Raw genomic sequence first — 144,179 nt, 5'->3', positions numbered from 1 at the left:
CCATGCAGGATCACAGGGGAAGTCAGGTTTTTGGTCAGGTGGCAGAAGACATGAGTGAGGGGAAAACTTAGGCCACAGTCTTTGTTGAGGTTTCTGTAGGAAAGGTAAGACTGAACAGAGTAAACAGTTTAGGGTTGACTACTCTGAATAATTTTGTCAGGCTCTAAACTATGGGGGTAGTCCCTAGTTGCCAGGCACCTGGCCCTGGGAGGATTAAGGTAGAGAAATATTACTTTTTTTGGGTGAACAGATCTAGTGCTTCTCTCCAATCTGACCCTTGAGCCTAGGTACAGAGTGGTACTGAAACAGATTTCTGGAGGGTTCTGGAGGCAAGGTAATCACTACGCTGGTTTACAGAGGGCCCGTCTACTCCCCGAGTGTGGCATGCTATATATAATAAGAAAACTTAATCAGCCCAGGGGATGGAGGCAGCTAGGTTCTCTTCCACCTCAGACCAAAGTGCTCAGATGGGCACAGCTTAGCAGCCAGGAAATAAAAATGATATAAACTCAATAAATTTAACTTAGGCTCAAGAGCCAGAAATTGACTATGTAAGAAACATCCCGAAGAAGTAAACTGATGGATTAGAATCTGCACCTGTGACCTAGGCCTCTTAAGACCCTTTGATGAGTAGGATTTACTCAAGATAGTACCAGAGGCCCAGCTGGGCAAGATTTTCCCTGTGAGCCAGTGGAGTCTCAGATGGTGGGTCACCTCAGACTGAGGACAGGCTCCCTTCAATCTGAGGAATGAGCCAGCCTATCATACAATGCTGGACTCACAACTCTGCCCTTCCACCCGCAGATCTGTGACCCAGAACTTTCGCAGAGCTTCACCAAGCACCTCGACAGACACTGTCTCATTTGACCTTCTCAAAACCTCAGTGGGTTAGGTCAGGCGGCGTGTTAGTTTCTCAGGATGCCGTAGCAAGTTACCATACTGTCTGCAAACAACAGAAATTGATTCTCTCACGGTTCTAGAAGTCTGAAATCAAGTGGTCAGCAGGGTTGGTTCCTTCCGGATACTGTCAGGGGGAATCTATTCCTTGCTTTTCTCCTCACTCCTGGTGGCTGCCCGTAATCCCTGGCATTTCCTGGCTGATACACATATCACTCAATCTCTGCCTCTGTCTTCACATGGCCTTTCTGTCTGGATCTCTCTTCCGTGTATCCATTTCTATCTCTTTCTTATAGGATAACCACCACTGCATTTAGGGCCCATCTTAATCCAGGATGATCTCAAGACCCTGGCCTTAATTACATCTGCAAAGACCCTTATCCAAATAAAGTCACATGGTGAGATTCCAAGCATGGATTCTAGCACTTGGTTAGATCCAAGTAGACACATTTTTTGGAGGTCACTATTCAGCTCAGGCAGATAGGCAGATGGTATTCCTATCCATAGATAGGGACATTGAGGCTCCGGGAGGTTAAATTACTCAAATCACAAAGCTATTGATGAAAGTTCCTAAACAGGAAGAGAGAGGATGTGCTATAGCATACCTCTGGGGACCTTCTGAGGCATTAGGAGTCCCAACTACCTGTTTGGCTCTAAGTAGGTATTCCAAGTTGCAATATGCTTGATGTTAATTTTAGATAAAAGAAACATCTTTGACTAAAAATTAAGAGGCAATATCAAGATCAAATCACCTTTATATACTTTTATGCCCAGCTGCTTTCAACATGATTTCCTTTCCAATTTCTAAGTGGTTACTTTAAAGTTACCATCTCTGAGAACACACCTCTTTTAGGTTGTTTATTTATATTTATGTGACAAGCATTTGTCCATTGCTTTATCAGTGTCAGACACTGTTCTGGGAAGCACAGCTATGAAGTGTAAGACACAGCCTTTGTCTGTAGGATGTCCCCTGTCTGGTGATGCACACAGGTGTCAGACTATTGCAGTCCAAAACAAAGACATGAGGGTAACGAAGGATGTTCCAAGTACCAAGGAAAGACTAAAGATGGAACCAGTAATTGTGCCTGAGAACCACAGGGAAGGGTTCAGAAGATGAGCTTTTATGGAGTGTGGAAAGAAAAGTAGTGTTTCCTCAGGGAGATATGTAGGGATAGGATACATGGGGAATAACACGTGCAAAGGTAATTACAAATAAGTAAATAGGGCTTTTATAGGGGAGGAAGAATTAGTGTCTTGTAAAGGATTAGAAAAGTTAAGCAGGAACCATTTTTACTAGAGTTGTATGCCATATCTGAAGTTTGGGTTTTATCATAAACCACAGCAAACCACTGATGAGCCGTGAAGTGTGTATGTAAATGGATCTGCGTTTCCAGTAGAATGGGAATATACAATCAGAGAGCTAGTTTGGAGACCAGGAGACCATTGGAAAGTTTTTTTTTTTTTTTTTGCGAAGGTCCAGAAGTCAAATGCTTACTCTGATGGGGCATGTGGCACTGGGGATGGAGGGGAGGCATTAACTAGAAAACTGTTTGCTTGTGTCCACTCTGAACCCCCACCAGGCTGAGTCCTGCCCTCTTTTATGCTCCCACAGTGCTCATAGCATATTTGTGTGTATCACATTACATCATGTTTTTGCTTTACAAGTCTGCTTCCATCATTAATCATGGATTTCCCGAGATTGTGCCTTATTCATCTTTGTTTCCCAGAACTTAACAGAGATGTCCAATAAATACGTATTGACCGAATTTTTAATGAGGCAGAACCAACAAGAATTGGTGATCAATAAGATGTGGGGAGTGAGGAGGAAGAGAGGAGTCAAGAAGGACTCCAAAGCCTTGCTTTTCTGGCTGGGGAAAGGTGATGCCATTACTAGTAGGGGAAAGACGGAGAAGCTTTAGCCGGCCTGGACTTACCGTTGCTCTTGTTAGTTCTTTGAGGAAAGATAACTCGTCGGACTGAGCTTGGTACTGCGTGTCAAATACTTCATAAGTTCTGTTAGGTTAAATTGCCTGATGGAAGAAAATCCACCACCTAATGGCTAACATCATTGGAGTGAGATTCAGAACTGAGGTCTACCACTGATCCTACTCTGCCACTCACTCACCCTGAGCTGAGGGAAGAGGTCTAGCCTCTCTACCTGAATGGCCATGCTTACAAACCCAAATGTTCCAAATGCCACCTCTTCCTGGAAGCCCTCCCTGACTTCCCAATTTGACATAATCTCCACTTCTTCCAATATTCATTGCCTTTTTCCCCTCTCCTGCATGTCTCATGGTACTTTCATTACTCTCCACTTTTTGCTATAGTTCAGGATGTGCATGTCTTCTCTTCATAGATTAAAACTACCAAGAGCAGGATTCACAGCAAATTTATTTACTAACAGTAAGGAGCATAACACCATTTTTTATACTTTTGCTGAAGAAATGAATGAAACTCATTAAAAGGTGCGGAAATGGCTCCCAAAGACTCCTCCTAGGTTTTATATTTATTTGAGAATCATAACCTGGTCTAGGGGTCGGTCGGGGAGCAGGGGAGAGGAAAGGGAGATTTCTAGGGAAAAAGGACTCCACCTTTCTGGTAAGGCAGGGTATCCCACAAGAAATTGCAACCACTTCCCTGATGCTGCCCTGGCTTAGAGAATAACAGGATGAGAATCTGGCCCATTGAGTCTGGAAAAAAATTGAAGACATTCAGGATGGGCCGGTGGTTGGTTCCCTTAAAGCCTCTGAAAATGTTCTCTTTAGCTATGCCCCTTCTCGTCACTGAAAATGCTTCCAATTTATTGCCTACACAAGCTTCTACTTTGGCTGGGCTGCTTATTTCAGTGTCCAATTATCCAAACAGGCTCTGACAAGGATTAGGTTAGGGTCACACACACGCACACACCCCCTGCCCACGCCCACACCCTTGCAGAGTCCTGGCTGGAGCCTGCCGGGTCAATGAGAGACGCCCCCTAGCGCGGCTCCTAAATCAGCGCCTGTGGGGGCGGCTGACAGTGCCGCCGAGTCCTCCTTGCTGTGAGGGCTCCCATTTGTAATCGACTAAAATACTTTGGGCTGCTGTGACTCATGCCCGCCTGACATTTGCCTAATTAATTCTGGCTCTTAAATTCCCGCTCTCTCTTCCGTGAAGGGGCGGCCGGGAGCTTGGGGAAGTGGGATACGCCAGGAGCTCCAGGTGAATATACAGTAGAGCCAGCAAAAGGACAGGCTCCCCCCTGCAGAGGGATGGGCAGCAGGAGCCCTCACAGCTCTCCAGGGATCCTGCTGGGGCCAGTTGAGGGTTCTGCAGCCTGTTGGGGAGGCCTGGTAAGGCAGGGGTCCAGAGGGGCCTGGCCTCTTGCTATTGATCTGATGTCGACACAGATGCACTCCTGGCGTCTGGGCAGTGCTAGGAGAAGTGGAGGGTCTGACTTGTGTACATTGTAGACAGGACACAAATGAGGAGGCTTGCCCTCTGCAGCATGATCTGTTGCCAAACTATTTCTCCATTTGGGGGTGTTTTGATGGGGCTTGAGATGCTGACAAGGGATTGTAGGACTCAGGAAGCAGTGCTTTTTAAACTTTTGCATCCATTAAAGTCATCCAGGAAGCTTGTGAAAATGCAAATTCCTCCGCCCTGTCCCTCAGAGATTCATTACAGGCATTTCTTCCAGAAACAGTCCTTCCAGAAGCATTGATAACCTGCTTTGATAGTGCTAATTTTCTCTCCCTTCTTTCTAAACTCATAGGGAAGAATCCCAACACCAGATCTATCCAATTCCCTCCTTCTTGGACACTAAGTGCTGTTGGATAAACACACATGCGTGGGCAGACTAATGGTCCTCAAACCACTAGCTATGACCCAACCACCACATGGTGGTCCTGTCACCTCACTAACCCATTTCCAAGGACGTTTTACATCCCTTTGCCACTTTCCCCAACTCTGCCTACACTACCTGCCCACCCCAGTCTTTGCAAACCAGCTTTAAGTTCCACTTCACAGAAGAACAATAGTTGTTAGGTTGGAAATCCATTCTCTCTCAAACCTACCAAGAAGCTTATCCACACAAGCACCCTTTCTTCTTCTAGTCGCAGGGGAAAAGATCTCAGTCAGCCTCTTTCATCAACGTCTTAATTACTCCCTTGCCCTATCCTCTCTTTATTGGCTCTTTCTTCCTAACACATATACATATCCAAGTCTCTCAGTCTTAAAAATCATCCCTGGGGCACCTGGGTAGCTCAGTCGAATAAGTGTCTGACTTGGGCTCAGGTCATGATCTTGTGGTTCATGAGTCCAAGCCCCATGTCAGGCTCTGTGCTGACAGCTCAGAGCCTGGAGCCTGCTTTGGATTCTGTGTCTCCCTCTGTCTCTGCCTCCCGCCCCCCCCCCCCACTCACGCTCTCTCTTTCAAAAATAAATAAACATGTAAAAAAATTATAAAAATCACCCCGCAACCCTAACACTTCATTCACCATTCTAGGACCTTTCTTCCCTTGACCAACCTTTTGAATGAATGGTTTTACTTCAACTATCTCCACTTTTCACCTCCTCCATTTGTTATACTCACCCTGTCCCCATTCCACTATCTTCTGAAATTGCTCTCAGTATAGAAAATGATCTTCCATTGCCAAATACAATTGATACATTTCTGACCCTATTTCACTTGACATCTGGGCAGCTTGTGAACCTGTCTGGATCTCCTTCCTTGAAACTGTCTTCTTCCCTGGCTCTACTGCCCGTAGGACTATTCCCATTCATTTTCCTTCCTGGAGTCCCTTCTTTACCTGCTTTAAAAGAAGGTTTTTCCCTGGGTTCCATTCTCATTCCACACACTCTCATGGCTCCAACCACCATCCATTACCTCGTGTCTCCCGAATCTGTATCCTGAGCCCAGATCTATTCCACGATCTCTGATATATTAGTGGCTTATTGCATAGCTCCATTCCATTGGATAGCCTAACACAGAGTTTTAACTCATGTCCAAAACAGAATTACCATTCCTTAATCTCTGCCAATTTTACATTACCTCTTTTTCTATATTTTGTAACTCAGTGTTTCTCTACATTTTTCACTTATTTTTATGTTCTGGCCAAAATGTCACCTTTTCAGAGAAGGTTCTCCAACTACCTTAACTAAAATAGCAATCCTATCCCCACCTTCGCTTAAATGCCATCCCCTTATCCTGTGTTTTCTTCATAGACTATATAGCTAAACATTGCTAATTTTATTTTTTGGTCTCTCCCACTTAAAGGCTCGACAAAGACAGGAAATTTGTCTCATCTACTTCAGCATCTCCAGTGCCTAGAATGATGCCTGGCAAGAATAATTATTAGTCAAGGGAATGAATAAAAGCTTGGTTCAATAGAATCCCATGGAGTGCTTTGAAAATGTAGATGTATGGGCCCAACTCCACCTACTAAATCAGGATATCCAAGGATCAAGTCCAGGAGTTTGCATTTTAAAAAGCTCTCCAAGTTAGTTCTTGGAAGAACTAGCTCCTAACTAGAGGGATGTCACTACCATTGACCCAAGATCCTGCACATCCTCCCTAACTCACCCTTCCCCTTACTTTATAGATCCATCACAACCATGCCCTGTTTTTCTCTCCCCTTGTCATCTTGTCCCATCCATTCTAATGTTTTTGACATTATTTAAATATGTACCCTTCTTTCTATTTGCCAATGTCACTACCTTCACTCCATTATCAATTTTTGTCAGTGACCCAGGGAGGTTTCTAATTGATATCTCTACCTCCAGTCTTGACCTGATGCAATCCATTTTTCTATCCTTTCCACAAATGGAACTTTCTAAGATGCAAATATAATTACATCACTCCTCTGTTAAAAACCTTCCATCTATTCCTTATTGCCTTCAAAATTAGGCTAAAATCCATTATCGTGTTCTGACTGCCACATATCTCCAGTGTCAGCCTTCCTGAGTGAAACTTATCCTCTAAAATACCTAGGAATAAATTTAACTAAGAAGGTGAAAGACCTGTAGTCAGAAAACTATAAAATGTTCACAAAATAAATTTGAACACTACACCAACAAAAAGATATACCATGCTCATGGTTTGAAAGAATTAACATTGTTAACATGTCCATACTACACAAAACAATGTATAGATTCAATACAATCCTTATCAAAATACCCATAGTATTTTTCATAGGGCTTGAACAAATAATCCTAAAATTTGTATAGAACTACAAAAGACCCCAAATAGCCAAACAATCTCAAGAAAGAAGAACATAGCTGGAGGTACCACAGTCCCAGATTTCAAGTTATACTATAAAATATCAAACCAATATGGTACTGGGCCAAAAAATAGACACATAGATCAATAGCATAGGATAGGATAGAGCACCAGAAATAAACCTATGCTTATATGGTGAGTTAATCTAGGACAAAGGAAGCAAGAATAGACAATTGGTAAAAGATAGATTTTTCAATAAATGCTATTGGGGGTGTGTGTGTGGGAGTGCAACTGGGTGGGTCAGTTGGTTGAGCATCTGACTCTTGGTTTTGGCTCATGTCAGAATCCCAGGCTTATGGGATCAAGCCTTAGGTCAGGATCCATGCTGAGTGTGGAGCCTGCTTGAGATTCTTTCTCCTTCTCTCTCTCTTTCTCTCTTTCTCTCTCTTTCTGTCTCTCTCCTTCTCTCTCTGCACCCCTCTTTTTCCCCCTCTGCACCTCTCCCCTGCTCCTGTGATCTCTCACTCTTGCTCTCTAATAAAAACAAATTAAATTTAAAATTTAAAAACAATGCTTTTGGGAAAACTGGAGAGCTATATGCAAAAGAATAAAAGAGGACCACTTTCTTACACTATACACAAAGATTAACTCAAAATGTATTAAAGAACTAGACATGAGACCTGAAACCATAAAACTCCTGGAAGAAAACAGAAGCAGTAATCTCTTAGACTTCGGCCTTAGCAACATTTTTCTAAATATGTCTTATCAGGCAAGAGAAACAAAAACAAAAATAAGCTATTGGGACTATCCCAAAATAGAAAGCTTCTGCACAGTGAAGGAAACCATCAACAAAACAAAAAGGCAACCTATGCAATGGGAGAAGGTATTTACAAATGATATACATGATATGGGGTTAATATCCAAAATATATAAAGAACTTATACAAATCAACACCAAAAAAAACCCCCAAATGATCCACGTAAGTAATGGGAGGACAAGAATAGACTTTTTTCCAAAGAAAACATACAGATAGCCAATAAGCACATGAAAATATACTTGACATCACTAATTATCAGAGAAATCCAAATCAAAACCCCAATGAGATCATGTCACACCTGTCAGAAAGGCAAGCATTAAAAAGACATGAAATAAGTGTTGGCAAGGATGCAGAGAAAAGGGAAACCTCATGCACTGTTAATGGGAACGTAAACTGGTGCAAACACTCAATAATTAAAAACAGAAATACCATACGATCCAGCAATTCCACTATGGGCTATTTACTCAAAGAAAATAAAAACACTACTGGAAAAGATATGCACCCTTGATTTATTTCAGCATTATTTATGATAGCCAAGATATGGGATCAGCTCAAGTGTCCATCGATAGATGAGTGGATAAAGAAGATAGTGTGTGCATATATATATATATATATATATATATATATACACACACACACACACACACACACACACATACACACACACACAATGGAATATTACCCAGCCATAAAAAAGAATGAGGTCTTGCCATTTGTAACAGCACGGATGGAGCTAGAATGTATTATGCCAAGTGAAATACCTCAAAGATAAATATTACATAATTTCACTTACATATGGAATCTAAACAGCAAAACAGAATTTAAAAAAACCAGAAATAGAGTCAAAATACAGAGACATAAACTAGTGGTTGCCAGAGGAAAGGGCTGGGGGATGGACTAACTAGGTGAAGAGGTTTAAGAGGTATAAACTTCCAGTTATAAAATAAATAAGTCACAGAGATGGAAAGTACAACATAGGGAGTATAGTCAATAACATTGTAATAATTTCATATGGTGACAGACGGTGACTACACTTACCATGGTGAGCATAGGATTGTTGAATCCCTATGTTGTACACCTGAAACTAATATAACATTTTGTGTCAACTATACTTCAATTAAAGAATGATAATTGGGGCGCTGAGTGGCTCAGTTGGTTAAGCATCCAACTCTTGATCTCAGCGCAGGTCCTGATCTCATGGTTCAATGGTTTGAGCCCAGCATCAGGACTTGCACTGTCAGCGCAGAGCCTGCTCGGGAGTCTCTCCCCGCCCCCTTTCTTTCTGCCCCATCTCCTCTCCCCCAAGCACTCTTTCTCTGTCTCTCTCTCTCTCTCAAAATAAATAAACTTTAAAAAAAAAAAAAAGGATAACAAAACAAAAATGAAAATTAGTGGTGCCTGGGTGGCTCAGTTGGTTAAGCCTCTGACTTTGGCTTGGGTCATTATCTCGTAGTTTGTGAGTTTGAGCCCCACGTCAGAGTCTGTGCTGACAGCTTGGAGCCTGGATTCTGCTTTGGATTCTGTGTCTCCCTCTCTCTCTCTGCCCCTCCTAGCTTGTGCTCTGTGTCTCTCTCTCAAAAATAAATAAACATTAAAAAAAAATAGACCACTTTGCACAACTTCGTGTTTATCATCTCCCCTCAGAGTCTGCTTGTTTGTAGCTGCTGTTCCTTTGGTCAGCACTTCCTTCGGCTCCCCCCCACCCCCAGCCGGCCAACACAATTAGTCACTTCCTCCAAGTCAGGTTTGGGACCTCTTTCAAAACCAGGTGCACTTCAAGGTCAAAGCTGAATTGGAGTGGTTTCTTCCAACTGTAGATCTCTTAAATGCAGGCCTGTGCATTTGAACTTTGTATCCTCGGAACATATAGTAGGCATGTGCTGAAGCCAGCTTGCCCCAGTGAGAGAGAGCCAACTGAGCACATGTCTTCCCAATTCCACATTTATGCTGATAACTCGTAATCAGCCATGGTGGAAGTTATCCATACCACAGAGGTTGGCAGATGCTATAAATGAGGATTTTTTTTTTTTTCTGGAGAGCTGGTTGTTAAACATGTATCAGCATACCACTACCTACAAGAAAACATGTCTAACATTCAGTGCACAGTCAGTTCAATGTTTGTTGGATAAGTGAATGAATGCATGAAAAAATAAAATTTTAGGAGTCAAAGTCATCTCCTTAAAACTTCCAACTTTATGTTTTCTGTTATGACACAATGCCTATCCACGTTCTCTTTCATAAAACTCTTTAAACTGAATAAAGAAATCGCTGTCACGTTTCTCCATAGTCTTCTCTTTTTCTTAATGCAATTCCCCAACCTGACTCTTTGAGCCACCCCCCAGGGCACTCACCCCTCTGGCAATGTCCCTGGAGAGGCTCTCGTGTGTCAGGGTTCCTTTTTAAGAAGTGTGGCTCCCAAATGGGGCACAATGCTCTAGGGATGGTCTAACCAGAGCTGGCCACAATGCAACTATGGATTTCAGTAACAGGTACATGGTGCTTCAGTCACTGAAGCCTGAACTGTGCTCGCATAGACACCCTTATGTGCATACGCACACATGCATAGACACACAATTCCATCATACACTTTTGTACTAAGTGGATATTGAAACAAAATGCCAGCTTTAGGGATGCCTGGGTGGCTCACCTGGTTGAGCATCTGACCCTTGATTTTGGCTCAGGTCATGATTGCGCAGTTTGTGAGTTTGAGCCCCAGGTTGGTCTCCCTGCTGACAGCATGGAGCCTGCTTGGGATGCTCTCTCCCTCTCTCTGCCCCTCACCCACTTGCACACGCACACACACACTCTCTCTCAAAATAAATAAAATAAAACTTTTCAAAAATGCCAGTTTTTACATAAATCCTTGTTAATTTTAGCTTAATGTTTCAGCCTCAGTGTTCCAAACTATTGAGATGTTATTTAATCTTGATTCTGTCATCTCAATGTTTTTTTCTGCCCTGGCATCTGGGCTCTGAATTATGCATCATAGATTCTTGAATAGGCAATAGAAGAGGAACTACAGGAAGGAAAGAAGCTAAAATTCATCGAGGAATGCCTTCTATGCACAGGGCGCTGGCAAGACATTTTCATATAATTTGCTACCTTTAATCCTGGCAACAACCTGCAAGGTAAGTATTAATGGTACCATTTTAACAGATGGAGACGACCTCCTGGTGCCTCAAGGAGTCAAAGAACGTGTCCAAAGTCAAATAGAACTGGAATTGGTACCCATGTTTGTCTGAGCCTGAAGTCTATGTTCTGTGTATAACATTGCACTACTTCCCAGAATATTACTAGTAACTAGTATTAGCATTCATGAAATGCTTTCACAGAGCTATTTTCTCTTGAGATGCTTACAATTTTACGAGGCAGTTCTTACTCCCCCGTGGTCTTTGAGGAGACTTATTTCTTGGCCAAATTTAGATAATCTCCTCTGAGTAACCAAGGAATGCTCCATGCTGGCTGACCATGAGGTAGATTGCACATGGACAGCCCATGGCTGCCCTCGAGTCATGAGTGGTAATAAAACCAACATTCTTTGTAGTATGCATTGGCCACTTATATGCCAGGTTCCGTGTGGACCTTGATATTCACATGTTCTTGAGTAACATTCATTGCCAGCCTATGAGATAATAATTCCTATTTTTCCTATTTTCTAGGTGTGTTAACTAAAGCCTCAAGAGGTTTAGCTGCCCAAGATCACAGTTAAGAGGAGGCAGAGTTGGGGCTTGAGTCTAATATGCCTGACTTTTGCACTCATGTTCTCATCCACAACCTTTGGGAGGCATTCTTCACAAAAAGGAGTATAAAAGCTCAGACTGTATCCTAGGCCACTTGGAAAATTCAGGGTCTCATCTGAACTTTTCTCTAAGATTCTCCAGGTTTTATAAGGGCGGCTCATGTATTTGTGATTCAGTAACATCCAGATCCATGTCCAAATTTCATTTATTGCTTAAATCTATTATAAGAAGAAAAATAAGCAAAGAAAGAGGGAGGATTTGTACCTGTCTGTTCCAGAGCTGCAATTTTTTTCCCTCCCAGTGTTGCTGTTCTGGCTGTGACAGTCTAGTTCCTTCCAGCATGTGCATATCTGATGGTGTCAAAACGGTCAATCATTCAGGCTCACAAGGCTGCCCGATCCTGTGTCAGCACTTCCCATCATGTCAATGACCCAAATAGGCCAACAGATTCCTGGCAGGTTCATTTCTCCAGACGGATGTATAATCCCCCACCCACTCTGAAGAAAATGGTATCTTTTTTTTTTTCCTTCACTTGTTCTCTCGCACATTCTCTCTCCTGCCCTGGACAGGTTCTGCCTAAACATTGTCACCACGCTGAGTGGTGAGTTGTCATGCAGAGTGAAGTGTCATACTGAAGGAGGCATAAGCTGCTAACCGGAGCCTAAAATCTAAAGAAACAATACTTCTGAAGCCAGAATAGCTGAGCAGAGAGAACTACTGCAAGGCTTGGGGGTTTGGTTCAGACCAGCTCCTTTAAACTCCATCTCATCCCATCTGCATTTCACCTATCAGATTAGATGCACATAACTGGCCCCGTGAGGGACTGTGGTACCTCTTAGCTCTGATTCTGCTGCAGAGCCTGGCACTGTCTGCTCCCATTGCCTGAATGCATGCCACTCCCAGCCTCACTTGCTTGACCTCCCTAACTTAGTGGACCTTCTAGTGGTTCAGGCCTCTATCCCAAGCCTTTCCACAACCTAGATTCTCCAACCCAAAGATCACAGCTCCAATTCATTAATGCAGCTTCTTGGTTGCCAGTAAGAGTTATGTTTCTTAATCTCTGCCCTAGTAGGAAAGCAGCAGACTGAATGACTAACTCAGTATGAGAAGAGTGTCTTACACTATCACAATTAGCTAGATTCCCCGCAGGGAGACCTGAACCCAAGAACTTTGTCTGTCATGAAAGTCTCTCTATGCCACTGGAGGGTCCTCAACCCAGCCCAGCTTTGGGTGGCATTGGCTTCATTAGAATAAGCTATATGAGGATGTTCTAGGGCCAAAGAACATTCAAGGAGGTTTGAAAGGATGCGACACTCAGCTTCTTTCAGACATCATCCCCCTTATACAAGAGAAGGGATCATAAACACTCACCTTTCAAGAACCATGATACCATGTTTACCCTGACTTGTTGACAAAACCAATCAAATTTATCCCATCCCAAGGCCACCCTTAGTTCCAGATTCTGCTGCCCTGTTCTTGAGGTGACCAAGCCCACTGCATGTCCCGGATTTGAAGGAAATTCTTTAGGAAAGGTTAGGTCTGCCATTCTATTGCTCACCATTCCCAGGAATGATGGAATAGGATTTAGGAAAATACTCTCATTTAGGGGATTTCTGCTGTCAGGATGGCAGGGCTATTTCTGTCTCTGCAGGGGAATTCACTTATTAAAAAACACCATCTAATTTCTGCTCATGAATTCAACATGCATTCATTGAGCATCGAGGTACCTGGTTCTGTGTTAGAACCTGAGGATGTAAAAATAGATAATAGGACTCCTTCACTCAAGCAGTTTATAATCCAGTAAGAAGATCCAAACTTCTCATGTATCATGTTATATACACAAGAAAATAAGTGTCTACAAGCTTCAGATACAGAAGGAAGCTATTGGTTCTGCCGGTATGGGGGCAGTTAGTTAGGGAATATCCTAACAGGAGGTCATGTTGTACAAGGATTTGAAAGATGCTTGTGTGTTTCCTGTCAAAACTGGTAGACTGAACACACATTATCTCCACTATTTCCTGAAACCATACGACAAGGAATTTTTTATGGAATAATCCTTAAGGACAAAGAGAATAGGAAAAGAAATAACACCAAACATATTATTCTGATGTGAAAAAGCAGATGGGAATTTGATAACAGACTCAGCAGATTGGCTGAGAAGGCTAAAATCTTAAGGTACAAGATACCACTAACAATGAAGGTGAAGCTTAAGGTGAAGCCAAAAGCAGAAGTTCTGAAAGTTGGTCTAAGAAGCATTAAGATCCCAAGGTGCCTTCCTCCCACCTTCACCCTCTCCCTTCCATATGCAGATGGCTCCCCCACTCCACCAGGGCAGGAGACTGAAGAAGGTGAACTGGAGGGATGTTGGATTGTAGACATCAGGTGCAACTGAGGGGAGATGTGTTATCCAGAAAACAGGGGATTCAGTAAAAGTCTGCTCACAGAACTATAAGAGACTTCTGCATCCTGCAAATAAGAACATCAGCACCAGGCTCATTCCCCCTAGTTAGAGAGTGAAAGCATTTATTCTGAAAACGAAACAAAACAAAACAAAACAACTGAGTAATCCAAGAAACAAGACTTGAAAGCCTTCCACAGTGGGAGAGATTAGACAGGTCACCTAATAGTGAAGCTGTTTTTAGTCAACAGACCCCCACCCACAAGCATGGATTTTTCAGGCCACCATTCTTAAACTAGAGGGGACAGCCCAAAATTTCCAGAAGTTTGAGAAAAGCCTCTCATATCAAAGGCAAAAACAAACAGGAAAATAAAAGGAATTTAGAAGAAAGCCAAGATAATTCAGGGAAAAGAAACCTATAAAAATATAACATATTATATATAAAATATGGAATAAGTACTATCATACATACATATATACATATTTCAATATGCTTAGAAGAGAAAGAATTTTTTACTGGTGAAAAAAACAGGATGCTCTCAAGAGGGGTGCCATCAGAAGACCAATAAAGTCCTTTTAGATATAAAAAGCATGAAATCTCAACAAATATTTGGAAGATAAGTTTTAAAAATCTCCCAGAGAATGGAACAAAAATACAGAGAGATATAATATAGGGGTGAAAAAAGAATGAAATTAGAAAAGCAGTCCAGAAATACTAAGGAATTCCAAAAATAGAAAATGGCAAAAACAGAAGTTATCAGAAAACTAAGCAAGAAAAGAAAATTGCCCAAACCTGAAGGACATTAACTTCTAGATTGTGAGAGTACTCCAGTGGCCAGTACAATGGAAGCAAACAGACTCACAACAAAGCACATTGCTGTAAAATTTCAGAATCCCAGGGACACAGAAGATCCTAAATGCTTTTAGGAGGTCACAAAGGATCAAGAACCAGAATGGCATCAGGCTTGCCTAGTTTTCTTACCTCCACGTACCACTAATCCATTGGCAATAGCAGTGGAAGCTAGAAAACACAGGGCCTTCAAAATTCTTAAGGAAAATAGTTTCTAACCCAGAATTCTATGCATGGCCAAACTATCAATCAAATGCAAGAATCAATACATTCATGTGCACGCATGCTTTGAAAAACTTCATTTCCCATGCATACTTTCTTAGGAAGCTACTTCAGGATGTGGTCTGGCAAAGAGAAGGAGTAATTAAAACAAGACAACATGGTTTCCAGGAAACAAGAGGTCCAGCACAGGAGAGAAGGAAAGAATTCTAGGATGATGAGGAAGAGAATTTAGGAAGACAGCTACTCGGCAGGGTAAAGTAGAGATGGGGGAGGAAACATTCAAGATGAACTTGACAAAATATGTGATGTGAGCAAATACATGGAGAGGAAACTTACACATAGGGAAGATGTCTAGGTAGGAATTAGTGGTAGGTGAACAGAGAACTATGCAAATGAAGAAGACAATTATTAGCTCCAGGGAAAATGAAAAGTTGTACAAGAAAGGAAATGAAATCATGCTTTCCTACACGGGCATGCTGTGAATACAGTCATAATTACATAAACACTGAATACTGATCTAACTAAAAATGCTGATATAAATCTATTGGGAGACTGAGGAGAGGAAAATCACAGAGGTGGGCGAAGGAGGTGCTAAGGAGAGCTAAACCTCATCTTCCATAGTGAGAATTCAACAGGTAATTCCTGAAACTGAACATCAAGAAGTTAGTATTAGAAAGGTGCTATTTAGCAATATAGAAGTAAATGCCCAAAGAGCAACCGAAAACAGTTGCATCCAGGAAGAATAAAGCAGGGAAAAGGACAAGTTCAGGGAACTGTATTTTTCATGAAGTTTACAACTGACTTTTTAGAATATGTATAACTTAGAAGAAATTTAAAAATATATATATTTCCCTGGGTGGAGAGAAGGATGAAACGGTTTCTAAGGTAGAGGAAATAATATGTATAAATACACAGATGTGTGACACTATGTGTTATATACTGAGAATTTCCCTGGAGCACAGGTGTGTCATAGAAGACAGGGGAGAGGTAAGGAAAACCCAGGTCATGAAGGACCTTGTATGACTTGAGTCCAGACAGATCACTTCCCCAGGTGCTGGGAGAAATCTGAAATTAGATGGCTGAACCATGGACAGTGGCAGAGCTGCTGAGGCCCTTGAAATGGACAAATGTTGGTCTGCCCTCCAGAAAGAAGAAAGAGTTTGGTGCTATTGAGTAATGGCTTATAGGCTAGGCTAAATTCTAGAATGGACTTTCAAATGAATAGTTTTACAGAAGAAAAGGATAATAATGAAGAAATCTATAGGAGTTCATGAAGGAGTCAGACTACAATGATCTCTCATTTTTATCCAGCATGGTTATGAGATGGAGATACCAAGAAAAAGCTGAGCACACAGAGTTCTCTTAATTTCCATTAAATATTTGTCTCCCTGCTACCCCTGTGCACGAGATGAAGATATACAGGCTAGAAGACAGAACAGTAGGACTACTAGATAGCTGTTTTGACCACACGCGGTGATGTATGTCATTTGCTCAAGGACTCAGCCCAAAGTGATTTCCGTCCCAATATTTTTAACCATGAATTGAATGGTGGCATTTTCATTAAGTTCTTGCATGTCAGAACCTGAGAAGCTTGATGGGGAGTTGGGATGGAAATTCAGTCTCCTAAATGACTTTGGCATATTTGAATAATGAACTGAATCGAACCATCTAAGCTTAATAGGAACAAGTATCAAGTCTTCCACATAGATATATGGTCCCATTATTACCTACCCACCAGTTACCTGTCCAGGTTTACTTGTGGCCACAGGCTCTTCAGACTCTGGACAAAGGCTACTCCCTGCAGTTCTGACACAGATTTCCTCCATATCTTTGCAGATACGGCCTTGCTGCTTCTGTTTGCTCTGCCCACCCCTTTTCCCGGTCCCCCCTCATATGCTCCTTCAACATAAACTCAACAGTCACATGCAGTTCAAGTCCTCTATAAATTTCCCACCACATTTTTCCCCTTCTACTCTAATCCTGGTAGAATTTAACAACCCACCCCACTGTGGGCTGCCACTGTACCCAGCTGATGTCTATCAGAGTAGCTATAGCATTTTAGGGCCATTTTTTTTTCCTTTTATTGGTGAGAAAGTATAATGCAAACAGCATCTGGAACTACATTAACCAGGTTCAAATACTCACTCTGCCACTTAGTGACTATGTGCTATTGGGTAAATCCCTTAACCTCTATGTGCCTTACTTCTCCCCCCCACCCCCCATAGAGAAAGGGTGATAATACTTTGTACCTTTAGGGTAGTGAAGAGGCTTGAGTGAGTATTAATGACTAACATATAGTAAGTGCTAGATATATCTTGTCCCTTTTATATATCTCGTCCCTTTAATAGCCACTGACCACCTTGTCATTTGCCTCTCTGTTTTATAGCACCCCATGCAGTATATTACACACAGTAGGGCACCTACTTAAAACACCTCAATAGCTCCCCACTGCCCCCCTCAAAAAAAATCCAAATTCCTCAACTTTCCTACTACCGACCTCACCAGCCTTCACTCTCCCCTCAACACCCCACAGATCCTACATTCTAGCCTTGCTAAATGAACTTCTGGTGGCCAAAATGTCTCAAGCACTGACCTTCGTCAAACCTTCACACTGGGACATTCTGTTCCCTCAGAATGTTGAGGTTCTGGCCCCAGCCACATTCACAGCTAGGCAGCTTAGTGACAGAACCAAGAGGGATAGAGTCAGGCTCACTCTGTGCAGGTACGCTGCCATGGACCACGACACACATTACTCCTAAAATGCCATCTGGCTATTCTTTCATTTGCACAAATCCCTACTGACAGTTAGGGACCCCCTCACCCCACGGAGCCACTGTCCCCTCAGGACGATCGCTTTTGCAACATATCCCTCTCTCCTCACTGCAGACATACCCAGGTAGTCCCATTAACTTTGAACTGTTATAAAACTGAATCAGCATTAGCCAGACCTGGGGATATTGGCTGAGAACACTTTGGTTTCTATCACCTTTCCTTACATACTAAGTGGGATCTCTGAGGCAAGGACTCTCATCTGCACATTCTGAACCCACCAGATTTCCAGATTTTGAGCTGCTTCCAAAACCTCACTGTTCATTTTGGTAAATTGAAAGCCCCTAGTTTGGGGAAGTGAAAAATGTCCCTTGAACTAAGAACAGCTGGGTTTATATTGTGGCAACTGTTAATCACTAAGTTATTAAAAACAATTTTTTTTAAAGCAAAGATAAAGTACTGTGTAAGTCCTCCAGCTTTCCAGGGAATTCAGGCTTCCACAAGCTAGGGGCCATTTCCTAATGCGGAAGCTCAGGTCACCTGTGAGTGGAACAGCAGTGCCATCCAGTGGCCATCTCATGTAATGCAACAGTCCTCTATACTGTGCCCATTTTTCTCACTAACCCTGAACATGAAGTCTCAGAAGCCCTGTACTGTAGAAACATTTTTCCTAAAGCCATTTGGAAAAAAATATATATTGTTTCTACATCTGTCAAGCTTTTGAAGTGTTACTATTCTATGGAATTTCTTGAATATCAGTTTTTTTGAGTAGTATTCAAAATGTGGTCCAGGGACCCCCCTATCCCCCACCCCATGGGGGTTCACAAGAGCCTTTTACGGGTTCTGCAATGTCAAATTTTTGTAATACTGAAACAGTATCTGTCATTTTATTCTCATTCTTTCAAGTGTATACTAGGCATTTTCAGGATTTATACAACCCATGACAAAGCAACAGACTGAAGGAAAGGCAGATAGGAGAAATGAGTCATTAAGCCAGATATTAGAGATTCACAAAATTACAAAAAATGTCATTTTTTAGAAAATGGTTATTTTTCTTAAAATAATGTTTTTATGTTAACATGTAATGGGTTTACTGTTAGTTTAAATGAATACATTTGTTTAATTTCTGTTTTAATTTTGAATATTATAAATATTAAAAGAATATTACACACCCACATGAACAAAAGCACTTTGGGGTCCTCTATATTTTATGAGCGAATGGGGCACTAAGACTAAAAAGTGTGAGAACCACTGCTTTTGAGGCTTAGTTGCACTGTTAAACTGTCACTGTCATCATTTCTGCACTGAATGGTACTCAGTGGACATTCATGACTCACTGACACAGGACATCAAGGGAGCTGGGTATTTTTTTTCCCCCTGGGGAGGAGGTACTTAGCTTTCATTAGGTTTTTAGAGACATCTGTGACACTGTTCACCCTGACAGTGGTTAGAACCACTTGAATGTGAACGTAGCCTAGGAGCTAGAAGGCTTTGGGCTCTCATCCTAATCTAAGAGAAAAGAAAGATCTTTCCAGTGTTTCTCTTCATGCAGAACCCCTGCTGGAACTACGGAGAATCAATTATGTCTCTATTTTCATTACTTTACAATTAAAGAAGCAAACTTTCATAACCCTTTATATTTTGAGAGTGGGGGAGGGGCAGCGACAGAGGGAGAGAGAGAACCCTTAGCAGGCTCCACACTCAGCACAGAGTTCCACACCGGGCTTGATCCCACAAGCCGTGAGACCATGACCTGAGCCAAAATCTACAGTCAGATGCTCAACCGACTTAGCCACCCAGATGCCCCTATTTTTTTCATGACCTTTTAAAGTGTGATTTATACATGTCTCATTTATATCATGTCTCACTTAACCAATATAAAAAGTGTGGTCTCCCTCCTGGGGTAACCATAGGAGACTAGCCTGGAATTAAAATGCTTTTCAAAATGTTTGTCAATGCTACTGACCTTCCAAAGATCTGATTATTGGATTTATCAATTCCACTGCTTTTTGTTTTCTGGTTCATTAATTTTTGTTTTCCTTGAATTATTGTAAAAAATAAAAGTTAAAGATAATTTCACATTATAAATGTTACCTTTAAGTGCAGCTTTAGCTATATCCCGTAGATTTTATAGGTAATGTTTTATTTTTAGGGAAACTCTAAATCTATGATTGGAGCTTTAATCTTTTCTGTGATCCAAAAGTTAAGGGCTTTTAAAGCTTTTTAAGTACTTCATTGTTAATTTCTAGTTTCATTGCATTTTTAAAACCACTTTACTGAAATATAATTCACATACCATAAAATTCACCTTTTTAAAATCTACAATTCAAAAAAAATCCACAGTTCAGTGAATTTGGTATATTCAAAGTTGTATAGTTATCACCCCTAATTTTAGAACATTTTTATCACCCCCCAAAAAATTATATCTATTAGCCCTCACTTCCCAGCACCCCACCCCCATCCCTGCCTCCTGGCCTCCAATCCTAACAACCTCTAGTCTGCTTTGTCTCTATAGACTCTCTTATTCAGGACACTTCATATAAATGGGATCCTATCACCTGTGGCCTTGTGTGTCTGGTTTCTTTCCCTTAGCATAATACTCTCAAGGTTTACCCATGGTGTAGTACGGATCAGTATTTTATTCCTTTTTATGGCTAATATTCCACTGTCTGGATACACATTTTACCTATTCATTAGCTGATGGACATTTGGGTTGTTTCCACTTTCTGTTTGTTATTAAGAATCCTGCTATGAACCTTTGTGTCCAAGTTTTCATGTGGATAGGGTTTTTTATTCTTCTTTGGTAAATACTTAGGAGTGGAATTTCTGGGATATATGGTAATTCTATGTTTAACATTTTACCTGCCAAACTGTGTGTTCCAAAGTGGCTGAATCATTTTACAATCCTACCAACAATTTTTCCACGTCCTTGCCAATATCCTTTTTTTTTTCTTAATTTTAGTAATCCTAGTGGGTGTGAAGGGTATCTCATTGCGGTTTTGACTAGCATTTCCCTAATGACTAATGATGTGGAGCCCACTGCATTTTAAATAGTGGCCAAATTTTAGAATTTATGATTTCTTTGCAGCTTTTAGTATGTGATCAATGAAATATTCTATGAATTAAAGAAAAAAATATGTTCTTTTCTAAGACATGATGGTTAGTTTTCTCTAGAGATCTGATACATAATGCATATATTTTTATTTAATTATATCCCTGCTATTATTTATTTGTTTGGCCTTTAAAAATTCAAAATATATTAAAACCTTTTAATAGTATTGTGTTCGTTTCTTCTTGTATTTCTAACAAATTTCCCTTAATTATATCGAGGTAGTATTACATGGTACTTAAAGGGTTATGATAGTTTCAGCTTTACTGAACATTACATCTTTGTTAATAAAATGGTTCTTTGTAAAAAGGTTTGTAAAAAAATAAGTTTATCTGATAATGTTCATCAACATACTATCACTGATATGGACATTGTTTTTGTATTTGCAAAAATATTTTTGTCATGTTTGCTTATACATTTTATTGCCCCTTTCTTTAAATAAGTCTGATAAATAGCATACATGTAGGTTTTGAAAAATTCAATCTGAATGTTTTTTTTTTTTTTTAAACGTTTATTTATTTTTGAGACAGAGAGAGACAGAGCATGAACGGGGGAGGGGCAGAGAGAGAGGGAGACACAGAATCGGAAACAGGCTCCAGGCTCTGAGCCATCAGCCCAGAGCCCGACGCGGGGCTCGAACTCACGGACTCACAGACCGTGAGATCGTGACCTGGGCTGAAGTCTGACGCTTAACCGACTGAGCCACCCAGGCGCCCCAATCTGAATGTTTTTAACATAGAAATTAACCTAATTGACATTTCTATAAATTGAAAATATGGTTAATTAAATTTGATTAAAAGAACTCATTTTTAGAAATTAGTTTTTGGTGGTGTTCTATACTTTTAAAAATGTTTTTTTGTTATTTCTTGGTTTTTATCTCTTTGATAAACCATTTTTTCTGCATTTATGATTTAGAGTTTTTGAAGCATGTCATTGGGTTCCTTAAACATTTGTCAAAAGCATTCTGTTAATTTATATTTCTTTAGAGCTAGAGTGAAGAATTCAACAATATTTTTAAACTCCCCTTGCTTGACACCATTTTTCTCTACTTCTCACTCACCACAAATTCTGGATCTTTGTGACAATAATCTGGGCTTTTTTTTTTTTTTTACCTATAGTGCTATTATTTTATATTTTAATATTTTTATAATCATTTTAAATATTCATAAATTGTTTTTTGATCAAAGTATTTAGACAGCTCTATTTTAACTGGATTACGCAGTCATCGCTGTTGCATTCATGTACTGACATCCCTTATCTTAAACTTTAACTTTGTTCCCTCATTCATTTGGATCAAATCATTATGAACCTATTAAAAGAAATATACATTAGTAGGACGTTTTCTGGATCCCTAAATATCAAAGAATATATTTGTATTGCTAACATACACGGAAAGAAAGCATCGCTGTGTACAGAATTCTTAGGTTACACAATTTTCTGGATTGTGTTCCACTGCTTTCTGGAATTTACTATTACAAAGGAAAAATGTGATAGTTAGCCTGTTTTATTAGGCAAAGCAAAATAAAAGAACACATAAATACTGACCAGCAATAAACGTACCTGTTTTGATATTAATAATTTCTGATTATTTTATGTCTATGATATTGTTTTCCATTTCTAAGATAACATCGACCTTGACATGTACAGATTTCAGGGGAAAAAACATTCAATGTTATAAAAGTTATTTGTTTTTATTTGTTCATTTTAACTAGCAGACAATAAAATTCTTGTCTATATAATGTTTTATTAAAATCAAAGTTTTAATCTAAGTCTTTTCATCTATGGTTTGAAGATTAAACATTTTGTCAATTAGCAATCATACATAAAATTCTAATTTTGCGCTTTTTTAAAAAAGTGCTCATAACACTGATATTTGGCATCGTTAAAATTAATAGCATAATCTTATGTGGATCCTGAGAAACTTAACAGAAACCCATGGAGGAGGGGAAGGAAAAAAAAAAAAAGAGGTTAGAGTGGGAGAGAGCCAAAGCATAAGAGATCTTAAAAACTGAGAACAAACTGAGGGTTGATGGGGGGTGGGAGGGAGGGGAGGGTGGGTGATGGGTATTGAGGAGGGCACCTTTTGGGATGAGCACTGGGTGTTGTATGGAAACCAATTTGACAATAAATTTCATATATTGAAAAAAAATTAATAGCATAATTTCAAAGCACAAGAAATGCCAGAGTTGTACGTACATTTCCCACTTGGAAATTTTTATTGTTTTGAAAAATTATTTGACAGACCCTCAGTGATAGTTCTTCTGGACACATAAAATGGCTGATACCTAATTCTTCTGGTTTTAAACATTCTGTTTAGTTCGAGGGATTTGGCAGTATCTATTTTTATTGCATTGCCTACCATACGATATGCAATCTTCTATTTACAAGACAGCTTTTTATTTCAATGCTGTAATTATGTAGATATCTTTTTAGGACATTCTATGTAACTACAGAGGAGGAAAAATATTTTTTCTCTACCCTTCTAAGTTCTTGGCTAGGGTCCCTGTAACAAAAGTCAGATTAACAAGTCAAAAAGCACACAAATTGATTTAGTATTAGTTTTACATGACACAGGAGCTTTCATAAGGAAATAAAACTCAAAGTGGTTAAACTGTTTTTATGCTAGGTTGTTTTAGCTTTTGTGGTTTTTTTTTTTTTTAATTTTTTAAATGTTTGTTTATTTGAGAGAGAGAGAGAGAGAGAGAGAGAGAGAGAGAGAGAGAGAGAGACATAGCATGAGCAGGGGAGGGGTAGAGAGAGAGGGAGACAGAATCTGAAGCAGGCTCTGGCAGCTGGCAGCTCAGAGCCTGATGCGGGGCTTGAATTCACAAACTGCGAGATCATGGCCTGAGCCAAAGTCGGACACTTAACCACCTGAGCAACCCAGGCGCCCATGTTTTTGTGGGTTTTTTTAATGCTAGGTATGATGAAGACTAGAAAGTCATGGAAAAACATGGTTGGACAAAAGAAAAAAAAAAAAGGTACGAACTAAGTGTGGTAAACGGGGGGAACCAGTAAGGCCTCACTGTTTGTTCATTCTTCTCTGTATCCCTGTGTCTTGGAAAATAAAGATCTTCCTTTCCTCCAGGTATTGGGAGGGCACCTCAAATGAGGGTCTTGTGACCTGTTTCAGAGGAAGTCCTTTCTGCACTTGCCCAACTTCCTTCAGTTTGAAATATTCAAGAGGACAGATTTTCGGTAGTGTGTTCCAAACCCTGCCTCAATAAAGTGGCATTCTGAATAAATGAAAAGTACAAGGGATTTGTCAGTGTTACACCAATGCAACGGTGAGTGTTGTACCAGTGCAAATAAGTAAAATAACAAATCGGCATGAAGTTATTAGAATCTGTAGTTCAGTCTGCATATAGAAAAAAGCAATGACAACCATCTCCTAACTTACTCTTCTGACAGCTATAGGTAGTCTTTGAAAAAAAAGTTTTTTTAAATGTTTATTTTCGAAGGAGAGAGAGAGACAGCGCATGCGCGGGGGAGAGGCAGAGTGAGAGGGAGACAGAGAATCCAAAGCAGGCTCCAGGCTCTCAGCCGTCATCCGTCAGCACAGAGCCCGATGTGGGGCTCGAACCCACGAACTGTGAGATCATGACCTGTGCCAAAGTCAGACGCCTAACCGACTGAGCCACCCAGGCACCCCAATATAGGTAGTCTTTTAGTATCAACTGCAGCACATATTTAATTTGGAACAGTAAGAATGTCTTAACATTTAGGAAATATGTCATAAACAACCAGTTGGATATTGACGTTTACAATTTTGGATATCTTTTTTTAAGGTTTCATTTAGGAGCTGGTATATACTTTCTTAGACTTATATAAACATTTTCTTCAAATAGAAAACTCCTTTAGGATTGGCGACCAAAGAGTTAAATATTTAAAGCTCTCAATACACGTTGCCAAATTGCCATCTAGAAGACTTGTCTGAATTTATAGTCCTGACCAGAAACGACAGTGTATATTTCCCTTCCCCTATGTCCTTGCCAAAATTGGTTTTAACATTTTTGATATTGTAGATGTGATGGGCGAAAATGAAATCTTATTGTTTTAATTTGCATTTTTGATACCTAGTAAGTTTGGACATGTTTCATAAATTCCCTATTTTCTGATTTGAAATGCTATTTTCTATGTAATGACTAGTGCTTTATCACATGTTCAAAATATTCCAAACTTCCATTTACAATGATTTACTCATGATGTTCTAGTCACACTACAGTTTTCCATCTTTGTGTAATAAATAAAAATCTACTACTCCTTCCCTTGCTTTTCCTTTGCTATGATCCAGCCTGCATTTTCCCCAAACTGGTTCCTTGCATGATTTTTTCTTTCTTAATCAACTTCCTGGGTGTGATTTTCTTTGTATTTACCTAGCTTCGAGTTCACAATACTTTTTCAATGTATTGCTCAAGATCTTTCCTCAGTTTTAGAAAATGACCAGCCATTATCTCTGCAAATATTGCTTCTATCCCCATTCTCCCTCTCTTCTCCTTGGATTAAAATTTCAAGGATGTTAGAGCTTTTCACCTGATGTGCCTCCTATTTTTTTTTTTTTCGGTGATTTTATTATTTTCTTTTTTATTGTTTCTGACCTTGTTTTCTTCTTATTTTACTTATCTTCCATTTCATTTGTATCTAACCCCCCTCATCATTTTAATTACAGTTGTTTTGTTTTTCAACTCTAGAATTTCCATTTGATTTTTTAAGTAGTTTCTAATTTTCTGCCAAAATTCTTCCTGTTGTATTCCTTCAGTATAGTCATAAAAACTGTTTTAAAATTTATAATAACTTCCATTTTAATTCCTTTAGCTCAGTTTCACATGGATTGGTTTCAATGGTCTGTTTTTATTTCCTCTTGACTTCAGTCAGATCTTGTGTCTTTACATAGTTGGTTATATTTGAGTGCTAGACATGGTTATTGAAAAAAATTGCATAGATAGTTGAAGCTATAGAGGGTATTAGATTATCTTCCTTCAGAGACAGTTTGTGTTTTCATCTCCTAGGCCTCTAGGCTAGGAGCACTAGCAACCCTAATGTCACCAGATACTTAGATGATTCATATCTAGCTTTCTGTCCCTGTGGAGGATCTATTCCTAATTCCTACTTATTCTTAGGAGATAACCCTTCAGAGCTTAGCTAAACACCTGGACGCTTCCTGCTTGAGCTCCTAATGCCAGTGTTTCTTCCTTTACCTATGGGTCTAGGGTCTAAAGCTCTGCCCAGCTTTATATTCCCTTAGCAGCTGCCTCTAAGCTCTGCTGTTGTTTTGTCACCTGAGAAGTTGGACTTTACCCCTTTGCTTCCTCTTTCTCCCAGGATCTTAGCCTCACAAATTCTCACTGCTTTGGAAGTTCTCCAATGCTTTCAAACAGATGAAATTTCTAGATTTACTGGTTTTTAATCAAGAGAGAAAACAACCTAGTCTATCATTGCTGAAAATGTAACTCTGGTCTGATTTAAAAAAAATTATTTGCTGTTAGTCTGCTTTTTGATGCCTGCAGAATTAACTTTAATTTTAAAAATTTTGATTAGGTTATAACTAGGTATGGGTTTCCTCTTATAGTTATTAATTTTTCCTAAAGGCTGCACGTAAGCAAGTTTGTTTTTTCCTCAGATAATGGAAAAGCCTTTCTCCAATTTCTTGGACAATTGCACTAGTTTTGGGTTTTTTTGTTTTTTGGGTTTTTTTTTACTCTGATCTTTCATTTCAAGAATACATACTATATCCATATACTCTCCATTTTCTACCATCCATATAGATCATCTTCTTGGTCAGCAATTTTCCTTTATTCGTTCTTTTAATCTGAATTCAGAAGATCCTCCCAATTTTTCCCCACTGTTTCAATTTTCTACAATTTCAATGCTGCTCTTTAGGTCAGTCATGGTAAATTTTAATTTGTGATATTTGTATTGCAGCTTCTTTGCAAGCATTCTTTTATCTGTTTTTAATCTCATTTTGGGATTCATATCTCAGCATAATCTCCCTTTGTGAACTATATGAATCTCCCCTTCATTCATATAGTTCATAGTGCCCAACATTGAGCCCGTTGAATCATTTGAAATAATCAAAATCCTACAATACCTCATTCTCAAATGTATGTTCACCCTTTGAGTCTCCCAGAGGCTGTTAGGTATCTTTTCTTTGTAATGATTCGTTAATTTACATACCTGCAAATTCTACCTGAGAAGCCATTTTAAGTGTTTATACATAGGAAACAACTATTTTGAGGCTTGGAATCTTAAAATAATTCTTAGGGTCACCATAAAAAAAATTTGGAGCTAATATAACAAGAATAAAATCGGGTGATTACATTGCTCAAATATTTATAATACTCAAAACTACCTTAAATGCCAGTAGCACAGTTTAGTTTCTATTACTTGTTCAGCAGACATTTACAGATCTCCTGCAGTAATAAAGAGAACAGAGTATGAAAGGACATGTATCCTAATTTCACATAATATTAGGGGAGAAAAAAATCATTGATGGATAAAAGTATATTAGTGGAGAAAAGTATAACCTATTTGAAAGAGGTTTGAAGAGAGAATTGAGAATTACCTAACCTATTTCATCCAGAGAAACTATGTAGAATGTTAAGTAAGTCAGTTGATTTATTTGAACCTAATCTCATCTGTAAAAACACTAATTGTTTCAGCTTCTAACTTGCGTACATTTTATGTGAACATTAATGTGAAGATATATGAGGAACATCTGGCATTTGATATGAGAAAGTCCTTATATAAATTCAAGGTGGATTATCCATGCTATTATTTTTACTGTAATTATTATTCTCTTCTATGCTCCTCTAGGTCAATAGTCTATTAACTTCAGAGGGCTGGTGAGAAAAATTCAGAGAGGAATCTATTAGGAATGATGCATCTTCAGAATATAATTTATACACAAAGAGGTATTTTCCTTCTACTTCTTGACATTCTCTTAAATAAGAAAAGCAAAAGCCAAGCTGATATCTAACACTTAAAACATTTTTCTTATGAATAAAATCTCCAAATTAAAGAAACCTGTTATTTCTTTATGTTTACATTTTTATCTTGCTGTCTTTTTAATCCTACAAAGTTTTTCTGTACAATTCTCTGCTATCCCCGTCATTAAATATTATTTTGTCCATTTTAGCAGACATGAATGCCTAAGATTGCCTGTGACAATATATGAGGTAAATAGATGCTTGAGGGGGTATCTACTGGTCTTAAGCATGGCCGGAAATATACATGCACACGTATACACACACGTATCAGGATTGTAGAGATGATGTGTTCCCTTAGAATCTTAGAAGTTTCCAATCGTTAGGTTCTATTTTGTCAGCTCATGGGTAAATAGCAATGAAAATCACTGTGACAACTGTTCTATATATTTTTCTTGTTTAGATGACATGAGTTTGACAGGATAGTAAAGATCATGAATCTTGCAGTTTGCACTTTAGTTTTAGAGTAATGGAGATTAGGTGGAATTTTTTTTTAATTTCAAATCCTGACCCCTCTACCTTCTTGTAAAGGTATACAACTCCCCCCAACCCCATCCCAAGGGCACAAAAAACCCACGGACCACTAGCACTGAGTTTTATGGTTCAATTTTCTGAAGCAAATGGTCTTCCATAATTTTGTGTTTGGGACATTTTAACATAGAAAACAGTCTTTAGTTCAAAGACCTGAAATAATTTCCCTTCTGATCCATGACCAAGTGTTAAATAAATTGCATAAATTGATTAAACAGGACTGCTAAAACACAAACAGGGGCATTACAGTAACTCAAAAATATGTCAGAGTAAAGGAATCTTCCAGGAGATGAGGCTTACTCATTTGACCACATCCTCTTCTCTTACTCCCCTCTAAACTTGGGAGTAGAGAACAGAGTTTGTCTTTTAGGTTTAAGCTACTGGTTTCCTAAATTTCTGCAGAGCCATGGAGATCTTTGCTAACAAAGGAATTATTCTGAGAAAGCATGATGAGTGTTAACAAAATTTATCATGACTGGACCATCATTTCAGCAAACATCTACTGCATAAACCAAGTCTTGAACATCCTGCCAGACAGTGCAGGACTCAAGGAATGAGAAAAACATGGTCCTTGCACCAATAGTTCTTCCTCAGTTACCACATTTTATTCAGAAGAGGGGATTCAAAGTCTAGAAGACAACCAACAAAGCCAAAATGTTAAGGACTCTGGGTTCTCAGAGAAACAAGGCTCTAAATATTTATATGACAGCACTGGGGCCCATGTGCTCAAGAGCATGTAGCCATAATTATAGCTGGTATTGGGTAGCCCTCTACAACCTTTAAAGTACTTTTTCTTGCAATATTATATTTTGTCCACACAGTGCTCCCCAGCTACATGACCTTGATCAAGCCACTTAACCTCTATGAGACTTAGTTCCTTTCTCTTTATGACTACAGATTGGAATAATGCCAATCTCAGAGTTGTTCAGAAGATTAACTATAGCACTTAAAATACTGACACTGGAAACTATAAGACATTGCTGATAGAAATTAATACCTAAATAGAAATTAAATAGCTAAATATCTATATATGGTATACCCATATATACCCACCATAAATATACCATGGATTGGAACAGCCGACATTGTTAAGATGTCAATTTGCCTCCAGGTGATCTATGTATTAAAAATTGTCGGTTTTGTGTTTTTTTTTTTTTTTTTGGTAGAAACTGATAATTTTGTAATTTGTACAGAAATATAAAGGTCCTAGAGTAACGAAGAAAATCCTGAAGAAGACTGAAGCCTAAGGACCTATTTTAAAGTTACAGTAATATAAGCACTACATGGTATTGATCAAAGAACAAGCAGAACAATGAAACATAATAGAGTACAGGAACAGGCCCACATAAGTACTATCACTTGATTTATGACAAAGATGCCATTACAAGTTAGTGGGGAAAGGGTGGTCCTTTTAATAAATGTCATGAAATCGATTGGATTTCAGTATGAAAAAAAAATGAAATGTCTTGCTGCATACCTTGCACCATACATAAAATTTTTTTAAATGTAAAACAATAAAATTTCTAGAAGAAAGCATAGGAAGACAGTTTCATAAATCTTGGGGTAGGTAAATACTTTTAGGACACAAATTAATAGCCATGAAAGAAAGGATATATTAATTGGACTTCTTTAAAATTAAGAACTGTTAGGGGGCACCTGGGTGGCTCAGTCAGTTGGGAGTCTGACTTTGGCTCAGGTCATGGTCTCATGGTTCGTGAGTTTGAGCCCCACATCAGACTCTATGTGGACAGCTCAAAGCCTGGAGCCTGCTTCGGATTCTATCTCCTCTCTCTGTCCCTCTCTCTTATGTTTGCTCTCTCTCTCTCTCTTAAGAATAAGTACACACTAAAAAAAAAAAAATTTTTTTTAAATTAAGAACTGTTAGAAGTTCTTGGCTTAGTTGGTTAAGTGTCCAACACTTGATTTTGGCTAAGGTCATGATCTCACAGTTCATGAGTTTGAGCCCCTCATCGGGCTCTCTGCTGTCAGTGCAGAGCCCACTTCGGATCCTCTGTCTCCTTCTCTCTCTGCCCCTCCCCTGCTTCCTCGCTCACTCTCTCTCTCAAAAATAAATAAAAACATTAAAAAATAACTGTTAGAATAAAAAGTCAAAACACAGGAAGATATTTATAAAATATATATCTGACAACAGACTCAGATCTAATATAAAGAAGTCCTATAAACTAACAGAACAATAAAGGCAAGAAAATTTAAGAAGCAAAAGACCTGAACTTCAAAGAGCTATTATCCAATTAGCCAATAAACATGTGAAAAGTTGTTCAGTGTTATACATAAGGGAAATGTAAATTAAAGCCACAATAAAATACCACTGTATCCCCACAAGAATGGCTAAAATTAAAAAGACTAACAATGCCAATTGTTGGTGAGAATACAAAGCAACTGGCACTCTCATATATTGTTGGTGGGAGTGCAAGTTGGTATAATTATGTTGGAAAACCATTCAGCAGTCTCTGCTAAAGGTAAACATGATAAATCCAAGATCCAGCACCTTTCATCCTAGATGTATACCCAAAAGAAATGGAAATATACTCATCAAAACACCTGAAGAAGAATCATAGCAACTCTATACATGATAGCAGAAGCTGGAAACAATCCAAATGTCCTTCAATAACTAAATAGAAAAATTTCATTCATATAATGGAATAGTATACAGGAATAAAAGGACAAATTACTGCTACATGTGACATGGGTAAATCTCAGATATAAGGTTTCATGAAGAGAGCCAAAAAATGCATTGTGTCGAATTCTATTTATAAAAGGTCAGAATAGGTATAACTAATCTATTGCAGAAAACGTCAAATAAGCATTTACTTTTGGAGGTTATTAATTGGGAAGAAGAATATTGATATTGCTTTATTTTTGTACGTATGTTTATATATATATTTATATGTGAACATAAATCTACAAACTTTTAGCAGTGTCTGGTATATTGTAAGCGCTCAATAAATGTTAACTGTTTTTGTTATTATGAGTAAAGAATGAGCAACACTGTCTTACTGAAGAGATAAAGGAGGTAAAGCTTGACCATATATTCAAGCACACTCCTAAACTTACAGAACTGACAAGGGGGAAGAGTCTGAGTTTGAGCCATGTCTTGTGACTCTGGATCTAAGGCATGAATGCCATCTGTCTTGTCTCACTGGTGTTCTTACAGTGGCGGCTGGAGCTCCTTTTCTGTGTTTCGTAGCTCTCAGGACATACTTCTACCTTCTCTAAATGGCACTGGAAGACTTCTCAAGTTCAGTTCAGCTGATTAGGGGAAGCAGGCCGGCAATCAGAGCAAGTACATCTAAGCTTTGGGCAGAATGCCTCATAATAATTGGTGACAAATTAAATCTGGATTTACAACTATGTACAAATTGCATAGAACTGTGTATTACTAGAACTGCTCACAATTACCAACTTGATACATTATGAGCCTAGGACACAAAGATTGAGAAATAATGGGGTTTTATACAATGCACGCAAGAAATGTCCCTACTTCCTGTATTCCCAGCCCTGCAGATGGCTGTACTCCAGGCAGAGGACAGAAACAAGCATAGAGGAAAAGTCATTCTACTATACAACTGCTTAACAATTCCTCATCTGTGATTCCATAATTCACTTTCTAAAAGTACAAGTATGCCTACCATTATTCAGTGTAATCTGAGCTGAACAAATCCTTGGTAGCACAGATGCTACGAAAGTTCCCTGGGCAGCTGTGGGTCTTGGAGAAGAGCCTCAGGGAGAGCAGAGGGAACAGCCAGTGCAAAGGGCCTATAGCAGGAGCATGGCCAAGGTCTTTGAGGAATAGCAGGGAAGCAGTGGTATTGGAGCAGGTGATGTGGGGGAGCCTGGGAGGAGCCAAGGTCATATCAGAGCCAGAACACATACCACCTATTTTCAAAGCATGAAAGAAAGACCTTCTGAGAACTCTCTACTATTTTCTGTATTCAGAGCCCTGTAATTAAAAGGCTTGGGGAGGAAGAGGAACCAGGGCTGGGTAGATTCCTTGCCCTGGTGTGTACCATTGTCAAGAACAGAGCACCATGTTGGGAAAGGCTTGATGAGTTCTGAACGAAACTATAGATTTTTAAGAATTCTATTCCTGTCCATTATCCTGCCTAAGATTCCTGGGCCTTGGAGCAGCATTGCTGGTTGGTCAAGTATCTGTTCTTACCTAGCTTCAGCCACAATGTATTCTCTCATATTCATTCATTCTCTTTCTCTTTCTTTCTCTCTCCCTCTCCCCCCCCCCCCCCCCGCTTTCTTCCTCCCAGAATCAGGCAGAGAAGGTACAGAATTTATTTTTGCACTTTTGTGGCAAGGCTGAGTTATTTTTATCTTTACAAATTATTTCCCATTAAAAAAAATCTCATTTAATGAGATATATTTCTAAGTGACTAGTGTTATACATAATTCAGTAGGCACCCTTGGGGCCATCTGAGAACCTAGTTTGGCAGAATGTTTCCAACGCTTCTTGGTCCTATTCTTTCTGGGTGTGGCCCCAGAAGCCAGGTGGGAACTGTGAGTGTGAAGACAGAGCATGCATACTTAATTGGGGAGGATGGACCCTGCCCTCCCAGTCCCCTTCTAGATTGTCTTTGCCAACAAGTAACTTTGTAATAGCGGGGGTCAAATCTCCACGTAGTCTGGGGTAAAAGAGAACAAGAGGCCTCTTAGCCCTCGGGCAACAATTTTTACTTGAAGCTGCTATGTATAGATCTTGTACTAGGATAAGTTGAAAACAAAGTGTCAGGTCCTCCCAGGCAAAATAAACATGATGACATCTCTGTCTTTAGCATAGATATTTCCACCTACGGGCTGAAAGAATTTTGATATATGAGCAAATTTCTGTACTTTTATAAAGGGGGCTTACTTAAATAGAAAATCTGAGAAAACTAAAAAATGGCTTTCAGAGGTGGGGGGGGTGGGAAGAAACAGGAAGAATAGGAAAAATGAATTTAAAAAATGGAAACAATAACATCAATGGCTAAATATAACATCTAGCAATCATGTTCTCATTACGATCTGAGCTATAATCCTTACCTATATTATCTCATTTAGCCTTTAAATTACCACAAAGCAACTTATCCTCATCCTCATTTTCCAGAAGAGAAAATTGAATTTTAGAAAGATTGGGTAACAAGTCCAAATATAAACAGCTCAGGTGCATCAGAGAAGGTCTGTCTGCCCCAAGTCTTTGGAGAAAAATTAGCAAGTATGGAGAAGCAGAGGGACTTTACTGGTAGGAATGTAGAAAGCAAGTTCTGCATGGATGATAAAAGGGAAAAAAATATTTGGGCTTATAAAATGAAGGTCATATTAGTAACCTTTGTGAGGTGTGTTTTTATACAGAAATGTTCTTTTCTTAACTAGTTGACAGGGGTTACATTTGTCTACCTTTTTAAGCAGTAGCAAGACCATGAAAAGTAACAACTGTTCCTGGGATGTCACTCATCTGGTAGGAGGGATTAGTCTCTCAGTCAACTACTACTTTTTGTTACACTTATTATCCACTTTAGGAATATGGTGTAATAAGTGCACTACTCATTAGCACACTGTCAGAGCAGAACTAGGTTCCAGTGCCCTGACAGTTCATGAGAACTTGTTAGGCCCACTCAAATCTTCAGCATCAGAGATGTGTGACTCTAAATAATATCTAAGGTTCCTTCCTACCCTAAGGTGTCATGGTTTCCTTTCCTTTCAGGTTTCATTTACTCTCTCCCATCCTGTCATTTATCTCCATCTCTGTAGATGGTACCCAAACTTGGATCACTGCAACTCAGAAGCAGACATCCATGAAGCTTTAAAAAGGTGTGGTCAAAAATAGATGAACAGAGGGAAGGGAAACAAAAATAAGATAAAAACAGAGAGGGAGACAAACCATAAGAGACTCTTATTAAATTCAGAGAGCAAACTGAGGGTTGCTGGAGGGGTGTTGGGTAGGGGCCTGGGCTAAATGGGTGATGTGCATTAAGGACAGCACTTGTTTAGATGAGCACTGGGTGTTCTATGTAAGTGATGAATCACTATATTCCTGAAATCTTTATTACACTCTATGTTAACTAACTTGAACTTAAATAATAATAAAAATAAAAAGTTATAGTCAGGTAGAACACTAGAATATAAACTAATGTATATTATATGAATACTGATAGAATATTTAATAGTAATCCCTGGATTGAAAACACAAACAAGCAGATCTTTCATGCTTTTATTTGGTCTGCCACATACGAAGTTTGCTACAGGTCCAGGTAGTAGACTTTTAGAGGCTACTTTTCCAGAGTTGGTCACAGGCTAGTGACTCCTCCTGGTGATATGGCAGGTAGGAGGAGGTAGCAATGGTGTTATAGCTCTAAGACGTACCCTCCCAGCTTTCAGCTTTCTATCTTTGACCAGGTTGGGGAGCACATTGAGGTGGGGGTATATTTTTATTAGCAGCTTTTGAAGACTTTCTGATATTCTGACTTGGGTTGAAATTCTCAAGAACTACAGGGTTAAGTCTTAGATTTGTCTAATACTGAGGGGGAGAAATGGAAGTTATTTGCATTGGAAGCACTGTACAGATGTCTGTGGATTAATGACTTCTCTTTTTACCCTTTCTATTCCTCTTTCTGCCATTTCTTCATCTTCTACCCATTCCTCCAAGTAGAGTATTGTAATTCTTGTGGACAAGAACATGTGATTTATCTTTGTATCTAACAAAGCACCTAGTTCCGTGCCTGTAACATATAGATGTTCAATATTTGCTTGTAGGATGGATGGATGGATGCCCTGAGACTGGACAAAGAAGTGGGGAGATTAAAAATCTCCTAACTATGTCTCTTACTAGCTCTGTGAATTAGGCAATTTGTCATCTTTAAGCCAGAATTCCATATTTTCCTAATTACATCCACCTTATGGTTTGTTATGGGGAGCCAATGAGATAACCCTCAAGTACTTTGCTAAAGTTCTTAGTGTTATTAACTTGCTCAATATATTTACCTAGCTGAGGGAAGATGTGAATAAACGTTAAGATTGAGAATAAGGAAACTCAGGGAGCTTATACTGGATAATGGCCGGATTCAAGCTAGGACTTAGAACTCTGAATTCTATAGGTTTGGGTCGATAATAACCCCCAACTCAGTGCCTAGTGAAGACAAGGTGAGTAAGGAAAAAGTTGAGAAGATTGAATCTGATCATGGGTGAGAAGGTTTGGACAAATACTTAATTATTGCCAAAAATAAATACACAAAACAACCAAAAGAAAATACAGTCAGGAACAAAGGATAAAGCTCCTTACAATATAATTGGAAACAAGCCTTGTATTTTTAGGGGAATAGGCTTTGACCCCGCAAGTACTTGATGAATATATTGGATTACTATGTCATTATAAAGGGCTTCAAAGGTAAATAAGAAGTCCATAGTTGCCAGTCTAACATATAAACAGCTTGGAAGTTGTCATTCTTGTCCCCATAAGAAGAAAATAACTGAACTGAAAATCAATCACTCTTTTTAGATTGAAGACAGAATAGAGGTCACAAGGCAAACTGCCACCCTGAAAACTGGAGATGCCAGTAAATACAAAGAGCCACAATTTGCCTGGAACAGAGGCTGCTGCAGGAACCAGCTAGGAACACTTAAGAATAATTGCCTAGTTGATGGAGACAGAATATGGACTATCTTGAAAGATGAATCTTCTGGGGACCCAGCCTTAAGGGGAGAGTCCCCATACTTTCATGAGTATTACAGTCAGGAGTCCCACCAGGTTTTCGAGATGAAGACTCAAGAAAAATTCCCCTAGGCTTCTGGCATTAAGACATAAAGCAGGCATCAAAACTAGACTCCATTATGGCAAAGACTTTGAAATTATCAGACTAGGAATTTAAAATAACTATCATCAGGGCACCTGGGTGGCTCAGTCGGTTGAACATCCAACTTTAGCTCAGGTCATGATCTCATGGTTTGTGGGTTTGAGCCCTGAGTTGGGCTTTGTGCTGACAACTCAGAGCCTGGAGCCTGCTTCAGATTCTGTGTCTCCCTCTGTCTCTCTGTTCCTCCCCAACTCATGTTCTGTCTCTCTCAAAAAACAAAGAAAATAACTATTATTATGTTAAGGGCTCTAATGGAAAAAATAGACAACATGCAAGATGGATACTGTAAGCAGAGAGATGGAAACTCTAAAGAATAATCAAAAGGAAATGCTACAAACAATTAGCATTGTAAAATAATGAAGAATACCTTTGGTGATCTCATCAATAGACTGGACATGGCCAAAGAAAGAACCAATGATTCTGACAACAGGTCAATAGAAACTTCCCAAACTGAAAAGCAGGGAAGAGAAAGAAAGAAAGAAAGAAAGAAAGAAAGAAAGAAAGAAAGAAAGAAAGAAAGAAAGAAAAGAAAGAAAGAAACAGGATTTCTAAGAACTGTGTAAAAACTATAAAAGACATCAACATATACGTAATAGTAATAAACCAGAAGACAAGAGAAAGGAAGAATTAGAATAGTTGAAACAGTCAGGCAGATAATTTTCCAAAATTAATGACTGATACTAAACTATAATTCCAAGCAGCTCAGAGAACATCAAGCAGGAAAAATACCAAAATTCTATACAAAATACCTAGTTGTATTGTATTCAGATTGCATAAAAGTCAAAGACTTTTGCAAGTCAGTCTTGAAGGAAGTTAGAGGGGGAAATACATCTTAACTATGGAAGAAAAAATGCTAGCAATTATATCATACTTCTCTTCAGAAGCTATGCAAGTAAGAAAAGGGTAGAGTGAAGTATTTTTAGTGTTGAAAGAAGCCCATAATCTAGAAAGGGAGAAGACATGTGAACAAAGGATTACAGTGTTTATTCAATGACAGGACAAAGAGACAACTGTTTATTCGTTGAAGTCAGTCATATGAGAGGATGACTGTAATAATAAAGGAGAAGAAAAGGAAATATAGGCCAAAAAAAATAAGCTTGTAAAATGAATATAGTCATATAAAAGTGAGATGTTCTAATTCTTATTTTCTCCAGTCTTATTACTTTTTCCCCCATGAGGACCACCTCTATGAGACAACACAAAAGCCAGACTTCTACAGAGCTGTGGATACTTATGGAAGAGACTGTGACGAGCGGAGTGGGGTTCAATGTTAACCAGACAAAGGCCACAGGGTTGACCCTTTCACAGTCAATCTGTTATTATCTGGGTTTTGTAATGCTAGTAGTTCTGGGGAATTCAGGGAGATACTATGTTTGAGAACTGATAAAGTGGGTCAAAGGCAAAGGGATCTTGGCAAACTCATGGTATACAGTGAGAAGATAGAGGAATGGGCTGATGGAATTAGGGAGATCAGGAGACTGACATCATGGTAGGGCACAGAATAAAGGAGGATATAAGAGAGGTTAAAAAATGAAGAGGTTACAGAGGGGATTTTAAGATTAGAAATGGAATAAATGCAATGCAGAGAGAGTTTAGTTTGTACACACTAGGCCAGGTATCAAAGGGCACAGGACAATAAGGATGTGTATGTTCAAATGCATCTGTTCTACTGAATGTATGAGTCAAACGGATCTTAGGGGGTAGAGGGCAAGTCTTGCTCTCTTTGTACATTTGTCTTTCATTGTAATAATTTTTAAATGCTATTTTGACTATTTTTATTATTTTTTTGAGAGAGAGGACAAGTGGGGGACTGGGATAGAGGGGGAGAGACAGAATCTCAAGTAGGCTCCATGCCCAGTGAGGAGCCTGACTCGGGGCTCGATTTTACAACTGTGAGATCATGATCTGAACCAAAATCAAGAGTCACTTAACTGACTGAGCCACCCAGGCACCCCCTGTAGTACAGTAATTTTTGATCCTCTGGTATAGATACTTCCAGTCTCCATGTTTTATCTATTCATCAGAGTATGGCTATTGCTTTTTTATTTTATAGAGATTTATTTTGGAGTACGGAAAAAAGGAAAGGACTCCATAAATCATCGTGGTAAATTGTCTCATCACTTGGCTTAAAATCTCAATTTGCCAACTAGAAAACTAGAACTCTCTGAAGCACCACCAGTTGAGCTGGGAAGGTCACTTCAGGAAGGAGTTGACCACTCAAGTGGCAGAGGAGGATGACAGGAGACCCAGTGTGTCTGGGAAATTTACATGGCTGGCAGCAGGATGGACAAGATGACAACATTTGAGTATTTAGGATGAGGTTTGATTCTTGGCAAATGTGAAATAATAGGCCACACTAATCATTACCTCCTAGATTGGTACTGCCCTTGCATTTAGTTAGAATAGACCATTGCCTGTGTGGTATGGATGGAGGGGCATAATGAGGAAATGTCATCAAATCTTAAAATAGTATAGCTGAGGGACCTTCAAGATCATCTAGTCTAGAAACTCCCCTCCCTTGTGTCATGAGGGTGCTTCAGCTCTCAGGGCAGCCTTGCAGGTCCCCATTTGTTTCTAGGGGTGACGCACAGCTATCATGTTCTATATGAGTTATGACGTGAAAAGATGTGGGAGGACTAATTGGTCCAAACTCATCATTTTCTATGTGAAAAACCTGAAGGTAATAAACTGAAGTAGCTTGATCAGCTGTTCTGGGCAGAGCCAGAACCACAGTCCAGACTTCCCAAATCTAGTTCTCAACTCACCATGTCTTAGTTCTTCATGAGCTTGAAAGTTTCTCTGCATGTACAGTCGTTCTATTAAAGTAGGACATGGTCTTTTAAGACTTACATTAGATCATGTCCATTTCCTTCTTAAAACCCTCCAAAGGTATCCAACTGCGTTACATAAAATCCAAACTTATTATGGGCTACAAAGAGGTCCTGACCCCAGCATACTTCTCCAGATTTATCTTCTTTGTCACCACACCGCAGCCACACTGGCTGGAGCACCCTTCTCCAGACCTCGCTGCTTCTCTTCCTTCAAGGGAAGACTCAAATGTCCTCTTTTCAGTGAGGACTTCCCTGCTCGCTGCAGCTCACCAAGAACTTTCACGTCACCTCGGTTTCTTTTCTTCATAGAACTTAGCACTACACTAATGGCCTTGCTGGATTGTTTACTTCTTATCTCTCTCTCCCACTAGCATGTAAGCAGAAACCTTGCCTGAACTCATCCCTAGAATAAGGCTTGGCACACGGTGGGAATTTCAGTAACTTTATGAATTCATGAGCTCTCTCCCATTAAGATGTGAAGCACCCTAAGAGAGTAATATGTGAAGTCATTATCAGTTATCAACAGTGTGTTGTGAATTTGTTTATCAGCTTCTTCCCAGAGCACCAGCCATCAGGCATTCATGAGCATCTCCAGCAGCTCAGTGGGGAAACAAAAGAGGGTTCAACAGGACTACAGATTTGTAAAGAGGTTTTGTTATGGGGAGGTGAGGAAGAGAGGCTCAGGTGGGAGGCATGGTCTGAGAGAGGGTGCAGGCAAGTAGAGGACACCTGACAGGCTCCTGGAGCATTTACCATCATGATCACTTTCATGTTCCTGTTGCTCAAAGCTGACCCCAAACAGGGAACTCAGAGAGGCAGGCAGAGGGGGGCTGGAGGACATCAGGGCACTTGTTCCAACTTTCATGTGACCTGCTTTTAATGTCATTACCTGTGCAGCATACAGCACAACCCTGCCTCAACCATCAGGACGCTTGTCCCTCTGTACCACTTGCTAAGAGGAAATTCAGAGAAACCACATAAGCAATTACTAGCTGTAAACTGGAAGAGGAATCAAAACCAATGGATTCCTACAAGTTCTGGAGGCCTGACTTGCTGGAGCCACTCATAGGGTGGAGCTAGAGATAGAAAAAAATGGGAAGGGAGAGTGAAAGGCCAGGAGAGAATGAGGGAGGGTGGCAGAGATGCTCCCTCAGGAATTAAAGAACCGTGATAAAGGCTTTGGGAAACAACAGCAGCAATGACAGCCTTACTCAGGCAGGAGAAATTCATAAATCTTAGAATCACCCCACAACACCTAGGTAGGAACTACTTAACAGGCAAGACTCTGAATAGATGGCACCACTCACAGCTGCACCCACGGAAAAGGCAAAGGTTGGATTTATCCGGAGTTTCTTAGCTCTCAAATTCTCTGCTGGATTTCTCTTAGTGGTTCTTTCGAAATAAGGCTGTGCCCTTCCCATCTAATTATTCTGCAGGCCTGTGGCACAGACTTACGTAAGACATATGCAAAGAAATAACAAGATTTCTGGGAAGCAGATCTTAAAGGCTTATTTTTTTAAACTGCATTGCTAAATTTAGGGAAATGATTCAGATGACACCCCCCTGCATCACATGCATACCTCTCTGTCTAGTGTTCTGTGCACGTTCCGCTGTTCTTCTTGGCATTTTATTTTTTATCCAGTTTCAGCAAAGGGCCTTGCATTTGTCTGTAAAGGTTCTTTCCATAAGGATAGTTTGCCTTTTTTTTTTCTTTTGGTGAAGTAATCAATTGGACTAACATGAATAAAATATAAAGCCAGGCATGACATCTCTCTACACAGATCGGAAATTAGGGAACTGCATGGTACATGAGGGAAAAATGTGTTCCTCCTCCCAGGAACTGGGGGAGGTTTGGGGTCTTGACTGTCACAGAGCATCCATCTTCGAAATGTCAAGCTGAAAACAAGCACTTGACATCAGATTCATGCTATTGTCTCATTTATTTGGGTTTTTTTTCCCCTACTGCCTAGACACAGGGGGCTATGTGGTGACCCCCCCACACACACACACACTCCGTGAAAAACCCAGAATAAAAAGAGGTCTATGTCCTAATCCCATGTGACAAATGATAAAGCAAATGTTTCCAAGCATGTCATTTCCTCCTTCGGCCTCGTCTTTCTCATCTACACAATTAATGGGTTGGGATGGCTCAGCCTTTCCCAAACTGATAACACAGCACCCTAGTGGGAATACACAACCTCGCTTATATTCCTTCTTTTTGTCTTTCACAAGGCTCAGAAGCACTTTAAAGACTTAGCATGTCCTGTAATAAAAAAACAACTTTACTAGGGCACCTGGGTGGCTCAGTTGGTTAAATGTCCAACTCTTGATTTCAGGTCATGATCTCTCAGTTCATGAGATCGGGCTCTGCGCTGACAGCGTGGAGCCTGCTTGGAATTCTCTCTCTCCCTGTCCCTCCCCCACTCATGCTCACGCGTGTGCATGCGCGCGCTCTCTCTCTCTAATAAGTAAACTAAAAACAGAACTGTATTGATCACATTATTTTCCAAACTACTTTGACCATGGAACAGCCCTAGTACCTCCCTCTTCTCATGTTCCTTCTCCCCCTCCCTCAACCCTTTTAACCTCTCTCTCACTGAGCCCTAAGGAACCCATCTGGGGACGTCCTGAACTACAGGACTCTGTGGGTGACCTTGTAGGCTCCTTCCAGTTCCAGATGCAGTTCATTTCTGCCATGAGGGCCTACTTCTTGCCAAACATATGCTAGGTGCAATAGGAGATCTGAGTCCTGTCTACAATCTGCTTATAGTCATGGTTTATTTTAATCCATATGATACAGAAACAGGCTGCCTAATTAGCTGATGACATCACTTTGGAGGCTGAGCAGGATGTCCCACAAACAAAGGATTATTTATAGTTTATTGGCTGATAAACAACAAAGGAGTTAAGGCAAGCTCTAACTTGTGAGTTCAGAAAGATGTAGTTCACAATGAAATATCGACGGGAACCTACCACTGTTTTTCCAACTAATCCCCTAAACGCTGGGCTAAGGGAGCTCTCTCCTGGTTCTGGGGAGAACCATGGTCAAGTGTTGTCAAATGTCATGCAGGTCTTGTTAGGAACTGCTGCATATCACAGTCATGCCTGAAATCATCTGAGAGAAATAAACTTGAATTGAGAACAGGAAGACTCTTGTTTAATGGTAGAACAGCTTAAAATCTGTTTCAGTCTATTTTATCAAAACATTTCTCCGATTTGGGATTCTCTCTTCTGGGCAAGGCAACTTTAAATCTGCCTCAAGCTTTACAGCTAATGGTACCACCCACCTAGTCTCCATATGGCCCCGTGACTAAGGACATTTGTTGTAACTTTAAGGTGGCCCCCGACCGTGCACTATAGGCACAATAGTGCTGGAAATCACGTTATTAGTGATACAGGTTAGAGCAGAAGCTACAAAGGGAAAAAGAGCTGGCAGATAAGATGCTGCTTCAGGACACCTGGATGACAGATGGCTCACCTATGCTTGTGGAACATTTCTTGAACAACAAACAGCTCCCCTTTAATGAGCACTAAGACAGACCATTTCTGCTTCTTCTGATACAGCATTAACCCAGATGACATCTGGTTGGAAGAGCAGTAAATGAAAATGCAAACAAGGACACAAAGATGTGGGGAAACTGTGGGAGGGGAGGAAGGTGAGGAGGACCACTTATGAGCGATAGGCTCAGATGATAAAACTGAGCAAATGTAAACTGGAGAGAATCTCAGGAGTATCGATGTGTCAGTTTCAAGGCAAGGGAGGGAAACAAAATGCCCACACCCCTTCCCCCATATGTGTAGCAGCAGGCAAGAGAACATTGTTCCCTACAAACAGTGGGTGGGTAGAGAAGGAGAGAGAGAGAAATAGCAGTGACTGTGCCACTGGGTATCTTTTTTCATCCAAGACTGGACAATCACCTGAAGTCAAGGGTGGCAGGGAGCCCTGCTAAATCCACCTGCCCAGGGGATTCCATTTTCTACTGAGTCTTTCTCATCCATTTCTGTGAGGCAGGTGGGGTGGGCTGCTCTATGTCATGGGGAACTGGACAGGCGCTGCCCAGAGGTAGCACCAACACACTGGGTGTGTAAGTCCTAGGTCCCAGAGTGCCAGGAAGGACAACCAGCTGCTAAATTGTAACTCCAAAGCCCCCTTTCTAACTCCCTCCCCCAGACCCACAGCCCCTCTCATCTGGGACTGTCTGTCAGCACTTTACACAACTTTGACTTTATGCTGTGATCGCTCTGCAAACTTCCTACACCAAGGACCTCCAGCCATTTGTCACATTTTTTCTGCTCGGATGGTCAATTACTAGAGAAAAAGCCAAGGATCTCTGCTTGGGCTGAGTCCTTGGGTATCCCTGGCATTCTTTTCCTGCGGAGGCTGCCTGACATTGTCACCCCCTTCCTAATCCCTTCTTACTCACACTCTCCCCCACCCAACTCCCCCTTCTGGGAGATGGCCTTACTTCCATCTGCAAAGAGGGCATATAAAAATTAAAACCAGGCAGCTGGATTTTGTCACATGTTAATCAGAATGCATACCTTGTTGAACCTGGATTTACAAAGGAAGGCTTAGACCAGCACAGGGGAGTAGGGGCTGGGAACAGTTGCTTGGCAGAACAGAATGAGAAAAAACAATCAGCATTCCCAAGGGTAACACAGGAGAGTGGGAATGAAGAGGAAAGGTAAAAGAGGAAGAAAAAGGAAGGAGGCAACAAGGTAGCTAAAGTGGGCTGACATCCTTGGGTGAAGAAGCCAGTGAAAAATCCCTGTGTGCAAAACTAAAAGGCTTTTAAGAAGAGTGAGCTGTGTTCAACTGGAAGTTGTTTGTGTTGCCAGGATAAATACCCCTCCCCCTTTGCTCCCCATCAAAAGCCTCTATAAAGTCTACCACAAATACAAGTGTTTTGTAGAATTTGAGGCATAGACAGCAGAGTGCCCACAGGACACAAGAGGATCTCAACTGAACCAATTCAGTGAAAGCCAGGATAGAGGCTCAGAGGAGCCTGTGAAAATTCCAGTCCCTGAGAATCTGTAGAAATCAGTGACAGACTTTAAGACCTTCACAAAGTTTAGAATGATATTAAGCCAATCTTATCTCAGTTTAGAGGGGCAGAGAGGATCTCAGTGAATGGATGTCAAGGTTAAACGGGGGGGGGGGGGGGGGGAGGGGGTGGTGCTTCAAGTGTAAATTTCTTCAGGTTTGCCTCCAGTCTACAAACATATCTGTGGCTCTACCTGTTTTACCTCAATCTCATTCATCTCAAAGATGTAGAGATGGTGTGATGTGGTAGAAAAATGAGGAATTTAGGTGACAGATTGGTTTTTGAATTTTGACTCTAATTTCATTGGTTGTGTGGCTTTGAACAAGTTGCTTAACCTCTCTGAGCCAAGGTCAACTTCCTCATCTGTAAACCGAGGAATAAAGACAACTCTTGTAAGGTTGCTGGGTTTACATGACCCAGTGCATATAAAAATAATGCCACATTTCCTTATTTTCTCTGAGGCTGTTTCATCAATCCTCATTTTTGGTTCTTCTTATTCTCTCCTTATCATTGAATAAATATGTTTAAAACTTACTTTCATAGGACTTGTGTTTCCTACTGCTCTATTTTTTCTTTTCCAAGGTAAACGTCTTGATATAATTATCTGAATTTCGTCCACTGCCTCAATGCCCAACCAGTCCCCAGGTCCCTTCCCACTGGCTCTGCCGCAGACCTCCATGAAAGTTCCCTTGCTTGGATCACCAAGGACCTTCAGAATGGTCAGATCCAGAGAACTCTGTTCAGCCTCTTTTTACTCTCTCAGTGACATTTGCCACTAAGATCACTCCCTCTTCTCTTTGAGACAGGGATCACTTCCAACTCCAGCTGCTACACTACTATTCCAGAGTCTTTATTTTATGGCCTTTTAAAAAAGGTTGTGTCCCCCTCTCCCACCCAGAGTTCCATTGCACCCTTTAAAAATTCATATTCCATATTATCATCCTGGGATATATTAATTACCACCCAAATGCTGATGACTTTAAAATAATTATTTTTCTGAGCAAGCACTTTCCTAAGCACTACATCCATTTTTTTCTGGCCACCTACCTCCTCAGGTCTGCAAGCATTTCTTAGAGTACTTACTATAAGCCAGGATCTTCACCAGGCATATAAAATGGAATGGAACACACCTCCCTGGGACGTCAAGGGGATATTGCATGCTTGAATTCATTCCCAGTTTCCCCAGATATTCCCCCCTCCATTAATAGGGTAAGAGAGGAAACCTCACACTTTTGAAGCAGGGCCATCTCTCCTTAAGAAGGATAAGATTTATCTCTGCACTAGTACTAGGACTTTGGATGTCCTAATGGCCACAGACGAGGACCAAGATAGAACCCCAGATATTCATGCCTCCATATAACCCAAATGCTCACAGACTGACATTCACAACCTCTCACCAACATCTGTCTTGAGAGATTCATACCCAAAATATATAGGGAACTCACACAACTCATAGCAGAAAACCAAATAACCCGATTTTTAAAAATAGGCAAAGGATCTGAATAGACATTTCTCAAAAGAAGACCAATGGCCAACAGTACATGAAAAGGTGCTCAACATCACCAACGGTCAGAGAAATGCAAATCAAAACCACAATGAGATATCACCTCACACACGTCAGGAGGTCTATTACCAAAAATACAAGGGTTGGTGAGAATGTGAAGAAAGGGAAACTTGTGTACTACTGGTGGGAAAATAAATTGATATGGCCATGATGGAAAAACAGTATAGAGGTTCTTCAAAATTAAAAATAGAAGTACCACATGATCCAGCAATCCCGTTTCTCAGCACATATCCAAAGGAAATGAAATCCAGATCTCAAAGAGATATATGTACCCCCGTGTTCATTGCAGTATTATTCACAATAGCCAGATATGGAAACAACCTAAATGTCTACCAACAGATGAATAAAGATGTAGTACAGATGTACAATGGAATATTATTCAGCCACGAGAAAAAAAGGAGATCCCGTCATTTGTGACAACATGGACGGAATGCGCAGGCATTATACTAAATGAAATAATCAAGGCCCAGAAATACTGCATGATCTCACTTATATACGGAATCTAAAATAATTAAAATTATAGCAGCAGAGAGTAGAATACTGGTTGGCAGAGAGTGGGGGTGGGAGGAGGAGAGAAAATGAGGAGACAGTCAAAGAGTACAAAGTTTCAGTTATGCAAGTTGAATGAGTTCTGGAGAGCTACTGCACAGCGTGGGGCAGATAGTCAACAAAACTGAATTGTGTGCTTGAAATCTATTGAGAGATCTTAGATTAAGTCTGTGGACTACACACGCACACACAAAATGATAACTATGAAGAAGTGATGGGTAAGTTACTTACCTTGATCGTGGTGATCTTTTCACACGGTTTATATATGTCAAAACATTATGGGTGAGGGAAATGAGGAGACCTTGGACAAACGGTACAAACCTCCAATAATAAAACAAGTTCTGGGGATTGAATGTACAGCATGGTGACTATAGTTAATTTGAAAGTTGCTAAGAGAATAGATCTTAAATGTCCTCACTGTCAAAATGAAATGGCAATTATGGGAGGTGATGGAGGTGTTAGCTAACACGATGGTGGAAATCATTTTGCAATATATAAGTGCATCAAATCAACACATTGCTCCCCTTACACTTACAAAACTATAGGTCAATCCTATCTGAATAAAACTGGGGTAAATGTACATTTTAAATATATGGTTTTTAATATGTCAAAGATCTCACTGAAGTTTTTAAAAAAATTAAACAACTGCTTTTGGTCCACCCAAAACAGTCTCCTTATGGCTTCAATCCCCCTGGTGTCAGTCATCACAAGAAGCCTCAGACTCCCAGGTCACCTCTCATTTCCCATCTTTCATCCCTATATGATTCTGTAACTCCAGTTCTTTTCCCAGATCCCACTTTTTCCAAATTCCCCAAACTATCTGCTGTGCACTCTTAAACTCATGGCCTATCATCAGCGAAAAACCCCTATGTCCCCATCCTCTTCTCTAAGCAGTCCTATCACATGCTTCCTCTAAAGAAAGCTTGGCTCCCCCCCCCCCACCCCGCCCAACAAGGACAAACAAGTCCAGGAAAGGAGGGGCTGTGTTTCCTCCCACAGCCCTCAGACATCTGGACTTGAATGCGGGATAAGGTCCTCCTTGTTCTTCACTGCTACTTTCAGACCATTTTCCCCCTCTCCTCCCAAAATATTCCAGCTTGGAATCACATGTCATCAGACTAGATCACCCACTACCCCTCACGATAGCTATAACTTAATGACGTTGGGCTCCTTGTCATTTTCTACAGCGTTACTTTGGTCTTAATTTTTGCTGAGTTTAACACACAAGAAAATGAAACTTCATGCATCCTGGCCACTCAGTTCACTAAATGCTTCTATTTTGATCATCTTGTCCTCCACCCTCCCTCAAGATCTCACTCCCATGTTATGTGTCAGTCACATAGCCTTGTCATAACAAATCATTGCAACAATTCCACCATACCAACCCCATGCCACCCTCTCCTTCAGCTAGCTCCCTCTAGAGCCCCAGATGCAAAAGCTCCTGTGATCCCACCTGGACCTGTAATCCGTGATTCTGCTATCTTTTAACTGCCCTCGTCCCTTCATGTCCCCACCCCCTTTCCTCCTTAGCCAGCTAGCATTCTATAGTCAATCCTTAGTAATTTCTGTGTGTGTGTGTGTGTGTGTGTGTGTGTGTGTGTGTGTGTGTGTGTGACTTCCTATACCCCTCATCTCATTGCACTTACTTGGCTAAACTCAAATTTGATTATTTTGAAATGCCACACTGGCCTATGAACTCAGTGCAGCTGGAAGTGGCTAGAAACACACACACAAGGGTGTTGATTTATCTACATTAGATTTGTGCCCCTAACCGGGGGTCCTTCAGGCTTCCCAGCAGCCATCCTGGACTCCCCCAGTATGTTCCCCCTCCCACCCTATGAGAGGATTCAGTTCATACCTTCCCCTTTCTCCTCACATGTCCAACACCTCTGCCCCCATACTCACTCTCAAGAGAGGACCTTGCTTCTTACTTTCCTGACAAAATTTGGAGCAAATTAGAAGAGTTTCCACAAACTCACACTACCTCATCTACCCACCTTCAACCATCTGTACCCATACATGCTGCCTTCTTCCTGTTATGAAAGATGAACTCTCTGTGCTCTTCTCTACAGCTGGCCTCTTCCTTGTGTCTTGAAGAGTATCTGACTGGGGAAGGTGTGGGGGGAGGAGCTGTGCATGGGTGGGTGTGGGTGTATTGTGGGTGGAGGCAGGGGCTATTTTCACTTTCTTGTTGTTACAAATAAGACTGTCATGCAGCTCTTAATGATTCTTAAATTTTGGATTTTTCCTGAGGATGGATTCTCAAGAAGTGTAAGATGGAGACAGACTTTATATTTTTACAGTGATATACTATAGGGGGAAGGGAGGGAGGATGAATCAGGGAAATAAGCAGCTGATAGCTCACTGTTGGAAATGAGGAGGAAAACTAACCTGATGAAACAGGAACTTTAAAAGAACCAACAAAACATACAATAAAAACATGAGCAACACTTATGAAATATGTCTGAGGTTATACAGTCAATCCAAATAACTTTTATATCCATTTCTTTCTCCAAAAAAAAGTCCATTTTTTCATGTTTGCAGTTTCGCTTAGAGAAATAAGCAAAGAATAAAGCAATAAAAAGCTAAAATATTAATTTCTGCTTGTACTATTTGTGCCAATTTCCAGGAAACACTTCTGGAAAAAGGTTTCAGTGTAGTTTTTTTCATCAATAAATTTTTGTGAAATTGAATTACGAAACCTTAACATTCCAAGAACTGTACAAGCACCTACATAACCCTGAGATCTTGGAAGATATTGGAGGGAGAGAGGGAGTGTTGGCATTTCCCTTTCATTATTTCAGATTCTTCTGTTATAAAAGCAATATATCTCCATCTACTTAAACAAAAACTCTTCTGTCCCTTAACACAATAAAGTCATAGTGAAGGAATAAAAATATATAAATCCACAAGGAACAAGAGAACTTAGAAGGAAACTATAGATAATATGATTTGGCAGTTTTGGAAGAGATCATTTCTCCTGAGTCCAAATACCAGATGGAGTTGCAGCGACAGACTTTGCAGAGTGGAGTAAGTGCCAGCCCACATGCCTGCAGAGCAAAAGGTAACCTGCCTAGTAGGTTCCTAGAAAGGCTTAGCATTTGGAGACCCAGGCGTTACTAAAGATGAAGGTGAGGCAGAGGACTGAAAATAAGGGGCTGGGTTGGAAGCTATAGAAGGAGCAGTTGGATCCTCCCAGGTCCCCTTTCCAAAACTAGATAGCCAGATAACCAACCTCTGAGAGAGATCAGAAGTTGATGCTCTAGCAAAACTGAATAGGAGGGATTCCAAACATGGAAACCCCAGTCACTGAAAACAGGAAAATTTGGAGAAAGTTTGCATTTGAACAACGGGAGTCTCAATTTCCTTTCCTGGTCTTGCTTATAGAACACACACATGTGTACCATCCCACTTTCCAGACAAAATACTGGAAGATAATTCTATTGGGATATTGAATAGCCCCAAAGACTTTCATATATGGACACATGTGGTTCTCTCAATGCAGAGTTAGCTCCTAATTCTATCATGGTGAAATCCAACAGCCTATAAGACCTATACATGCATATAAAACTTCTTACCAAATTTTTAGTACCTTGTTTTAATTAATTTGTTTTTAAAATTTACATCCAAGTTAGTTAGCATATAGGGCAACAATGATTTCAGGAGTAGATTCCTTAATGCCTCTTACCCATTTAGCCCATTGCCCCTCCCGTAACCCCTCCAGCAACCCTCTGTTTGAATGGTCAAAAAATGATAAGGCATTTAAGAGAACTTCTAACATCAAAAAGAGGAACAACAAATGAGAAAAATGAGTCAGAAAAGGAAAAAACACTACAAAGAACAGAAGAATTATTTACAGTATCCTGAGAGAGGAGAAAAAAAGAGCACCCCTGCATTCATGAAACAAGACAGAGTACTGTGGGAAGGGAACTGTACTCGTTAAAATGCAGTAAGCTCTACTGTAGCAACACATGCTCAGTTTTCAAGGACTTAGGACAACCAAGTTTATCACTCACTTATTATACCAAGTCCAAAGCACTTAGAAGTTGTTGTTCTTTATCTGCAACTCAGAGATCCAGTCTCCCTTCATTTTATGGCACCACCATCATCGCATGTAGCTTATAAGAACACCACATCAGGAGGAGAGGGATAGACTGAGGCACAGTAGCTTTTAACTGCCTCAGTCTGGGAATGACCTATGATACCCTGCTCACACACCATTAGCCAGAACACTAGTTCAAGTCTAAGTGAAGCTGGGAAAGAGAAGCACGTGGAATATTTGTTGAGCCTAATATCCCTGCAACAGGAACTATCAAGAAAGAGCTTTTCAGAATAGGGTAGCTGAAATGAAAAATTCTAGATAATTTAGAGGATAAAGTTGAGGAACTCTATCATGAAATTATTTTTTTAAAGACCTAGATAAGCAGCACTTTCAACAATAGCCAAATTATGGAAAGAGCCTAAATGTCTATCAACGGACAAATGGATTCCATTATATATACAATGGAATACAACTTGGCAATGAGAAAGAATGAAATCTGGCCATTTGTAACAACATGGATGGAACTGGAGAGTATTATGCTAAGTGAAATAAGTCAGGCAGAGAAAGACAGATACCATATGTTTTCACTCATATGTGGATCCTGAGAAACTTAGCAGAAGACCATGGGGGAGGGGAAGGGGGAAAAATTACAGACAGGGAAGGAGGCAAACCATAAGAGACTCTTAAATACTGAGAACAAACAGGGTTGATGGGGGTTGGGGAGAGGGGAAAGTGGGTGATGGGCATTGAGGAGGGCACCTGTTGGGATGAATTTAGAGAAAGTTGGGTGTTGTATGGAAACCAATTTGACAATAAATTATATATAATAAATTACGTACATACATAAATAAATAATAAAAGACATAGATAAAAAGTTTAAAATGTCCAAAACACTTATCCAATTATTATCCAACATACATCCAATTATTAGGAATGCCTTAAAAAGTACAAAGAAAAGCAATGGAATTTTTCTGTGAAGTAATAACAGAAATCATCCACAAACTAAAACCTGCTACTCTCCAGATTAAAAGAGCCCACTGACATGGGCATTTATCCTTTGTGCAAAAAGTTGTGGTCAGGAGTGCTGTAATATTCAACAATTTGCGGGCAAAATAAAAGCCCAAGGAGGCATGGCTGGCATTTGGTTTGACAGAAAGGAACAATATGACTGGCAAGCACCTCAAAGAGCCTGCTTGGTTCATTATGCAATAACTCTATTTCCATGACACTGGATTATCTTCACAGCTACTACACTGAATGGTTACAAATATTCTACAGAACAGATACCATATCTTACTTAACTCTTTTACTATTGACTTTAATGTTGTTTCCAATCTTGCTATAAGACTCTTGTGAATATCTTAATGTCTAAATTTTAATTTAAATTTTGGATTATTTTCATAGGATGGATGTTTCCTTAAAATTATTTCCAAAACTGTAAAAATGGGACCAAACCTTAATTTATATGTTCAGGACTCTTAGTAGATTTTACAAAAACCGACTTCCACAATTACACCAATTTATATAATGCATCCAGATGTACATGCCCATACTTGTCTAGCCATAGTTCACTAGCATTACAGATTCCCATGGATATTTTATTTTGCTAACTTAGAGGAAGTAAATGCCTTTGTATATATCTTTCCATATATTTGTTTACAATGATTTCATTTTAGTGAATTATCACTCCAAAAACCACTTATTTATCTAATGCTTAGTTCTTAATACTTTGCAGGACTTCTCTATATTAACCCTTTGATACTTGCCTTTTAGTTTATTTTTTAATATATCAAAGTTTAAAAAATCTTTATGCAATCAAATCTATTGACCTTTTCCTTATTAATCATAAGCACATCTTGATACAGAAAGTTGATAACCACCTAACTTCATGTTATTTTACTATGATTAATTTTTAGTAAGTCCATAATAAAATATGTTCAGTATTTATTTAACTAGTGCCTGTGTTGCAGCACTGGAGGGTCAAGATGTATAGAAGAGATCCCTGCCCTCCAACAGTTTAGTTGCTAATTCATCTCAGCACCCCTACCAATTGTTAGCCCATCTCAACACCACCACTATACAGAATGTGGTCTTCATATGGTCCACCAATGTCTCATATTTCACAAATTCTTCTATGTAAATCTACCCTATCAAAATTCCAATGGAATTAGAACAATCCTAAAATTAGTATTGAACCCCAAAAGACCCCAAATAGATAAAGAAATCTTGAGAAAATAAAACAAAGCTGCAAGCATCATACTTTCTGATTTCAAGCTATATTACAAAACTACAGTAATCAAAACACTATGGTATTGTTAGCATAAAAACAGACACAGATCAATGGAATAAGGAACCCAGAAATAAACCCACACTTTCATGGTCAGTTAATTTACAACAAAGGAGCCAAGGATATACAAAGGGGTAATTAAAGACTCTTCAATAAAAGGTGATGAGAAAACTGGACAGCCACATGCACCACCATCTTACACTATACACAAAAATTAACTCAAAACGAAGACTTGAATGTAAGATCTAGAACCATAAAACTCCCAGAAGAAAACATAGGCAGTAAGTTCCTTGACCTCAGTCTTGCTGATGATTTTTTGGATTTGACACCCAAAGCAAAGGCAACAAAAGCAAAAATAGACAAGTGGGACTACGAAGTCAAAAGCTTCTGTACTGCAAAGGAAGCCATCAGCAAAATGAAAAGGCAACCTACAGAACTGGGGAAAATATTTTCAAATCACATAAACTATAAGAGGTTAATATAAAAACATGTATAAATAGTTTATATAATTCATAGCACAAGCAAAAAACAAAACTGAACAATCCAATTTTAAAAAATGGACAGAGAATATGTTTTTACTCATATGTGGATCCTGAAAAACTTAACAGAAGACCATGGGGGAGGGGAAGGGGGGAAAAGAAGTTACACAGAGGGAGGGAGGCAAACCATAAGAGACTCTTAAATACTGAGAATAAACGGAGGGTTGATGGGGGTGGGGGAGAGGGGAAAGTAGGTGATGGGCACTGAGGAGGGCACCTGTTGGGATGAGCATGGGTGTTGTATGGAAACCAATTTGACAATACATTATATTTAATTAAAAAATGGGCAGAGGATCTCAATAGACATTTTTCTCATAAGGACATATAAATGGCCAACAGGTACATAGAAAGGTGCTCAACATCACTATTCATCAGGGAAATGCAAATCAAAATCACAATGAGATACCACCTCCCATCTGTTAGAATGGCTATCATCAAAAAGACAGAAGATAACAAGTGATGTTGAGGATGTAGAGAAAAAAGAATCCTTGTATACAGCAGATAAGAATGTATACTGGTGCGGCCACTATGATAAACAACAAAAGTTTCCTCAAAAATTAAAAATAAAACACCATCTTGATTCACCAATCCCTCTTCTGGATATATATTCAAAAGAAATGAAAGCAGGATATGAAAGATATTTGTACCCATGTTCATCTCAGCATTATTCACAATAGTCAAGGTATGGAAACAACCCAAGCATCCATTGGTAGATAAATTAATAAAGAAGATTCAGTGTGTGTATATACACACAACATACATACACAATGGAATATTATTCAGCCATGAGAAAGAAGGAAATCCTGCCACTTGAAACAATTATGTTTCCAACATAAATAGAACTTGAGGGTATTATGCTAAGTGAAATAAGGCAGAGAAAAAATGTCCAGTGGTATCAGTTAGGTATGGAGAAAAAAAAAAAGCAAACTCACTAAAACAGAGTAGAAAAGTTGTTGCTAGAAACTGGGGGGAAATAGGGAAAGGTTGGTAAAAGGGCACAAAATTTTAGCTATAAGACAAAGTCTAAGGATCTAATGTAAAACATGGTGACTATAGTTAATACCACTCTATTGCACAATTGGAAGGTGCAATTGTTTTATCTTCTTGATGAGTTGACCCCTTTATCATTATATAATGACCTTCTTTGCTTATTAGCATTTTTCACCTAAATTCTATTTTTTCTGAAATAAGTACAGCCACCCCTTCTTTCTCTTAGTTTATACCTGCATGGAATATATTTTTCCATCCCTTCACTTTGAGCCTGCCTGTGTCCTTAAATCTGAAGTGAGTCTCTTATAGTCTCTGGCTACCATTCTGACCTTATGCTTATTATAGTCACCCTGGCTTCCAACAGTTAAGGGCTGCCATCTGGCCTCTGCTTTTTCCAGAATCTGATCCCATTGCTATGAGGGAGTCCAGATATGTGACCATCAGTTCTAACCTACAAAAGACAGCTACTACTGAGATTCTCAAATTTATTGACGTCCCCCTCACCAGTATATTCCTTATTGCCTCACTAAATGGAGTGACCTCTGGTCCCTCCTGAGAATTTGGGCAGCTAGGGGGTTTTCTGATCTTATATAGCAGATCCAAATCAACATACCCACCTTCTCTGAGCTTTCCAATTTTTCCTCCATCATTTGCTACAGCAGTTCTTACATTTTTACTACCCTTTGTGGAGGTCATTGCTTTTTCCAATCTTCTGAAAGATAACGTAACAATTTGGAGTCAACTTCTAGGCTCTTGATAGGGTATTGATTTATGGCTGTGATGAAGTGCTCCCATATCCACAAACTTTCCCTTAAGCAATTTTATATTCTGTTCCCCCTCGATCAAGCATCCTCAGGGTCCTCTCTTAGACACACTCTCCCAGCTTCTGCCAATAAATTTTCATTAGGTCCTGAGGCCCTTTCAATATATAATATCATCTCTCCCTTGGCTAGCCCAGCACTTTTCTGACCAAGCTATGCTGAGATTTGATGTTTGTTAGGAGTCTGATGTCCAGGAGGGTAATTGGGAGCATATCCTGAAAAGGACCCTGCACCATTTTATAAGGCCTTATGTGAAGTCTCTTTGTAGTCTTCAAGCAAAGTGAGGGTAGGAGGCTCTATCTTTGATAATGATAAATAGGCCGCTTCTGCAGAATCAAAGTGTTTAGAAGAATCAAAGTTCAAAATGCATCTACGAGGACATCTCCCTCCCAAGTCTCAGGATTTCACTGTCTCCCCATTAAGTCCCCATTGTTGGCTTAAAAAACTTGCTGAGGCTGAAAACTCAGTCTTTTCAAAGTTTGCATTATTGCAATTAGGTCCTGTGCCCAATCTTCAGCTGTTTTTGCCCCAACTCCATCCCAACTACAGGAATTAAGGCCTTCTAACTCATGTTTTACTTTAAAATTTTGACCAATAAATCTGAGTCTGTAATTTCCTTTCTTCAACTACCCATCCAGTTCCAGAGACCTTATGGTCATTTTTTTCTCATGCCTCTCGAGGAGAGACATTGCACCAATTAGCACATCTCCTTCCACCTGAATCCCATCCCAGCTCATTACAGATGAAAATCTTAGCAATCACACTGTGTAGCATAACAGGGAAGATCAATTCTTCACCTACCTTCAGCTGTGGGGTGCTCATTGCCTTCCAGCCAGCAAGGGAGCCAACCCCAGAGTTCCATTCCTGGGGTTGGCTTCCTAAAACCATTTCTGATGTCAGTTGTCTTCAGTTGGGTTCCCGAGTAGCCAGGACTGAGATGAAGTTTCTTTTAAGTGACTGGGAAAGTGCTCTCAGGATAAGAGGTGTAAAAGCATAGTAGGACAGAGGTAGAAAGCTTAAACAAGAGACTGGTACCTCTTGTTTGCTGAAGACTAGTTTCAGTTTAATTCTACAGAGGGACTGAAATTACACCACAAAGTAATCCCACCTTGAGGCAAAGAGGCCAGCCTTTTATGCCATGAAGCCTGTTGCCATTGGCTGAGACCTGCCCTGGGCAGTAGGGGGTGTTGCCTCCTGGGCAAGAAGACTGCTGTTTGGCTGAGGAGGGCTATTTTCAGGAGTGGGGGCAGCTGTGAATTATTATCAGTCAACACAGGTGGCAGCTAGGGGGTGGGCACATTGCCTGTAAAGAGGATCCAGGTGGGGCACTAAAAGAATACATTACGCTGACATTTAATGAGTGTATATGGTATGCTAAGTCCTTTTTCATTTACAGTCTCATTTAAACTTCAGAATAACTGTAGAAAGGAGGTATTAAGATTGTCTCCATTTTACAGTTCGGAGAAATTCATCTTGAAAGGTTAAATGATTTTCTCATGGCCACAAAATGAGGGTCTGTGTTTTCAGGTGTAATAAACTTGTAGATAAAAAGGAATGCCACGGCTTACGTATTTCTAAAATGGATGCACACAGAACCCATTTATGTCCATATCTTTGGAAGTTTAAAGTAGGGTCTCTGGAGTTAGCCGATTGAATTCAAATTCTGCATTTTAAGTGCTTTGCAATACTGTTGCCTCCTGCATACAATTGTGAATCTTATTCCCTAAATATTCTAGGTCTTGTATGTTGAGTGTGTGTGTGTGTGTGTGTGTGTGTGTGTGTGTGTGTGTGCATCAACTCAGGTACTCATAATATTCAATCGCTTGAAACACCCCATTTTCCAACTCATTTGAATAATAGGTGTTAAAAATTACGAAGAAATTCTCTGTTAAGTAATGGAAAAGCCAGAAAACAGTCTAGATATGTGATTGATAATCATATATTTAGCTTTTGGCTGTATGTTAAGCACTTTATAACCAATTTCTCATTATGAAGCAAGTACTGGTATCATATCCCATAATAAAGAAAGATAAGAAAACTGAGAATCTGGGAGATTTATTAACTTGCTTCAAATTATAGAAGTAGGAAGGGGTGGGTCTAGAACTGAACCAAAACCATCATCTGACTTCAAAACCACTATTGGATGTTAATGAGAAAATGGCACATCATAGATTCACATATAGAAAGACAATCAGTGATACAGACCTCAGTATGAGTAAAGGTAATTTTCCACCTTCTCAACTCTTTCACAAGAGCCAAATCTGAAAGCTATGAAGGAGACGGAAAATTTCAAAAAGCACTCATTCACCCAGCATATCACTGAGAAGAACACTTCTGAGACAAGAAAGAATAATCATTAATAATGACCTGCTAAAATAAAAAGTATTTTTCTAGAGGCAGTGCCCCGAGCTGACACAGGATTGAGTGGCTGACTCCACAGCTTGAGTGAAATCATCAAATCAGTTTCTCTGGCCAAGAGGAGATTGAGGTTTTGTGGCAGGGTTGGTACCTGTTACCATGGAAACCATGCCAGCCACTTGCCCTGCAAAGTGGCCTCTGCAGAATGCTTCTGAAGCTTTCTTTGTTTCCTCTCCCTATTCACACCTCCCACTTCCAATGAATAAATCACTTGCTGAGTCCCTCTATGCTCTGTTCCCTGGGATCACTCTAAAAAAAAAAAAAAAACAAAAAAAAAAACAAAAAAAAAAACAAAAAAAAAACAAAACAAAAAAAACAAACAAACAAACAAACAAAACAAAACAAAACAAAACAAAACAAAAAAAAAAAAAAACAAGAAAAACAAAGTTGTCCCACTGTGGGCAGAAGGCCATTTCTGTGGTCCTCTCACAAGTTACTTAGCTTTTCTAAGCATCAATTTCCTCATTTGTGAGATAAGAATGACCCCCTTCCTTGGATTGTTGTGTGGGGAAATATTCATTTTATAAATAAATACATTGTATGTGCACGTGTGTGGGGGTGGGGTGGGGATGTGTACCCATCAGCCTAGGATAAAAACATTTCTGAATAAGTTCAGGTACCTTCCCCACACCTCACCCTATTAAAATGATAAAGAACTGGGGTAAGTGAATATTACTTCCCTGTTCAAAACTCACACTGGCTTTCTAGGACCTGTGAGATGAAGAACAAACCCTGCCTTTTATTCAAAACCTTCCACAGTATGGACCCAAAGTCCCTCTCAGCCACCGTTCCCATGATACTTCACCTCTCACTTGTCACTGAACATGATGTGTATTTGCTCACTTTTATGCTTTTCTCATGCTTCTGTCTCTATTCCTCCTGCTCCCTCTCAATTTTGCCAAAATCTCATCCATCACTTTAGTCTCAGAGAGCGTGCAAATTCTATGCAAAACAAATCTCAGGAAGTTACAGAAATTGTGTGTATTCCATTCCTTCAGTGTATCTTATCATTTGTTGTGGGTGGAACTCCAACTTAAAAATGTTCCTTAATGTTACAAACTATCTATTTTAAGTATACAACTTGATGGATTTTCATGAAGTACATACACCCAAGTAACTACTTCCCCAATCAAGAATTAGAGTATTCTAGGAGTACCTGGGTGCCTCAGTTGGTTAAGTGTCACTTTGTTTCAGTTCATGTCATGAGCTCATGGTTTGTGGGTTCAAGCCCCACATCAGCTTCTGCACTGAAAGTGCAGAGCCTGGTTGGGATTCTCTCTCTCTCTCTCTCTCTCTCTCTCTCTCTCTCTCCGCACCCCCCTCGGTCCCTCCCCTGCTCATGTGCATTCTCTCCTCTCTCTCTCAAATAAACAACAAAAAAGATCCTTAAAAAGAAAGAAATATAATATTATAAATACTTAAGTAGCCTCCCTCACTCCCCCTCCTAATCTCTACCCTCTTCTTCAAAAGTAACTACTATCCTAATATCTAATATCATAAATGAACATTTTCCTTTTTCAAAACTTTATGAATGGAATCATACAGTATATATTCTTTTATATATATTCTTTTTGTATATGACTTCTGATCAATACCATGTTTGTAATGTTTATTCATATTGTCACATGCACAGTAGTTCATTCTTTGTCGTTAATAGAATTTAATCATGTATAGTTCACTATTTGTTTATCTACTCTATCCTTGATAGGTATTTGGGTAGTTTCTAGTGGGCTACACAGGATACATGCTGGAAAGGTATTCATCTGAGTCACATTCATCTCATCAATCTTTGGCCCAGACACCATGCAAGGTGACTGCAGAGTTGGGTACAGTGTACTGAGATGTGGGCATATACTCGTTTTTCTCCTTCACCCCCACTTTTCAGTGTTAACACAGCACAGTATGAGAACTTTCTTGAACTCGGAGCTGCAGAATTATGAGAGTCAGTACAAAATGTCTTATGAAGTTATGTTAATGGGCCCTTAAAATAGCCAGATGGGCCCGTTAGGTTTTTTCCCCTCTAATCTTTAATAAGATGTTCAGAAATTATGAGTGCGTCCCACAAGGAGGAGAGACCTATTTCCTTATGTTTTTCCTAAACCATTGTGATTCACAAATTACATAATTCTAGAATGTTAGACCTGAAAGGGACTTTGAGCTTATCTATTTTAATGCCCAATTTTCAAATGATTAAAAAAAAAAAAAAGAAAAGAAAAGGCAGCGAGTTATCAGTGTGTTTTCTAAGGAAAAGTATGTTAGGGTCAGAATGAGGTCTAACACCCAACTAGAAGAGTCCTGTTCTCCACAAGATACCATCCCGAGCCACTCAGAAGATTTTATAACAATAACATGCCAACCTCACTTCTCTAGAAACATGCAAATCTCCCCACTGATCAGTGGACGAGTATCTACTTTCCTTCTAGGCTGAGGCGGGAGTTCCACTTTGGGTTCACTTCACATATCCCTTCACCAAACACCAGTGCCTCTTTACAGAAAAGCCACCAATAGAAAATCTGAATGTACTATGCTCCAAAACCTCAGTAGAGGATATCTCATGGGGATGTGGGAGCAGACACCATCCACCACTTTCTTGAGAAGTGTTGACAGGAAAAGGGCCTGTGCAGTTTACCCTGAAGGAGCAGGGCAACAACAGCTAACCTAGACTGAGTGCTCATTATGTGCCAGCTACATCCTAATCTTTGTACGTCCATTAGGTCACTTAATTCTCACAGTTCTCAAGTAGGTACTCTTATCTCCCTTATACTGATGAAGAATCTATGGCTTAGGGAGGCTAAGTCACTTAGGTATGTTCCCACTAACTCTTATGGGGAAGACAACTTAATTTTCCCAGGGGAAAGTTGAGGGCACAAGAAACCTTCTGGAAGCTCACATGCTGTAGTTGTGAAGGGCAACAGCCACAGCTTCAGAAAGTATGTCCTCTGGTAGGGACAAAGGCTCTTGGCATAAACTCTGTATGTAGCTTTGCTATGTGTATATATATATAATGTATGTGTAGGTATATAATATACATATGTATATATGTATATAATATATGTAAGTGTATAATACATATAATAAATTTTATAAATATATGTATTTTCTGCATGTCAAGTAGCTTTTCCATATATATACATATATATATATATATATATATATATATATTTTTTTTTTTTTTTTTTTTTTTTTAGAAATATACTTTTTTTTCTTTTTTGTCTGTGTGGCAAGTCTTCCATTGCCCAGACCAACTTCCTAAGAAGTGGCACACTTATTTGGTACACCCAGAGAGAAAGTGGCATGGTGAGTAAAAGTCCATGAAGCTTATAGGTAATGTTAACATTCCTTCATATCTTTTGGTAATTGAACCAATGGTGTGGGGTGTTGCTTCTGAAATACTCTGTTTTTTCATAGTATCCTATTTTCTGTAAACTGAAAGTAGGACATATGAATGACTAAGTTCATCTTGCTATAGAACCAGGGAGAGTCCCTCATAGGTATAGATTTTAGACAAAATGTTGGCTTTCTCACCCCAGCTCCTGAATGTCAGTATAGCCAACTGAATGGCTGTGGCCAGATGAGATTCCTCAAGACTGAGTCTAGAGTGGGCATTTCCTGTGGGAGGCAAAGGGGGAAACTGGGAGCCAAAGGGATGAACTAGAAATTCAGAGTCAAGCTAGGACCAAATTATAAGATAGGATATATATACAGACAGGCCTACAGAGATAAAATAGAGGTCAAGGTGATTAAGTTGGGGTTGGACCTGGTGAAGAGTGCCAGAGGTCAGGAAATGCAAGGGCTGAGAATTCTCAGGCAATTCTCTTGAATTCAGGCTGGAATCTGCGGCTGACCCATATAAACTGACATGTGCATACTTAGGGTATGTACTGCAGCCTTCTAAGTGTTGACAATTACTACCCCACACTGCACCTGAGCATACTTCACACATTCCTCAAGCCTTGAAAGAGCCACAGAGATCCACCCTAATTCTTTACTTTCTGTCAGTGAAGAAGAACCAGTTAGGGGAAGGAGCCTACTCCTGGGAAGTCTCTTCTGTTCCCTGTGCTTCCTTGAGTAATGTAATGGGCGATCACATAAGACATTCCAGCTCTGGTCCCCCTTCCATCAAGCAGAATAATAATAATAATAAGAGCCTGAATAGATAAAATTGTTATATGCCAGGCTCATTCTGGGTGAACAAAAACATCTTCCTAGAAGCCTTCTGGACTCAGATCTTCAAACGTACTATAACTTCTGTGCTTGGGCATTGATTGAATTGATCATTCTACATCTTAGCTTCTAAGCCCTAACTTCCTGTTCATTTATTTCAGCAGTGACTGACCCTTGGGCTTTGTATTTACCTTGCTCTGTTGGGATCTCTCTCCTAGTGGTATTTGGTATTTATGACAGCTCTCCACCCCATTGCTTGCTTCATGAAATACAGTTTCAGCCATTTCTTTCTTAAGATCTCCTTTGTCCCCCACTCTCTCTTCTCTTTTTCCTCAGAATTCTTCCTGATATTTTACCTTTGTATTTCTATCTTGGTGCCAACAGAAGTAATCAGTGCAGAAAGAGCACAATTACAGTACCTGTAAGTATTTGGCACTGTGGTGAACTCAGAAGCAAATAAAGATGCCTCAAAGAACTGGCACCTAATGGAAGACGTAAGAAATGTGAAGTATATTATATCCCTGTGGTTGAAAAAATACAATCTAAGATGAGTGGTCATTGCTGGTAATGTTCTAAAACTCCACAAGATGAGGGGCACTGGGAGGCTTAGTCAGTTGAGTATCTAAATCTTGATTTCAGCTCAGGTCATGATCCCAGGGTCATGGGATCAAGCCTGGTGTTGGGCTCCACACTGAGCATGGAGCCTGCTTAAGATTCTCTCTACTCCCTCTGCCCCTCTCCCCTGCTCATGCTCTCCTCTCTCTCTCTCTCTCTAAAATAAAAAAATAATAAATATTAACATCCACAAGATGAAAGTAGCTTCTCAGAAAGTAGTGTCTCATTCCAAATTAAATTAAATTTAGCAAGCACATTTATTGATTATTTACTACATGAAAAGTATTCTTTCATGTAATACCTTTACATCAAAGTAATGTACAGGAAGCAAATGATCAGCAATCTGTGGATTCCATCCTCCAAGAGCTGGCCAATCATGGAAGGGATAGTCATCCATTCACACGCTTCACATTCTAAACCAGTGCTTCCAGTAGGAGTTTAATGCAATCCACATATGAAACTTTAAATTTTCTAGTAGTCAGATCAAAAAAAGTAAAAAGAGGTATAAATTAATTTCAATAATGCTTTATTTATCTAATATATTTCTAATATTATCATTTCAATATGCAATCAATATGAAATTATTGAGTATTTTCCATTCCTTTTGTCATACTAAGTTTTTGAAATCTGATGTGTATTCTGCAGGTATACCACATCTCAATGCAGATGCAAAATTTTCCTCAGAAATAACTTGATCTGTGGTTGAGTTTCATAAAATTTACAATGGAAAAAGCAGATTTATATACCCAAGTTGTTCTATCCAGACATGTTGAAGAGTTTTGCAATAACTGAGTCAACTGTCAAAACATCAAATCCCTTTAATATCTCCATTCACATTTCTAAAACTGGTTCATCTTTTATAGAAGAATTTCTTTGACTTTAAAACAAATATATTTCAGGTTCAGAATCATGTTTGTCCAAGTTAAATAAACTCACTAACTCTTGTACGATTAGTATCAAATTCCAAAGGATTTTATATAAATTGAAAGTAACTCTAAATTTATAAATATTAAACTGTTATTCAAAATTTTCTTGCAGTTTATCCAGCTAATTTATGTAATACTGCCAATCATGAATAAAACCTTATACAATTTTGGTCCATATTAGAGAAAGTATACAAGTTTTAGGATTGATTTATATCACGAAAATGTTCAATTTCAACATAAATGCTTGCAGATTTATAGGTCTCATATAACTTCTCTCCCCCCCTTAGAGCTTCAAATTTAGGTGTTCCTTGAGAAACATGATAGTGAGAAATCATAAGTCAGTAACACACTGACATTTTCATCTTTGATCACTAAATATTTAGCAAGCATTGCTTCTGTTTCCAAAAAATTTAGTTAATCGCACAATAAATCTTTATAAAACTCTTCTACTATTCAACCAAAATGAAAAGAACACAAAGTTATTAAATTTATTGTCTCCTACTTCTTTCACCATTTCATAAACCAACAATGATTCATGTTCATTTGCACATATATACTGAAAAATTTTAACTGTATCCATGATACTTCATACTGTGCTTCTGAAAACTAGGCACAAGTATTTTCAATATATATTAAAAAGGAACAAAAAAATGAGTTTCTCATTAGCAATTTTTAAAATTTGAATCAGTTGATCTTTGATGTTGTTAGAAAGTTCTCGTATGCTATGAAAAATTATTTGGTGGCTTTAACTAGAGATATTTCGCTTTTTGTAAAATACATGTTTTAGTCTTTTCTTCATAATTTTCTAACAAGATTTCTAAAACACATAACTTTTTATACCATCTCTCCATCTAAAAGTGTTCATGTGTGCAGGTGCACACAAGAATTCAAGTTGTTTTATAGCTGAACAATGTTACAAACTCAGATCTTGCTAAAAATCATTTAAGAATGTTTTGTTGGTCATTTAATCATGGTTTTCAGGCAATTAACTTCATTGATCTTCTTTTGACTATTGATCAAATTTACTATTTATTTGTTGACCATGTCCATTTTCTTATCTTTAAAATGCTTTTTATGTGACAAATAGTTTTTTGGTTTTTTTGGGTTTTGTAACAGCAAATTGCAATTCAGTGTGAAATTTGCAGCTTTCCTTCTTTCGATCTATCTTTTTTCTTTACTTTTCTGGGCATAGCACTAGCGTTTGCATTTTCATTTGACTCTACATCAGTATTACGCCCTTGTTTTAAATTTAAAAATCCATCCATCCTTATTTTTTTAATCTGGAAAAATAATTGAATTGTATTATAATTACAATAATGTGTTTCAATTTAGTTACCAGTTATAATTTACATAGGTACCACTATAACCCAAACTGCCTGCATAAAATATTCAGATAAATGCATTACATTACATTGGTGCTTAGAAAAAATATCATTCAGGGGCGCCTGGGTGGCTCCGTCGGTTAATCATCTGACTTCGGCTCAGGTCACGATCTCGCGGTTCGTGGGTTCCAGTCTCGTGTCGGGCTCTGTGCTGACAGCTAGCTCAGAGCCTGGAACCTATCTTTGGATTCTGTGTCTCCCTCTCTCTCTCTCTCTCTGTCCCTCCTGTGCTTTCTCTCTCTCTTTCTCTCTCTCTCTCTCAAAAATAAATAAAACGTTAAAAAAAATTAGAAAAAATATCATTCAAATGGAATCAGTAGGTTGACACTGATTAGATCAGTGATGTGTTTATGTGTAATACTAGAAATGACACACAGGCCTAACACACACACTATACTATGGTAATAAAATCTGAGACAACACAGTGGTTAAAGTGAAATATGATCCAACCAAAACAATAAATCTGTGCTTAATGGAGAAATATTTTACACTACTGCAGTTTTAAAATTAAAATTAAGCAAGTTTAAAAATTCAATTCCTCAGTTGTATTAGCCACATCTCAAGTGCTTAACAGCCACATAACTAGGTGGAAGGCAACCTCCATCAGATTCTCTACCTTTGTCTCCTCTCTTCTATCACTTTTTTTTTTCCTTTCTCCCTTTCCCAGAGGAGAAAGAATTGTTAATCCAGTTGGGTTCCAAGTCATTGACTGAACCATATTTCCTAGTTGTTGTTTCTTCCATTTATTAGTGCCATGTAGATGGTTGGGTAAATTAAACCACAGTCAGCCTTCTGGTATCTCTAGTTCCTTCTTCTTTATAGCTAAGAATCTGCCTCTTCACAGCTGACTGGTCTTAACCTCTCTCTCTGTCTCTCTCTCTCCCCCTCCCTCCCTCCCACTCCTTCTATTCAACTAAGTGGGCACATTGACTGAAGGCTTCCCTATTGGAAATATGTCCTGTCATGTTGCATTATCTTCTGTCTTTGTCATTCATACTGATATAGACTGAATGTTCATGCTCCCTCCCCAAATACATATGTTGAAATCTAATCCCCAATGTAAGGGTATTTGGAAGTGAGGCCATTGGAAAGATCATGAGGGTGGACCCCTCATGAATGGGATTAGTGCTCTTAGAGACAACAGATAGCTCCCTTGTGACATGGGAGGACACAGTGAAAAAAGGCCATCTATAATCCAGGAAGCAGGTCTTCACCAGACATCAGATCTGCTGGCACCTTGATATTAGAACTTCCAACCTTCCCAAACTGTGAGAAATAAGTTTCTGCTGTCATTCAGTCTAGAGTATTCTGTTATAGCAGCCCCAAAACACTAAGACATATTCCTAAGTGCATATCCTTGGCTTGGTGGCTTTGTCTCCAGCAACATGCCATTGACTAGAAGTTGGCAAGTCCCAAGATTTGGATTTAGGGAAAGGACAGATCTACAGTGGCCTTTACGCTTGGCCACAGGACCCTACCTAGGTCATTAGGGCATGGCACTGGAGATAATTTTAGTCAGGACTCTCTGATGCAAATGAGCAAATCCAGTGGAAAGTAGCTTAGGGGAAGAAAAAGAATTTATTGCCTTATACAATCAAACTATGGAAGGGCAGGAATGTAGCTATTTTATCCTTGGGGGTGACTATAACTGGATAAATATGCCTTCTGGACTGTCTTTTGCCCCTGCTTTCCTCAGCAAATTGGCTTCTTTCTCTCAGACCAGCATCTTCTGTAAGCTAGAATCTGAACACCTGCATCTTTCAGCTTTCCCTCTGGAGAAAAAAAAAGAATCTCTTTCCTTAATTTGTATTAAAAAAAAATCCCAAAAGGGCCCCAATGGCCTAATTTAGATAATCTGATCCCCTGGGAGAGTTGGAAGGGGAAGTAGTTCCCAAAAAAACAGTAGGAGATGCTGTTAGGAGGAGAAGTGTGCCAGAGAGACAAAGAGATGTCTATTGCCAGGAATTACAAACACTAGCCCAATTTCTAATAAGTCCATTTGTATTTCTTCCCTCTGTTTAAATACTTTAGTAACTTTAGGAGGGCAATGTGATTGGGCAAAGTCAAGATCTTTTTTCTGGAATCTTGAAATTAATATCAATATTTCATCCATGCTTCTAGTACAGCTCAATAAATGAATTCAAACTTCAGAATGCTTATTTAGAATGCTTCAGGAATGTGTATTGATGCATATGATTTTTTAAAAAACACATTTTTTAAACACAATTAAAAAAAGGGGGGGCACCTGGGTGGCTCAGTTGGTTAGGTGACCAACTTTGGCTCAGGTCATGATCTCGTGGTCTGTGAGTTCGAGCCCCGTGTTGGACTCTGTGCTGACAGCTCAGAGCCTGGAGCCTGCTTTGGATTCTGTGTCTCCCCCTCTCTCTACCCCTCCCCTGCTCACACTCTGTGTCTTTCTGTCAATAATAAATAAACATTAAAAAAAATTAATAAAAAAACATAAAATGAATATGATCTGATTATTAGTGATTGAAGTGATTGAAGCTCTTTGTGTTGTAAACTAAAAGACAAAAAAAATAAATCTGGCTTACAAAAAAAAAAAAAAAAAATTGTGAGCTCGTGTAATTGAAAAGTCCAGGAGTAGTTTTACATTAGACATGACTACCTCCAGAGGCTCAAACAATGTTCCCAGGCTTCAGTCTCCTTCTTCCATCTCATCTCTGCTTTGCTCTGTCTTGGCTCTTTTCACAGATGGATTCTACCCCCATGATGACAATAGTGCTGCCTGAAGCTCCAGACTTATATCCTATCTTCTTAGCAAGTCACAGTGGAAAGAACCTGCATCATTTCCAAAAGTTCCAATAAACTTCCTAGAATTGGCTCTAATTGCCTCTAATGACCTAATTGCCTCTAATGAGCCTGGCAGGGGTGGCATCAACCTCACTAAAACCACCTGAACTCAGAGAAGGAACTATCAATTCCCTAGGGAAAGTCAGGGCACTTTTACCAGAAAAGGGGCCAGTGGTTTCTGGGAAAACAAAAATGATCAATCTCTGATACATAGATAATTTGAAAACTAAAAATAGTAATCCTTAATTTCCCCATTCAAATATAACTATTGTTGCTATTTTGGCAAATTTACTCCCATTATTTTTCATATATATATATATATATATATATATATATATATATTTCTATATAATTGTAATTATAATCTACTTAAAAATTTTTCTGCTTTTTCTCTCTTATCATTCTATAATACACATTTTCCATATCTTTCTATAATTTTCCTAACCATAATTTTAATGAATACATATAGATGAACTTGGATGTCAAGATTGCTTCCTTTGCTTCAAAAAATAAAAATAAACTTGCGATAAACATCATCATGCATATAGCTTTTTTCATGGTTGGATTATTTAGAACAGTTGAATTTCCAGAAGTTGGATTATTGGATCAAAAAGTATACATATATTTAAGTTCTTTGTAAATTTTGCCCGTTTCCCAAAAAGGAATGTAAGTATTCATAAAGCTATCAACAATGAATAAGTATTATACATATATAAAATGTTGTAAATTCAAAGTACACTCCTAAAGATGCTGAAGGTAGCAGTTCCTTCAGGGGTAATAAAAATGCTTATGAAGAGGATTTTTTAACCTTTTATTCTATGTCAGTTTTTCATAAACCAGTCATATACTACTCAATTATGCAGTTGCACATTTGTTCTTTTTGGAAAAAAAAATTATGCTAATTGTACAAGAACACAAATTTAAAGGATATTATTTAAGAAAGTAATATCAGTAACATGGTATTGGATTATTAGACATTTGAACTAATTCTCATTTCACTAATACTTTCTGCACAATATAGTTAATTGAACATCTGGGCAAAAATTTGCCCACAAGAACATATATCACAATGTTGTTAATAACACCAACACAATGCAGAGTTTTAGGTGTCTTTTACGTGCCTCTTCTGAGTTTTAGGTGCCTTTCTCTACGAGTTTGCTAAACATCTCAAACCTGAATATTTTAAGGCATCTCAAACTTGTGCCCAAAATGGAAATCATTCAGGAAATATCTGTTTGGTGAGTGAATGAATGAATGTTGACCAGTAAATCTACTTCACTTCCTATCATCCATTATGCTGAATAGCTTTTCATCTACCCAGTTACCCAAACTAGAAACCCCGTCATCCTAGAGTCCATCTTCTTATGTACACTTTTACTTGATTAATCATGAAATTCTCTTGATTCTCTTCATCCTGTTGTCCCCACTCTCCAAGCCATTTCTATTGTCCTAGTTCACTCCATCATCATCTGTCACCTGGATTATTGATACAACCTCATTGGTCTCCTACCTCTAGTCTCAGCCTTTTTTCACCCTCCTAACTTAGTGAAATTTCTAGAATTCAGAGCCATCATGGTAGCCACTTTCCATGTCAAATTCCACAGTGGTGCACCATGCATACACAGGCTAAAACCTAATATCATCTGACCCTTGACTATCTGCCTTTGGCCCACCACTTGCACTTCACGCTGTAGCTCAACTAAACTGATTGCATCCCTCTCAATCTGCACTAATCTTTCATATCTTTTTATTTTTGCATATGATTTGCATCTGCCTGCTCAGAATACTCTCTCTCTCTACTTTGTGAGTCTGATAGCAAATTTTTCCTTTTTCTTCAAAACTCATGTTAAGAAAAAGTCCTTTGAAAATATTGAAGGGGAGGTCGGGTGAGGACAGGATCAGCTATATAATTCTGATGAACAGCTCTGAGTAAAGGTGTTGGTTGAAGCTATCGGAGTGGAAGAATTCTCAGGAAAGCATGAAATGAGAGACAAACAGTGCGGGCCGTGTTAGAAGGCAGAGGAAGAAGAAAATCAAGAGGAGCATAGGTGGATGCAATCTTCCATAAACCAAAAGAGGGAAGAGTTTTAAGCAGAATGAGATAGTAAAAACTTTAAATGCAGCAGAAAAATGGAGTAGGATAATGGCCTCAAAGCATGCATTGGCTTTGATATTTAAGAGGCTTTCATGTAGTCTTAGAGCACCTTCAGTGGAAAATGGGGGCAAAATATGACCAATGTGGGCTAGTTGAAGAAGAAATGGAGTTGAAACTGTAGACTACACACATTCCTTTTAAGGGCTGGAAGAAATAGATTGAAAGAGAGCCATTTGGTAGTGACTTGAGGAGTGGACAGAATAAAGGAAGGACTTTTTTTTTTTTTTAAGAATGACTATTAGTAAGCAGAGAGAAAGCAGCAGGGGAGGAGGGGGTGATTAAGATACAGATCTGAGACCCAGGAATATCCCTAAAGAGACTAAATGGGATGGGACCAATGGACCAGAGGGTGGGCCTCTCATACAGGAGAAAAGCACCTTAGTCTCTAAGAATGTAAGAGAAGAGAAAATGCTGGGTGTGTTTGTCAACTTCCAAGATACTGAACAAGGCCTTGCTAACATTTGCCAAACAATCAAAAGATAAGGAGATCCCTGAGAGGATATCTACATACTTCACAATATTAGTCCTGGCCAATTTAAGCAAGGAGCGACAAGGGTTTAGTGATATAAGTGAATATGGAAAATGAATCTTTGTGAAGGAAATGGGGAAAGGTAGTGTTAGTTTGGAAATAATGTCCTGAAGATGGCGAGGGAAAGAGGGGAGAATAATACATGTGGCTAACATAAACTGAGGACAATGTGGTCTTTGCAGCCTGCCAGACAGACCTGGGAGGAATGTTGGCTCTGCCACATACTAGCTTTGATCTGAAACTAGTTTCTTAACCTTCTCTGAGCCTGAATTTCTTCTTCCAAAAATAGAGTTAAAAATGCTTGCCTCTTGGGATTGGAATGGGGATTGGAGATAATATATTTTAAAAGGTGCAAAATATTTACTTTTTCTCACCTTCCATTTCCTCATTTCCCGGAAATATCACCTAGAGATATTTATTAACTATATAATAAAAATCTTCATTAAGGTATGTGCTGGAGAAGCTTTTTTAAAAGACATATGCATAGATAAATTTCTTAAATGCACAAATAGATTAAGATGGTTTACTTAAACATAGTACAAAAAATTAATAGGGTGAGGCAAGAAGGGAGTGAAAAGTAGAACTTATAGCTTGTGATTATAAAAGTATTAGAAACATTCTTTTTAAAGATAGTGTTGGTAGAGAAATCAATCAGTAGATAGATGATGATGATAGATAGATAGATGATAGATAGATAGATAATGACAGACAGACAGATATCATCCATAGGAAATAGTGTAGAGTGAGAAGAGAGAGCCACTTTTCTGGTGTATATCAACATTTTATGTTATATCATTTTATCATCATAAAGTAGGATCAAAAATTGATTCATCTCAGTATAAGCAAAAGAACATGGATTTGGGAAAAAGGCAACCATGGGTTTGAATATTCACTCTGTCTCAGACTATCTGGGTGATCTTGGACAAGTGAAAACTTCCTTAAAAGTCTCAGTATATTAGTTTCCTAGGCCATAAGAACGTACCAAAAATTGGGTGGCATAAAAAGAACAGAAATTTATTGTCTCATAATTCTGGAGGCTAGAAGTTCAAAACTAAGATTTCAGCAGGGTCAAGCTTTCCTGAAGGCCCCAAGGAAAGATCTGTTCCAAGCCTTCTTCTAACTTCTAGTAGCCCCAGGTGTCCCTTGGCTTGTAGAAGCATCATTCCAATTGTCTGTCTTCATGTGGCATTATCCTTGTCTCTGTGTCTTCACATAGTTGTCTTCTTATAAAGACATCAGTCATGTTGCATTAGGAGCCCACTCTACTCCAGTATGGCTTCAGCTTCACTTAAATCATTACAGCTGCAATAACCCTATTTCCACATATAAAATTATATTCTAAGGTAACAAGGGTTAAGACTTCAACATATCATTGGGGGGGGGGAGCATAATGCAAAGCATAGCATTTATTATCTTCATTCTTTAGGTGGGAATAAAAGTACCCTCCTTTCAAGGTTGTTATGATAATCCTGTGTGAATATATATATTTAAAAAACCTAGCACAATATCTGACACACAGTATATGAGAAAAATAAAGAAGAATAAAAGCCAGATATCAAAATGATAACTTTGGTTGTTACCATTTGATTCCTTGTTATTTGCCAAGAGCTTTTGGTGGAGAGGTCTTACCAGGTTCTGTGATTCTTTAATATTGCATTCGCAGGTGACCTTGATTCAATATTTACTAGACACTTACTATATATTTGGCATTGTACCAGGCACAAAGATACTTAGGGGGAGGGGACTTGAGGCCACTTCTGTGATTTTCCAAGGTTGTTTGTACTACAAAGCCAACTCCTTATCCCAAAGCAGCACTCAAATCTACAAATTATGATGTAGAAAAGGGGTCAGCAAACTATGAGCCATGGGCCCCAAATTTGAGCCCATGTGTTTGTAAATAAAGTTTTATTGAAAGACAGCCATGTCTATTTGTTTATGTATGGTCAATGGCTACTTTTGTATTACTTTAGAGAGTTGAGTAGCTGTGACAGAGTTAGGCCCACAAAGCCTAAAATATTTAGTAATCTAATCCTTTATGTAAATGATATATTTCTCAAAGTTCAGGCCTTGGCTGATACTCTTCTTGGTCCACAAGCCTATTAATTTTCAGAGCTTCAAGTTCATCTATAGTTTGGGCCCTGGCAACTTTGATTTTTCTGGTTTTGAGGCTCAAAACATTGAGTTCATTCATTCATTTGATCATTCAAATGGATCCTTTGTGATGCAGTCTAAGCAAAAGAAAACCTGAAAAAGATGGTGTCCATATCTTCAAGGAATTTATAATCTGGGAAGGCAATCAAGTCTCTACACAAATGAGAATCACTAAAGGGAGTAGATAATAGCTATAGATAATGGCTTTAAAAGTGGTGAAGGCATGGAGAAGAGAGAAAGAGATAACTTTTATGATCACTATCCATCTAGTTGCTGATGCCAGAAATCAGTCATCCTGGACTCTTCATCTTCAATTACCTGCCACTCCATCCAAGTTTTGTTAATTCTATGTCCAAAGTATCTCTCAAATCCATCTGTATCTCTTCATCCCCACTGCTACCATCCTAGTTCACATTACTGGATCAACACCAACCTACCAACTGATTTCCTTCCTTTAGTCTTGCCTTTCAATACATTCTCCACACCATCATCAGAGTGATCTTGGTAAATTTTAGATCTAATCATGACACTTTGCTACTTCAAAAACCTCTGATAGCTTTTTGTTAGGATAAAGTGTAGTCCGTGTCTTATAGAGTTCTCCAGAAACTGATTTCTGGTTTCCTGTCCACCTCCATTTTTTTCTTGCTGGACTATCCCATGTTCCACCCAAACTGGTGTTTGAGTGTTTGGAACTTATTGTGATCTCTCTCAACAGAAGCATTCCCTCATACTGTTTCTCTTACTGGAGCTCTGTCCCCTCTTCTCTCTCCTCAGTTCCTTACCTCGTTTTGCCCAGCTAGCTTCTTCATTCTTCAGGTCTCACATCAAATGATGGTTCCTACAGGAACCTTCCCTAACTTACTAGTCTAGCAAGATTGTAGTAGTCCCTCCTTATCTCTGCAGGATACGTTCCAAAACTCCTGGTGGATTCCTGAAGCCATAGGTAGTACTGGACCCTGTATATACTGTTTCCCCCCCCCCCCCCCATACATGCATACCTATTGTAAAGTTCAATTTATAAATTAGTCACAGTAAGAATTTAACAACTCATAATAAATTAGAATAATTATAATAATACACCGTAATAAAATATATGAATATTATTCTCACTCTCAAAATATTTTTTTGCACTCTACTCACCCTTCTTCCTGTGGTGATGCACAAAGTGAGGTGAATGAGGTAGGCATTGTGACCTAGCATTAAGCTACTATGCCCTTCTGATGATAGGTCAGAAAATGGATCATCTGCCTCTGGACTGTGGTTGAGAGCAGGTAACTGAAACCAAAAGTAAGGGGGGACTATTGTACTTGATATTTACTGAGAGCCTCCAGCACTTTCCTTATGTAACAGCTACTCCCTTGTTTACTTCTCTCCTCTTGCGCTAAGTACTGAAGTTGGGAAAAACATGTTCCCTCTACTCCTCACCCCATCTCCCCACACCCAACTCACACCCAACCCCCTCCCCTCTCAGACTTGGCATCAACAGGCGCTCAATAAATGTTCCTTGGATGAAAGGGCAGGTAACTTTCCACTAGCTCACTTTTCTCTTTTGCAGACTGTAGGTGGGTCTCAGTGCTGGGGCAACAAGGGGAACGAGAGAGTGGGCGTGCCTTAGAGGAAGAAGATTCGAAGCCTGGTTGGCTGGGAGGCTTATCTGTCAGGACCAGGGGCGGGGCCAAGAACACTGTTTATTGGCTCCGTGGGGATGGGCGGAGTAGAAATGGCTGTCCTTGCTGGGCAGAGAGAGCCAGTGAGCTGGAATGAGAGAGGCACGGCCTGCAGGGGTGGGCAGGGGCTGCACCTGGAGCGTAGCTAAGTGACATCCTCCTTGGGTGGCTCAGGTGTCAGGTGCAGAATAAGTTGTTAATTGGGAAGCCGAATTCGTGGAGTCAATGCAGGGACAGGAGGGAAGATATTTCTTCATGAGCAGGGAGAAAGAAACCTTTCAGAAGCCAGGACTCCATTATTACACTTAACTTTTCTTTCTCTGTTCCCTCATCCCACCCTGCCACATCATCTAGTCCTTGATTTATTCAGGAAACCTCCTAAACAACTTAGAAGCAGTCCACTGATGCCAAAGAATGATACACCACAGCTTGGATGTTAATGCTACCAGTTAGAGATGTATAGTTGATTATAATTTCTTCAAGTATTAGTTCGAACTAGGGTGATTTTTTTTCACCCTTGCAGATGCACGAATACTGTTATTAATAAATACAAAGTATATAGAAGCAAAAGTTGTGGAAGAGGAAGAATTAGATGAGTATCTAACAATTACCCAGCATTTTATTTTCTTTGAAAGAACTAATGATACCTGCCTCCTCTTGCATTAGTTAGGTTGCTGTTTAAGATGCTTTTAAAATTGTCAAAATACATCTGAGATGAGGTCTCCACATCCTCAGTTGAAAAATGGGGAAACTAGAATAGTGTACCTTTGAAAAAAAGCACACCTAACCAAGATAATAAAATATGTAGGTGGATAGAAATCCAGCAGCTTTCTTCATAAGATTCTAAACCAGAACTGAAGAAAGACCATCTGCCATCTCATCTGTGTCCACCTTTTTAGAGTCATCTCTGATTTATTCATTCTGCATTCTAGCCAGGCCAAACTATACAGTTTCTCCAGACTCATCTCATTTTCTTCTATTTCCTATACTGCTTCTTCACTATTTTTGCCTCAAAATTCAGCAAATATATCACCTCACCTAGAAAATTCCAGTATCTCTTTTCTCCAAGTACAGGAGTTTCCTCTACCACCATAGTGCTCTGTGATACTTATCTCTGATGGTGCTTGTCACATTGTGATGTAATTTTTCTTACCAGTTTCTGTACCGGATTGCTAGGGCAGTATCTTTATCTTGGTATTCCTATGTCTGGCTCAGTATCAGTGGATATTGTGTAGATATTGGATGGACGAATGGATGGACAGATGATGGATGGACGTACAGGTGAAGGGATAGCTAGAAGGATGGACATACATGTGGGAGTGAAGGGATAGATAAACAAATGAATAGATTGATGTTTGTACTAAGAGATATATAGGTGAGTAGATAGAAATAAAACTGGTTTAGAGACTGAATCTTGATGGATGCTCTGGTTGGGAAAGACTGAAAGGATCTTGATACCAGCTCAAGTAGATTGATGAAAAGGAAAGGGGAGGTAGTTGAGAATGGTTCAGTGAAATCATTCTTTCTATTGGAAAAAATATTGATAAAACATGTACTAAAGTTAATAAATGCCACATTGTAAGGAGCAGATAATACCAGTTTGATATCCTTAGTGTTTAAAATGCAAAATTCTAACATTTCCCTTCCCCTTTCATCTCCATTTCTTTTTTAATCTCTAGTGTAAATATTATTAAACAGTCAATTGGAATATCCAGTAAGGAAACCCACATTAGTGTGATTATTTTTGAAAGATATCTAAAGTCTTTTTTTTGTTGTTGCTGTTGTTAACTAAACCAATTGACTTCTGTGCCTCTAATCCCTGAAAGCAATCATTTTAATAGCAACAACCCTTTTTCTCTAATAATGCCTGACATGCATAGAGCTTTATAAAATTTAGAAATATTTGTATGTACAATGTCATATCAATAACTCTGTGTGGTTACTTGAAATTGTTCATATTTTATAGATGAAGAAACTGAGACTCAAAGAAATTAGGTCTTATAGCCACATGGGCTAGTGTAATAGATGGAACTAATGTTCACAATTCTTTACTCCCTTCTGATTTTCCACTACAAAGTAACTTTGCAGTGTCTCCCAGAAAAATCAATACAGTATTCATCTCTGACATACTGGCTTTGGTCTTGGCCATGTATTTGTTAGCCAATGGATTGTTAATGATCATGACATGAGCAGAGACCTTGAGTCTGTGTGGCTTACCTTGACCTCTTATGTTTCCGCTGTTGCCATAATAACATATTCTGGATAGCTGTTAATCCCAGAAAAAGATATCTGGAGGGGACCAATCCTATCCTAGCTTGGACCCAAACCTAACTGGACCCAGGTGAGTCCAGCTTGGCCCAACCACATACATGTAAGATCAACTAAACCCAAGCCAACCTGCAGATTTATGAGAAAAGAAAATAAATACTTAAACACAATCTTACCATATGATCCAGCGATCATTCTCATAGGTATTTACCCAAATGAGTTGAAAACTCATGTCTACAGAAATGTTTATAGCAGATTTATTCATAATTACCCCCAAACCAGCATCAAGCAAAATGTTCTTCAGTAAGTTAATTGATTAACAAACTCTGGTAATCAATACAATGGAATATTATTCAGTGATAAAAGGAAATGAGCTATCAAGCCAAGAAAAGACATGGAGGAGCCTTAAAGACATACTGCTAGGGGCGCCTGGGTGGCTAGGTCGGTTAAGTGTCCGACTTCAGCTCAGGTCATGATGTCGAGGCTCCTGAGTTCCAGCCCCGCCCTGGGCTCTGTGCTGACAGCTCAGAGCCTGGAGCATGATTCGGATTCTGTGTCTCCGTCTCTCTCTCTGTCCCTCCCCAGTTCGTGCTCTGTCTCTTTCTCTCTCTCAAAAATAAACAAACATTTAAAAAAATAAAAAAATGCATATTGCTAAGTGGAATAAGCCAATTTGAAAAAGCTACATACATACTGTATGATTCCAACTGTATGATGTCTAGAAAAGGCAAAACTATAGAGACAGTAAAAATATTAGTGGTTGCCAGAGATTCAGGGGGAGGCGTCAGGGATGAGTATATTGAGCCTGAGATTTTCAAGTCAATGAAACTATTCTGTATGATACTAAAGCCCTGGATATACTATGACATTATGCATTTGTTAAAACCCATGAGACTGTACAACACAAAAAAATGAATGCTAATGTAACTATGGACCTCAGTTAATAATAATGTATCAATATTAGCTCAACACTTGTAACCAATGTGCCATGCTAGAATGCAAGATGATAATAATAATAAAGCATGTACTCCAGGCCCTGCTATCTTAGTCATTTACATTTTTTTCCTGGACCCTATAGAATAATTTGTGATTCTTTCATAAATTTTGAAAGACACAATACAGAAAAATTCATTCCTCAGCAAACATTTTTTGAACATGTTTCCTTAATTATAGAAGTGCTAGCACACAGAAGTTCAATAAATTTCTGATGAAACTTTAAACTTACATTACTTTGCAATAGACTGTATTTTCGCTCAAAATATTCATTGCCTCTTCCATGGGCCCCTGCCTATGGGAGGATGAAATGTCTGTGCTCATTGTAGCAGGTATGGCCATGTGACTTTCTTTGATCATTGAAATATAACTGGAAATGATAGTCCTGCTTCTGAATGGAAACTTTAATAGCCATTCCATAGTCAGTCACCACCAGTTTCTTTTTCCTTCTGACATGAGACTATTATGTTTCAAATGAGGGCTGCTTTTTCATCATGGGTTCTACATTGAAGAAGATATTGAATCAATCCTGACCCCACTATAGATGAAAAACAAACCTTTGTTATAAGCCACTAAGATTTTGAGATCATTATTGCCACATAGTCCGAACCAAGGGAAGAACCACTAATTATAGTTTCTTCACATTTTTTAGATTAAAAAACACTTAAAAGTTATTTTTCCTTTTTTTAATGTTTTTTATTTTAGAGACAGAGAGATAGAGTGTGAGCAGGGGAGGGGAAGAGGGAGAGGGAGACAATCTGAAGCAGGCTCCAGGCTCTGAGCTGTCAGCACAGAGCCCGATGTGGGGCTCGAACCCGCGAACCGCGAGATCATGACCTGAGCCAAAGTTGGACGCTCAACCAACTGAGCCACCCAGGCACCTCTTAAAAGTTATTTTTCTAACTTTAATATTATGGGCAGCATTTTACAAGTTAAGAGATAATCAAAATAGGGTCTATAAATAAACGTCATTTGTGCACTAAACAGTAAAGAAGTGTCCAAACTTCTAGTTGACAACTTAATATGTATTGTGTGGTTAATAAAATACTATTTGATTTAAACTGATGTGTACTATATGTTTTAACATTTTACAATACTTGCTTTTTAAAATTTTTTTAAATGTTTATTTTTGAGAAAGAGAGAGAGAGACAGAGCATGAGCAAGGGGAAGGAGAGGCAGAAAGAGAGGAATACACAGAATCTGAAGTAGCTACAGGCTCTGAACTGTCAGCACAGAGCTTGACACAGGGCTCAAACCTACAGACTGTGAGATCATGACCTGAGCCGAAGTCGGACACTCAACCTATGAGCCACCCAGACACCCCTACAATACTTGCTTTATTCATATATCTTAACCATGTAGTCACCCAACAATCCACATGACTTTTTAAAGTATTTTAAAGTAAGCGGCAGGCATCAGTGCACTTCACCCCTAAACACTGCAGCATGTATATCACTAACTGGGGTTATATCTTCTTAAGATTTTTTTCTTTTGAAGTAAAATTTATATGTAATGTATAAATTGAAGTGTATCACTCAGTGATTTTTGTGAAACACATATTCCTATGCAATCCAAATATCAATCAAGACATAGAGCATGGCCATCACCCAACAAAGGTTTCACTGTTTATTTTCAGCCCACAGATTTGGTGTGTGTATGTGCTTTTGAATGTTGCATATATTTTTATTCTCAAGTATATGAACTTTATATATTTCAGGAGAGATTTAAACATATTCCTAGAACTCAAACTGATACGTCATGTTTACATAGCTCTTTAGGTCTTAGGAATGATATACTTTAAAAGGAACTGGGTTCTGAAACATAAAACTTTAAGCATCTGATAACTTGAGGATTTTTTTCTGGGCCCTTATTATTCTTTCTCTGCCTTTGCTTTCTGGATAATTTTGTTTCTGTAATGATCATCCGTCAGAGGGAATGTCCCTATCACATCAAGTAGTATCATCATCATTTGTACACAATTGAAACTTTGGTAATCTATGTTCTACAAAAGACATTGGTGGTGCTGGGATATATTTTTCTGATGCTAATCACAACACAGTTAGGTGGGTTTAGAGTGGCCGGGACTGAGACTGGTTAGTAAAAGAAGGATAACCACAAATAAGAGAGAAATATAATGGTTTTTACTACATGCTTTGTGGCTGTACACATGTGACAGACTAAAATAATGAGCAGAAACAGCATCAGTAGATAAGCTGAGCCAGCATCAAAAGACAAGGGAAATATAAGAAAAAATATAGGGTTATTTTTTTATTAAAAAAATTATTCTTGGGGGGGGAGAGGAGCATAGGGAGAGAGAGAATCCTTTTTTTTTATTATTAAAAAAAGTTTTTAATGTTTATTTATTTTTGAGAGACAGAGAGATAGAGCACGAGCAGGTGAGGAGCAGAGAGGGAGACACAGAATCCGAAGCAGGCTCCAGGCCCCGAGCTGTCAGCACAGAGCCTGACGTGGGGCTCGAACTCACGGACTGCGAGATCATGACCCGAGCTGAAGTCGGACGCTTAACCAACTGAGCCATCCAGGCATCCCAGAGAATCTTTCTTTTTTCTTTTTTTAATATTTACTTATTTTTGAGAGAGAGGGAGCACAGAGCTCAAACTCATGAACCATGAGATCATGACCTGAGCTGAAGTCAGATGCTTAACCCCCTGAGCCACCCAGGCACCCCAAGAGAGAAAAATCTTAGGCAGGCTCCACACTCAGCAGTGAGCCCAACTTGGAGCTTTATCCCATGACTCTGGATCATGACCTGAGCCAAAACCAAGAGTTGGTCGCTAAACTGATTGAGCCACCCAGGCATCCCAAATATAGGGTTATTTTTATGTGACCTGAAATGTGGCCTTAATTTCCTTCTACTGTTTCCCTGTCCCCATCCTTTATGTGGCCTTAGTAGCCTAAGATAACATATGCCCATGATGCAAAAATAAACATAGTGGAATAGTAGTCTGGTTATATCTTTATTATATAATATGGATGTAAAATGTTTATTCCTAAAATCTGGAGATTTGAGAGATTATTAATACTGTGTGCATACAAAGAGAGGTTGCTATTAATGGAAATTAGAACAGTGAAAAATGATTTCTACTTATTAAATTCACATAGAAATATCATTCCAGTTATCATTGTCAAGGTATTTATCTTTCAGGAATAGGCACCAAAATTTAAAATATTGAAATATTATTTTATAGAAATTATTAATTAATTGAACTAATACACATCCTTTTATCCAGGGGATTCTTTTAAAAGAATTTTTTTCTTAATGTTTTTATTTATTTTTGAAACAGAGAGAGACAGAGCATGAGCAGGGGAGGGGCAGAGAGAGAGGGAGACACAGAATCTGAAGCAGGCTCCAGGCTCTGAGCCATCAGCACAGAGCCCGATGCTGGGCTCGAACTCACAGAGTGTGAGATCATGACCTGAGCCAAAGTCGGACGCTCAACCGACTGAGCCACCCAGGCACCCCATCCAGGGGATTCTTAATAAAACCAAGTTTGGGTAGAATGGAATTGATAGGCAATGTATAAATCCTGCTTACCACAGAGAGAAGGAATTCATGACTGAATGAAGGTATCTCACCACATTTTATTCTTAATTACTTAATAACGATCTTCCTTACCTATAATTTAAAAGGTCAGAAATAGAAGAATTATGAACAAGGTTACAGGCAACATGGACAATTTATAAAATCATCTAATGGAGATTTAATGTATAGCATAGTGAATATAGTTAATACTGTATTGTATGCTTGAAAGTTGCTAAGAGAACAAATGTTAAAAGTTCTTACCACACACACCAAAAAAGGTAACTATTTGAGGTAATAGGTGGGTTAATTAACCTTATTGTGGTAATAATTTGGCAATATATACATATATCAAAGCATCACATCGTACACCGTAAACTTACTCAAAATTATATGTCAACTATTTCTCAAATCTTGAAAATAATATGAAGAAGAATAAAAAAACAGAATCTGGGAAAACAAAGAAACAAATTATCTAAGACCTTTTTACTATATGTTCTCTGAAGCTTCCTTTCATCCCAACTGACTCTCTGTGTGCCTTGTTGCTGAAATATTCCTTGGACTTGGCATGTGAAGCTTAGCTTAGACACAAGTTACTAGAGGTTATAACTATAATAAAATTATTCTCTCCAGCCCCTACTTATCTCCAACCCCATCACTGAAAATTAACTGTATCCCTGGCATTTATTGAAATATAGAAATATGTTTGTTTTATAATTAGAAATAGATTTAGTGGAAACATGATTGTTCTCTTTAGATATCTGAAGAGTTGTCATTTCTAAGATGAATTTCTTATATCTCCTTGAGACAAAATTAAGAGTAGACATAACTGTAGGCCAATTTGGGGCTCACTCTAGGGAAAGCATTTCTAATAACTAGAACAATCAGATGGTAGGATAGACTAATGAATATGTGATATTTCTATCACTCAAACCATTTGAAATGTCTAGGAAGAAATTAGGTGAGCATGTATATGAGTTTCCTTCATTAAGTTGATTAAAGATGACTTCCAAGAGTTTTTTCTTTCATTTCTAAGAATCTATAAACAAAAAAACAGTAGAATGACCCTTCATTAAAATTTTGACTTGAAAATACTTAAACCTAAGTACTTTAAGTCATATTTCATTGATCTAGCCAATTATCTACATATCTATTATATCAGCTTGGGTATCATCATCAAGAGTTTGCAGATGGTAGGTATATTTCTTACTGTGAATAAGCTTGCTCTGGGTTTATGAGATCAGATAATGATGGAATGAAATTACACTCTTCATCTCATTTATCAGTTGAATATCCATCAATGTATATCCCAGGCAGGCACTGATCTGAACATATGAGACAAGAGCCTCAAAATACTCACAATATCAGAGCAGGGTGCTTTTGAGAATTAGAGAGACCACCACATTGCTAACAAGAAAACTTGTGTATGTGATGGCAAAATTCTACAAGTGGCCTTTAAGAAGTTCTCTCTTGGGCCATATTCATATTCTATGCTTTATTCAGTTTCATATTTCCTCTCTAGCAGGGTACTATAAAGAGCTTATAGGAAGACATTGTTATCCTTGCTGATATTATCTTAGGACAGCCAAGGGCATACGTTATCACACCCCTCTCTTTCCAATAATAAATAACTTCAAAAATAACATGGCTTAAGATCTCTGTTAAGAAAATTAAACTTTAAACTTTGAATTTCAGGAAAGTTTAATATACCTGCACTATATTTGTAATTCATGATGTTCCTAAGTTGAATTTGTGATTATTCCACTGAGTCTATATTACAATAATTCCCTGGTTGAATCTATTACGCTCATGAGATTTGGTGGCTTGTTATTAAACCTGTTAGAGTTAATTATATTTATTGCACTGATCTTCCCTGAAGGAAACTTGAGAATTGTCTTTCTCATCCTTAATTAGGAAATCATAAAATGCAATTCTGAGGACAGGGGAATTGTTTTCTTTGGCTCAATAAGACTGACCTACCAAAATATCTCTTGATATCAGGTAAAAAAATTAACTTTACTACTAAGCTACAAAAGGATATTCTATTAAATAAAAGATTAGTTTGTTCATTTTACCTTTTTAAGGGAAGAAAGGTTTTCATCCTCTGCTTAAATCATACCTTTCATTTTAAATAACAAAATTGCCTTGTAAGTTATAATGTTCCATTAGTTTGCTAGGGCTGCCATAAGAAAATACCACAAATTGAGTGACTTAAATAACAGAAATTTATTTACCTAAAGTTCTGGAAGCTAGAAATCTATGATCAAAGTATCTGCAAGTTTCGTCCTTCTGAGAAATGTGAAAGAGAATCTGTTCCAGGTCTCTCTCAGTGGCTTGTAGATGGCCACCTTCTCCCTATATATGTATGACTCTGTGTTCAGATTTCCCCTTTTTATAAGGACAAATTTGTGCCCAAATTTCCCCTTTTTATAAGGACAGCAATAGTATTGGATTAGGACCCATCCTAATAACTTCATTTTAACTTGGTTGACTATGTAAAGACCCTATCTCCAAGTAAGTTTATATTCTGCAGTACAGGGGATAGGAATCCAACATCATCTCTTTTGGGGAGACAAAACACAACCCACAATAAATGTCAGCAAGGAAAATGTCCTACAATGTGAATTATTTTTCCAGCAACATTTCTGATTTATTAAAAAGAACTGGAGTTACCTTTGCAGCAATTTTTCTTCTTTTATCCCCCCACCACATTTTAACTGGAGAAGATAATGTGGTCTAAAAATATATAAAGTAAAAATGGTCAAAACCACAGAGAGGTAGACAAGTTCATAATTGTAGTGAGAGCTTTTTATATATACCTCTTTTAGTAATTTATAGAATAAGCAAACAAAAACTTAATGAGGATATAATACCAGAAAAGTATACTCAAGATATTTGACCAAATGAATAAATATAGGACACTCTACTCAAGCACTTAAGAATATACTTTCTTTTCAAGCACACATAAAATATCTACAAAAATTGACTACAAGCTGGACCAACAAAGCAATTCTCATCAAAGTTCAAATGAATGAAATTATACAGACTAGATAGAATACATTATTGACCCCAATATAGTTAAGCTATAAATCAGTAATAAAAGATAACCAGAAAATTCTCATATATTTGTAAATTTACTATATATCCTCATAACCCATAAACAAAGAAGAAATCCTAACAGAGTTAGAATATATTTGGAGTTGAACCATATGAAAATGTTAATTTCAAAATTTATACAATTTAGCCAAAGAAATCCTTACAATTTATAGCCTTGAAGGCATACAGTAGAAAAGAAGAAAGACCAAATATTAAATGAGAAAACATTCCATTCATCTAGAGAAATTAGAAAATACAAGAAAAGTAGAAGAAATAAAATAACAAAAATAAGAGCAGAAACTAGTGAGAAAACACAAATCAACCAAACAAAAAAAATTAAGGACTAGTAAAACTGAGAAGACACTAGTGAGAGTTTTTAAGGAAAAAAAAAGAGAGAGAGAGAGAAAACAAATGTCCAGTATAAGAAATGAAAAAAGAGACAACACTACAGATCCAGCATGCATTAAAAATATGGTAAAAGGAGAACCTAAGCAACTCCTTCAGATAGAAATTCTTAATGCCTTATTCTCTCTACACTCCAGCTTTTAGAGACTGCCAAAATTACTGCTTAAAATAAGTGGATCATTGGGTAGACCTTGGACACTTTTATCCTACAGGCTTTTTGGCAGTAATAATATGGTAGCTATCTCCTTGTTATTAATGCAGATGAAGGCCACAGGAAGTTCCTACAATTAAATTTGGGGGGTAACCTCAAGTGCCTTTTAAATCAAAAGTGCTAGAGGCGCCTGGGTGGCTCAGTCAATTAGGCATCTGACTTTGGCTCAGGTCATGATCTCGCTGGTGGGTTTGAGCCCCGCATCGGGCTCTGTGCTGACAGCTCAGAGCCTGGAGCCTGCTTTGGATTCTGTGTCTCCTCCTCTCTCTGCCCCTCCCATGCTCATGCTTTGTCTCTCTCTGTCTCTTAATAATAAACGTTAAAAAAGATTTTAAAAATAAAAAAATTTAAATCAATAGTGCCAGTTTTTTTCTCACTCAAATATAACTAATGACCCAGACAAATAGTAAAATTTAAGACCAATTTTAAGCTTTATCATCTTTCTCTCTAGTGAAGGTGGAGTAGCATACAAAGTGCAAAACAAAAATGCCATTAGGAAGCCAAATGTTAGAGAAATCTGAATCAGTAAGTTCCTGAATAATTAAAGTTCTTTTATTATCTAACACAACTTAAAATATTAAACTAAGGGAGCCATTAGCAAGAACTTGGTAATTTTTTTTTTTTTAATATATGAAATTTACTGTCAAATTGGTTTCCATACAACACCCAGTGCTCATCCCAAAAGGTGCCCTCCTCAATCCCCATCACCCACCCTGCCCTCCCTCCCACCCTGCCCTCCCTCCCACCCCCCATCAACCCTCAGTTTGTTCTCAGTTTTTAACAGTCTCTTATGCTTTGGCTCTCTCCCACTCTAACCTCTTTTTTTTTTTTTTTTTTTTTCCTTCCCCTCCCCCATGGGTTTCTGTTATGTTTCTCAGGATCCACATAAGAGTGAAACCATATGGTATCTGTCTTTCTCTGTATGGCTTATTTCACTTAGCATCACACTCTCCAGTTCCATCCACGTTGCTACAAAAGGCCATATTTCATTTTTTCCCATTGCCACGTAGTATTCCATTGTGTATATAAACCACAATTTCTTTATCCATTCATCAGTTGATGGACATTTAGGCTCTTTCCATAATTTGGCTATTGTTGAGAGTGCCGCTATAAACATTGGGGTACAGGTGCCCCTATGCATCAGTACTCCTGTATCCCTTGGATAAATTCCTAGCAGTGCTATTGCTGGGTCATAGGGTAGGTCTATTTTTAATTTTCTGAGGAACCTCCACACTGCTTTCCAGAGCGGCTGCACCAATTTGCATTCCCACCAACAGTGCAAGAGGGTTCCCGTTTCTCCACATCCTCTCCAGCATCTATAGTCTCCTGATTTCTTCATTTTGGCCACTCTGACTGGCGTGAGGTGGTATCTGAGTGTGGTTTTGATTTGTATTTCCCTGATAAGGAGCGACGTTGAACATCTTTTCATGTGCCTGTTGGCCATCCGGATGTCTTCTTTAGAGAAGTGTCTATTCATGTTTTCTGCCCATTTCTTCACTGGGTTATTTGTTTTTCGGGTGTGGAGTTTGATGAGCTCTTTATAGATTTTGGATACTAGCCCTTTGTCCGATGTGTCATTTGCAAATATCTTTTCCCATTCCGTTGGTTGCCTTTTAGTTTTGTTGGTTGTTTCCTTTGCTGTGCAGAAGCTTTTTATCTTCATAAGGTCCCAGTAATTCACTTTTGCTTTTAATTCCCTTGCCTTTGGGGATGTGCCGAGTAAGAGATTGCTACGGCTGAGGTCAGAGAGGTCTTTTCCTGCTTTCTCCTCTAAGGTTTTGATGGTTTCCTGTCTCACATTCAGGTCCTTTATCCATTTTGAGTTTATTTTTGTGAATGGTGTGAGAAAGTGGTCTAGTTTCAACCTTCTGCATGTTGCTGTCCAGTTCTCCCAGCACCATTTGTTAAAGAGACTGTCTTTTTTCCATTGGATGTTCGTTCCTGCTTTGTCAAAGATGAGTTGGCCATACGTTTGTGGGTCTAGTTCTGCGGTTTCTATTCTATTCCATTAGTCTATGTGTCTGTTTTTATGCCAATACCATGCTGTCTTGATGATGACAGCTTTGTAGTAGAGGCTAAAGTCTGGGATTGTGATGCCTCCTGCTTTGGTCTTCTTCTTCAAAATTACTTTGGCTATTCGGGGCCTTTTGTGGTTCCATATGAATTTTAGGATTGCTTGTTCTAGTTTCGAGAAGAATGCTGGTGCCATTTTGATTGGGATTGCATTGAATGTGTAGATAGCTTTGGGTAGTATTGACATTTTGACAATATTTATTCTTCCAATCCATGAGCAGGGAATGTCTTTCCATTTCTTTATATCTTCTTCAATTACCTGCATAAGCTTTCTATAGTTTTCAGCATACAGATCTTTTACATCTTTGGTTAGATTTATTCCTAGGTATTTTATGCTTCTTGGTGCAATTGTGAATGGGATCAGTTTCTTCATTTGTCTTTCTGTTGCTTCATTGTTAGTGTATAAGAATGCAACTGATTTCTGCACATTGATTTTGTATCCTGCAACTTTGCTGAATTCATGTATCAGTTCTAGCAGACTTTTGGTAGAGTCTATCGGATTTTCCATGTATAATATCATGTCATCTGCAAAAAGCGAAAGCTTGACTTCATCTTTGCCAATTTTGATGCCTTTGATTTCCTTTTGTTGTCTGATTGCTGATGCTAGAACTTCCAGCACTATATTAAACAACAGCAGTGACAGTGGGCATCCCTGTCGTGTTCCTGATCTCAGGGAAAAAGCTCTCAGTTTTTCCCCGTTGAGGATGATGTTAGCTGTGGGCTTTTCATAAATGGCCTTTATGATCTTTAAGTATGTTCCTTCTATCCCGACTTTCTCAAGGGTTTTTATTAAGAAAGGGTGCTGGATTTTGTCAAAGGCCTTTTCTGCATCGATTGACAGGATCATATGGTTCTTCTCTTTTTTTTTGTTAATGTGATGTATCACGTTGATCGATTTGCGAATGTTGAACCAGCCCTGCATCCCAGGAATAAATCCCACTTGATCATGGTGAATAATTCTTTTTATATGCCGTTGAATTCGATTTGCTAGTATCTTATTGAGAATTTTTGCATCCATATTCATCAGGGATATTGGCCTGTAGTTCTCTTTTTTTACTGGGTCTCTGGTTTAGGAATCAAAGTAATACTGGCTTCATAGAATGAGTCTGGAAGTTTTCCTTCCCTTTCTATTTCTTGGAATAGCTTGAGAAGGATAGGTATTATCTCTGCTTTAAATGTCTGGTAGAACTCCCCTGGGAAGCCATCTGGTCCTGGACTCTTATTTGTTGGGAGATTTTTGATAACCGATTCAATTTCTTCGCTGGTTATGGGTCTGTTCAAGCTTTCTATTTCCTCCTGATTGAGTTTTGGAAGAGTGTGGGTGTTTAGAAATTTGTCCATTTCTTCCAGGTTGTCCAATTTTCTGGCATATAATTTTTCATAGTATTCCCTGATAATTGTTTGTATCTCTGAGGGATTGGTTGTAATCATTCCATTTTCATTCATGATTTTATGTATTTGGGTCATCTCCCTTTTCTTTTTGAGAAGCCTGGCTAGAGGTTTGTCAATTTTGTTTATTTTTTCAAAAAACCAACTCTTGGTTTCGTTGATCTGCTCTACAGTTTTTTTAGATTCTATATTGTTTATTTCTGCTCTGATCTTTATGATTTCTCTTCTTCTGCTGGGTTTAGGCTGCCTTTGCTGTTCTGCTTCTATTTCCTTTAGGTGCGCTGTTAGGTTTTGTATTTGGGATTTTTCTTGTTTCTTGAGATAGGCCTCGATTGCAATGTATTTTCCTCTCAGGACTGCCTTCGCTGCATCCCAAAGCGTTTGGATTGTTGTATTTTCATTTTCGTTTGTTTCCATATATATTTTAATTTCTTCTCTAATTGCCTGGTTGACCCACTCATTCGTTAGTAGGGTGTTCTTTAACCTCCATGCTTTTGGAGGTTTTCCAGACTTTTTCCTGTGGTTGATTTCAAGCTTCATAGCATTGTGGTCTGAAAGTATGCATGGTATAATTTCAATTCTTGTAAACTTATGAAGGGCTGTTTTGTGACCCAGTATATGATCTATCTTGGAGAATGTTCCATGTGCACTTGAGAAGAAAGTATATTCTGTTGCTTTGGGATGCAGAGGTCTAAATATATCTGTCAAGTCCATCTGATCCAATGTATCATTCAGGGCCCTTGTTTCTTTATTGACTGTGTGTCTAGATGATCTATCCATTTCTGTAAGTGGGGTGTTAAAGTCCCCTGCAATGACCACATTCTTATCAATAAGGTTGCTTATGTTTATGAGTAATTGTTTTATATATCTGGGGGCTCCGGTATTCGGCGCATAGACATTTATAATAGTTAGCTCTTCCTGGTGGATAGACCCTGTGATTATTATATAATGCCCTTCTTCATCTCTTGTTACAGCCTTTAATTTAAAGTCTAGTTTGTCTGATATAAGTATGGCTACTCCAGCTTTCTTTTGGCTTCCAGGAGCATGATAAATAGTTCTCCATCCCCTCACTCTCAATCTAACGGTGTCCTCAGATCTAAAATGAGTCTCTTGTAGACAGCAAATAGATGGGTCTTGTTTTTTTATCCATTCTGATACCCTATGTCTTTTAGTTGGCGCATTTAATCCATTTACATTCAGTGTTATTATAGAAAGATATGGGTTTAGAGTCATTGTGATGTCTGTATGTTTTATGCTTGTAGTGATGTCTCTGGTACTTTGTCTCACAGGATCCCCCTTAGGATCTCTTGTAGGGCTGGTTTCGTGGTGACAAATTCCTTCAGTTTTTGTTTGTTTGGGAAGACCTTTATCTCTCCTTCTATTCTAAATGACAGACTTGCTGGATAAAGGATTCTCGGCTGCATATTTTTTCTGTTTAGCACACTGTAGATATCGTGCCAAGCCTTTCTGGCCTGCCAAGTTTCAAAGGAGAGATCAGTCACGAGTCTTATAGGTCTCCCTTTATATGTGAGGGCACGTTTATCCCTTGCTGCTTTCAGAATTTTCTCTTTATCCTTGTATTTTGCCAGTTTCACTATGATATGTCGTGCAGAAGATCGATTCAAGTTACGTCTGAAGGGAGTTCTCTGTGCCTCTTGGATTTCAATGCCTTTTTCCTTCCCCAGTTCAGGGAAGTTCTCAGCTATAATTTGTTCAAGTACCCCTTCAGCACCTTTCCCTCTCTCTTCCTCCTCTGGGATACCAATTATGCGTATATTATTTTTTTTTAGTGTATCACTTAGTTCTCTAATTTTCCCCTCATACTCCTGGATTTTTTTATCTCTCTTTCTTTCAGCTTCCTCTTTCTCCATAACTTTATCTTCTAGTTCACCTATTCTCTCCTCTGCCTCTTCAAGCCGAGCCATTGTGGTTTCCATTTTGTTTTGCATTTCGTTTAAAGCGTTTTTCAACTCCTCGTGACTGTTCCTTAGTCCCTCGATCTTTATGGCAAGAGATTCTCTGCTGTCCTGTATACTGTTTTCAAGCCCAGCGATTAATTTTATGACTATTATTCTAAATTCACTTTCTGTTATATTATTTAAATCCTTTTTGATCAGTTCATTAGCTGTTGTTATTTCCTGGAGATTCTTCTGAGGGGAATTCTTCCGTTTGGTCATTTTGGAGAGTCCCTGGCGTGGTGAGGACCTGCAGTGCACTTCCCCTGTGCTGTGGTGTATAACTGGAGTTAGTGGGCGGGGCCACAGTCCGACCCGATGTCTGCCCCCAGCCCACTGCTGGGGCCACAGTCAGACTGGTGTGTGCCTTCTCTTCCCCTCTCCTAGGGGCGGGATTCACTGTGGGGTGGCGTGTTCCGTCTGGGCTACTTGCACACTGCCAGGCTTGTGTTGCTGGGGATCTGGCGTATTAGCTGGGGTGGGTAGGCAAGGTGCACGGGGGCTGGAGGGGCAGGCTTAGCTCGCTTCTCCTTAGGTGATCCACTTCAGGAGGGGCCCTGTGGCAGCGGGAGGGAGTCAGATCCGCTGCCGGAGGTTTGGCTCCGCAGAAGCACAGAGTTGGGTGTTTGCGCGGAGCGAGCAAGTTCCCTGGCAGGAACTGGTTCCCTTTGGGATTTTGGCTGGGGGATGGGCGGGGGAGATGGCGCTGGCGCCTTTGTTCCCCGCCAAGCTGAGCTCTGCCGTCCGGGGGCTCAGCAGCTCTCCCTCCCTTTGTCCTCCAGCCTTCCCGCTTTCTGAGTGGAGCTGTTAACTTATGACCTCCCAGACGCTAAGTCGTGCTTGCTGTCGGAACACAGACCGTCCGGCCCCTCCGCTTTTGCCAGCCAGACTCGGGGGCTCTGCTTGGCCGGCGGGCCGCCCCTCCGCCCCGGCTCCCTCCCGCCAGTCCGTGGAGCGCGCACCGCCTCGCTGCCCTTCCTACCCTCTTCCGTGGGCCTCTAGTCTGCGCTTGACTCCTGAGACTCCCTTCTGCTAATCCTCTGGCCGTTTTCTGGGTTCTTTAGGCAGGTGTAGGTGGAATCTAAGTGATCGGCCCGGACGCGCTGTGAGCCCCGCGTCCTCCTACGCCGCCATCTTCCGGCTATACACTCAAGAACTTGGTAATTTTATGTAGAAGTTGTAATGGACTTTAACATATGTAACTCAGCAATATGCAAATTTTGTGTTGTTAAAATACTTTTTAAACTTTGAGAGAATCTTCAGTTTTATCTCTGCATAAATCAAGATAATAACCGATGACTTATCACTGCAGAATATTTGGGTTCAAGAAGACATCACTTGTAGTTCTACATGCTCCTTACCATACTGACATTTCCATAAAAGTAAGAGCATATATTATGAAAATAGGAAACATGAGTTTTCCATTGAGAAGTATTTCATTTAAGGGGCTCCAATTTAGAGTTGCTTTGGCATGAGTTGAAGAAATGAGTCTCATCTGTCAAAATCTTCATGTATGGGAATTGTAATCCACCAGAAAAATTAAAAACTTCAGGTTTGTTTTGCTTCTTTGAAAAAAACAAAAGATACAGAAAAGTTTAAAGAATAATAGACCAAAGACCTATGTATCTGCCACACAGAATTAACCAATATTAACAGTAATATTTTCTTTAGATTTCTTTATCTCATCTCTATGGGGGGGTGGGAGATAAAGAAATAAAACTTTACAAATTACATTTTAACTCCATATAATCTCTTTTCTGATGCTGATGTCCTCTATTCTTTATTCCTCCCCAGAGGTAAGCGCTCCCTGAATTTGTTGTCTGGTCAGTGCTTTTGTTTTTCAAGGATAGATTTAAATACCTACGAACAGTACATAGTGTTTACAGTGTTACTTCCTTATTGCTCTGCAACTTGCTATTTTCACCCAACATTTTCTAAACTTATCCATGTTAATATTTAAAACTCTAGGGGCGCCTGGGTGGCTCAGTCGGTTAAGCGTCCGACTTCGGCTCAGGTCATGATCTCTCAGTCTGTGAGTTCGAGCCCCGCGTCAGGCTCTGTGCTGACAGCTCAGAGCCTGGAGCCTGTTTCAGATTCTGTGTCTCCCTCTCTCTGACCCTCCCCCGTTCATACTCTGTCTCTCTCTGTCTCAAAAATAAATAAACGTTAAAAAAAATAATAAATTAAAAAAAATAAAAATAAAAAAAACTCTTTCATTTATTTTTATCTGCTATTTAGTATCCCATCATATTATTAAACACAATTCATCTATCTTTTTTCTTACTGATGGGTATTTAGGATGTTTCCATATTTTTGCTATTACAAATCATGTAGCAGTTAATATTCTTTTTTTAAAAATATAGTTTTTTGTTTTTATTTTAGAGAGAGTGAGAGCAGGGAAGAGGGGCAGAGAGAGAGAAAGAAAATCTAAAGCAGGCTCTACGCTCAGTGCAGAGCCCAACCTGGGGCTGAATCCCATGACCCTGGGCTCATGACCTGAGCAGAAATCAACAGTCAGACACTCAACCAACTGAGCCACCCAGGTGCCCCAATATTCATACATATACACATATATATGTATATACGTACGCACACATATATATGTGTATATATACATGTGTATATATACATATGTATGTATATATATGTGTGTGTGTGTATATGCATATATATCCTCATTTATGTTAGGATTTCTTGAATGCAGTGGTCTCCCACTTTGCTGACCAGACTGCCCTACCAATAAGAATTTAACTGCCTAACCCCAGTATTTCTATATTATTTATAAATTATATAAATGCTCTATCACACAAATATATAACATCCATTATCAAATGTAAAATTTTTCTTAAAAGATGAAATGAATAAATACAAACTTCTATTATTTTCTTCCCACATTCCATTTGAATTGCTAGATTATAGGATATAGATATGTATAGTTTACTTACACTACTATCATATTATCATATTATATTATCATATATCAGTATAATGCCACATTATTATTGGTAGTAGTAGTATCCCAACAACTATACTAATTTGCATTTCTTCAGAATATGAAAATTTCCATTTTCCTACATCCTTACTAACACTTGATATAAACATATGTGTCAAACATTTTATTTTGATAAGATTTCAAACCAGCAGATAAGTTGCTAGAATGGTTTAACGACCTCCTATGTAAATTCCACATAGATTCACCAACTATTAATACTTTTGCTACATTTGCTTTCTTTCTCCATCCTTCTCTGCTTTCCTCTTTCCTTTCCTTTCCTTCGTATATATTTGTATTTTATTTACATATTTTTTTCCTGAATCATTTGAATATTGTAGATATTATGACTTGTCAGTCTTAAGTATTCCCATATGTAACTCCCCAAAACAAAGGCATTTTCTTTTGTAACCATGGTACAATTATCAAATTCAGGAAACTTAACATTGGTATAGAATTATAAAATTTCACCAATTTTCCCATCAAATCCTTTCTAGCAATTTTTTCTGATCCAGGACACGTGTTGAATTTAGTTGTCTTGTCTAAGTCTCCTTTAATCTGAAAAAGCTTCTGAGACTTTTTTTTCTTTTTCATGACATTGACGAATTTGAAGAGTATAGGCCAGTTACTTTGTTTCCTGTTCTAAATTTAGATTTGCCTAATGGTTTGTGCATGATGAGATTCGGTTATACATTTTTGGCGAGAATATGACATAAGTGAAGCTTTGTCCTCAGTGAATCACATCAGGAGATTGTCAATTCTTTTAAGTTTTCCAATCTAATGGACATGAAATGGAATTGCATTTTATTTTGCATTTTCTTGATGGATCATGACACTGAGCATCTTTTCCTATGTTTACTGGTCATTTGAGTTTCTTATTTTAGAATTGGTTTTTCATAATCTTTTGTCTATTTTTCTTTGATTCAGATGTTATTTGAGAGTAATGTGTCATAGATTTCCTTCCAAACTGTCATTTGTCTTTTATATTTAGTTATGCTTTGCTTTGCAGATCTTTAAAATTTTAATGTAGTCTAATTCTACCATGTTTTCCTTTACGATTTCTTTGGTGTCTTGTTAAAATAAATTCTCTCCTATTTTGTAAAGATCTCTTATGGTTACTTCTTATAGTTTTTAACATTTTATTAACATTTATGTCAAATATAATACAATATAATATAATAAATATATAATGACTTTATTACTCTAAAATTACTTATTGTATCACATGTCTTACTAACTAGTTAGGCTGCCCCTTTCTGTTTTTTTGTCCACCCCCCCAAAATTATTTTGATTGTTTGTGGGCCTTTAAAGTCCATAACATTCATATTGGGGTTTTAACTGGGAACCCATTGACTTTGTGAATTAAGTTACAGAGAATGCAATCTTTATGATATTGAGTTCTTCCAACTATGAACATGAATCTGATATATCTTGTTTTCAGTCAGGTTCTACATTATGTTGCTTGATAACATTTTATAATTTTCCCCATGAGTCCTGCTAATCTTTCATTGGATTTTATTCCTAGAGATCACAGTGGTTTTATTGCTAATGTGAATGTTACCTATTTTTTGTTACATTTTAAATTGATTATTGCTTGTGTATAAAAATCTATTGATTTTGGAGGCGCCTGAGTGGTGCAATTGGGTAAGTGTCCAACTTCAGCTCAGGTTATGATCTCACAGTTTATGAATTCAAACCCCTTCTTTGGGCTCTCTGCTCTCCGTGCAGATCCCATTTTGAATTTTCTGTCTCCCTTTCTCTCTGCCCCTCCCCCACTCATCCACACACACTCTGTCTCTAAAATAAATAAGCATTTAAAAAAAATTATTGATTTTTATAGGTTAATCTTGTGTTTAGTTCCAATGGTTTGTAATTTTTTAGACTTTTTTGTAGACAGATATATCATCTGCAAATAAAGACAATTTGTCCCTTCTTTTCAAATTTTTGTACTTCTTTTTTTCTTTTTCTTTGACAGGATCAGATAGGGTCTTTGAAAGGATCAGATAGGTCCCAAGTACAGTGTTAAATAGTAGTAGTCATAGGAAGAGGCCTCCTTGTCTTGTTCCTGACTTTAGAGAGTTTCACCATTGTGATGTCAGTTGCAGGTTTTTGTTAGGTAGCTGTAGCAGACATTTTTGGTCTAGTATCACATCCCCTCCATCTCTAATTTTAGCTGCATCTATAATGAACATAGTTGACTTATTCTAGCAGCATCTTACTTCAAGTGTATGCTGTGTGTCTCTGGTGACTTTTTCCCCCTTTATGGCCTCTCTGCAGGCCTTTCCAGAAACCACAGGAGCCCACTCAGTCCTTGTGGGCTGCACATTCTAGAAGTGCTGGGCTAGGAGTGTTAATGCTCCTAGGGTCGCCCCTCAATCAATTGTGAATGGGAGCTCATAGATAGATGCCCCAGCTCCTAGCCTTTCCTTTGTCTGATGGACCACTCCTTTCATGCTCCTCAGGGCCTCAGTGATATAAATATTGAGACCTTGCTGCTTATAACAGCAGTCTTTAAAACACACCCTTATATTGACTTACTTTCCTTGCTTGTGTCATTCTCCTGAAACCTCACCGCTGCTTCCTGGGGTCATCTCCCAAATAAAGCACTTAGTACTATGGTCCTTGTGTTAAGCTATTTTCAAGGAGTTTCAAAGTATCTTTTTATTTCATAGTTTCTAAGAGCTTCTATCGTGAATTTCTAGTGTATTTTATTGAATATGCTTTCCATCATATCTGTTAAGATGATCCTACATTTCTTTCAGTTTAATCAGTTAATGTGGCTAATTACTTCAATAAAATGTCTTGATGTTGAAACATCTTTTTGGGGGGAGGGGTGGGTTAAGCCCTTCTCGGTCATGATGTGTTTTTTATTTTTTGGGTTTGGTTTCTGTGTGTGTGCGTGTGTGATTTTGTTGTATTTTTTTAAGTTTTATTTTAATTCCAGTTAGTTAACATACAGTGTTATACTAGTTTCGGGTGCACAATATAGTGATGTCACACTTCCATTCAACACTCTGAGCTGGTCACAACAAGTGCATCATCACTTGCCATCAGGGAAATACAAATCAAAACTACAATGAGATACCACCTAATACCTGTCAGAATGGCTAAAATCAAAAACACAAGAAACAACAGGCGTTGGCGAGGATGTGGAGAAAAAGGAAACTATGTGAACTATTGGTGGAAATGCAAACTGGTGCAGTCATTCTGGAAAACAGTGTGGAGATTCCTCAAAAAGCTAGAAATAGAACTACCCTGTGACCTAGCAATTGCACTATTTGGCATTTACCTAGAGAATACAAAAACACTCATTCAAAGGGATAAGTTCACCCCTATGTATATAGCAGCATTATTTACAATAGCCACGATACAGAAGCATCTCAGGTGTCCATCAACTGATGAATGGATAAAGAAGATATATAGATAGATAGATAGATAGATAGATATAATGAAATATTTTCAGCCATAAAAAAATAATGAAGTCATGCCACTTGCATGATGTATTTGGTTTTGATTGTTCATTTGTTGACTTTTGGATTTTCATTTTTCATGCTGGATTTGATATGCTAATATTTACTTGGGATTTTTGTATTTACATTTATAAGTGAGATATGGCCATAATTTTCTTTTTGTTGTCCTAATCCAGTCTTGTTATAAAGTTCCCTTCTCTCTTTGTTCTTCTCTAGGGTGGCTTATGTTAGAAAAGGATTGTGTTCTTTGAAGATTCAGTGAATTTCGTTTATTTTTTAAATTTTTTAAAATATAATTTATTGTCAAGCTGGCTAACCTACAGTGTATACAGTGTGCTCTTGGTTTTGGGGGTAGATTCCCGTGATTCATCGCTTACATACAACACCCAGTGCTCATCCCAAGTGCCCTCCTTAATGCCCATCAGTGAATTTAGTTTAAAACCACATAAGCCTAAGGTTTGTGGTTTTTTGTTTTTTGGTTTTTTTTAGGTTTAGAGGAAAAGAAGATTTTCAACAATAGATTTTTTTTTTTTTACTGGTTATTGCCTTATTTAAATTTTTAGCTTTTTGATGCCACTTTGATGATGTATATATAGTCTTATGGAAAGTTTTCCATTTCATTTAAGTTTTTAAATTTGTGGGCAAATTTAATTTATTGAAATGTTTATCCTATTCTAGTTTTCAAGTTTTCTACTGTAAATACAATTTTGTCCTTTTAATTTCTAGTATTTTTGTGTTCTCCCTCCTTTTCCCTTTATCAGTTACTAGTGTTTTCTCTTTTTGATTAGTGTATTCAAAGGACCAGCTTCTGGTTGTGATTCTTTAGTCGTTTGTTTTCTATATTATTTATTTATTTCTATCTTGACTACATCCTTGTTGAGAGGCTGTATCTGGTTCTATCTGCTATTCTAGGTACGAAGCTTTAGATAAGCCATCTCACAGGTTGGGATCACATTTTCTTCCAGCCCGGCTCCACTATTTACTTCACTTACACATAAGTTGAGAATTAGACTCCCAGCCACATCAGCCAATTCTCTGACCCAGAACCCAACAAGTGTACATTATTAGCCCCAATTTCTGCATTGTTTCTATTCAGTTATGGTCCATGCGGATTTTAATCTAGCTTCTGAGCACAGCTGTATTTTAATTGTTCTTCCTTTCTTATATTTTATTTATCATTGCGTTGCCATGTATTTTGGGAGTGGTGGTTAAATTGTAAATTCACAGAACCATCTTGACTGAAAGTCAGGCAATCATTTTTCTAATTCTTTGTAGAATTGGAAACTATTTTAACTGTTTAGAAAAACAGTAATAATTTTATAGTTCCAAGAGTAAATTTTAACTATTTCTGTGAATAAAAGTTATCCTTTTTTGCCTTAGAATTTTTAAAAGATAAAATGAAGCTCTATCAAATCTGTTCAGAAAGTATGTAAGACCAGAGGACCAGAATTTCAATAAAAAGCCAAGAATAGCTGCCCAGTGGCCCCAGGATGGGTATGGAGGTAGCATGGCAGTTAAGAGATGCCCAGGACACAGGGAAATCATATTCAGAGGAATACATCCTGAGCCAGCAGAAGATGCACCAGAAATCCAGCCTCCATCTGGAAGTTCAAGCAGAGTCTTTGCCACTTTCCAAGATTGGCTGTCTCTCTGTGGATCCCTCAGGTAGGCAAGGGCTTCTGGTGGAACTCAGGAAACTGATGAAACTGACTACCACTCACAAAGGGAAACCACTGTAGGAGCCTCTGTCACTTCTAGTTCCCAGTCTGACTTATAGCATGGGACATAGAACCACCATCCTCTGGGCACTCGGAAGAACTTCAGAAAATCCTGCGGAGGATGAAAATATTATCCATATTGATTCATCTGATGAAAACCTAGAACCAATCTCTGGAAAATATTGCTCTTAGCAACATAAGAACTGCAGGAAATCTTTTCAGGACTTTGGGAGCACATAAAGAATCATGTAGTAGAACATTCCTATTGCTGCCCCCTCTTGTAGCCAGGAACCCTCACGGGCTGCCAACCTACACCTGCACAAGTTGATTCATTCTAGGGACCAGCCTATAAGTGCCCTGAATGTGATAAAGGTTTCATCTTCACAGCAGATGTGTGGAGGCAATGGTGTAATGTACACAACATGGCGTGTGCTAATATGGCTGTGGGAAATGGTGTCTTGAAAAAGTCCTGCTACACTGCATCAGAACCATCACAGTTCAGATGGGTGAAATACAGGAAAAGAGCACTCCAAATTATACATTTGTCCTGTTTGTTGCTGTGATTTTGCAAACCAAACGCTCTATCTAAACATATCTAAACCCTCTATCCAAACATGATCCATCGACAGGTCAAGCCATACAAGTGCCAAGAATGGCCTTTGTTCATTTGGTCAGGTTGAAAAGTCACCAACAGGAGCACCTGGGCAGCTCAGTCAGTTAAGTGTCCAACTCTTGATTTTGGTTCAGGTCATAATCTGACAGTTGAGATCAAGCCCCACGTCAGGCTCTGCACCGACAGTGTGGAGTCTGCTTGGGATTCTCTCTCTCCCTCTCTCTCTCTCTCTCCCAAAATCAATGAATAAACATTAAAAAAAAAAAGGACACCAGCAAACACACTCTGGAGAGCACTCCCTCTACTGTGATGAGTGTGGAGGGACCTTCACGAGGCTGGCATACCTTCGGCCCCATCAGCGGATTCCTACTGGAGAGAAACCATATTCCTGTGCTTGTTGTGGCTGTTCTTTCACTGAGTCAGTGCTCTGAGGAGGCAGGAACAGCTTCCTAAGGTGGAGGAATCCTGGTGGCAGGGACAGATAAGTTTATTATCACCTTTTGTTTTTATCTCCATTAAGATCTATTAACTAAATCAAGGTTTCTAATATGGTCGCTAACTTAGGCCAGATTTTTTCCCCAGACTCTGTCCCTTCATGGATGGCTCAAAATAAATCTAAGAATGTGGTTTATTTTCCCCTTGGAAATGCTATGGTCATTTCTAGCAGGAGTAAAGTAGGTATTTTCAGGTGCAGAGAACACTGTTATTAATGACTGAGAATTGAGTTTTTACAGTTAGCAGACTCCTTATCAAGAAGCCTGGCCCTTTTCATAATTTGGTGTCTTGCTTGGTACTTTCAGGACTAGTCTTTATTGGAGTTTTCCATTATAGTAATCTCTCTGCTGTTTGCATGCTGTTTGGGATGCAAATGTAGTCTCTTTCCTTGAGTATCTTGGTAATTTGGTTTATTTTTGCCATTAATTGTTGCATTTTTTTTCCAAAATAAAATATTTTCTTAAAATTTTTGACAGCATTTATTTGGATGAACTTCAAACTACAGGTACAAATTTTATGTATTCCAGGAGTAATGTTACCTTTTGAGAGAGAATATGACCCATATTAGTAGTGAACTTCCCATATTAGTAAGTAGTGAATTCACTTATGTATTTTAAGAAATCCATTCACCCCTTAGGAGTATGTGTTGTCTTAAGTCATCTTCTGGTTTGTTTGTTTTTTTTTCCTTTTTAAAAATCATCAAAAAGAGAATATTTGGTTGAGCTTACTTTGTAAGTCTGTTATGGTCCTTTCCTATTGTAACTGACTTAAGCTCCTGGGTTAGGGTGCTGGGCACACATTTGGAAATGGAATCAATCTAATAAAGATTCTTAAATTCAAGCCAATTGTTGGGCTTTACAAAGTCTATGGTCTCCTGAAGTCCAAAGGAAAACATCAGTGATATGGATTATTTTGATAGGATTCATATCTTATTGGATTCTCAAGGAGCCTGTGATTCAAGAAAAGGTTCAGAACTACTTTACAAAATTTATGGAGTGACTTTCAGCCTCATTCACTCTGATTTCATCGTTGTCTTTTGTTCTTTATGAATTCTCTCAGAACTAATGTATCATTACGAAAACACCATCTTTAATATTCCTCTAATGAATGTCTTCTTTTACATTTATGATTGTATTGACATTAACTTCTTTTGCATGATGTATGTTTTAAGATTTTTTGAAATTTTGATGAAACTTGCATGCTAAAATTGCAAACTTGTTTTTGCTTTACATCTTTACGCAGTTAATAACTGGTGATGGTAGAAAACAAGCTAAAATAAGCAATATGGTGATGGAACAACTTGAAAGCATAGGTAAATAGTTTCATTGAAATGGAAAGGGGAATTATGAATGGCTCTTAGAAGACAGAAATGGCTCTGAGTTGAGAATTTTAAATGTACTCTTAAAGCCATTTTATCAGGATAAAAAGAAAATATAAACATTTCCATTGTAATATCTGTTCTAAGCATTGTTTAAGTCTACCATAATTTCTGAAATTAATAGATCCCATTAAAGTGATGATCTTTAGTAAGTGTAACAGATAGAAATCAAATCACATAAAAATGAAAAAGAAGATCTAGTAGAATGGAAAGAGCTCTGGGCTGCCATTAGGGGCTGTGCAATTTCCAGCTTCCTTGCTTGCAAAATAGTGATTTCTAAGGTCCAGTGCAGTTCCAAAATTTCTTTGCTTAAGTCACAGGATGAATTCTATTTCCACTGTGCTTTCAGCTACCTGAAGTGACATAAGTGATTATCATTTAATATTCATGGTTGCAAGAGGGTCCAGATACTATTTGTTTCACAGTAGTACGGTAAACTGAACAACAGCCACCAGCAGTGTCTGGAGATTGTACTCGCCGATGCTAATCCTTGGAACCTGTAAATGTTACCTCTTAAAAAAGGGGGCAGGTGGGTTGGCAGATGCAATAAAGGATTTTGAGATGGAGAGATTTCCCGGATTGTGTGGGTGAACTCTAAATGCCATCATAGTGTCCTTACAGGAGACAGGCACAGAGAGATTTGACACAGACAGAAAAGAAGACAGTACGAACATGGAGACAAGAGACTGGAGTGATACAGCCACAAGACAAGGGATGCTGGCAGCCACCAGAAGCCGGAAGAGAGAAGGAACCGAGTCTCCCCTAGAGCTTCTGGAGGGAGCTTGGCCCTGCCCACATCTTGATTTTAGCCCAGTGATACTGATTGCAGACTTCTGGCTTCCAAAACACTGAGAAAATAAATTTCTGTTGTTGTGAGATACTTAGGTTGTGGTACTTTGTTACATGGCCAGAGGAAACTAATACAAGTGGCTCACACACACATATGCAGACATCCAGGCGTTATGATTGTGGACCTAATTATATGGGGGAAGATAGATGCATACCGACTGCATTTCTGTGTTGTCTGTTTAGAGTTATACAAATCCCAGGCTGATGGAGAATTATTAAACCTATGTCTCCAGATGTACGTCTTATGATTGCAGAAGTATCAGGGACGCGCCTCTCCCAACTATCCCCCTCCATTGATGCCTAAAGTCCCTTTTTTAGGATATACCTTTTGCAGTCTCAAAATGGAAAAACTAGGTATCTATGTATTTATTTCCTACCACTTTCCTTTCAGGAACGTGAATTGAGGAGGACCAAATAGGGGCTTCAGTTGCCTCACATATGCATCTACATTACCCTCTCATTCAACTCCTCTCCCTCATTGGCCCCCTTGGTCCTTAAAGACAGGAATTCAAAGGTGAGAGTCAAAAGGAGAAATGGGGAACTGCCAACTGCAGAAGGCTGAGGGCAGGGCGGTGGGAACAAACGGGGTTTAGGCGAAGAGACAGTATTTATAGCAGAAGGAGCACTAACTTCCCAGTGAGCCAAGGGAGGAAGCTGGGTTTGGCCTTAGTTCCACACTCTGCCCCCACTTTGAGGTGGAGGCAGTACAGCTAGGCAGATCTGAACAGATGTTCTGCTTCTATGCTTACTAGCTAGGGAATCTTGGATACATTGCTTATGCTTTCCACAACTTTGTTTTCTTATCTGAAAAGTGGGGATAACAACACTACTTTCCTAGGACTGTGTTGTAGATGCTACAGAATTAGAGATTTCTCCACTTACTAGGGAAGACCATGTTTTAGTTCATTTTTCTCCATGGATTAGGAATTGCAGTATTCCCCCAAAAAAGGTAATCAAAAGGGTTTCATTGTTTTGTGTGTCTCGCATCCATGAAATACAGCCAGACCAACACTAAACCATCCTACACACCTAGAAAACTGATTGGAGGATTAACACAACAATCTGCACAACCTGAACCACAGAATTCAGCAGGTAAGCAGTGCGGAGAAGTGAACTTGGGGAATGAAAAGGAGCAGGAAGGGAGGTGTTTTTGCGAGCGGAGAGAGGACAGAGACTGGGGGCGGGGGAGAATACGGGAAAAACGCCCCTCCCCAAAAGCAACTGGAGAGAAAGTGGAAAATTGGAAACAGCCGCAGGGACTAAGCTAAAAAGGGAGAAAGGAGAAAGGAGAGGGTTTAAATTCCAATAAGACTGTAAACAAGGGGAGCACAAAGTCTGCAGCTCGATACCTGGCGGTGCTCTGGTGGGAAGGGCGAATCCCCAGAAGCAGAGTGGGGTCCGGGAGGTTCTCAGGCCACACGGGGAAAAGCGGTTCCACTGCTGGAAGGACATTTGGTAGAGACTGTTGAAGCCACCTGGTCCCAGCAGACCCCAGAAAATGGCCACTTTCGTTGGTGCTGGAACAAGGTCATTAAGAGTGAACTCTGATGCCAGATGTGTGTTGTGATTTTCCATAATCCCTGAAACGCTGCTGCTACACTATCTTGTGAACGTTTTCTGGGGCGGGTGGCACCCGGCCGCAGTCTTGAGGCAGCAGCAGCAGCAGGGTCCAGCAAGCGTTCCTGGGTGCAGCCAGCATTTGGCTATTGCTCCGTGAGACCCTCCCGCAGAGGGGTGGAACAGGTCAAAGCCACAGTCCTTCAGAAGTAAGGGGCCGGGGAAAACAGCTGCATCTGAGACAGAATTCGGCAGAGAGGTGCTGCCTGGGGCCTGGTCATGGAGAGTGAAGAAACGGGGAGTGGACGAGAGCTGAAGACCCAGGACGGGTGCGTGACTGCTGATCCTGGAGAACAGACTGGGTAACTGGCTGGTGCCATTTTCACCTCTCCTGCACAGGCGCATGTGCACTTACGAGTGCCACAACGATCCACCCCAGTAGGCTAGTAGTGCCATCTAGTGGGGAGCTGAGCTGTTACACTGAGCCCCGCCCAACTGGGCCAACCTCGTTCTTCAAAAACACAAGTCTCACCGCCTGCTTAGTTTATGGACCAAAAAGCCCTTCATAGTCTGACTTCTAGGGGAAAATGAAGTAATTTCAGTCCTAATTCAATCTGTTAGCAGGTCCATCTATTCAATTTTCTTTCTTTTTTTCCTTTTACACTTCTTTTCTTTTTCTTGAATACAGAAGGAGAAAAAATTCATTTTTATTTTCAATTTTTATTAAAAATATTTTCTTTAATTTGTATTACTGTATTCTTTACTTTTGTGTAAATTTTTTCAAATTCTATTTTACTTCCATCATTTTATTTTAGCCTACTTCAGCGTATTCCCCTTTTCAAATTTTCAAACAATTTCCTTTTTTTCTTTTTCTTTTTCTCTCTTTTTTGTTTCTTTTCTTTTTCTTGAATGCAGAAAGAGAAAAACTTCACTTTTACTTTCAACTATTAAAAACATTTTTCTTTATTTTTTTAGTATTTTTTTGCTTTTATGTAAATTTTTTCAAATTCTATTTTACTTCCATCATTTTATTTTAGTCTACTACAGTGTATTCACTTTTTAAAATTTTCAACAGATTTCCTTTTTTTCTTTTTTCTTTTTCTTTTTTCTCTTTTTCATTTCTTTTTTTCTTGAATACATAAAGAGAAAAAATTCATTTTTATTTTTAATTTTTATTAAAGATATTTTTCTTTAATTTTTTTCTACTATATTCTTTACTTTTGTGTATATTTTTTCAAATTCTATTTTACTCCCATCATCTCATTTTAGTCTGCTTCAGTGTATTCATTTTTTCAAATTCTCAAATGATTTCCTTTTTTTTTCTTTTCTCCCCCCCCCCCTTTTTTTTCTCTAATCTGTCAAACCACTTTCAACGCCCAGACCAAAACACAGCTAGGATTTAGCATCATTTATTTGATTTGTGTGTGTGTGTGTGTGTGTGTGTGTGTGTGTGTTTAATTTTTTTATTTTAATATTTTTTAATTTTATTTTTTTAATTTTAATTTTTCTGCCTCATTAATTCCTTTTCTCCCTTAAAAATGACAAAATGAAGGAATTCACCCCAAAAGAAAGAGCACGAAGAAACGACAGCCAGGGATTTAACCGACACAGATACAGCAAGATGTCTGAACCAGAATTTAGAACCACGATAATAAGAATACTAGCTGGAGTCAAAAATAGATTAGAATCCCTTTCTGCAGAGACAAAAGAAGTAAAAAATAGAATAAAATTAAAAATGCCATAACTAAGCTGCAATCACGGATGGATGCAGCAGGGGCAAGGATGGATGAGGCAGAACAGAGAATCAGCGATATAGAGGACAAACTTATAGAGAATAATGAAGCAGGAAAAAAGAGGGAGATTAAGGCAAAAGAGTACAATTTAAGAATTAGAGAAATCAGTGACTCATTAAAAAGGAAGAACATCAGAATCATAGGAGTCCCATAAGAGGAAGAGAGAGAAATAGGGGTAGAAGGGTTATGTGAGCAAATCATAGCGGAAAACTTTCCTAACCTGGGAAAGACACAGACATCAAAATCCAAGAAGCACAGAGGACCCCCATTTGATTCAACAAAAACCGACTCAGGCAAGGAGAGAATCATGAAAGCAGCAAGGGAAAAAAAGTCCCTAACTTACAAGGGAAGACAGATCAGGTTTGCAGCAGTTCTATCCACAGAAACTTGGCAGGCCAGAAAGGAGTGGCAGGATATATTCAGTGTGCTGAATCAGAAAAATATGCAGCCAAGAATTCTTTATCTAGCAAGGCTGTCATTCAAAATAGAAGGAGAGATAAAAAGTTTCCCAGACAAACAAAAGTTAAAGGAGTTTGTGACCACTAAACCAGCCCTGCAAGAAATTTTAAGGGGGACTCTCTGAGGGGAGAAAAGATGGAAAAATATATATATATTAAATATATATATTATATAAATTATATATATATTATATAAATTATATATATATTATATAAATTATATATATAAATTATATATTATAAATGATATATATATCAAAAGCAACAAAGATTAGAAAGGACCAGAGAACACCACCAGAAACTCCAACTCTACAAGCATCATAATGGCAATAAATTCATATCTTTCAGTACTCACTCTAAATGTCAATGGATTCAATGCTCCAATCAAAAGACATAGGGTAACTGAATGGATAAGAAAACAAGATCCATCTATATGCTGTTTACAAGAGACCCACTTTAGACCTAAAGACACCTTCAGATTGAAAATAAGGGGATGGGGAACCATCTATCATGCTAATGGTCAGCAAAAGAAAGCCGGAGTAGCCATACTTATATCAGACAGTTTAGACTTTAAAATAAAGACTGTATCAAGAGATACAGAAGGGCATTATATCATAGTCAAGGGGTCTATCCACCAAGAAGACCTAACAATTGTAAACATTCATGCACCAAATGTGACAGCACCCAAATATATAAATCAATTAATCACAAACATAAAGAAACTCATCGATAGTAATACCATAATAGTAGGAGACTTCAACACCCCGCTCACAGCAATGGACAGATCATCTAATCAAAAAATCAACAAGGAAACAATGGCTCTGAATGACACACTGGACCAGATGGACTTAAGAGATCTATTCAGAACATTTTATCCTAAAGCAGCAGAATATACATTCTTCTCCAGTGCACATGGAACGTTCTCCAGAATAGACCATATACTGGGACACAAATCAGCCCTAAGTAAGTACAAAAGGATTGAGATCATACCATGCATATTTTCAGACCACAATGCCATGAAACTCAAAATCAACCACAAGAAAAAATTTGGAAAGGTAACAAACACTTGGAGACTGAAGAACATCCTACCAAAGAATGAATGGGATAACCAAGCAGTTAAAGAGGAAATTAAAAAGTGTATGGAAATCAGTGAAAATGATAACACCACAACCCAAAATCTCTGGGACGCAGCAAAGGCGGTCATAAGAGGAAAGTATATAGCAATCCAGGCCTTCCTAAAGAAGGAAGAAAAATCTCAGATACACAACCTAACCTCATGCCTTAAGGAGCTGGAAAAAGAACAGCAAATAAAACCCCAAACCAGCAGAAGAAAGGAAATAATAAAGATTAGAGCAGAAATTAATGCTATCAAAACCAAAAAAAAGTAGAACAGATCAATGAAACCAGAAGCTGGTTCTTTGAAATAATTAACAAAATTGATAAACCACCAGCCAGTTTGATCAAAAAGAAAAAGTAAAGGACCCACCTAAATAAAATCAAGAATGAAAGAGGAGAGATCACAGCCAACACAGCAGAAATAAAAACAACAATAAGAGATTATTATGAGCAATTAGCAATTATATGCCAATAAAATGGGCAATCTGGAAGAAATGGACAAATTCCTAGAAACATATACACTACCAAAACTGAAACAGGAAGGAATAGAAAGTTTGAACAGACCAATAACCAGTAAGGAAAACAAATTAGTAATCAAAAATCTGCCAAAAAAAACAAGAGTCCAGAGCTAGATGGCTTTCCAGGGGAATTCTACCAAACATTTAAGGAAGAGTTAACACCTATTCTCTTGAAGCTGTCCCAAAAAATAGAAATGGAAGGAAAACTTCCAAACTGTTTCTATGAAGCCAGCATTACCTTGATTCCAAAACCAGACAGAGACCACATTAAAAGGAGAACTATAGACCAATTTCCCTGATGAACATGGATGCAAAAATCCTCAACAAGATATTAGCCAACTGGCTCTAACAATACATTAAAAAATTTATTCACCACGACCAAGTGGGATTTATACCTGGGATGCAGAGCTGGTTCAATATCCGCCAAACAATTAACATGATCCATCACATCAATAAAAGAAAGGACAAGAACCATATGATCCTCTCAATAGATGCAGAGAAAGCATTTGACAAAATACAGCATCCTTTCTTAATAAAAACCCTCAAGGAAGTAGGGATAGAAGGAGCATACCTTGAGATCATAAAAGCCATATATGAACGACCCAACGCTAATATCATCCTCAACGACGAAAAACTGAGAGCTTTCCCTCTAGGGTCAGGAAAAAGACAGGGATGTCCACTCTCGCCACTGTTATTCAGAATAGTATTGGAAGTCTTAGCCTCTGCAATCAGACAACACAAAAAAATAAAAGGCATCCAAATCAGCCAGGAGGAGGTCAAACGTTCACTCCTCACAGATGACATGATACTCTATATGGAAAACCCAAAAGATTCCACCAAAAAAACTTCTAGAATTGATTCATGAATTCAGCAAAGTTGCAGGATATAAAATCAACGCACAGAAATCGGTCGCCTTCCTATACACCGACAATGAAGCAACAAAAAGAGAAATCAAGGAATCGATCCCATTTACAGTTGCACAAAAAAACATAAAATACCTAGGAATAAATCTAACCAAAGATGGGAAAATCTATATGCTGAAAACTATAGAAAGCTTATGAAAGAAATTGAAGAAGACACAAAAAAATAGAAAAAGATTCCATGCTGCTGGATAGGAAGAACAAATATTGTTAAAATGTCAATACTACCCAAAGCAATCTACATATTCAATGCAATCCCTATCAAAATAACACCAGGGTTCTTCACAGAGCTAGAACAATAATCTGAAAATTTGTATGGAATCAGAAAAGACCCTGAATAGCCAAAGCAATCTTGAAAATGAAAACCAAAGCAGGAGGCATCACAATCCCAGACTTCAAGTTATACTACAAAGCTATAATCATCAAGACAGTATGGTACCGGCACAAGAACAGACACTCAGATCAATGCAACAGAATAGAGAACCCAGAAATGGACCCAAAAATGTATGGCCAACTAATCTTTGACAAAGCAGGAAAGATATCCAATGGAATAAAGACAGTCTTTTCAGCAAGTGGTGCTGGGGAAACTGGACAGCGACTTGGAGAAGAATGAACCTGGACCACTTTCTTACACCATACACAAAAATAAACTCAAAATGGATGAAAGACCTCAATGTAAGACAGGAAGCCATCAAAATCCTCGAGGAGAAAGCAGGCAAAAGCCTCTTTGATCTTGGCCGCAGCAACTTCTTACTCAACACGTCTCCAGAGGCAAGGGAAACAAAAGCAAAAATGAACTACTGGGACCTCATCAAAATAAAAAGCTTCTGCACAGCAAAGGAAACAATCAGCAAAACTAAAAGGCAACCGACAGAATGGGAGAAGATATTTGCAAATGACATATTAGATAAAGGGTTAGTACCCAAAATCTATAAAGAACTTATCAAACTCAACACCCAAAAAAACAAATAATCCAGTGAAGACATGAGCAAAAGACATGAATAGACACTTCTCCAAAGAAGATATCCAGATGGCCAACCGACACATGAAAAAATGCTCCACATCACTCGTCATCAGGGAAATCCAAATCAAAACCACAATGAGATACCACCTTACACCTGTCAGAATGGCTAACATTAACAACTCAGGCAACAACAGATGTTGGCGAGGATGTGGAGAAAGAGGAAGTGGAGAAAGAAGCATTGTTGGTAGGAATGCAAGCTAGTGTAGCCACTCTGGGAAACAGTATGGTGGTTCCTCCAAAAACTAAAAATAGAACTAAAAACACCTACAACCCAGCAATTGCACTACTAGGCATTTATCCATGGGATACAAGGGTACTGTTTCAAAGGGACACATGCACCCCCATGTTTATAGCAGCACTATCAACAGTAGCCAATATGGAAAGAGCCCAAATGTCCATCAATGGATGAATGGATAAAGAAGATGTGGTATATATATACAATGGAGTATTACTCAGCAATCCAAAAGAATGAAATCTTGCCATTTGCAATTACGTGGTTGGAACTGGAGGGTATTATGCTAAGTGAAATTAGTCAGTCAGAGAAAGACAAAAATCATATGACTTCACTCATATGAGGACTTTAAGAAACAAAACAGATGAACATAAGGGAAGGGAAACAAAAATAATATAAAAACAGGGAGGGGGACAAAACAGAAGAGACTCATAAATATGGAGAACAAACTGAGGGTTACTGGAGGGGCTGTGAGAGGGGAGATGGGCTAAATGGATAAGGGGCACTAAGGAATCTACTCCTGAAATCATTGTTGCAGTATATGCTAAGTAATTTGGATGTAAATTTTAAAAAATAAGAAATAATTTTTAAAAAAGGGTTTGATTCTTATCATTCCATATCAAATGTGGTGCTGGTGTCTAGATATTACCCGCAGTGTTTCTGCCCATTTCCCAGAGGTTCCCTTTTGCTGGGTCCTAGAGTTAGGATGGCTCATTTGGCAATGGGGCAAATGACACAGGGGTTTCCTGAATACCAGCTGGGCCTCTGCCAGCCTCAATAGTAACCACCGACTAGGGGTGGGCATGGGGAATGTGGTGACAGGAAGTGGAGAAGTGTTCCAACCCATCTGTCAATTTTCCTAGGGCAGAAATCAGGGCTCATGATGACATCTAGTGACTGCTCTCCTACTCATTAGGAGTGAATTATTCTCTGTATTATGGTTTGTTAGTTATTGCTGCATTAACAAATTACCAACCAAACTTAGCAGCTTAAAATAACAAGCACTTATTATTTCACAGTGTTTCCAAGGGTCAGGAATTTGGGAGCCGCTTAGATAAATAGTTCTGGCTTCAGGTCTCTTAGGAGGTCTTAGTCAAGTAGTCAGCCAGGTCTGTAGTCATCTGAACTCTTGACTGGGGCTAAACAGTCCCCTCTAGGCTCACTAATGTGGCTGCTCCAGATGTCTTCACCACCAAGCCCTCTTTATAAGGCTGCTCATGACATGGTAGCTGGCTTCCCTCGGAGCAAGTAATAGTGGGGGCGGAGGGCAAGGCGGGGAGAGAGAGAGAGAGAGAGAGAGAGCGCTATGGAAGCCACAATGCTTTTTATGATCTAGCCTCAGAAGTTGTGCACCAACACTTCCACCTTATTCCATTGATTAGAACCAAGTCACTGAGTTCAGCCCACACAAAAAAGAAGAGAGATTAAGCTCACTGCTTAAAAGGAAGGGTATCAAAGAATCTGTGGGTATATTTTTTATTTTTATTTAATTTTTTAATTCTTTGGGTTTTATTTCAGCTTTATTGAGGTATGTTGACATATAAAACTCTACGATAAAGTATGCCTTGTGGTGATTTGATATACATATACACTGTGAAAGGGTTCTCTCTTTCTAGTTAACACATCCATCATGTCACATATTCATCTTTTCTTATTTTTGGTGAAAATACTTAAGTTCTACTCTCTTAAAATATTTCAGTTATATGGTACAATGTTATCAACTACAGTCACCATGTTTTACATTAGGTCCTCACGCCTCGTTCATCTTATAGCTGAAAGCATGTACCCTTTGACCAACATCTCCTCAATTCCCCCACCCCCAGCATCTGGCAACCACTATTCTATCTGCTTCTATATGTTTGACTTTTTTAGATTCCACATATAAGTGATATCATATAGCATTTGTCTTTCTCTCTGACTTATCTCACTTACCATATATAATGTCCATGTCTACCTGTATTGTCACAAGTGGGAGACGTCCTTCTTTCTCATGGCTAAATAGTTTTCCATTGTGTGTATGTATGTGTCCACCATATCTTCTTTACCCAATCATTCCGTGATGGACACTTATGTGGGTACATTTTTTAAGCCACCACAATGGTAGAAAATAAAAATGTAAGCAAGCATGTTTCTAAACCAAAAATGGGGGATTTACAGCACATTCTCCTGGTGGCAGATATGCAACCTATTTCTGAGAAGGAGCACATAAACCTTAGTGACCCTTGCTTAACCATACTGATAGGCAATAGCCAAGACCTATTAGTCTTACCTGCTTTCCTAGAAAAGGACACTGTTATTTACCTCATGTGGGAATATTTTTCAAGGCTCTCACATAACAGATTGTTGTAAGGGCTGATTGGGATAATGGATGTAGTGTCAGACCCCTAAAAAGTGTCACTGAATGGTAGCTGTTATTTTCCTGTCACCAAACCTTATTGATTCCATCTCTGAAATCTTGGGCATCTCTTCATCTTATTTACTAGCCCCCACTTGTCCTAACTTCACCTAAACTACCACAGAAGATCCTTGCTTCCCTCCTTGTCCTCAGCCTCCTCTACATCCTCTTTACTTTACAGAAGAAATGTTTTGCTTTACATCTTAATTATAGCTTGGGTTTTACAGAGGCTCCATTTATTCACTGAACCATTCTACTGAGTGCCTGACACTCCTAAGACATTGAAACTGTGAGCCAACTCTGACTGAGGATGCGGGAATTGGCTAAGAAGAAAACATAAGAAATTATTATTGTACCATGGTGGAAAATTTTTAACTGTTCTGGCAAAATTTTATGCAAAATGGAGAGAGGGCAACTTATGTTAAAGATGAGCTTCCCTCTCAACTTTAAAAAGATACCATTTTTCTGGCTTGATGAAACATTGCTGTTCCATCTTTGGCAATATTTTCATGGATCCTTGAATTTGTGGTTCACAGCCTATTTCTGGGTTTAACAGTGACATCTGCTCAAGTATTCTATCAATTAAACAATGATTTTCTTCCCTGCAAGAATTGTCAAGGCCTAGCTGGAACTCCCGTGTGATTTGTTGGCTTCATATCAGAGATAATATAGCTTTTTGATGTGTATGCATTTAGGTTATAAAATTTTGAGTAAATGCTGTGTCAAGATTCATTGCTGGTGTATTTTTCTGTGAATGGCATAGACACAGAATGTTTTGTTAGTCAGTGAGGTAAAACATTGGTGGGCCTTCCAGAAACCATCACTCCTTTAACTCAAATTCCTTTCTCCTGGCCAGGTTATTGACACCTTTTCTAAGGAAATAATGATTACTAGCTGCCAACCCAGGTTCTCCCAAATCCATTCTTAAGTAAACCATAGGTCTTCCTTCTTCCAACTGCCTCCACTTTGGAAGGACAGACTCTAGTGGGAAGAATTTGTGCCAAGCCACTTTGCATCTGGTTGGCCTCTCTTCTGTACTGGCTTCTCCACTGCCTGTATCGCTGCCTTCCACTTGTGTGCCACTGCCCAGCCCAGTGACCTGTGGCTACAGTAGTGGGCCTGCTTTCCCCTGCAATCCCTATTCAGCATGACCCTTGCAGCTGGTGTGAGAAAACACTGGTTGGGAGACTTTTCCTTAAATTGTGACTTGATTATATGATAGCACTGAAGGATTAGTGAACTTCTCTTCAGTCTGTTCAGTATATTATATTCCCTTATATTCCAGAAACACAGGATGTAGCTCTAAAGATACCCAGCACAAGCTAATCTAGCTTTTCTCTGCATATTAACAAAAAAAGGATGTTCACCATCTCCCAAAAGATGTGCCCATCCAGAAGCCTATACCTAGATACTGCCTCTCATCTGCAGAAATGAGATTAGGGGACCATATCAAAACCTGCTTGCTAATTTGAGTTTTCCATATCCAAGTCAGGAGGAGTTCTAGCAGTTGGAACCTATTTTTAGTTTCATTCTGTTGTGATCTCATCCTGATTGCCTGTTTATTTTCATATTGTCCGCTTACTAGATGATAAACTTTAATTATTACCAACACATTAATTATACCAGTGGTCCCAACTTGGCTGTGCATCAGGACACACAGGAAGCTTAAAAGATTAGAATCCAAGATGCGCTACAGACCTGTTCCAATATTCCAAGCTAGGATTTAGGAAGTTCTATGGTTAACAAACAGCCCAGGTGATTTCTATACAGCCATTCTATGAACTGGTCTGAGGAACAATGCCTTAAAAATTTATAGAAGCAAACTAAAACTTTTAACTATTAAAACTGTACTGACAATTATCTTTAAAAAAATACAAAGAAAAGCAATAACTTCAACCTTCAAAGATTTCATTGATTACCCAGGAAAAATATACTAGCCTTTACTTTGTTCATAATCACGAGGTTATGGTTGATTTTTATGACTTATCTACCAATTTAATACCTGTGACTTCAACCTAATTTCCTTTCCTGGCAGGATAACTCCAACTTTCATTACCCCACTATTGTCCTTCCTAATTAGCCAGATACAGAAGTTGAAGCCAAGGTCATATCACTGGTAAATAATGGGAATGGACTAATAACCACTGGCTGTCATGTCAGCCCCAGAACCAGGCCAACTCTGTTGTTTGAACATGCAGATGTATCTAAGGGAATTGAGACACAAAACCTCCAGACATGCAGTCAGAACTCTTATACCAAGGTTACCTTTGTCAAACAAGGCATGACAACATGTACCCCTTCTCTTTGGCTCCCATGTGTCAAGATGGAATCCAAGAGAAATTCAGATTTGGCACCCTTTGGTGGCAATTAAAAAAAAAAACGCTAATGATAGCTACAAAAGGAATATACTATACATTCTTATGGAATAGCTTATTTAACTTTGGTAAGATTAGAAGCGCTCTTTTCCCATAGGCATCAAGGGAACTCTGTGAGGTCATGGATTCTTCACAGTTGAGGTCCAGAACTAAGAACCACTGACCTTAAACTATAGAAAATTGGGCACCTGGGTGGCTCAATTGGTTAAGCCTCTGACTTCAGCTCAGGTCATGATCTTGCAGGTTGCGGGTTTGAGCCCCACATCGGGCTCTGTGCTGACAGCTCAGAGCCCGAAATCTGCTTCAGATTCTGTGTCTCCTCCTCCCTCTGTCCCTCCCTCACTCTCTCTCTCTCCCAAAAATAAATCATACATTTTAAAATGTTTTAAAAATAAAAATAAACTACAGAAAATCAATACATTATGGAGAATGGCTGTTCGTAATACAAATTGCAAATAACCTCATTACAGAGTAATTGTGAGTCATGTTGGTTTCCAAACCTGGTCTTAATGACTTTGAAACACAGACACTTGGCACTTGGGCAAGAGGTATTTTATTTTTTTACTTCAAATTGGAGCTAATGATACTCAAAGATTTCAATGAATCTAAAAGGTTTCTTGAATTATGGTCAGGCCCATATGGAGAAATTTTATATATCTGTCTGTAAATGGGCATATTACTCTCTATTACATAGGAGGTAAGGTCCCAGGGTGGGAACAGGAAAAGAGGTGGCCAGACAGGAGGCACATGTGAATTTTGTGGGTGAGACTCAGGTTGAATCCAGTTACTGAGTTTGACCGAAAAGAGGAATGGACGTTTTTCAGATGCTAAGGTTGTTCTGGAACCAGAATAACTGGTTCCAAAACACAGAACATAAGCTCCCCTCTCTTTAAGATAGAGACCTTCTCTACTTCAAAGCCAAGACTCATTGCCCAAGGGTAAAGTAATTTGGGAGGAAAGTGAAATAATGTGCCGTCTGGCTGGGTCTGAGCTAGCCCCAGGGAGGCTTTGCTGCTTGAGAAGAGTTGCTCACAGAGACCACATCTGGGGATTCCTTTATTCATGTAAAAACTGAAAAGTACCTTTTTCCCCAAGAGGCCCAGACCCTCATGCCTTCTTAGTATTTGCATATGGCTTCCAGGGCAGGACACGACAGTCTTTTTCTTTACTTATCTCTGGAGCCTTGCACAGTGCCCACGATTGAATTCTATAATTCCCAATCCATCGAGATCCCTCAGCCAAGGAACTCAACTCTTGACCAGCTCTTGCCACTTTTTCTTATCCTTTTCCAATGGAATATGACCTCTGAGATTCAGAAGACTGACATGAAGCCACACACAGGGATGCCAGCCCTCCTGTTCGTTTTTACACAAAGAGACCAAACATACAAATCAAATGGATCACCCCATGGCCGGCGACCCGCTGGGAGAAAAGGCTGACCAGTGGGGCGAGGTGACAATACCATGTGAACGGGCTTGCCCACGGAGGAGGGTTCAAGGTAATGAGGTCGACAGTGTCTTCACCGTCCTGAGAGTTAGCTGACAGAGCCCTCACTCATCAGAGGAGGAGGGGATGGGCTCCTTCTTGCCGGCACTGTGCTTAGCTCGGTGCCGCTGGAGATGATTGGACCTGGTGAAGGCCTGGCCGCAGTCCTCACACTGATAGGGCCTCTCCCCGTTGTGCACCCGAATGTGCTGGGCCAGCTCGGAGGCAATGCGGAAGGCCCTGCCGCACTCGGCGCAGAGGAAGCCCTTCTCCCCAGAGTGAATCTGCTGGTGCCGCTTCAGGGTGGAGGAGCGGGCAAAGGCCTGGCCACACTGGGCGCAAGGAAAGGGCCTCTCGCCGGTGTGGATGCGCTGGTGGCGCACGAGGCGCGAAGGCTGCGCGAAGGCCACGCCGCAATCCGCGCACTTGAAGGGCCTCTGGCCGGTGTGCAGGGTCTGGTGCTCGATCAGGTTGGAGGATTTGGTGAAGCACTTGCCGCAGGTGGGGCAGGGGAAGGGCCGCTCGCCCGAATGCACGCGCTGGTGCTCCATCATTCGGCTGGCCACCGCAAACTCCCTGTCGCAAGCCGGGCAGCGGAAGGGCTTCTCGCCCAGGTGCGTGCGTTGGTGGCGCAGCAGCGACAGCGGCTTGTTGAAGGTCAGGCCGCACTCCGCGCACGGGAAGGGCTTGTTGTTGCTGTGCATGTTGCGCTGGTGTTTGCGCAGGTCGGAGGAGCGCACAAAGGCCTTCCCGCAGTCCGGGCAGGGGTAGGGTTTCTCGCCTGTGTGGGTGCGGATGTGCTTGCGGTGGTCCGAGGACCAGGTGTAGGCCTTGTCGCAGAAGGGGCACCGGTAGGGTCGCTCGCCCGTGTGCAGGCGCCGGTGCTGCTGGAGCGTGCCCCGGTGGGAGTAGGCCTTCCCGCACAGCTCACAGGCGTAAGGCTTCGTGCCTCGGGGCTGCGATGGGCTCAGCAGGCTGCCGGACTTCTGGAAGGCCCTTCCTCCTCCTCGCAGACACTTGTAGGGGTGCGCCTCCCTTTGCCCGCCCTCACACGTGCCCTCGGGATTCTGGCCCTTCCTGCCCATCCGCGCTTTGGCCTTCAGCGCTGCTGCCAGGCCGGCTGGGGAGGCCGATCCCCGCGCTGGTGTGCGAGTCTCCTGCGTGAGTAGGTCCCAGCTGCCACCGGGCTTGGGGAAACGCATGAGGGAGGAGTGGTCTGGGGTATCTACACCCCTCTGTGCACAGAAATACCTTCCAGTATCAGGGAAGCTGGATGGGACACCCAAGGCAGTGTCCAGGTTTTCCGTGGAGTCTCCGTCAGCACCTGAAGGTAGTGAGTCCCTAAGCGGTTGCGCTGGACCTAACAACTTGTGTGACGGGTCACTGGGGACGGTCCCCGGAGCTATGCCTGCCCCAGAGGAGTCCTGGGTCCGGGTGATCTTTGACTCATCTCTCCCCCAGCTGGCCTTCTTCCGAGGCACCCCCATCGGTTCCTTCCCCGGGCTCCCAGAACTAAAGGAGCCAGAGAATCTCTCTTCCTCACTGGATGGATGATCCCATGGCAAGTCAGGATTGTCTTGAGTCACTTGGGGGCTGCTTCTTGGACAGGCCTGGTGATCATGGCCCCTAGGGCTCCCTTTGTCTCCTGCCTCCCCACCGTCCTCATCCTCACTCTCTAAGCTCATGCTCAGCATCTGGGGGTCATGAGCCTCCTCCGGCAGGCTACAAAGAGGAGACACCTTGCCCCACCTGTCCTGGGGGTCCACCTGTGTCATGATGTTCAGGCACTTCTATTCCTGCTCCTCCTAGACAGAACCTTTGCTTGGCTCAGGATACCTGCAAAAAAGGGAGGTATGAAGAGAAATCACAAAGAATGTACTTCATCACCATCATGGCCACGGGGACTGAGGTTCTCCCTACAGGTCTCTTTCCAGCTGGTAGCTGTGCTTGGCATATTGTTGCTCCTCACTGGCAAGGGGGAGCTGGGCCCTCCCGAAAAACCCACACGGCCATCCTTAATCACTTTAATGGTCCACTTGCCAGAAGCCCCAGGAGAGCAGGTTGTCAGGGGTGGCAAGGGCAGGATATTTGCCCAGTGCCAGCTGGGCCCTGCCCTGTCCAGGGGGCTCAAACCTCAGCTGCTGGCCAGGTGGCTTCTCTATGAGCATGGGGGAAGACTAGAAGACAGGGCAGGACGCAAGGTCTTGGCCTCCTCAGGCTTCTTAAACTGTTGGCCCACCTGGGAAGCTGAAAACCAGGCTGGCTCCTGATGTCCCTGCCACGTGTCCAAGTCTGCCATTTCTCGGTGGCGTCAGCTGGGACTACCTCCCAGGCTCCGGGGTGTGAGGCCATGTCCTCCAAAGATAAGGAGCAGCCACTGGGAGAATGCAGGTGGGTCAGGAAGGTGGGTCAGGACGTACCCAAGAAGACACCCAGTCGCCCCTCCCTGCTTAAACAGAGCTTCTCAGGCCTTTGCAATAAAGAGCCCCTAGCTGCTGGGGAGGCAGTGAACATATGCACCCTGGGTGGGGGGTTGCTTGTAGAAACTTGAACTATCCTTAAAATGTCTTAGCCCCGAGTGTTGTATGTAAGCGACGAACCACGGGAATCTACCCCCAACACCAAGAGCACACTGTATACAATGTATGTTAGCTAACTTGACGATAAATTATATTTAAAAAAATACATTGCTTCATCTTAAACAGTCATGAGAATTTACATTCTATGTCATGTTGATTTTTTTGTTTAACATATCTCATTTTTATGTATTCTTACAGAAATAGTTTTATTGAAGTGTAATTGACATACAATGTTATATTTATGTATTTCTAATTTAAGTAAATCATATACACATGTATATATGTATTTATACACACATTTACCCTGTGTTTCTTTTTCTTTTCCACTAAATACTGTCTTTTTTTTCCCCCAAAGATCGTGTTTTAAGTTACCTTCGGTTTAAATGTTTAACTTTTCCCCCTTAAGCATGCAATATTTATCCCATGGCCTCATGTGTTTCTGGCAAACCCCATATGCCCCCAGGGATGCATGTACCCCGATTTGAGAAGCATAGACTTAAGGTTTTGAGAGCAAGGCATGAGACAAGGAAGCCATTGAGTTTTGTTTTCTGAGTGATTTTATTTTAGCTTGAAGACACAGAGAAAGCCTGCCGGGGTTGGCTTACTAAGGATTGTTTGTGTGAGTGACACATTTTACAGGAGCCGCTGGAGTGAGAAGCGGGCTCCTGCAGGCCTGGGGGCAAGGAGCAATTTCAGACCAGAGGGCTGAGTTTGCTTTTGTCTGGAGGCAACCTTCTGGGACTCTCAGAGGGGATAATGCTAGCAGTTCCACTTTCTGGGCAGACATTATGAGCCAGACAGAATGCTGAGCACCTCATAAGCATGATTTCATTTATTCTTTCCAGCAGTCTTTAAGAGGAATGCTGTTACTGTTAATCTTTCCATTTTACAGACCAGGAAAGTGAGGGTTCATGAGGTTTCCTACCTGCCCAAGACCACACTGCTCATAGACAACAGCCCTGAGGCTTCTCTTTAACTTGAGGCCATCATGTTACACCCTGAGCCTTAGGGCCTACCTCCCAGATGTGGCCTCCAGACTGAGGCCTGCCCTGGGGCAGGGCCCTGCCCAAGAGCAGCCACAGCATCCTGGGGGAGAGCCACTGCTTTCTGTAGGCATCAAAGCGCCTTGTGTTTTCCAGGCCAAGGAACCTTGGCTCCGGGGCCCCACCACTGGGCTCCTCCCTGCTCGTGTTGACCCAAATTGCCCTCCGCAGAGAGAGGCCAGGACACATGCTGTGGAGACTGTTGCCTGGGGTGGTCAAGAGTATTAGTCACTGAGTATTTACTTTCAGAAAGCTCCTTCTTTCCTCCTCCGCCCACCTCCCACCTCCCACCTCCCACCTTCCACCTTCCACATCTAGGGCAGGATAAGAGGAGTGATCTGTGCACTTGGTGTGGCTCCAGTGTGCTCCCCGTATGGCAGGAGGCATTCTGTTACCCCAGCAAAGAGTAGTCATTCATTCAGCAGATGTGTATCAAACTCAAAAGCATATGCTTGTGCATCAATTAGGGTCTCAGAGCCTTGTTTTTCTTCCTCTGAAAGATGGAAGGTAATACCCCTACTGTGTAGTCTGTGGGAAGCTCCTGCATGCAGCTGGCATTCAATGACTAGTGCATTGTCCCTTGTACCATGAGCTCCTCTGCACCCAAGCGAGACTTCTGGGAGGTGTCTAGATGGACAGTCATAGTTTGGTGGTCAAGGTTCACACAATAAAGTCATGTCCTAGCCCCAGCTCATCAAACTGTCCTTCCCCCAGCTCCTGCCTGATCATAATCCCAGTTATTGTGTGTGTGTGTGTGTGTGTGTGTGCTTATAGGAGGGGAGCAAACCGGGGAAACCCTCACCTTGTACCTGGAAACAGAAGCCGCAGACGGAGGGAGCACATGGTGCAATGGTGGCTGGGGTTCAGCATCTAATGTCCCTTTGTGACCTGAAGCCCAGGGACCACTCCCTCCCTCAGACCTCTCTGCTCTATTCCCATTACCATGTCAGAGCATTACTATTTCATGGCTAGCATATCCCTCGAAAGGAAACCAGGCTGGATGTATTTTCAGCACACTGGTTCTTAGAAGAGTGTGTGTGTGTGTGTGTGTCTAGTCAATAGAAGGGTCACAGCACAGGCCAGCATGCCTGATCAGGGACGGTGGTCCACCAGCAGGGACAGCAAAGGGATGCTGGATTTGATTGAGATAGACTTCTTAAGCTTCTTTCTTTCTCTGGGACAACACTCTGTGCACGTTCATACAGAACTGCTTGCAGACCACTTACTTTGCCCGCCCCCAACCCCCCTCCAGCACACAGACCCTGTTTTACATACGTGTCTCGTTCCCCTTCTTCTGGGCCACAGGTGAGCCTCCTCAGGGCACGCTCCGCCAGCTCACAGCTTCTCAGAAGCCTGACAGGAGATTGTCTTTTCAGGTGGGAAGTCCCTCCCCTGTCTGAAGCCACAGCCCTAGGGAATATATCCTGTTTTCTTCCTTCTGTAGCTTCCAGAGGTTCTCTCTTGACCACCAAGAAGACCGACAGGAAGGCAGGGGCCCAGGGGAGGGCTTTCTGGCAAAGCCTACACAAACATTCCTGGTCTGGAAGAACACTGATGCCATGGTGTGGCGGGTCCCTCTGCTCTCCAGATCTGCTGACCCCCAGAGGCTGTCAGAGCACAGCCCTGCCCTGGAACTCCCACCACACTTGCCGGCCAGAAGTGGCCCAAATGTAAGACTTACTTACCTCAGACAGGGACACCTTGTAGAAGCCTGGCCTGAGGGCTTGTTCTGGCGCTGGCCCCTGCCCCTCTTCCTACTTTCCTTCTATAGATTAGTTAGGTAATCTTATAGATAGTAACTTATCAATAAGGTAACTTATCGATAGTTCTAGGTCCATCCCCGGGCAGCCACCTCCCGCCTTCTCCTCTGCCTTCAGGCCTTGCTCTCTACCTCTGGCTCTGACACAAATAGTTGCTTACCTGGGAAATGCACACAGCTGCGTGGGTCCCCCACCCTGACTTCTGTCACATGTGGCCTCTCAGCCACTGGAACCAGAGTTTGGTACAAATCAGCGGAGGTGGTGTCTCTGTCCCTCACTCTTTTGTGTCCAGTCCAGCAGCTGCAGAGAGAGCTTCAGGAGGTGGGGCCAGTGTAATACACTCGACCTTCCTGCCTGCATCCCAGAGAGCAGCCTGGGAAATACAGTGGGGCTGCCCTCTCTCACTGCCTGAAAGGTCCTGCCTTCCCTCTGCTCCCGCCTCCCCTCCTGCCAGAGCCTCCCTCCCTCTCCCCTCCTCCCTCAGAAAGGTTGCTCAGTCCTCCTGCAGGTGGCCTTTCCTTCCTGCTCACTCCCATTCCTTCTCCCCAGCAGAGCAAGAAATCCATCCTTCAGTCCTGCCCTGATATGTCCATAGGCCACTGTCACATGCAACCTTCCTGGGGAAAGCATGCTTTTTCCTTCCCCGGCAGGCAGGACAGGGTGTACAACCTCCCCTATTCTGGTGCGTGCCTTTTGTAGAGCTGTGGTTTGACAAAGGGGTGTTCCCAGAATTTTTTGAAGTACTCATCGGCTCAAACATGCCCATGACAATTTCATGGCGGGGTGGGATGCAGGGAGATTGTTTTCTCTCCTTATTCTCATGGATACCAGGCCTGCCTAGGACCTCTCTCCATCCTTCAGCATTGGTTCCCATGCAGGTTCATTTTGAAGAAAAAGGTTGGCCCAGGATAGGAGAGTCACTCTTTCCAGAACTTGCACCCACTCACGTCTAATGTGTCTTTACTAGGGTGAAAGCTCAGGACATTAAAACAGGAGATGGGAGTATGGTACCTGTGATGTCCCTGAGTAGCCAAAAAGTATACTGGTTGACAGCAGGGTTGTGGGACTGACCTACCTTACCACTCACTAGCTGTGTGACTTTGGGTGGGTTACTTAATCACTCTGTGCCTTAGCTTCTCATCTGTAAAATGAGAATCCCCATTTGATGGCATCAGATAATGGCATCCTCATCATGGGGGTCTTGGAGAATCAAATATGCTAATGCATGTAAAGAGTTTAGCTCAGTATCTCACACATAGCTGTGCCCAGAAAAGTCAGCTGCCTTCATTGTTACTACTGATGCTGTTGTTTCTAGGGAAGACATGGCTCAAGGGGCTCCTTTTGATCCCAGTGGCCTCGTTAGGGCTGCAACTCTGACGGCAATACTGACACCTCATCCGTTTTTCTGAACAGCAATTTTCAGAGTATGATCCAGAAAAGCAGGTCTATCTGCACCTTGGAGTTTTATAGTTGTGGCTTCAGAGGGAGTAGGCAGACAGCAGAGATGCCTCGAGGTCTTTGAGTCTCAAAGTCTAGAACAGGATTCAAACCTTCATATCCATAGAACCCCTGAAATAAACTGCAGAATGCTACAGCTATGTGGATATGCACTGTTTGAGCAAGAAGATCCCTAGCGATCACATATTTCTCGAAGGGACCATGGTCCCAAAAAGGTTGAGAACCATTGGTGTTGGCAGGGATGGTGTAGGATGGGGGAAAATAGACCCTTAAAGTAAAATGTCTCCCACAGCAACTTAGCAGATTCTGTTACCACCAACCTGCATCCCAACACTGTTGCTCAAAATTTCTCAGGTGGCCATATTGTATAGTGTTGGGCTTTGGACACCTTTGACAAGGAAATGGCTCAATTCCTCAGGAGGGGCCTGTGGTGGTGAGAGCTGGGGCTGGGGTCAGCCTGCATGTGTCCCTCCCCATGGCAGCTTCACAGCGATGATGTACATTCACTGAGCTTTCCTTGTGCTAACGCTATGCTAACATACCACATGCAGTGTCTCCATTAATCTTTACCACATTTTGATGGAGTGGCTCCTGTCGATGGTATTCCCATTTACAGATTGAGGATACTGAGGCACAGACAGCTTAGTGCATTATCTAAGGTCGCAGTGGAGCTGTGATCGATTCTGAGCTGTTAGGGTCACATTCTTAACCACTACAGGACAAGTGACCCACACACTGACCCCTTAGAGTCTGCATGGTTGGCCTTTGCCTGGCTCCACCCTCATTTCCTCCTGAAAACTTAGTCCCTCCACCCCGAGGCCATGTGACCTGTGTATGTGAGGTCACTGCAGTCACTCTCCTAGAAGATCTCTTTCCTCAGTACAGCTGCCTAAGGAGACAATGGTTCCATTGAATGCCTACCTGTTAGTGTCCATCCTGAACAGCCTGTTCCTCATCATGCTTTATTTCTAGCAACTGTAACAAATAATTAATTACCATATACCATGGGACTTCCTTCCATGTTAACTTGCCCACTTTGTCTCCTCCTTGGTTTTCAAGGCACATTGGTGTTATCATCTCACTAGTATGTAGGCCACCTAGCAATGAAAGGGGTAAGGAGTGGCCCAGATGCTACCTACATAGAAAAATAATGTGTGCCTTATATCTCCCTGAATCACCTACCCTGAGATGTCCCCTTAGCCATCTTAAAAATCCTGCTTTGAATTGGAGCACACTTTTTCTATATATGAGACTTCGCCATCCTGATGAGTTGTGCACAGGGCACTGATCAGGTCTCAGAACTGTACTCTGGGTCCTGCTTAGACCACTGGTCAACCTGCTGCTCAGATCCCTTTTGTTTCCTGGATGCCTCCACTTCTGATAGCACAAGCATATTCACTGTCTCATCCAGTCTTCCCAACAGTCTCTGTAAGGACCACAGGCATTGGAGTGAAAGGACTTTCCCCTAGGACCACATCTTTCCCCACCTTTTAAAGAAATTTTGGAATTTATATCATTCTGCTCAATCCTATGTTGTGGAAACAAGGGAGACATTGTTTTTACTTATTTGTTATTATTAACAAGTCTGCCTTAAAAATCTGGTATTGTCCCAGAGCTGCCCTGACTGGCAGTGGTGAAAATAAGGGACCCCCTTCCTGCTTATCTGGGAAGGGAATAAAGCAGAGATGAAGAGAAAAGCACAAGGCAGGAAGAGAAAGGAAGGCACCTGGCCCCCACTAGGCACTGTGTAGGGGCCCAGCAGTGTCTGAACTACATGGATGGCTGAAGGGAACTGAGTGACATGGGTAGAAAATGGACGAGATTGACCCTCTACCTGGAGGGTGCTTGGCACCTTGCTGAGCTGGTGAACCATGGCTGAGTCTGGACACTGGGTCAGACAGTAATTCTGAGAGGACCCGAGAGTCTTCCCAAGTTCTGCAGATGAGACTCTGAAGCCTGGACCCTCTCCCCTGCGGGTTTCCCCATGCTCTGCCACCAGCTGTCACCAATCTGCTTTCTTGTACCAGCCCTGCGTCATCCTTGAGGAAGATTAATGGAACCACTTAAGTGTCCCAAGCACAGTAGTGTTGTTTTTCTCTCAGGCATGAAACTTTGTTGAGTAAAAGTATATAAGCGAGAAGCAGAATTGTGGGTGGGATAGGAACTGGGTACATGATCTTAGATTAGACACATCTGGCTTCGAATCCCAATTCTATTTGTTAGATGACCTTGATCAGTTTCCTTACCTTCTTTGAGTCTTGGGTTCTCTGTAGAATGAGAATAAGAATACCTTCATTGACAGGCTTGTTGTGAAAATACCCTAAAACAATATTTTTAAAGAATTTAGTCCAATGTCAACCATAGAGTGGTTTTTTAATAAGATGTATTATTATTTTTATCCTACAGCTGGTGGGAGCTTGATGTCTTTAACCATCCCTGCTCCTCTAAAATGCTTTTCCTTCTTTACCTGCCACCAGAAAACTACCATTTTTCTGGCTCACTTTGGTCTCCTTGTCCCAAGCATCCCCACTGACAGGCTAGTCAAACAGGCTTTCAACGACATCTCCAGAGCAGTGAGCCTGGGCATAAGAGCATAAGCCTGGGCTCTTCATTATGTGCTACACTCAATACATGTAATCAATGACGGGGTGGGAGGTGCGTGCTCCAGACAGGATGACAAGACGTGGTGATGACTCTGAATGCCAGTACTTGCCAGCATCTCCTGCAGAGGAGCACCAGGTGGACACCACCACCCTTGGCTGACAACTCCACCTGCCCCTGGTGAAGGCTGCACAGTGTAGTGACCGAGCATGCAGGCTTTGGAGTCAGGCTGTGTGGGTTAGTTAATCCTGCCTCTACCACTTGCTGCATGAGTGTGGGCCGGTTACTTACCCTTTCTGTGTCTCAGCCTCTTGATCTGTAAATTAAGGCTAATAATAGTTATCTACCTTACAGAGTTGTGGGGATTAAATGAGATGATGTGGCTTGCAGAGTGCAAGGACTGTACCAATATTAGATAATCATAATAAAATTTTGGGAGGGGGGAACTAGCCTCTGCTATAATCCAAACATCAGGAAGCAGTAGGGGGTGCCTGGATGGGTCAGTGGACTAAGTGTTGAATCTTGGTTTTGGCTCAGGTCATGAGACTGAGCCCTGCATTCAGCTCAGCACTGTGGAGCCTGCTTAGGCTTCTCTCTCTCTCCCTTTCTCTCTTCCCCTCCCCCGCACTCTCAAATAATCTTAGAAAGAAAGAAAGAAAGAAAGAAAGAAAGAAAGAAATAAAGAAAGAAAGCAAGCAGCGGAGAACCCCACCTCTGGTTTCCACAAGAACTCTCCTTCAGCTCTCCTGAGGCCTTACCCTATAGATGAGCTATAACCAGGTACCACTGAACCAGAACCTCTTTGGTGACTCTCCACAAAGACCAGCCCCCTTCTGGCTCCTCAAGACCCACCCTGTGCTGTGGTGGCCTTCCCAGATGAACACCAAAGCCCCTGGCCCACACTGTAGGAGGATGAGCTATATCAGCCGCAGGATGGGAATCTCTGAGGTTCACGGCCCTCTGAACACAACTGGCCAAACACTCAAACATTCACTCTCTCTATTGATATAGTAGCACATTTTCTTTGCCCTGGGGATAACACACCCTTCCAGGCCACAGAGATTTCTTCTATTCCACCTTAAACTTGGGACCATGTGGAAGACAAGGAGAGAACACCACAGACAGGACTTCCAGGAATCTCCTATACTATTAGGTTTGCCTCCTGCCTTTGCTGGTCCTTCCAGGCTGGGAGACAACAAGCCTGGGGACGCTAGAAGGGAAGGCACTGCATGTCCTTACTTAATGAACACACAGAAATAGAACCCGCTGCACTCTTCTATCAGTGGGAATCGCTGTAAGTAAAGATCACCAGCCCTAGGGCATGATGAAGCTGTTGGAAATTGAAGAAAAGGCATCAGGTCTCAGAATTTTGAATGAAAAGATCTTAGAAATTATCTAACGCAGCCCCTCTGTTTTACAGTTGCTGAGATACAAGCATTGGCTTGGTTGCTCCGTCTTGCATTTATTCATTCATCAAACATTTGGTGAGCATCACTCTATGTTTTCCAAACTGAGGCACAAAACTTGTGACCAGGCCAGGGAATCACTTTAGTAAGTCACACCCAACGTGCTTGTTTGAATAGAATGGAGTAAAACAGAACAGAGTAGAATATAAAATATACCAGAATATCTGATACATCGTAAGGAAAACTTTACTTTCAAGTTTTTTTGTTTTTTTTTTTTTAGTTTTAGTTTTATGTATATGCAGAGTTGTGATGGCAACTGTGTTTCTTACTCTGGTTTGCTTTGATTCTTGGTCACAAACACTGTACTTTGTGCCAGTCTTGCTGTGCAGAAGAATAACTGGGGCATCTAGTTAAATATGATGATTCCGGGGCACACTCCCCAGGGGTTCCTCAGGTCCAGGAGGATCCCGGAGTCCCCACTGCGACCAGCCCATGCAGGATCCTGAAGCATGAGTCCCAGGTATACCGAGAAGCGCTGCTCTGAGCCAGGCGCTGAGCCCGGCTGGTGCAGGGGAACCAGGCCAGGTCCTGCGAAGCCCTGCGAAGCCTGCTGGAGAACCCGGGGCACCTTGGGCCGCCAATGCTGCGGGTTGCAAGGAGGAGGAGGGGGAATTGGCTTTGCCTGGGCTTTGGGGAAGTCTTTCCAAACGAAACGTCTTTTGAGTTGGGCCTTGAAGGATGAGTTTGAGTATGCCAAGAAAAGAAGGGGAGGGAAGGGGCCTCACTACTGTCAGGAATTTCACACCATATTCCTTGGGGCCCTGTGTTCTGGGGCACAGCCCTCCCTGCGCGCCTCTGCGCAGGGATGGGCGTCTCGGCTCTCGGGCTCCCCCTCCGGCCCACTTGAGCATTGCCACTGGGATTCCGGCTTCTGGCGCAGCTGCTGCGGGGCTCCCCAACTCCCCTGTCCTCCTGGCCACACCACCTCCAGTCGCTGGCCACGGTACAAGGGGCCTTTTCTTTCCAAGGCCCCCGCCAAACACACATGCTTCTCCTCGCAGCTGTCTAGCTCGGCTGCCTGAACACAGAGGTAATTCACAGGAGAGGCGTTTGAGGTTTCCATGAAAAAAAAAAAACCACCTCCTCTTTCCTTTTTCAACTGCAGCACGGAGCGTAACTGGACAGAACCTCTCTTCTTCATGCTCTGGCCCTGGGTGTGCAGCCGAGATTCTGGAAAGAAATTCCTTTTAGGGCCCCTGGAATGCAACATTACTCCCTCCGTGTGGAGTCTCCTGGCTAAAAGGAACTGAGGAGTGGTCCTGCACCATACCCCAGCAGTGGAAAGGTCTCGAAAACCCCTGGCAAGCCTACTCAGAGGGTGTGGGTGGAGGATGGAGATAAAAACACAAACAAAATTATAAGCGATTATAAAAATATAAAGACACACTTTGCACAGTTTTATGCCATTATATTTGAAAACAGTGAGGCAAATTATGTCCTTGTTTGTAAAATGAATGAAGTTAAACTCTTGTATCAACAACGTCCTAGTGGCTGTGCCTCATGAGGTGAAAGTGCTTCGGCCAATTCCAGTCCTCAGCCTTGCAGAAACAAACCTGATTTTGATGAGACACCCCAAGGTGATGGGGCTCATGGGCTCAGGGCACAGGATTCTAGTGAGGATTCTAGGCGGGGCTGCTGTGGAAATGAGAACCCAAAGTATCCGGATTCAGCTCTTCAGCCAAGTTTCTTCATCCAGGAGGAGCCACAGGGGAAGGGAGGATGAGAGATGGCAGAAACTCTTGGCACAAAGATAAACATCATTTGTTACCTGGAGAAATGGGGTGGGGGGTGAGGATTCCAGGCAGAAAAACAGGAAATGCAAAAGCCCTGAGCTCAGATACTGCCAGGCTTGTCTGAGGGACAGCAAAGAAGGGGGTGTCACTGGGGGAGGAGGGCGGGACAGCAAGAACAGGGGTCAGAGAAGGGATTCTGTAAGGACTTGGCTTTCTTTGGAATAACATGGGAACTCTTCAGAGGGTTTTGAGTAGACAGGAGGCATTAACTCATTAATTTGACAAATATTTAGCACCTACTATGTACCAATTCCAGTTTTTGACATTACAGTTTTATCAGTGAACAAAACAGAAACAAATTCAAGCCACTAGAAACTTATACTTACACAAAAGGTCTCTATTATAAAAGAAGAAAGGTCTAAAATGACTACCTCAGTTTCCCCCTCAAGAAACTAGAAAAAAGAGGATCAACGTAAACCTAAAGTAGAATAAAGGGAATGATAAAGATAAGGGCAGAAATAACTAAGAGAGAAAATAAATGCAATAGAAAAAAAACTAGTGAAACCAAAAGGTGGCTCTTTGAGAAGATCAATAAAATTGATAACCCTCTAGTCAGACTGATCATGTTAAAAAAAAAAAGAGAGAAAACACCACCTACTAATATCAGGGTTGGGAGCTGTGACATCTCTACAGATTCTACAGACATTAAAAGATTAATAATAAGGAAATATTATAAACAGCTGTATCACAACACATTTGATGGGTTAGAATAGAAAAATTCCTTGAAAGAAATGTACTACCTAAGTTTGGTCAAGGAGAAATAGATAATGTGATAGCCCTGTGTCGATTAAAGAAATTGAATTTGTATTTAAAAACCAGGACACAAGTAACACTCCATGTCCAGAGGCCCGGTCTTTCTACCTCCTTCTTACTGGCTCACCAGGTGCAGGTGCTCTGGGAAAAGCATGATCCTGGGTAGGGTATCTTTAATGGTAAATTCTATAAGAATACTTCACTGATGACACGTTGTGAGGCGACACATTCAAAGTGCCTTGCATCTCCCTAAATCCCTCCTTGCTCCCCACATTTTGTAGGTCTCTGCCCCTATAACAGGTTGCAAGTGCTTTCAGAGCACAGGGCACCTATGATTCCCAGCCAGGTCCCCAGGTCCTCTGACCACAAAGAATAAACACTTTACTAAGCAAAAGACCTGGTGCCAAATGTCATATCTTATCTAGCAACAAGTGACGGCAAGATGCAGGTGTCTCGTTTACAGCCTACCTAGCACACACATGAGAACACATCTACATTTGTATCTTCTGTACCTTTTTTTTTTTTTTTTTGTAAAATAAAGTCACAATTACTATTCCTCCACTCACCCAGACTGAAAACCTAGGAGTCAGACTAGACTTTCTCACACTCTACACATCTGATTTGTCACTGACTCCTGTATCATATTCCTCCCCTTTCCTCAATTTCCAATATCTAAGGCTTCATCAAGGGCAAAAGCTTCTAGCTCATTCCCTCAAATTGATTCATTTGTTCATGTAATAAATATTGACTGCTTAGTAATCATATAATGTTGCCCATCAAATATTTCCAGTTTCCCCCATCTTAGCATACTGTAGGATTTATTCCCTGGCCCCTTGTGGTTAGTCAGGACCGCGTGATTACTTCTGGCCAATGAAGTATGAGTGTCTTTCCGACATGGCACGCGTGTTTCTCAATGAGACTCCAAGCTCCCCCTTCTCTCTCTCTTGACAAACCAGCAACATTTGAGAGGGTGGTACCTCCACCGTCCAGTAACCTGGATCCCTGAATGGCTACGGTGGGTAGAGCCTCTGTGCGGACCCTCAGAGAACATGTAGCACGAGAGAGAAATAAACTTTGCTTTTTAATCTTAAACCCCAAACCCCCAAAATAAACATAGTAATCAGATGATAGGGTCTGTGAGATGTTGATAAGTGCTATGGGAAAAATTGAATAGTGTTAAGGGGCTTGGAAGTGAGGGTGTGGGGATTGCAGTTTGAATTGCGTGGCTGAGCTAGGTCTCACTAAGGAGATAACTTTTGTGCAAAACCTTGAAGGAGGCGAGAGAGCAAGATGTACAGACATCTGGGAGAAGGCAGGAGATGGAAAAACCAGTACAAAGTCCCTGAGGCAGGAACATGCCTAGACTGTGGGGGAAAGGAGGCCTGAGTGGACGGATAGAGTGAGCGCGGTCGGGGGCGGTGGGGGGAGGCAGGAAGGAGGAGATGAAGTCATGGCCAGATTGTGTAGGATCTTGCAGGCATTTTAAGGAGTCTGGCTTTTGCTGTGAGTAATGTGTTAACCACATGGGAGCAACAGTAAACTCAAGAAGGTCAGTTAGGAGACATTGCAGTAATCCAGTGGTTTAGATCAGAATGGTGAGAAATGGTCAAATGCCAGAAATATTTTGAAGTTCAAGCTAACATGATTTGGCTATAGGTTAATGTGGAAGCAAGAGAAAAAGAGGTATCAGGGACACCCTATGATTTGGGGCCCAACCAACTGGAAGGGTGGTGCTGTGGTTAACTGAAATGGGGAAGGTGTTTCGGAGTAGATTTTACAAGAAAGGATCAAAGGAGCTTAGGCTTGGGCAATGCCTAAAGATAATTGATAACTGATAGATAAGAGATCATTGATATCAGCACTGGATTGGATATAGGCATCTGATTCAAGATAGAGATCTTAGTAGAACATAACATTTAAAGAGTTATCAACATATGGGTTGCATTTAAAGCCACATGATTATATGAGTCACCAAGAGAGGGTAGTAGTAGTAAAGGGAAGAAGTCCAAGGACAGAGTCTGAGAAGTGGGGAGATGAAAAGCAAAAGAGATGAAAAGCAGAGAACACAGGGCCTTGAGGATAAACCAGAAAGATGTGAGGTTCTGGAGAGCAAGGAAAGAAATGGTTCAAAGAGAAGGAAATTACCATTATGTCAAATGCTGCTGAGAGCCCATTAAATGAAGTTAAATGAAGACTGTGACTTTACCATTTGATTTAGCCATATGGGCCTCAAAAGTTGATTGGAGTAGATTGCAGACGGGAGAGGAATTGTAGCCGATGAGTATAGACAGGCCATTCAAGGAGCTTCACTGTAGAGAGAGCTGAGCATGGGAACAGCCTGAGGCAGGAGCAGAGGGAACTTCTGGTTGTTGAGAAAGTGAGAGGAGGTTGGGTCCAGGACCAAACAAGGGTCAGCCTCTGAGCTGAGCGGGCAGCTCATCCACAAGAACAGGGGGAACGTTAAAGGACATAGACACAGACAGAGGTGTGTGGGGAGATGTAGAGGTGGGAGCTTGAGGGAATGCTCTTTCTAGCGCTGCTTTTTCTCTGTGCAATAGGAAGTGAGGCCACTGGCTAAGATGGCAGGTGGGGCAGGAGGTGTGGGGGACCTGCATAAAAAGAAGGTATAAAGTATTTGTCTAGGAATGTGGGACGGTGCATGGGTTCATGATTGTCGGGCAGCATTATAGGCCCACCTGAGGTTAGCTGTCATGGCCAGTCAGGAAGAGTGTGAGGATGTGCACTTTCCTGCTGCCGTGGTCCACTCTGTGGGCACAGGCATGGAGTAGACTCAGAGGTGCAGTTAACTAGATCAGAGTTTTGCCAAACAAAAGAGTGAAGCAAAAGAGGGGTATTGGGGATGAGGGCATATGAAAGAAAGAAGTAATTGAAGTGATAAACCATGGAATTTGAGCCAAGTAGGGTGGGGAGAGAGAACAGGAGGGGAGTGGGGCATGAGTTAAAGGTAATAGAGGCAGCCATTCACTGAGATGAAGGACTGCCAGTGATGGGATTTCAGGAGGAGATAGGTGCTGGTCGGAGAGGAAGACGCACCTAGCTGAGATTCTGACAGGGATGAAGTTACTCTCGATGTCAGGCTCTTGAGTCTTTGAGATGCCATTGGGAGGACATCACTGGGGGAGAAACACCCAGGGAACTAAGAAGCCAGTTCCATGGAGTTATAGTCCCAAGACTGATGACAGATGGTGACAGTGAGCCTGGTGCTAAGTGCCATAGAAGGAATGAAGGGTAGTCATCTGGGGTTTGAGGGATGGTGGGCGTTGCAGGCTGACAACTTGATCTTCACAGCTGGGAACTTTTGAGGAAGAATAGCTTGCAACAGCAAGAAGGAGTGAGGAAGACAAGGCGGGTGCCCCACCCAGAGGTAGGAGGGATGTGGTGGAGAAAACTAAGCACCACTGGAGAAGGCTGCCGGGAACCGTTCTCAGAAGAGAGCCTGTGTTCAGTGAAAGCAAAAAGAGAAGTGATGGGTATAGGATAATGTTTCTATCCAGCTTAACACATTTCAATGACTTCCCACAACGCTTAGAACCTAACAGACCAAATTCCATGCCACCTGCTCACCTACCTCTTTGCATCCCAGCCACAGCGTCCTTAGCATGTTTCTTAGACACGCCACATTCTTTCCAACCCCAGGGCCTTTGCATTTGGTGCCATGCTTTCTCTTCTTTAAATTGCACCCCAATCCTTGAGGTCTCATGTTGAGAGGATATCCTGTAAGAAAACTTGCTGAATACCCCCTTTGAAATGAGGGTGCTGTGCTGGCACTGTAGAAGTGATTGTGATCCACACACAGTTTCTATCCTCAGGTACCCCAAAGTGTGGTGAGACAAATGAAGAAGTGAGCAGGTAGTTTGAGAGTGTACTCAGGGCCGTGATGGGAGCAACCCAGATGTGGGAGCACAGGACAGAGGCCTTAACTCGGCCATTCTGGTGGAAGTGGGGATTCAGAAAATGGCCAAATGGGGGCCTGAGGGACAAGCAGGGTCTGTAGAACATGCTAAGGAGCTTGGGCTCGATCCTAGAGGGCATGGGAGGGGGCACTGAAAAGGATATACTTTAGAAGGTATAGACTTCTTTTGCGGAAGGATTATGAGCAGAAGTAGAATGTGATCAAATTTGGCCTCCATTGTGTTTGGCCCCAGAATAAGTGCAGAGGTGGCACTCGGGAGGCAGACGACCACAACCTTCTAGGGCACAAATAAGGCCTCATGCCATTTGGGAGAGAACATTTGGCTAGGATCCTGGAACCACCAGAGCTACAGAATGTCCTAGGCTCTTGGCCTCCTACCCACCACCCAGACAGTTTCATCAACCAGCTTTACAATAGGTACACCTTCTCCGTTTTCTTCTGATGCCACGTCCTGGTATTTCCTGTGCCTATGACCAGTATGAATCTGCTGCACAGCAGGCACGCAAGAACATCGAGTTCCTTTATTTTCTCATTGTGGTTTAAATTTGTATTTCTCTGTTTCTGAGCCTATGTCGAGGTCCCCAAGTCCTTCATGGGCTGAGGGGGCCTGGTGGCTGGGCATTTAGCAACAAGGGTTAGCACGGAGACATCTGGGGCTCTTTCAGCGTGGGGCTCATAGGTCTGCTGGCTCAGGGATGCTTCGCTGCCATTCTCAGAACCTGGAGATTCTTTGCAAGGCTGAAAATGCAGTGTATGCGGCCACTTCCCTCCGGGCCTGGATACCCCTATGGGGCACTGCAGGACCAGGCTGTGGGTGGTGACTTAGAGCCCTTCCCCACACGGGCCAGGAGAACTCTCTAGTAGAGAGAAAGTGTCTCTGCCTGCTGTCTTCTCTGGTCATGTGGCTTCTTCTCTCAAACCTAGACCTGCCTCTTGTACTGTCACAACAGACCTGGAGACCTCTAAAACCCAGAATCTAATTTTAGCAACCGGAAAACTTGTTTCCTTTCTCTAAATCTCGAAACCTGCCCAGAAATTGAGGGGCAATGTTTGTGCTTCCATCATTTTGGGGCAAAGAAGTGGATTAAAAATAAAACAATTGAGTTTCTATAGTCAAATGGCCAGAATATCCTATTGTGCTAGTGGTTTTGCCTGGAATCTCCCTTTTTATTTTTCACCTGGCTGACTCTCGCTTATGCTTAGGACTTAGCTCAGACGTCACGTTGGATAAGAATTCTCCATCTTCATGAATCACCACCTCTGCAAAAGGCCCTCAATTATTTTCCGCTGTGTGGCCAACCCACACCTGGCTCATGTCAAGTGTGTGCTAAACTAAATGGAATTCAGGGCAAGGTATCAGATTAACAGGATCTGCCTTTGACTAGTGGCTTCCCAGGGAACATGGGCTTAAATGAGAGGAGACAGAAGAGGTGAAAGATCTGGGGATGCTGTAGTTCTCAGAATAGAAATAGAACATTTTCAAAGGCAGAACAAGAGGGAGGGCAGGGCCATGTCACCTGGCTTCTCACCTGTTTACACCAGGCACCTGGAAAATGGGAGAAGTTTCTAGAACTAGCCAGCAGGTGGCAGCATTGCCCCTTGGATGAGGAACTCCCTTCCACAGGATGAGCTCAGGGTTCTTTCTTGCTCTCCAGGGCACTTCATGGGAGGCCTTTTCTAGGCCAGAGTGATTTGAGCCTTGAGTGATTTGGCCTGATGAGGCCGGGATTCCAGCTGCTCTACACACAGAAAAGATCTGTAACCATTTGTGGATCTAATTTTTTCTAATTCCAGGCCTTCTTCTAGAGGTCTTGCATTCTTGTTATAAATAATCAATCAATCAATCAATCACTGACTCACTCACTCACAGTCCTCACTGGAGCCACTGAATCAGAATCTCCTGGATAGTTCCTGGGAATTCCCATGTGGTTTTGATGAGGGAAGGCCAAATTCTCATTTGTGTGATTAGATTCCATGGTTAGCCTTTCAGTCACAAAATTGACTTTATCCATTAGGAAAACCCAGTACATCTGGGCCCACCACCCGCCCCTCTGCCCCAGAGAGCTCTTCAACTGGGAGGGCTGAGCAGCGTGCCTCCAGGGGTCCAGCAGGAGGTGGCTGCCAGGCACAGGCTCCGTGCTCCCCCCCAGGCCCTCTCCTCTCTCTTTGTTCTTTCTCAACCTTGGCCGGCCTGCTCCCCAGCACAGCCCACCCCCACCACCCACTGAGCTTTAACCCAACTTCAGGGCTTGTTGACCAGTCTGCAGAAGCAAACAAGACCGCCATGGGGTGCTTAGTGGCCAGTTCTCTCACCTCTCAGGCAGACAGTATTTTTAGTAGTACCTCATGAAGCTGAGGCCCATGGAGGGCGTCCTGGTGTTGACCGGGGGCATGGGTTAGCAGGGTTACCCATGCATGGAAAATCTGGGCTGGGGTGGCTGACTGGGTTTTACAGTAGGTGACCACATTGTTGTTTCTACTCCCTCCTGCAGCATCTCTGAGTCACTGCCTGCCGATGGCCCTGGGCAGAAAGCTGCCAAAGTGGGTAAAGCCTGAAAGAGTGAAGCCCAGGTGCTGACTGGGCCAACTTGAAGGAGCTGGCCTGGTTGGGACCCATCCTGGTGGCTCCCCACATATCCACCCACCATTTCCTGTCTTGATGCCTTTGTCTACCACAAAGTCTTTTCCATCCAAATCTTATATGTTTCAAAAGATCACTTTTCAGATGCCACCTGTGAGATCTGAGATGGTCATGTATATGTATAAAATATATAGATAGATATATAGATATAGATATAGATATAGAGGATATAGATATAGATAGGTATAGAGGTGCCATGCTACACCTGCCCCCTGGCCCCTGGTGCAAGGTCATACGTAGGCATGCCAAAAGGGAGCATGCAGGAAGTGATGAAGGAAGACACAAGAGAGGTGTGGTTGTTAAATATTGTGAGTCCAAAAGGTGAAGGAAGAAGATGGTGGTAAGTTGCAGTTGACAGGGAGGGCTTTGTCACGGAGTAGAAATTGGTCTGAGCCCTGAAGGATGGCTTAGATGATTAGGTGAAAGGTCACCAGCATGTTCTCAGAGCTTTCTTCTTAATGGCAAGTCAATGCTGAGATATTCTGGGTAGAAAGGGGTTCATGGGTGGGGCAGGCCAATCATGATCAACAGTCAATCTTGTTGATACTCTTGGTCAGTCCCAGTCGAACTTTCTGGAGTGTGTGGTATGACTAGGGAGTAAGGAGGACATGGACAGTAAGGCATTGGTTTGTCTCCTGGACGCAGTTCACACCAAGAAAGGAATAGCAAGCACAAAGCCAGAGAAAGGGCTAGAGGCAGATGCTGTCAGAGTGGGCACAGCACTCCCAAACACAGCCCTTGTGTTTGAAGCAGAGTTGTGATGTAGCCATTGCCTGACCAGTCCAGCAAAGTGACATCCTAAAATCAAAGAGGGAATAGCCTGGGAGGTGGAATCCATGTCTTCCGGTACTTCAGAGGTACACCTTGTGGGCTGGAGCCTGAGGACTTCTGCACTCGCGTGAACCCCCCTACCTTCTCCTCCTCTATCCCCAACGTAAATGTAGTGAGACTTTGGGTCTCTAACCAACTTCTCCTCTTAAGTGAAAATTTGAGTCTTTGCTTAATGAGAGCCAAGGTGAGACAACAGGTAAGAGGGAGAAAGCAGAGGTGCCCACAATGGGGGTAGAAACCTTGTTCTCTGCCTTCTCAGCTCCGCTCTGGATGCATAACCCACACTCACCACGCTTCTTTCTAAGTCTGCCTAAGACAAGGAAAGGTTCTACCAGGGAGACCCTCTCAGCCACCCACTCAGTCCTGAGAGTGGGTGTGGTGTCACGGACAGGATGGAGGGCTGTTGGTGACACACCAGCACTACACCCACTGTGGCTTGCCTGGGACACTCGCCCCTGCTGATTGGGAAAAGGCACCGCAAGGACAGAGTGTGCCCTGCGTCCTTCTAGGAGAATGTGCTCTCTACTATCTGATGGCACTCTGGCCAAAAAATGTGTATCTCCCTACCTTTCCTTTCTTCCTCCTTGAGAGCCTCACTGTATTCTTTACCAAGCCACATTGCTGACTTCCAAAAAACAATTATGCCCATGTGGGAACAAGCTCCTCCCTTGTAGCGTCTCATGAGGTCTGGACACTCAGGACATCCCTGGCACTAAGCCCCAGCTGGCCTTGGGCCACAGCCCTCCTCTTCTGCCCCAGGCTGGCCTGCCGCCTCCCATGAGTCACTCAGGTAACCAGAAGGGCAACCACGGGAGAAAAACAACACCCTCGTTGCCCCAGGTGGCAGTCCCAGCCCAGGGAAAGGTATAGCTGGGGCATTGCTTGCAGTCTTCCAAGGTTAGGCCTGTCCCTGGGGCAGCAGGAAGAGGCTGCAGCAAGCTGGTGGGAGGGGCAGCGGGAGAAGCGTCCTGAAACTTGGCGTGTGCCCTGACTTGCCATTTCTGACGTCAGCATCTTCTTATACCCTTTCATAAGGTAGGAACCAGGAAGGGAAGAGGTAATAAGATCAGGGTGGTGCCAGGTGAATTCCACGGAAGACAGTATTGAATGCCTCATGTTGACTAATGCCTTTTTGTAAATAAGCCACACTTCCCTCCTAGCTCATCCCAAACACACTCTCCTTCCTCTGCATCCACATCACCGATTTGGCTCTTCGTCCTACAGCATGTAACTTATGGGTCTGTCCTCCCAATGGGGAGCCCTAGGTACCCGTCTCGGACAGCCACTATAATGCTTGTGCCTGGTAAGCACTCAGTGGACACCTTTTGAGTTGGTGCACAAACCCCTCAGCCCATGCTGCACCCCAGTGGTACCAGAGGTAACTCTAATGACAGAGCAGCTGCTGAACTTGGGGTGCTGATTTGGGTGGTCATGCCGCCCCTTGGGCACTTCTCCAAAAGTGACAGGAGAGATACTGGGCCAGAAGGTCACATCCTCAGAGTTGCTCAGCTTACAAGAACAACAGGCCAATCCTTGGGTTCTCCTGCCTGCTGGGAGGATGAACCAGTCTGCTTATAGCTGTGCATCTGCCTGATACCACTTTCTCCCCTGGACTGGCCTCCTCAACAGCAAGTCTGGGGCTTATTTAGTTTTGACTTCCAGCACAGAGCCTGGCTCATCCCAAGTGCCCAGCAGATGCCCATTAGATGAAGTGTGTGTGCGTCCTTCGTACCTGGGCCCGTACACTGTTCCCATCCACCATTGCTGTAAGGCAGCAATATGTGCAGTGTAATGACCCACCCCTTCCACACACCCCAGGATAGGAGCCCCAATGAGGGATCCTCTTCCTCCCCCGACATCTGCCCTAGAGTGTAGATATGCTTCCCCAGGGTCCTGCAGCCCTGGAAAGCCCTTAGCACACAGAGACAATATTTGTGGGATGCTCTGATGGATGAAAGAAAAGGGATACCCATTCTATTTGACAGAGGCTTGAGAAACTCTCAGAAAAAAAAAAAATGTGAGCTCTTCCTCATATTTGGCCCCAAACTGCTTGGAATGTGGTATCCTCCCCTTCTTTCTCTCAATTTCCTTCCCTACACCACATAAGACAGAATGTTGAACCCATCATGCAGATCAATGCCTTTTGATCATCAAAGGACCTAGAAGGAGCAGCCCCATCCTGGGGCATACATGAGAAAAATACATCTTTCCTCCCTGCTGGAAGCCCAGATCCCCTCAGGGAAGCACATTGGTTCTACACATTCCAGATCCTGAACCTGGACCTTACACTTTATCCCCTGAGCCCATGTGAAGCAGCAGGAACCACCCCTGACATGGGAACGGACTTGTGCAAGGAAAAACGGAATGTCCTAAGCCAGCCAGAGCAGACATACATGGTTTTCTGCTCTCTCGAGTCCTAGGTGTTTGCTTAAATGAGTCCTGGCTAACAGGACTGAACCTCAGACATCTGTCGCACCCAGTCTCACTGCCCCCTCTAAGCCCTGAGCTTTCCATTGCACACACAGCACCCTCCAGTGCAGATACACTTAATGGGACTTCTTAGCTTGGGGAGGGGGTTGCATGGGCCTGCTAGTCATGAATCACATCAAGAGAGTGGAGACCCTAAGAACTATAACAGCCACTGAACAGATGGCGGCAGGAGTGGGGACAAAATCACCCATAGGATCAGACCCCCAATGACGTGTGAACACAGAATCCATGAAGACCCCATGTGGAGGCCCGAAGACCGGCGAGATTCCCATCTTGTCTGTCTAGGCCAGAAGCTCATGGTTCAACCCCTTATCCCTGTAGCAAGTGGCAGACACACAATCACAAACACACAAAACCAAAACCGTCATCGGCATCAGTTTGGGGGTTTGAATGTGCTGAGTGCTCAGAGGCGGTGGGGAAAGAACAGCTCTCTAGGCAGGGATCGGTCCTACAGCCACGATTACTCACTAACCCAGGGCAGTGCGTTTGAGGCAGCCCACGTGTGCCCCCAACTACCCTCCGAGAAATGGGCTTCTAGGCTGGCTCTGCACCTCAACACTGGGCCGGCGAGGCCAGCTCTGCCCTCAGGTTGGCTGTATCCTCCTGGCCTTGTGCTGTGAACTTGCCCTTCCAGACTGCCAGGAAAGATGAGAATTTTGTTCTTGAGGATTGGAGCAGATGGCAGCCTAAGCGCAGTGGTGTGGACATCAGCCCTCCAAGCAACAGTGGTTTCTGTCCAGTTCCTCCTGCTCAAAAGGCCCCCCCGACCTGTCCCACAATATCCCATCTGCCCAGAGTTGAATCCTGGCTCAGATTTATAGTCAACTAGCCGATAGAATTGCCACTAGATGCTAGGAATAGTAATAGGCCTTTTCATGGTTAGGCCTCATAACAGCCCCCCAAAGGGCATGATTTCCTCTTATAAATGCAGAAATTAAAACTCAGGTTACTTAAGCAACTTGCCTAAGACCACAATGCTAAGTGGTAGACATGGGTCCCCTGATTGCTACTTCAGGGTTTTGCCCCTACACAAAAGCCACCTCCTTCCTTGAAACACTGAATGGGGCCATTTACCCTTTCCCACTCCCGCAGAGGCATGGGAACAAGGCAGGACGATGGGGAGCAAGGTGTAGTCGGTGGCCACTGTCTGTCGACTTGGTATAGTCTCCTCCCTAAGCCCTCCTTTGCTGTGGACAGTAACCAGCAGTTTTTTCTGGAGGCCTGACACAGTGGCTAAGAACATGGGCTCACACCAGACTCCTGGGTTTAAATCTCAGCCAACCTGCCTGTGTGATACCAGACAATATAGTTTACTTCTCTGGACCTCAGTTCCCTCATCTAGAAAATGGGATTAGAACAGCACCACCTCATAGGGTTTGTTTGGGGGACTGAGTTAATTTGTGCAAAGCACTTAAAACAGTGGTTAGCACTCAGTAAATGCTTCATAAGTGTCTTAGTCGTTAATACCAATTATGTTTGATATTTAATATTACTTCCAAACAGGGCAATATTGTTGACTTATTCCTATTTTATGCAGGGGAAAAAAAAATCTGAAGCCAAACAACCAGTAGCTCCTCTCTCCTCAGGGTCTGGGGCCACACCGCCCTCGCAGAGCGCCCTCTGCCGGGAGGTCCTGGGGCACGGGGACTGGGCCTTCTAGGAACGGGTTTCTCTGGTTTGGCCTTCTCCCTACCGCCGGGCTAGGTTCTCAAACACCCATCTGTCCTGGGAACACTGGGGCTGTCACTGCGGCATAAAGGCTGCACAAAAAACACACCGAACCACCCAGGGGCCCAGGCTGCCAGCAGCTACTTGCTACCTGGCGTGCAGGATGGACAAGGCCTGCTTCTTGGCCTGCACCTCAGGGCCGAATAAGAGTTTCTTACATGGCCTGGAGCTTGTTCCTGCCCCTCCCCCCGCCCCCCAACAGGGAGAACACTGGCCTCCTCCCTGAATCTTTACTTCTCTTCCTACTCTTATTAGCTTTCTTAGTAGGTACTGGGTGGGCCTTCACCCGAACCACTTGTTTAAAGAGCTGCCTCTCTACCTTTCATTCTGCTGAGTTTTCTCTACTGGTTGGCAGAGAGCATGCGAGGTGGGCATGACAGAGCAGATGGCTGGCGGGATGGTGGCAGTGAGATTTGTTGGGAGAACATACCCATGTCCCGGTGAAGATGGTGATGGCCGAGGACAGAAACGGTGCTGGGGCTCAGCACGTTCCCCAGGCTGTGGACAGATTTCACTAGGCTCCTGGAAGAGCGTATGTGTGCGAGGTTCTAGTGAAGATGTTTGTAGCTCTTGTTTACAGTTGCTCCGACCTCAGCGGCTTACCACAGCAGAAGTTTATTTCCTGCTCCCACAAGGGCTCACCCAGGCACCTGGGCGGGCAGAGGCACTGCCCCTTCAACAGGCAGCTTCTAACAGTCGCTGGAGTGGAGACGGCAACCCACAGATGGGGAAGGGGGGCTGTGGAGAGCCGGGAAGAGGGATTTGTGAGGGTTAGCCTGCAATCAGAATGCGTCACTTCTGACCACATGCTGTTAACCAGAACTCCACCACAAGGTTCCTCATCTTAAGTGAGGCTGGGAAACATAGCCTCTGCTGGAAAATCCTTCCCAGCGACAACCCCACCCCCCAAACTGTGGACTGGAAAAATGACTGGTGGAATCAACCAAATGGGAATGCCAGCTGGAGGCATCCTAGAATGAAATTCTGCTACTGTGATCTCAGCTGCATCTGAGGCATGGAAGGAGAGTGGGAGGGCTCTAAAAAGGCCACCTTAATAAACGTGGGTGAGTAAGTAAATAGGCAAAAATGGCCACCCAGGAAACTCTCAGTGGAACTCAGCCTTAAAAAAAGGAGCATGCACAAAAGGCAGAAAGAGTGGCTATTGACCTCAAACAACATAAAAATATAAAAGACTGGTAGGGAGATGTCAGAGTCATGTCAGAAATGTTGATCCAGGATAACTGAAAAATGTTGGCAAAGTTTTTTTAAGCTTTGAGTGGACAAAGGAGACTTAGGTCTGTCCCTAGGGATGGATGGCAGGATGTTACTGAATGACAGAAAAAAAAAAAAAAAAACAGTCCATCAATTTCTACTTTATGTCCAACGTCTTTGTCAAAGTGAATCATTTTAAGGCCAAAAAAAGAGAAGACATTGAAATCCCCAATGAATGAAGAGTGTGCAAGAGGGAAACTTACCCATCGACTTAGTTGACACATCCTGGCCCAAAGGAATTCTATTCCAGAATTCTGAAAAAAATTCTGAAAAATCTTTTGACTGAAGATGCAGAATAATAGTTAACACAGGCCCTGGAGCTACACTACCTGGGTTTGAATCTTGGTTCGGTCACTTGCTAGCTGTGTGACCTTGGGGAAATTACCTGAACAGTCTATGTCTTAGTTTTTCCACCTGTTCAATGGGTAAAACAATAATAGCTACTTCACAGGACTGTTAAAAGTTTCAATAAGATTCAGTCTATTCTTAGCACTCAACCTTGTACCTTCAAGTGTTCAATAACTGTTAGCTACTGCGGCTACTACTATTTTATGGCTGATCTGGTAGTCTATAAAACTTTGTGGCAATCAGAGAAAAGTCTAGAAGACAAAGATAAACAAATATATTCCTTTTTTTAAATGTTTATTTTTGAGAGAGACAGAATGAAAGTGGGGAGGGGCAGAGAGAGAGAGAGAGAGAGAGAGAGAGAGACAGAATCCTAAGTAGGCTCCAGGCTCTGAGCTGTCAGCACAGAGCCTGATGTGGGACTCGAACACATGGACTATGAGGTCATGACCTAAGCTGAAGTTCGATGCTTAACCTACTGAGCCACCCAGGTGCTCCAACAAATATATTCCAATTTAGAAAATCAAAGAAGTGAATTTTCTCAATGCTATCCATGCGAGGCAAACTCTCTAACTATGTAGCTATTGAGAAAATATTACATACCTACCATGTGCCAGGCTCTGTGCTGGGCCCTGGGAAAAGAGGACAGAAATCCATGCCTTCTTCAGGATAGTAGCTCTATCAGGGGGAGATATGTAAGTTTACATAAGTAAATACATAGTGGTTGCTGACAGGTGATATGGAGAAAAATGAAGTAGGGTAAGAAGATGCACAATGGTAGAGGGAGAAGATTTCAGTTTGGAAGAGGGGAGTTAGGTAAGGTCTTTGACACAAGAAGACCTTTTAGTAAAACCTGAAGACGTATGGCTCTCTGGAGACGGAAATGCAAGTGCCAAGAACCCAGCAGGGAAACGCATCTGATGGGTTCCTGACACAGTGTGGAGTCGAGCATGGCTGCATAAGGGGGTTGGGGACCTGGGGAACTAGTGGTAGAGGATGAGGTCAGAAAGATAGCAGGAGGGCAGGCTGGGCAGGGCTTTGCAGACCCTCGTAAGGACCAGGAATTAGAGAGATGGCAGCCATTGACCAGAAGAGTGACACTCTCTGATTTACATTGTAAAAGTTTGCTTCATGGTGTAAGAGACCGAAAGGAGGCTACCATGGAGGCAGGGAGGCCTGTTACAAGGTTCTTGTAATAAGCTGTGTAACAAACTGCAGTGGTGATGGCTTAGCCCAAGAAGGTGTTGAGATATGGTTTAAGAAGTTGTCAAATTCTGGATAGAAACACTTGGATTTTGCTAATAGATTGAGTACACTTGAGAGGAAAAAAAAAAAAAAAGAATCCTTAATTCCAAGGATTTTGGCCTGATCAGCTGGAATAATGGGGTGGCATTAACTGAAACGGGACAATTACAGGAGTACCTGGCTTAGGGAAGGGGGTGGATGAGGAACTTGTTTGGGGATATGTTACTATTGAGATGCTTATTGGGCATCCAAGAAGAGACATGTGGCAGTTAGTTGGATTCATGAGTCTGGATATCAAAGAAGAGGCCATGGTTGGAGAGGTACCTACCTGCGAATACTGAAATTAACAAAGGACTAAATTAACTGGAAAAGAGAGGAAGTCCAAGGACTGAGCTGGAGAACACCTCAATGTTGAGATACAGAGAAGGCGAGGAGGAAGCACCACAGGAAGACTAAAAGGAAGTAACTAGCAAGGTTGGAGGACAACCAGGAGAAGGTCCTGGTGGCCAGTGATGACAAGGTTTCAAGGAAGAGGGAGGGATCGACTGTGTTAACTCAAGCTGAAAATCAAAGGAAGATAAGGACTGAGGGATGACCACTGAAACAGTTGGTTAAAAGGATCATCAGTGAATCCTGAGAAGAAAATGGTATTGATTAGGATTCAAGATTGGTTTTGCCAGATGAAACACATTCTTTTCTTTATAAAATGTCCCTGGACAGTTCCATAGTTTGCCCAGATTTCAACATGGGAAAAATATATATATATATTTTTTTGACATGATGGCAAAATAGAGGCTTATGACACAGTTTTATTCCTTAAATTTATAAATGGCATATTCTACCCTCTCTCCCCTTGGCCTGTTCAGGTGTTATCAAGGACTCGAATAAAAGCATTATTGCAATGATGATCTAACTTGGAAGCTGTTGCAAAGCTTGGCAAGATAGAAATCTGTTAACAGAACCCAAAAGGTCCCACAGAGCTAGATGAATGGGCAGAGTGAACAAATGACATTTAATCAGAATGAATGGAAACTCCTTAACTTTGGTAGCAAGAAATGAATATATAAATA

At 41.0% G+C, this 144,179-nt stretch overlaps 1 protein-coding gene and 2 long non-coding RNA genes across 4 annotated transcripts; 1 reads left to right on the top strand and 2 right to left on the bottom strand.

The window, feature by feature from the left end:
* Nucleotides 1-62,513: 62,513 nt before the first annotated feature.
* LOC132686170 (uncharacterized) lies at nucleotides 62,514-74,284 on the bottom strand. Of its 2 annotated transcripts, none has more exons than XR_009613473.3 (3): nucleotides 73,728-73,805; nucleotides 73,328-73,462; nucleotides 62,514-62,704 (listed from the first exon to the last, which is right to left on the bottom strand). It is a non-coding gene; the product is annotated as an uncharacterized LOC132686170 (long non-coding RNA). The 2 variants fall into 2 exon arrangements; XR_009613472.3 differs by lacking the exon at nucleotides 73,728-73,805 and adding an exon at nucleotides 73,989-74,284 and having other exon boundaries at nucleotides 62,515-62,704.
* A 23,344-nt stretch (nucleotides 74,285-97,628) lies between these two features.
* On the top strand, nucleotides 97,629-101,328 carry LOC144614818 (uncharacterized). The gene is made up of 2 exons (XR_013553024.2): nucleotides 97,629-97,909; nucleotides 101,059-101,328. It is a non-coding gene; the product is annotated as an uncharacterized LOC144614818 (long non-coding RNA).
* Nucleotides 101,329-114,264: 12,936 nt separating this feature from the next.
* On the bottom strand, nucleotides 114,265-120,971 carry ZNF648 (zinc finger protein 648). Its single transcript, XM_060644941.3, has 2 exons — nucleotides 120,713-120,971; nucleotides 114,265-117,006 (listed from the first exon to the last, which is right to left on the bottom strand). The coding sequence occupies exon 2, from the start codon at nucleotides 116,943-116,945 to the stop codon at nucleotides 115,236-115,238; it is 1,710 nt and encodes a 569-aa protein (XP_060500924.1). The 5' UTR covers nucleotides 116,946-117,006; nucleotides 120,713-120,971; the 3' UTR covers nucleotides 114,265-115,235.
* Between the last annotated feature and the right edge of the window lie 23,208 nt (nucleotides 120,972-144,179).

This window comes from Panthera onca, chromosome F1 (assembly GCF_046562875.1).
Source record: "Panthera onca isolate mPanOnc1 chromosome F1, mPanOnc1 haplotype 2, whole genome shotgun sequence".
Classification (NCBI taxonomy): Eukaryota; Metazoa; Chordata; class Mammalia; order Carnivora; family Felidae; genus Panthera; species Panthera onca.
Note: the sequence above shows the minus strand (reverse complement) of the source record. Positions and strands in the feature narration are given on the sequence as shown.

What these genes read in the sequence shown, in the direction of transcription:
- ZNF648 (XM_060644941.3), bottom strand. Translation starts at nt 116,945, where the DNA reads ATGACACAGGTGGACCCCCAGGACAGGTGGGGCAAGGTGTCTCCTCTT.